The 106103-nt window shown below is 39.4% G+C and overlaps 1 protein-coding gene and 1 long non-coding RNA gene across 3 annotated transcripts; both read left to right on the top strand.

The window, feature by feature from the left end:
* Positions 1-318: 318 nt before the first annotated feature.
* ppardb (peroxisome proliferator-activated receptor delta b) lies at positions 319-75342 on the top strand. Of its 2 annotated transcripts, XR_007934440.1 has the most exons (9): positions 319-682; positions 42189-42811; positions 50754-50905; positions 51424-51562; positions 59924-60129; positions 60706-60912; positions 66133-66376; positions 67251-73687; positions 73753-75342. XR_007934440.1 is itself a non-coding variant. In XM_028797035.2 (8 exons), the coding sequence occupies exons 2-8, from the start codon at positions 42250-42252 to the stop codon at positions 67496-67498; spliced, it is 1758 nt and encodes a 585-aa protein (XP_028652868.1). In that variant the 5' UTR covers positions 319-682; positions 42189-42249; the 3' UTR covers positions 67499-75342. The 2 variants fall into 2 exon arrangements, 1 of the variants encoding a protein (XP_028652868.1); XM_028797035.2 differs by having other exon boundaries at positions 67251-75342.
* A 2984-nt stretch (positions 75343-78326) lies between these two features.
* Positions 78327-81095, top strand: LOC127527072 (uncharacterized). The gene is made up of 2 exons (XR_007934443.1): positions 78327-79408; positions 79575-81095. It is a non-coding gene; the product is annotated as an uncharacterized LOC127527072 (long non-coding RNA).
* The last annotated feature ends 25008 nt before the right edge of the window (positions 81096-106103 follow it).

Raw genomic sequence — 106103 nt, 5'->3', positions numbered from 1 at the left:
GTAAACCTTGTCTTTAGTTATTAAAAAGGAAACAGAACCATTTTAAAGTACTGTATTGTAAAAATCTGCTAATATACAACATTTTATAAGGTAACAAATGCTTGTAGAATAGATGTAATAATTTCGACTACAGTCGACTTCACTTACTATTATATTTTTTGGGAGGCTTCATACTTCTTATCACCTAATTTATATTAATTCTCAATTAATAATAAATTTTTTATTTATAGCGGGACTCTTATGACGACACCTTGCTACTGAACGAGCGCGACCCCGCTGGCGCGGTGCTGACAGCCGCCCGTGACGTCATCGCGTCTTTGTACGTGCGCATTCTCACTGACGTGACAGAGTCGCTGTCCTGACAGGCTCTAGAGTGAGTCAAGCTGGTTTGAGAAACAGACAACAAAACTTCTCTTGTGAAAACAGAAAACACTTCAGATTGTATTTTGAAAGTGCGTTACTGGAGAGTCTTAGAGCAACAAAGCGGAACATCTCTTTCAGTTGATTTTGTGAAATTTATCGCGAAGGTCTGGGTGAAGTTAGCGTGAATCGAGATGATTTAAAATCAAAAGCATCAGGAGATTATTTTTTTCTTATATAGTGGACAAAGATGTATCGACGTGATCCGGACGTGCGTCTTCTCTAAAACCCAAGCTGGCGGACGGAGAGTCGGAGCGGTCAGGTGAGACGACTTAGGGTAACTCTTTGTGGGATGAAACGTAAATAGTTAAAGTGAATGGTGTGTGACACTGGGTGCCTCTGGTAAACCCAGAGAAGGCCCGTGTGTTCCAGGGAGTGGATTGGCAAGTTTTGGGAGTCTCCCATTATAAACGGCGTTTGCTGTCCTGAGTACAGTCGAGTCTCTTAGACAGGGTAGGCATTATATGCACACTGATTCTGTACACTTGGCCGGTTAGGGGATGTTTCTGACTTGGGTCGAGTAGCCCTCGAGGCTTCAGTGACTTCTAAGGAACTCAAGTGCTGAGTCGCCAGGTGAAATTGAGGTTGACCTCGTCATTCTTCCAGAGCCTCCAGAGCGTTCTGTCTGATTTTGGTTAATTATAACGAGGTGTAGAACATTCTGAAATGTTCAGTCCTGTTTTTTTTTTCAGTTTCGCTGTCCCGCTTTCTGCTGTTAAGTGTTTCACGCATAGTAATCTGGGGAAATGATGTCCATAGTGACTTTGTATTTAAGCAGTGTGTTTGATTATATGTTCGGGGTAAGTCAAGTTTGACCACTCTGCCTCTGTTGCAGCTTGTAAGTAAATAAACCAGGCTTACAGCGGCACAACGTTCAAAAGGGGAAGGATAGGCCCTCTGTAATTATGGGATAAGTAAGCTAAGTTGGCTCTGTGAGTGTCCTGGGGAACAATAGGTGGTTAACTACCTGACGCAGACAGTCTTCAAGGAATTGGGTCTGTACAAATATATTTGACAAGACAGGAGAACTCTGAGTTTGACCAGTTTTCAGCCCTGAGGATGGCAACAAGTAATTGTGTCGTTCAGAATGTAGAATGTATAGTTACCACTGAAGGGCAGGATAAATCTCATTTTCCCTGATGGTAGCAGTAGCTGGTTTGAGTTTGTACTTTAATTAAAAAAAAAAAAAACATAAGACACCATCTGAGCCCTTTCAGTCTTTTGTGATATCACTACTTAGTCTTTTGGAGACAGAGTGTTTCCCCTCATTAGTCTCTGTATAAGGTGCCGTTACATTATTGTGCAGACATAGTAAACCAATTTAGAGTCATCAGCCAATCTCACATTCTTATTTTTGCACTTGGGGAGGAAGCCCCCATGACACAAAGAAAATATGCACTCTCCACACAGACGGTGATCATGCTAGGAACTAAGCACCGGTCCCTCGAGTCTTGTGGCAACAGCACCATAAGCTGTGCTGCCCATTTAATGGGACCATATTTTACACATAAATAAGTACTGAAAAGCCAAATCAGTTTATATACAAGGCAAGACAGTATTCCTGACACTTCATGTCAATATTGTCTTTTCATCCATTTCTTTCAAAACCACAGGAAGCAACAGGATATTTCACAAGTGATCTTTAAGACTTGACATAAGCCAATTACTAGAGTGTGAGTCAGCAGGTCATCGCGAACAGATCACCTGCTGACATCAATGACATTTTATTACTTCATATCTTTACTAATGAGAATAAAATATATCATTTTGAAAGTATGAATTGGTATACAGTGGAACCTTGGTTAAAGAACGCACTACTTAGCGAACAAATTGGTTAACAAACTTTTATTCTGAACTATTTTTGTCTTGGTTAACAACCGAAATTTGGATAATGAATGCAAACACAGGCCGTTTTTTTTATGCATTCATTCTCATTTGTGCTTTGACGCGCTTGCTGTAAACATTGCTTTTCTGAGTGTAACTAACGTTACTTTTTTGTTATTTTTTCAGTTTCAATGATATTTTTTATTTACATATTTACTCATTATGGCACCTAAGAGAAACGTGTTAGTGTAGCAGTAAAGAAAGAAATGATAGAATGGCATTCGTGTTTCCGTCATCTCAAAGAAATACAATATGCCGAAATTGACTGTCTGTACAATTCTAAAGAACAAAGAGGCATTTAAGGCGGCTGAAGTGGCTAAAGGAGTGACTGTGTTAACAAAACAAAGGTCTAAAGTGCTAGAAGAAGTGGAAAAACTTAATTTGGATAAATGAAAAGTAGCTGGTTGGAGATAGTGCTAGTGAAGCAATAATTTGTGAAAAGGCTAAGCAGTTACACAGTGATTTGTTGACCGGTGCCGATGAGCGAGACTTTAAAGTGAGTAGAGGGTGGTTTGATCATTTTCGCCGGCAAAGTGGAATTCATAGTGTTATAAGGCACGGGGAGGCTGCAAGTTCAAATGAAACAGCAGCAAAAGCCTTTGTGGATGAATTCCCAGAGTTTGTTGAAAGTGAAGTCTATGTCTCACATCAAGTGTTTAATTGTGACGAGACAGGGTTATTCTGGAAAAAAATACCCAGAAGAACCTACATCACCCAAGAGGAGAAGGCACTACCCAGACACAAGCCTATGAAAGACAGGCTTACACTTTTATTTTGCGCTAATGCAAGGAAGAGGAGGTTAAGGAGGAAATCACTAGTGCTCAGATAAAGGAAATTTGCAATACTGTATACTGTATATGTATGTGTCTGTGTATATATAATATATATATATACACACATACATACATATATATACACACATACAGCATTATAATGAACTCATTTGTTAAAGAGGATTAAAGATTTTAAGAAGAAAACTGGCATGAAGAAAGGCACTTTATTCCTGCTAGCTAGGCAGACATGCATGTGAGTAAAGTTCATGATAAATATTTATTCAGGAACACTTGCCATGTTTGTGGTATTGCATGCATAGAGTGCAGTAAAATTCTTACATGCATGTCTACACGTCCCTAGTCTGGATAATGTTATACTTCAATAACAGCAGCCAGACTTAAATGGTACAGTAAACTTAATGGAATTTATTTTCAGCAATTCCAGATAGGAATTTTAGGATGATACATTTCAAAATACACCAATGTTTTCTTATGAACTAATACGATCTCTATATCCCATCCAATTAGATTGCCCTGTTGGATCAAGTCTAAAAGAACATGAGCTAATCCTGTTGGCATGTGCACTGTAAGGTGTAATACAGCTTAACTAGCTCTGCTACCCATCTAAGACAGGTTGAAATCTTAAGAAATCGACACAGGATTAACATTTACAGTGCACCATCAATTTGGATATATTTTGTAAATGCGTTACTACAAAAGTTTGTGAAGCAGCAACTTTTGGAATGACAAATGTAATGCATTTCATTGCTACAAATGCTTGTGATGTGCCATTTGTTGGAATGACAGCGACATCTCAACTGGACAGATACATGTAACATATAGACACTTATACTTTTATTAAGGTTAATAGTATAAAAAGGACAAACTTGTTTTGCATTTTTAGACGTGCTTTGGGAAAATGCAAGTTTCATGGAAACTCTCTATCCCAGTTACATTGAGAAAAAAGATACATTATGTTGATGTCAGTAAAAAGCATTATCGTTTTCTGAAACAGAACCCCACTAATCTTGAATGCTTTACCTGGGTATGGCATTTTGATTCTTCCAGTATAAAGATGACTCCTGGTTTGACCTTTAGACCTTTTTTCTCCTATAGTGCCAAGGCAGGCAGTTACAATAACATGGTGTGTTTATAGATGTGTATGAGTATGTCCATTATGGCTTGCTGTTTATGCAATTTCTTGAGCTTATTACTTACAATATAGGCTGTGACAGTCCTTTACAATGCACCTGTACATTTGACTTCAGAAATTGTGAGTTCCTTCATTTTCTAAACTTTTTTTCACATTATAAGATTAAATGGGGTGATACAGTTCAACATCCAACCTGGATACTGGGAGTGTGGGACTTGCATGTTCTCCCTTTCATTTAGTGCTTAAGTTCCTTCCATATCCAGAATACATTCTGTTTAGACCAAGTGGTGAGTGTGTCACGTGAGTATATATACATATGTGAAGAGGTCAGCTCAAGTTGAACGGTTGGGAGACAGTCAGAGAGGCGAGATTGCGTTGGTTTGGACATGTGCAGAGGAGAGATGTTGGGTATATTGGGAGAAGGATGCTAAGGATAGAGCTGCCAGGGAAGAGGAAAAGAGGAAGGCCTAAGAGAAGGTTTATGGATGTGGTGAGAGAGGACATGCAGGTGATGGGTGTAACAGAACAAGATGCAGAGGACAGAAAGATATGGAAGATGATGATCTGCTGTGGCAACCCCTAACTGGAGCAGCCAAAAGAAGAAGAGGAGGACCAGTGTATAGATGTAGACGGTATATCCTGCAATGGCCTGCCTTTTGTTTGAAGTTTGGGTAGTACTTTGTGCCTGAAGCTGCCAGGATAGTCTTAGAAAAAGTGGTTTGGAAAATATCTTTAATTTAATATTGTGTCATGCATCTATTCTAAGTTTATAATAAAGAAAGAATTATAGCCTTTTCTCTGATAAATATATGTCATGGCCACAGCATAGCAGTCATAATGCTTGTGGAATTTGCAGAAACATCATATGTTGTGACATCAGCTTATTAGTCACTGTAAGAGTGTCACCCAGTTCTGAGTGATCATCATAAGTTAAATATATACAAGACGTTATTAATAAAGAAAGAAAATTAAACAAAAATAACGAATGGCAAAATGCAAAACTTGGCTTCTCTGGGAAGTGCTTAAGAGAACTGGCTCTTTTGGAAAGCCTGTCACGATTTAGTTAAAAAGTTGCTATTTCAGCCCATTTAGATACTTGCTTTCCAGGTCGTTCTTGCTGTGTCTTTTAATATTGTGCATATTGTCTAAACAGAACTGAGAATTAAGACACTTGCTGTTGGTGCAGGCACAGTATTGTAGAAGGCTTTAGTGGGATTAGCAAATCGGAACATGATTGACTTGGTCCAGCTGTAATGTAACAAGTGGCTTTATTACTTTCTGTATTTTTGCTTGTTGACAGTTATCTGGGTTTTGGTGGAATTTGTACCACTCTTACAAGGGAACTTGTTTCTATACAAGCTGTGTAAGTCTTAGAAAGGTACACAAATCTAACAGATTACAATGATAAAGGATAAAGTCAACATCACAGTGAAGTGTATACAGTAGCTTAGAAAGCAGCCTGCCGGATTTAGACCAGGTGTCAGCCCAGGCCATCTTGTTACTTTAAATACTCTTTGGGCATTGCGAAAAAGTAAATCTGATATGAAAGCATGATGTGGCTTACCATTATGGAAGGATCTGTATGTCATGAATTTTGTTTTTAATTAAAGTAAAGCTGCTTACCATTGTAACAGCCTTCAGTTTATCTAGCTATTTGCAAAGGTCCGTTTTAAAGTTATCAAGGACTATTATATATACATTTAAAACAGTTGTATTCTGTTAACTGTGAATCCAGTATGTTTAGCATCACTGTCTTCACTGCTGGCACGTGGATTGGTTAGTTGACATTTCTCATGTCATATATTGTGCTAGTGGAAGAGGAGTTTAAATCTTATCAATTGTGACAATTGCCTGGCTGGTATAAAGAGACCAGAATTAAGCTTACAAAGAAAAAAAAAAAGCTTTGACCTGTTACTTAGTTGTTTTTGTATTTTGTAGGTTACTGATTTCACAAGAATCTGTATTTCATTCTCCACTTCAGTCTTTGGGTCCAGACAGTCACAGGGATTGCATACTGGCTGCTGTTTATGAAAGAGCAGGGTGATGTGGTACAGCGGCTAGCTGAGCATAATTAACACAGTTGTACCACATATAGGCTTTGTTGGGGGCAGACTAAGTAATTTGCTTTACTGAATTTATAATATGCATTATATTAGCTTAGATTTTATTATGTAATATTACTAACATAAGTAAAACTGAGCTGGCATCTCGTTGTATGTATGTCTGCAAGTCAAAGGAGGTTATGCTCGAGCTTTTATAACGCACTGGTGAGGCCTCATCTGGAGTACTGTGTGCAGTTTTGGTCTCCAGGCTACAGACAAGACATAACAGCGCTAGAAAAAGTCCTAAGAAAAGCGCCGGGGCTGCAGGGTTACTGGGGATAAGTTATGAGAAAAAAATAAAAGATCTGAACCTTTTCAGTTTAAGGAAAAAGAGATTGAGAGGTTATATGACTGAAGTGTTTAAAATTGTGAAGGGAATTAGTTCAGTGGATCGAGACTGTTATTTTAAAATGAATTAATCAAGAACACTGGGACACTGTTAGAAACTTGTTAAGGGTAAATTTCTCACAAACATTAGGAAGTTTTTCTTCACACAGAGAATCATAGACACATGGAATAAGTTGCCACGTAGTGTGATAGACAGTAGGACTTTATGGACTTTCAAAGCTTGACTTCATGTTATTTTGGAGGAATTAAGTTGATTGGACTGGCAAGCTTTTTTGGGCTGAATGGCCTGTCCTAGTCTACATTTTTCTGCTGTTCTAGTGTTTGTGTGGTTGTTCAAGTAACACGTTAGAAACTGCTGTACACATTTTAAAAAAAATATTGGAGTGTACCTCAGGCAAAGTCCAAATTAAATATTGGCTAAATGGTGTCTTGATACTCCATCAAGGATCAGAGCAAGTGTCATGAAATGCAGCACATGGTGTGATCTGTTTGCAGAGGAACGGTGCCAGGCAGGTGGCAAATGTTGTGTAATGGTTAGCATACTTGTATTCGAAGCAGTTGTTCAGGGATTGATGCCCACCTAACCTTTTTATTTAATCAAAGTTTTTTCTCTTTAATTAACCATGACGTTAGGATGTTTGTCTGCAGAGTTATTTATTGCAATTTGGTGTCTTAAGCCTAATCTTTGAGCATTATGCCACCATAAAAACTTTCCCGGCACTGTTTTTCTGTCATATTTGAAGCTGTACTCTGCTAAACATTAGCCATACCCACACAGCTAAGTGAAATTTCAAAATAAAATGCAATGATGTACTTAGTATAACTAAAATAAAAAAAAATCCCACTTTACATTTTCTGCAGTTTCAAATCATACCTGGGTAACAGTAGAAAACATAGCTAATATTGTACTCTTCATGCCATTGCAGCACATCTGCACTATAAAAACTGCCATACCGGAGTTTTGCTTATACAGTAGATTAGAGCTGACACCAAACACTGTGGTACCAACAAAGCTGAACACCAATTCATAGACCTGGGACATAGCACCACCCTCTGAAAATGGATTTTTGGATTTCTTAACATGCATTGTCACTTCTTGTACACAGCTTTTTGGTACAGGCATCCCACAGGGTAGTGTTCTGAGCCCCACGCAGTACTTCTTATTTATCTATGACTGTGTAGTTAGTTGGTCACTGTTCCACCTCCTTCAGTAAATTTGATGGTGACACCACCACTGCAGCCAATGATGAAGAATCTGACAGAAAAGACATTTGCCTCCTGTGTAAAGACTGTAGTCTTTCCCTTAATGCCTGCAAAGACCACACTCCTATGAGCACTGTGAGGAGGGTCATTAGCTTTAAAGTTCTTGAGTTTAACATTCCTGATTAGTGGGACACAACAAATCTCAGCTATTAGCAAGAAGAATAACCCATTACCTTCGCCTTCTCAAATGTCTGAGGAAAGCCTGCGCGTCCCTATGTGTGCTGACCAGGGCCTCCTGGTGCGCAGTGGAATCAGTCCTCACTACATACTGTACATAACATTCTGGAATGACACCTGTTCAGTTTAGGACCATTGGTAAAGGCAGCTTGGAATATTGGTGGAATACAGCACTCTTCTGTTCGGCACACATACAGTGCTATGCAAACATTTGGACAGCCCTGGCCAAATTACACATTTTGCTGACATTTAAATTAAAAAAGAGAGCAAACAAACTAAAACAACGGAAATATTTATGAGCATATTTACAATAATGATTTTAATGAACTAAAAAATGTAAAGGTTTGGGCAATCTACTCAGTCAGTACTTAGTAACAGCCCCTTTATAAAAAAAAATCAGAGTTGCAAACATTTGTTTATAGCCAGCTTTGTATCTCTAAATTCTTCTGGTTTTGTAGATTTTTGCCCATTCTTCCTTGCAGATCATTTCCAGCTGTGAGATATTTGTGGGTTGTCTCATGTGCATTGTATAGTTAAGGTCTACCTACTGATTTGTAATGATGCTGAAGTCTATGGACTGTGAGGGCTATTCCAAACCTTCATCTGGCATTTCTTGAGGGTCACCATAGGAGATTTTGAAGTGTATATTAAACTGTTGTATTTTGTAGAAGTCATTCTTTTTTCAGCTTCAGTTTTTCTGACTGACATTCTCCTTGAGGATCTGTTGATACTTAGTGGGATCCATTCTTAGCTGTTTCACAGTGCTTTCTATGTCACTAGCTGCCACACAGTCCCAAAGTATATATAAGAGATCCAATCCCCATACATACCAGTTGGCAACGTGTTTTTTTTTCTTTAAATGCTACTCCTTTTTTCTCTAAAACAAACCTTTTGTTTCTGTGGCCAGAGTGTTTAATTTTAATTTCATCTGTCCATAGCACCTGGTTCTCTAATGCCTCTGTCTTACGTAGATATTGTTTTCATAATTAAGGTGTTGTTATTTGTGATGACATCACAGGTGAGATTTCTTTCTGATGGCTCATCCATGAAGGCCATATTTGTTTAAGTAAAGCTACACAGCAGAGCAGTGCACCACCACTCCTTTCTCAGCTAAACCTGCTTTCAGGTCACTTGCAGTCATATGGAGGTTTTTCTTTGCCTTTCTGCAGTATTAGAGCTGTTCAATCTGTTAGTTTTCTTGGTCTTCCAGATCTTATCTTGACCTCCGTGGGTACCCTTAACTGTCATTTTTTAATGTCATTTTGGTCTGTTGAAACTGCTAGCTGGAAGTGCTTTGATTGTCTTTTTATAACATTCCCCTGCTTTGTAGACATCAATTAGCTTAATTTTCAGATCCTACAAAGAGCCTGTGGTTTGTGACAGTTGAGTCAAAGAATTTGTTAGGCTCTGGAATTTTCATCAGCTGACAATTCCTAATGATAATTCTTGTCCAGGCTAACACGTGACCTAACAAGGCAAGCCAGGCAAGACTGATAACCTACCTAGTGGATTCTGAGACCTTACATCTGAAAAGATGCTCAGATTTTTGCAAATGCTATATTTATTCTTTTATTTTTTACATTTGATCAAATAAATCATAACTACACATTAATTTTATAGTAACGTTTGCTGTCAAAGTTGTATTTATATATTTAATTCAAATGTCATTCAAAATATATAATTTGACCACACATGGCAAAATTTTGAGATGTATATTACGTACTGCCTTAAAAAGGTTAATAGTATTAAAGAACCTAGCCATCCTACACAGTCACATTTCTAACTCTCTTTTGTTCTGACAAATGCTACAGGACTATGAGCACTTGCACAACTTGGTTCAGGGACACATTTTATTCACAGATCATATTTTACTTCACAGCCACTCGTACTGCCATCTGCACGATGGTATGCATTGTCTAATGTTGCTTTAAAGGTACTGTATGATGTTGTACTTGCTGTCTATATATTAACCATGTTTGTATTCATTGTCAGTTCTTGTTATTCAACTACTGTCATCAATCGATGGGCAACAGCCAGGCAAGTAAGAGTTTTACTGTAATATCAACACATAATGGTAAATTTGAACTTGAACTTCAGTATAGGCAAAACACCTCATATTTAAAGTCATTTTGGGGCATGAAGCTTCCAAGTGATGACTATTTCAAATTACATACAAAATTAAGTTTTCATCCTTTAGTCCCAATATGATCCATGTAATTATTCTTCCTAGCAAAATATAATGCTTATCTGTTCATCAGTCTTAAAATAATGTCTCCCATGCAGAGCACTGTCACAAAACATCTGATAACAATTATTGTCAATATTTTTATTACTAAGGGCAAGGACAAGATAAGATTTATGAAAAAATATGTTAAGATTTTTGTGAAGCCTAGATTTTAATTTGGGTGTAAAATGTGCCTCTTAAGGAGAAAAAAACTCCAGATGGAATCCACATTTACTCGTATTTTAAAGCGAGAAGGCTAATTCTAGGAAATTTTCATTTCTTTTACAACACACGGTGTGTTAATGAATTTTATGGATGACCATCTGGAATCAAAAAAGCGTTCGAGACTGCTGAGGTTTTACTCCTTTGAATGTTTGGATTTTGGCAGCAACACTTTCAATTATTTTGAGTTTTATCACCATTTGAGATGTTTATTGTCAGTGGACAGTCTTGTCACTTGATATAGGAGAATATATGAATTAGTTGGTACTCTAATTCAAGATTTTAAAATAATGCTACTCAAAATAAGCTTCTTGACTTGGGCTGTGTATCCCATTTAGAGTTTAATACAATTTATTTATTGATTCTTTCACAACAAATGAGCAGCAATCTCTTATTTAGTGAGACCAAGTTCTTAGTTTAGCACTTGTAAAAAAGGAGACACAACAATGTGAAAGGGTTGGGGCACCACCCTGGTGACCCCAAATAATTGAAGGCTTTTGCAGCAACAATCCAACACTTTCCAATACAAGATGGCCAAACTGCTGGTCACATGGCTTTCAAGCAGGAAGGGGCAGGTCCAGGAGGGCGGACAACAAAAGTGATGTCACGGGTGGAACAACTGTCAGTCTTTTGTTCTGCAGAGGGAGGAAGAGAGCAGTCATTAGCAAACAGCACCAACCCCTGGTTCAGCAGGTAACTACCATCACTGGAATCCTTAAGTTGTCTCCCTAGCGCATATACAATTAACAAACATTAGTTTCATTCCAGCATTAACCATAATTAATGATTATTTCATGCCATCGTATTTATTATTTTTTGTTTTAAAGCCTATAAAGATCTATAACTGCAGCTTATATATACAAATTTGCTGATAAGAATCAAAAGGTTCATCCTTCGCATTACATGTCATCTGCTAACTCAGATATTAATTGGTTATCCATATTACTAACCGAGAATGCTAAACCGGATGGACGCAGGGACATCCGGCCATGGGCTGTAGCCGCAAAAAGAAGTACTGCGCAGGCGCCCCAAGAAATGAGGCGCCACGAGAGGCGGACAAGACCACAGAAAAAAGGAGTGAGCACAGAAAAAAGGAGTCAAACACACACACAAGCAACGGACGGGACACACACAAAGAGGAGGATTTAATCCCATTGCACATGAAACGGGACGCACACAAAGAGTAGGATTCAACAAGCCACAAGCACACAAAAAAAAAGAAGCCGCGAGCACCACACAAAGCCCATTGGACACGAAACGGGACAGACTACGGACATAGCACATGAAACGTACACAAAAACGACGATTCAGACCCACGACCACAGTAACATAAATAACAAATGACACACAAAGCCCCATTTCTAAATGAACCGTCCGTATTAAACATTCGTCATCTCAACACGTTCACAATATGCAGCATAGGTAGATCTCATTACAATGAGGCACTATTAACCGTTCAACCGCAGAAAAGGCTCCATATTTCTCACGCTCAAGAACAAACAAGTCATGAATTCACGATCACAGGTACAAAACGATACCGCTCGGATAACGGGACCAAACACAATTCACACTATGCAGCATAGGTGGACCTCATTACAATAAGGCACTATTAACCGTTCAACCGCAGAAAAGGCTCCATATTAACAGTGAGTGCAATACTCCTTATTACTTATCCATATTTCTAGAAGAAAAAATGTCTTGGCTCCAAAAACGCAAAGCTCAACTAAAGCTTCTAACTAACGATGTACCTAAAAGTAAAAACTTTATGAACTGCATTAGATCCTACAATAGTTCATTTGCTTTTGCATCTACCGGAGTAAATATCAGGCCACCAAAAGGCAATGGCCCATACTGCTTTCGCATATGTGCACAAATACTGCATCGCATTGGAACAGTGCACCCTGAAACAAATCAACAACGCAAATATGCACAAATCTACATCCTAGATCCACATGACGCAATCTATCAATCAAAGTGCTGCATCGCAACAGGCACGGATTCAAAACGAAACACCTCCCGTCTCAGACATACGTTAATGGCAAGGAAGGCTACAACGGGCTTCTCACACAGCACAGGCAAATCAATTACAGCTCCAAAACAACACGTCCCAAATACTACACATGCAACAACGCGCCTCTCAAACGGCACAAGCAAAACATACACCAGGAAAATTCATTCGGATTAATGAATGTCATTTGCAATCATTGTCATTCAGTTCACTTCCCTGAAGAAACAACTGGCAATACAAGTAATACATTTACACGTTGTTGTCAAAAGGGTCAAATTAGACTGCCTCCTTTACATTCATATCCTGAATATCTACAGAAGCTTCTAACTAACGATGTACCTGAAAGTGAAATCTTTATGAACTGCATTAGATCCTACAAATCGGTATCCACTATGAACATTAACGGTGGCACTGCACGTGACATCCGTCTTGCAAAAATGTTAATTATTGATGAATGTACAATGGCATAAAGTCACTTACTCAACACCATTCATAAACTTCTACAAACGTTTATGAATAATAATATTCGCTTTGGAGGAAAGGTACTTTTATTAGGAGGAGATTTTAGACAGTGCTTAGCTATTCTTCCACATGCCATGCGCTCAGCTATTGTTCAGTGCACCTTAAAATACGCAGACAATTGGCATTGCTTTCAAAAGATACAGTTAGTAAAAAAGATACGATGTCCAGAACCAGATCATAACAATTGCTTATTACAACTGGGAGATGGTACACTCACCAATACAGATGGACTTCACCCACATGTTATTACAATTCCTCAAGCCTTTATCTGCGACGACTTAGTTACAGACAGATTTGGAACAGCAATCTCATTAGACCAAATGCCCCTTTTAACACAATGCACTATATTATGTACAAAAAATATTAATGTGAAAAACATAAATACCCAAGTCATTCCATTACTTCCTGGAGAGACACAACTCTTTCTAAGCTCTGACAAACTTGACTCTGATCACAACAATAACCATCTTCATGGACATTACAAGTTCTGACCTGGAATTACCTTTTACACTTAAACGGCGTGTACAAAGAAATTTTCCAATAAACCTTTACACTGTGCCACACACTTTATTGTTTGCTTTCTATTTGCATCATCTACACCTTCACACTATTCTATATCTCATTCATACATCATGCTCTTTGTCATTCCCAACACCAGGGGTTGGCGAGCGAAGCGAGCAGGGGGCGGAGCCCCCTAGTTATTTTATAGTAGCATCGCACAACATGATGAATGATCAAAAAGAATGTACATTATACCGTTTTTCAAATTGTGCTTCTGCAATTGTCATTGGGACACTTGACTCTGCAATCCCCTCTTGGCAGGACTTTGACTGCATGCTGCTGAGTTAATGTCTGGGCTTACAGTATGTTATTGCCACTCCCCGTAAAGTAAATGTGCTTTTAAGTGTTCCCTTTATTTCTTTGTAGAAACACCTCCATCACAGTACAGATTAACAGTTCTTTTAATTTATCTGCACTTGCTCAAGTTTTGGATTTGTCTATTTTTTATCAGCAGTGGGAGTGACTGTGTATTTGCATAAAATACCTTGTAATATTTATTTGAATATAGTCATTATAGTAATGAGATACAACTCTGCCCCCATTTAACCCTATACCTGGTCAGAGCAGCAGCACTACACCTCAGGAACAGAGGCATCCTTGAATGTATTTTTAGTGCAGAAACAATGATGATTGTCAAAAATGGTAGAGTTGTATGTATGGATGTATGCACTGATGAAGACACTGTGATTGGGACTGTAGCCTCAAGAATAAAACTTCTCAGTGCAGACCAGGATATGGCTATAATACTGCATGACATTTTACTGGGGTTCTGGCTATCTTAAACACAAATGATTTCCTGCTATTCCCTATGCTGTAACATTTCCAGGACACAAAGTACATGGAGTGAAACAGTCAAATGCACAAACATCCGTTTTGAGAAAGCATGCGTCCATCTTCTGGACCAGCAGCAGACCATATGCTTTTCCTTTTAAAATTGTAGAAGCACTGCAGCTTGAATGCAGGAAGTTCCCATTCTTTTTTACTTTCTCTTATATTAAATGTTTTAAATATGATTCATTTTTATGAAGTTACAACTTGAAGCCTTTTATATATTTTTTCTTATTAGCAGTGTACTTTTTGTAATGAAATGTTTGTTTAAATACTTCTTTTTTTAGTTTGTAAATTTGTTTGTTTTTTAAATCCTAGTTCTCAACTGATATACATTTTGGCCTCCCTGAACATGGTTTGACTATTTTCAGAGTGATGTCTGTGTGTATGTGTCTGTGTCAGTATGTAAATATGTGGACATGATAACTTAAAAACCAAAGTAAACTTACTACAACATTATAATATGCTAGAAGCCTATACATTTTGAACAAAATGCCTCAGGTACATTACTAAGCTGAGGTTATTGTAGTATATATACTATCATCTGAAAGCTAGCTGAAATAATGCAAACACAATGTAGTGCTGGAAGATGCATCAGTTTCATCCATATTCATTCAGGGATGGTGTCTTTTATTCTATAAAATAGACCATTTTTGCTTGCCTTTTCCCAAAATTCTGCTGTCGCAGGAAATTTTAGAAATTCAGTTTGCTATGTCAGAATAATTTAGATTAATAAAAGCACTTTGAGATCCTGTGTTTTAGAGAGACCCTGTGTTTTCTTTCTCTTCTTGGTGTGTATGGTTTCACTTGGTCTACTTTGGAGTAGATGCATCATCCTCTTTAATAAAATGCCTGTGTGCTTCCAGGTGTCCGTGTGTGGGTGTCTTCTGGTGAAGTGCACATGCGCGGGGCACGGTGCGATGCGCGATATTACTGTCAGAGAAAGTTACAGGCATTTTACGGAAATACAAACCAGTATTACTGCAAGAGGAAATTAAAGGTACACAATACAGTGACTCATATTACAGCCACATACAAGCCAGTATTACTGTCAGAGGAGATTAAAGGTATATTACCGACGCGCACGCCTATATTACCGCCAGAGAAAATTAAAGGTATATTACGGACGTTCAAGCCAGCGGACGTACGTACAAGACAGTTTTACTGTCACAGAAAATTAAAGACACACAATACACGGCGGCAGCCCACGAAGAACAGTCAGCTCAGCAAGTAAACATCAACAAAAGAAAGGCTGAAAGAAAGAAAAATACGACCAGAAAAAAGAATGAGGTCAAAGTCCCTTGCCATTTAATATAAACTGTTCCTGCTAATGCTTATGCACTACTGTTCTAGCGCCCATTATTGTAATGGGCTAAATGACTAGTTACATATATTTGCAATATTGTCTCATGTACGGAGGACCATGAAGGTCTTACACATCCAATGTGCAAAATGTTGCCACTTTCCTTTGTTGTCGTAAACAAGAACATATTAAATATGATATATATAATATATATAATAATTGGATTGTATTGGACTTTCCAAGCACACAAACGTGGAATTGATGTGGCCATTTGATGGAACAGAGCATTGGAATTGCTAGAAAGTTTTATGGAACAACAGCTAGCTATCTCTGTAGCTTTGTATGTATGCAGTGAAGTTGTTCCTGGTGTAGCTAGTATTTGCACACATCTGCAACAATTCCACCATAGGTGCCCAGTTGCTTTTAAGGCAGTAACGTGATTGTCACATAGGAATCTGCTGCTCTGGATGTCTAGCTGTCTCAAGTTAGGGCTACTCTGGCCTCTGACCTGAGAGACGTGGTGATTCTTTGCTTAAGAACTTCATAAAGCCTAGGTACAATAACTTCACTCATTTGCTTTCTGGTTGGTATAGCATACCACCATTCCAAAACCTGTATCATTTGTCGAACAATGGTGTAGGGTCTCATATTTTTACAGATTAAAACTTTTATAGATTCTGTTATATTTTTGGGCTTGAGGCAAATTAAATGGAAGCTTGGAGTTAAACACTGTTTCCGGTGTAGATTGTTTAAGCTCTACTCGTTTAACTTCTGATTTGCAAGTTTACGTATGGCATTGCTTTTATCCAGTTTTCTTTACCAATGTCTGAATCCATAGTTGGTTCACACATCTGATTTAAGTATGTATGTATGAATATAAGAGCATCCAATTCAATCTAGCTTGAATTTGTATGTATTTTGTACCACATCATGAGAAGTGAGAACATGCTGACAGAATAGGGAGACCACATTCTAACCACATCTTCTTTGAGTTTCGCTTAGCTTTTCTTCGACATTTCACTGTATATCTCATTTTCCATGCAGCTCACCACATCCTTATTTGTCCGGTGCAGGGTAGCTGTCCTTTTTCACTCGCCACCAGCCCCGTTTCTCTGCACGATTACAGTCCCAGCTTATAAAGTAGAGCTGTTCTGCGTGTGGCGTTTATTTGCATGACATGCATGCCCCCATTTCTCTGCACAGTCATCGCTGAAGTGAAAAAATTATGCACTACCTAAGAATATTCCTCTTGCTACAGCATTATTACTGACACATATCAAGAAATAAAAAAATATGTTGGGTAATTTTTTTTTCTTTGTATAACTTTGCCAAATTTTAATCAAATCAGTGTTTTTGAGATATTGAGGTATTTAATTTTTCTCTGTGTGTGTTTACCGCTAAAGATTGATATATCGAAAGTTCAGTTACCTCCTGTTCTAGATGTACCATCCTAACAAATTTCAGCTTTTTAAACATAAAATTGTGTTTTTGTTGTTAAGTGTGTGAGTACGTCAATCAACCTTGCATCATGTCTATATCAATCTATCTGTATTCAGATATACGATTGAGATATATACATACATACAGTGAAACCTCGGGTCACAAATGTCTCTGAACACGTACAAATCGGGCTATGACCAAAAAGTTCGTCAAACTTTTGCATCTGTTCATGACCACACACTCAGGTGACGAACAAGCCAGTTTCCCTTCCGGTTCATACACGATGATGATTTCCGCACGTGTTCAGTCTCTCCCTGTCCATTCGCTGTGAACTCTTTGTGCTCTATTTCGTTTCCCTTCCGGTTTGTATGCGCCAGTGATTTATGCACGTGTTCAGTCTCTCCCTGTACCTGTACAGTACATTGTTCTCGGTCAGACGTGCATTGCGCAGAGGGACTTTACCTCAAAACTGTAATCTCCTCTCCACCCAGTTCCTCCTCTCTTCCTTCATGCCAGAACTCGACTCATGCAAGGTTAGTTTTCTTGGTTGTTTATGGTTAGTTTTTTTTTATAAATTATGGATTTTTTTCCCCTGTGCTTAAAACATTTAAAAAAAAAAGTGTTTACAGCGATTGGTTCGTAAAGCTATTAGCATGAACTCTTGCAATGTTAGTTTTCTCTGTTCAAGGTTTTCTCAGTGTTATTCAATGTTTTTACATTTAGTTTACTATTACATTGTGCATTCTATGGTGTAATTAACTATTTTTGTGCTTAAAAATCTTTAAAAAAATATATTTACATTCAGCTTGCACGGTCCGGAACGGATTAATTGTATTTACATACAATCCTATGGGGGGAAATTGCTTCGGTTCCACTGTGTGTATGTGTGTATATATATATATATATATATATATATATATATATATATATATATATATATATAAAATATAAGGGGCTGCACCCTCTGCTCGCTTCGCTCGCGTATGTGGATTTCACTTTCACCAAACAACAAAACTTTTCATTCTCGCAGATAGGCCTCTTCATTGGGAAGAAACACTACTTTTCCCTGATGGCAGCATGAATTAGACGATCTACAAGTCTCCGACTTAAAGTTTAAAGTCAAATAATATCTACATACTTCTGTCATATCACCTATGTCCATATATTCGATCTCTTTTCGCTGTTCCGTTATGTCACTGAGTAATAATTTCTGTTTGTTAGCGCTAATGCAATCTTTACTATTAGTTTTTTGAGACATTTGAATTTTAGTACTTTCATTATCTCTAACCTGCTCTGCATTTATGTTTCATATTGTGTTAGAGGTATTCATTGCGTTATACATTTTCATTTTTATTGGCTTTGAAATTAACATGCAAATACTTTTTAAACTTGCACTTTTACTGTAACACTTAAGTAAAAACAATATTTGGAATTACCTTTTCGTCAATATTGCATTAAGTTTTGATTCCGTGTTTGGACTTGCATCATGACGTAAAAATTTATAGGCGCTGAGAGCACGTGAACTGTGTCTGATAATAGTATTCACACACATGAGAAATGATTGTACCGTGTGCGTGGTTGTAAATGTTTGAGAGGAGGGCATGACTTTTCCGAATCTCTTTGCATAAAGTCTTGTCTCGTGGGACTTTAAATTATCTCAGAGAATGTCTCGTCGCAGGATTTCATTTTATATTAGAAAGATACATATATATAGATATGCGTCCAAGGAACATTTGCAATTTGTATTCAATTTCTGGTGATTATTAGAAATAATTAAAATAGTTATTGGTAATTTACCGTACCTTGTGGTTTCCAGAAGCGGATTAGCTTTGGAAAATGGCAGAAGCCTGTATATTGTATGATGCTTCTCTCTTTACATAAAAAACATAGTTTTGATATATACTGTACGTTGCATTTCATTTTTATTATTATGTTTGTAATTATAGTCCATTCAAATGAATTACGCAGTAAAGGAGGTGGTTAGCAATGTACACTCAATGAATATAATATAAATATATAAATATTTATTCACCTTAATTTTTCTCTTTTCATTGTTGAAAATTATATGCGGCCATGGATTATGAATTTGCTTGTTAACATTAATGTAGTTAAATCTTTTAACCAATCTTTTTAATATGCATTAGAATTGGGGAAAAATAAAAATGTAATATTAGTCACACCTTATTACTTGCCAAACACTTCAGAGACCGTGTCATGTTTTTTAATTAATGTCTACACATTATACAAGCCTTTAAATTTATGTAGAGGTGTCTGACTCAATAAAACAATGTGGAGAAAAACATAGGATAAGTCAAGTTATCATTTTCCATCTGTTACTTATTTTATGTATAGTATACAGTAGGAAAACAATGGACTGCTTTCTGTTTTATTTTATGTATCGTATTTATTCAGATTATATTATCTTGAAAATAATCCAACGTTAAAAATGTAATTTTACAACTATAGTTCACTCTGTGTCCGAGTAAAGTACAGTATATACATCTCATTGCTTAGGCAACCCTTTTTTTAAATCTCAATGTGAGTGCCAACCATTTAGAAAGAAACTGTTACACACTAAGATTATCTGTTTACACTGTGATAAAGTACAGTAGGTCATAAAGCACAAAACTCTATACTGAGGAGAGGAGGAAGTAGTGTCAGTCAGAGTGCTCTGGAGATTAAGTGCTGTGAACCTACACGTTTCTGATTTCTGATTACAAGCTGGTAAGAACATTGTTGGTTTATGTATTTATGTAATTTTGTCAGACATTAGTTAATCGGTGTATGGTGCACCTCTTTGGGGATCATCTCTCAGTTTGCTGTTTACATGGAGATTAGTATATGTACAGTAATGCTGGTGTCACCCGCTGTGTTTAACTTACAGTGTATCATGACTGTCAGTGATAAGTAACTTACCACTTTCTGGAGATTTAGCAAAATGTCCACCCTGTACATTTATTACAGTTGTGACTGACACATATAAAGTGAACCTACTACTGAAGACTGCTTCCCACCTGTTTAAGAATTGGAGAGTAAAAAATAGATCACTGTATTAAAGGTAGCAAAAACAAAAAAAAAGCAAAATAAGCCGAGTCTGGAGACGCAATTTTAAGTACACAATGGTTAATGCATTTGGTTCTGTTTAAAGATATTGCAGCTGGGAATTTTAGGAAGTAACAGAACATAAAACTTTCCTTAGATTGTGGCTTAATTTTTGTCTCTAATCCAAAGCAGCACTGAATCTTTGTTCTTTAGATCAAATTAAACCATTCATGTGTACTGCAGCTCAGTTTAGTTTGGCCTTCCATGAGGTTAAATATTTTTTTAGTGTCAGAACATGTTCCTGCCTTACAGGACAGACAATATAACATTTCCCACCTCCTCCCATGGTTCATATACCGCTCATATGCAGAGTGAAGATAGATAGATAGATAGATAGATAGATAGATAGATAGATAGATAGATAGATAGATAGATAGATAGATTGATACTTTATTAATCCCGATGGGAAATTCACATTCTTCAGCAGCAGCATACTGATACAATAAATAATATTAAATTAAAGAATGATAATAATACAGGTGAAAAAAACAGACAATAACTATGTATAATGTTAAATATTAACAAGGGCATGTTGAACCTGTGGTCTAAGGTGGTGAAGCAGCAGCCTCTCCATGGTCTTCATCACAGATAATCACTGAAAAAGCCATTAACCTGGAAATTTCTTTAAACTAGTGATTTCTGAGTATGTCACCCAGAGAAATGTTTGCTACTAATAGGTAGGGAGTAGGGATACCTAAGACAATAATCACATATTAATAAAGTAATTTTATATCAGAGTTGATAGAAAGTCCATATTGTTAATTGGGAATTATGTTTTTGCACTCATGCATTTGGTACTTTAGACTTTTTTGGAAGTCAACAGAAAGTTTTTTTTGACATCTTCATCATTACCCTAGGATATCATGGAGTTATCCCATTAGATTATGCAAGAGATGATTGTCATAGGGTCTGGTTCTGGGAAATAGGTTGGGTGCTCCATTACTTTGAATCCACCATTTTGCAGAGCTTGCCGGCCCATGTAGTGTGGACAGTTGACAACTGTCATCACTGCCTTTGCCTCATTGACATCTGCAAAGCAAATCAGCCTACAATTGACCAGTTTTTTGGGTCTTTTAAGTTATGTAACCAATAAAAACAATAGCCTCAGCATCATAAACAATTGTGCATGTGCTTTTGATGATACCTTGATTTCTTTTGATTGTTGTTTGGAGTCTGCATCGTGGTGATGTGTGTACGTTTCATCTCCAGTTATGAAATACTCCATAAACTTCTGCCATATTCTTTATGCTCCGATTCTGTTTTGAACATTGAATGCAGTAATGGTTCAGTTCTGGAGTCAATATTCCACACATCTTGTGCTCATGAAGAATAGATTAAGTTGACTCATAAATAATTTATATAGTGTCACTTTTTGATGCTCTGTAATGACAGTGTTTCTGAAAGTGGGGTCTGTGATACCTGGCAAGGGGGGAGGTCTGCAAAATAACTGGTAAAATGTTGCAAGTAATTCAGAAGTATCATGCATACTTGGTGTACTAGCTGTCTGATTATTCTTTATATTCAGTTTTGCTTTTATTTTTAAACAATCTCTACGAGACATCAGATAAGAAGGCAAAAAATATTATTTTTTTTAAAAACCAAGGAAACATTAAACAATGTATAAACTATACTGACAGCACTGCAGCGTCAACATATCCCAGAAACACAGTTTTCTGACAGGCAGTCAAAACCCGACATAGTGTTGCCCTGCATCGCTCTGCCCAGCACATCAGCTTTTAAAGGGGAATACAGTAATCTAGAAGACTGACCTTTCTAACACATGGTGAGACCCCTTCCACCAAACATGAGCATCCATATTACTAACTGAGAATGTTAAACCAGATGGCACGGACGCAGGTACACGCCGATGGATGCAGGAGACATAGTGGGCAGGCACCTACAGCGCGCGTCTCATAAACCGCAAGCGAAGTGTGATCCACCGCGAACGAAGGAGTCACGGCTCAAAAACGAAAGAGCTCAACTAACACCACACAGAAAAGAGGATTCTGCACTGCACCCCAGAGTCAAATGGAAGACACTACGGAGTCCACAAAGGTCCACAAAGAGAGTACGAAAGCCGCAGGCACCTACAACACGCTTCTGAACTAAACGTCCACACTACACAGCATGGTCCGGGTAATAAGAATAAAAGAACTCTCCATATTAAACGTTCGGCATCCTCACACATCCAAACCATATAGCATATGTGAATCACATTACAGTGATGCATTATTAACAGTACAACCACAGAAAACGCTCCGTATTAACAGTAAGTGCAATTATCCATATTACTAACGGTAGACAACCGATAACTAATGGAGTCACGGTCACGGCTCCAAAACGATCCAGCTCAACTAACGGAGCTACACAAACGAGCCTGCATCGATAAAATCATTAAACGTGGGCGCCTACAACGCGCGTCTGAAACCGCGGAAGCAAAACTGTCTCGGCTCCAAAACCAAACAGCTCGACTAACGGAGCTACAAAAACGAGCCCGCATGGACAAATACAATGAACATTGACGCCTACAACACGCATCTGAAACTGCGGAAGCAAAGCAGGCACGGGTTTAAAACGAAAGACCACAACTGACGGAGATACACAAACGAGCCTGCCTGGATAAAATCAATGAACACAGGCGCCTACAACGCGCGTCTGAAATGCCGCAAGCAAAGCAGGCACGGCTCCAAAAAAGAGCTCGACTAACGGGGCTACAAAAACGAGCCCGCCTGGATAAAAACAATGAACGCAGGCGCCTACAACGCGCTTCTCAAACAACGCAACCAAAGGAGTCACGGCTCCAAAACGAAACATCTCAACTGACGGTCAAACAGAAACGAGCCCGCCTGAATACAATTAATGAACACAGGCGCCTACAACACGCCTCTCAAACAGCAGAGGCAATAGATAAACGGCAAAGAAAGGAACGACAAACAGCCGCTAAACAATTCTGCCAATTAGCTGACAACGCATTCTGTAATGAGTCCACTATTAATGAACATTCATTAGGATTGATGAATATCATTTGCTGTCATTGTCATTCACTTAACTTCCCTGAAGAAACAACTGATAATACAACTAATGAGTTTACACGTTGTTGTCAAAAGGGTCAGGTTAGACTGCCTCCTTTAGATGACTTTCCTGAATATCTACGGAAGCTTCTAACTAACAATGTACCCGAAAGTAAAAACTTTATGGACTGCATTGGATCCTACAATAGTTCATTTGCTTTTGCATCTACCGGGGTAAATATCAGGCCACCAGCTGGCAATGGCCCATACTGCTTTCGCGTATGTGGACAAATATTACATCGGATTGGAACAGTGCACCCTGAACCAAATCACGAACACAAATATGCACAAATCTACGTGTTAGATCCAGATGTCGCAATCTATCAACGAATGAACCTTCCTGAAAACAAGCAATACACAGAGCTGATAATGAGAAACATCGCTGAAGTCATAAACAGTCACCCATTAGCTAAGTCTACAAAAGTACTTACAGGATCACATTCTAACAGTACTGTTTTGATTCCTAGAGTTGACCTTACAAGTTCTGACCTGGAATTACCTTCTACACTTAAACGACGCCAATTTCCCATTAAACCTGCATTTGCCATGACAATCAACAAATCCCAAGGACAAACCATGGACAGAGTTGGCATATACCTCTCTGAGCCTGTATTTGGACATGGACAACTTTATGTGGCCTTCTCAAGAGTTCGGCGTTCATCTGACATTAAAGTTAAAGTTGTAGATACTCCATACCAAGGAATACTCATTCAAGGACAACACACCATCTTTACTACAAATGTTGTGTATAAAGAAATATTCCAATAAATCTTTCTAATGTGCCATGCTATGGGTTCTTTACTTCCTTTGTTCGTCATCTACACCTTTACACTCCAATATATCTCATACATACATCAATGTATTTCGGGGTTACCCAACACCAGGGGTTGGCGAGCGAAGCGAGCAGAGGGCGGAGCCCCCTAGTAAGTACAGAAGCTTACATTTCGCTCAGTCACTTCCATAGTGTTCTGAGCCAATAAAAATCTTGCATCACTCATTTTGTATATCTTCTTTCAATCATGAGTCTCATTCACTCATTACTGTGTTGTTGCGTTGCACTGAAGCTGGTTAAGTAGCTTGGAAACAAAGGAAAACTTTTCAGGTAACACATTCTTGGGACAAGTGTCTACATCGTCAATTGAAAATAAGCCAGCTTCATCTAAAAAAGGAATATACAGGTATGATGATGGTATGACTGTATATTTTGTGAGTCTTCATTTTCAGCAATGAATGCTATCGAAACATCGTTCAGGGTAGATTTGCATGTGGAGGATGGTATCAGTCTGCCTATCATCCATCACTCCTGGAATTGAGAAATTATGCTATCTCATTAATTTCCTAGGTACATGACCATTGAAAGTATATGCAAAAATGTGGTGTAGTGCAGTTCTAAATCTAAACCATCTAAAAAGGTGTTTTACTTTCAAGAATTCTATACATTTTATGATACTAGGGGGCTAACCCCCGCTCGCTTCGCTTGCCAACCCCCGTGGGCTGTGCTACACGCCAGCCACTTCACGTCTCTGCCACTTGTGTTGTGAAGAGGGGGACTGACTGCACCCCAAGGAGACACGGTCGCTCCTCCAAAACCCACTCTTAAACGGTGATACAATGGGAAGCAAATACAGTGATCCCTCGCTATATCGCGCTTCGCCTTTCGCGGCTTCACTCCATCGCGGATTTTATATGTAAGCATATTTAAATATATATCGCGGATTTTTTGCTGGTTCGCGGATTTCTGCGGACAATGGGTCTTTTAATTTCTGGTACATGCTTCCTCAGTTGGTTTGCCCAGTTGATTTCATACAAGGGACGCTATTGGCAGATGGCTGAGAAGCTAGATTGCTTACTTTTTCTCTTGCGCTGACTTTCTCTGATCCTGACGTATGGGGATTGAGCAGGGGGGCTGTTCGCACACCTAGACGATACGGACGCTCGTCTAAAAATGCTGAAAGATTATCTTCACATTGCTATCTTTTGTGCAGCTGCTTCCTGAAACAACATGCTGCACAGTGCTTCGCATACTTAAAAGCTCGAAGGGCACGTATTGATTTTTGACTGAAAAACAAACTCTGTCTCTCTCTCTCTCTCTCCCTGCTCCTGACGGAGGGGGTGTGAGCTGCCGCCTTCAACAGCTTTGTGCCGTGGTGCTTCGCATACTTAAAAGCCAAACAGCCCTATTGATTTGTTTGCTAGAGATTGTTTTCTCTCTCTATGTGACATTCTGTGCTCCTGACACGCACTCCTTTGAAGAGGAAGATATGTTTGCATTCTTTTAATTGTGAGACAGAACTGTCATCTCTGTCTTGTCATGGAGCACAGTTTAAACTTTTGAAAAAGAGACAAATGTTTGTTTGCAGTGTTTGAATAACGTTCCTGTCTCTCTACAACCTCCTGTGTTTCTGCGCAAATCTGTGACCCAAGCATGACAATATAAAAATAACCATATAAACATATGGTTTCTACTTCGTGGATTTTCTTATTTCGTGGGTGGCTCTGGAACGCAATCCCCACGATGGAGGAGGGATTACTGTAGTTTGTTTTTTTTTTTTTTGTTTGTTTTTTGTAACCACCTCCTCTTTGTACGATCAGCTGCTGCCTTGCTGCTGCTGCCATGCCGCGTGATCTGCGTCTCGCGCGGTGCTTCGAACATTTAAAAGACTGTACAGCAGCTGTCCTACTCTTTGTCTTTTATTTCCAGCCCCGGACATGGTTAAATCTCTTGGCACAAAGTCTTGTCTCGCAGGACATGAGTTCTTGATATTTTAGTTTATAATTTAAAAACGGAATACGAGTCTGAAAATCTAACAACATCACATTAAAGTTCGATAAATTCTGAAAAGAATGATACCAAACATATATATGTAGGTTGGTAAATAAGCCCGATTTAAAGTGTGACAAAAAAGTCACATAAAATCGTTGCACTTTTAGGCTTAGGATTTTATATATATATAGAGCAGATATTATTTGTCTAGTGTTTTTCTGTAGTGGGGGATCCGTAATGTTTTTCCCCCTTCTAAGGGGTCCCTGGTCTGAAAACGTTTCAGAATCCCTGTGTTATGATTCACTCCACAGCAAGAACATTATTTTCTGTCTTTGATACTGAAGGTCAGACAAGTCTTGCATTATGCTTCAGAGACACCTTGCCAGAACAGAATTTTTCAAGAGAGTTTGCATATTACAGTCTATAGAAATGGTGAATTACTTGCTTTTATCATTGATAATTTAATAATTATCACTACTGCTCTTTTTCAGTGGAATTCAATGTTAAGAATTAGCAGTTGCCACAAAGGGGTGGTGAAGGTTGGCTTCAGAGAACACTGCTAACAATGATCCAAAGTCAGATATGATATTCAATTTATCCTTAGTTTTATCAAAAGAGAAGTTCTAAACGTGTTTGCACATTTGCAAAGATTAGACAGTAGACAGTAATGTCCTCTATAATTGTAATTTTTAGTAGTCCAAGTTTGGGATGTCATGATAACAGAATTTTTGCATTTGATACCATCCATCCATTTTCCAACCCGCAGAATCCGAACACAGGGTCACGGGGGTCTGCTGGAGCCAATCCCAGCCAACACAGGGCACAAGGCAGGAACCAATCCTGGGCAGGGTGCCAACGCACCGCAGGACACACACACACACCCACACACCAAGCACACACTAGGGACAATTTAGGATCGCAAAGCGACCTAACCTGCATGTCTTTGAACTGTGGGAATAAACCGGAGTACCTGAAGGAAACCCACACAGACACAGGGAGAACATGCAAACTCCATGCAGGGAGGACCCCGGAAGCGAACCCGGGTCTCCTAACTGTGAGGCAGCAGCGCTACCACTGCGCCACCGTGCTGCATGCATTTGATACCAATACCAGTAAAATTTTTCCAAACTCAATACATTTTGATACCACAACAAAACAGAAATTTAATTCAATGGCTTTTTATTAAAGTACCTCAGTTATTCAAGTGAACCGTGTTGTTCCTTTTTCTGTAATACAATATAGAATACGTAAATACTAGCAATAACAACAGCTTTAAAATAGTGGTATATTCATCAAGTAGTCACCCAACTCTCATTTAAGTAAACTAGTACTGGCATTAATAAATATCAAAATACATTGCAGGGCTTGAAAATTAATTGTTTTTTAGAGATGGGGATCCCCCAGTGTAACAACAAATGGGGGTGTTTATATTTTTGGGGGATTTCAGCTTATATTTCAGTAAAGAATGACAGTATAAAATACCTGATTTATCTTATGTTGCACATTCTAAATTTATTCTCTGACATTTTCTGTCCAGTAACTGAAAAATATTTTTTAAAACCCATACTAAATATAAAAATTCAAACTTTATTATATCCTGAACAAGGTCACAGGGACACTCAAGCTTATTCCAGCTTGCATCGGGCGCAAGGCAGGAACAGTTTCCTGGACAGGGCACCAGTCCATTGCAGGGTGAACACACACACACACACCCATCTGTACTGTTGAAGTAGTGAATTCCAAGTTAATTCAGGATATAACAAACTCTTTAAAGCTGTTTTTGTAACAGCATGCTTTTAAAGTCTCGTTTGTTAGAGAACCAATCTGTTCAGTTTGTAATATTTATTGTTGTAAGATTTATATTTGTATCATTTGAGCTTTGGTGTTCTTAACAGTGTGTGGGCAGGCACTGTCTTGCAGCTAAAAGACTCCTTGAGACAGCAGTCCCCACCACTTGGATCAAATAGCAGGCTTCACATTGGTCTCCAGCAAGTCACAGTAACCTGCACTAGTGACTGTAGTACCCCTCGGCATATAGTGTTCAACAATAACTCGGGTGCACAAGCGGTTGCGAGGACAATACAAAACCAGGCACTTCCAGGCAGGGTTTGAAAGTGCATTGAGAAGGGTGGAGACTACATTGAGAAATGTCTTTATCAGTTTTGTTAAAGTTCAGTCCATTTTCTAACTTTAGCTTGACTCTCCCTTATTATAATAATAAATAATACATTTTATTCATATAGTACCTTTCCCACGTTAATGGCGCTTGCTTACATTCTTTGATGTTCCATTCAAATATATGATGTGTGCTTTCACTTACAGGTTATACTAATGAATGGTAGTTTGCCTTCAAAAAACCAAACAAATGACAAAAATTCTGTCTTTGCAGATTTATATTCAGCAATGAAGTATGCTGTTTTGCTGGTTCTGCTAATTGCATATTTCAGCAATTATGCATTTATGGTAACACAGTACATGTTATAATAATAGGGAGATACTGTATGCCTTGACCTATGAAACTTTGAAACATAAATAAATTTTATTTTGGTATTAACAAGTAGAGCAACTCATGTTACCAAATAGTCAATTCCTTTGAATCTTGTTTTGATATTTTCTTGCTGCAGCTGTTGGCTAGTGCTGCCAGTCCTCCCACATCCCACCTATATGCATAACTGCAGATGTTTTAGGGCCTGAAGAAGGGGCCTGAGTTGCCTTGAAAGCTTGCATATTGTAATCTTTTTAGTTAGCCAATAAAAGATGTAATTTTTGCTTGACTTCTCATTGCACCCATAATGGCTAACACGGTACAACACCCTACTACTAAAATTGTGCACTGAAATTCTACTGCCTCAAACTAAAAGCATTTCCAAATATGACTTTTGATGCTTGTCTTTTCGATATTTGTTGCCATCGTGCTATATCATCACCACTGTGCACTATTTCCATATGACATTTTACACATGATTTTTTCAAGTATTATTGTGTCGTCCAAAGTAATTTGTCTACATGCAGTTACACATAAGTATAGTACCAATTTTCTCTGTACTACCAATACTGTATAAAAAGCAAGTACCATTACATTTTTGGACCTTTGGTACAAAAAAAAAATCAGTCCTTGTGATATCCCTAGTCCAAACATATTTCCTAGTTTCTTAGTTACTGTTATGATCTTTATAGCTGCTAAGAAAATGAATGATTTGAAAATGTCTGTAAAAATGATCACAGTATTAAGTTCAACTTAAAAAAGAAAAAAAGAATAACGTAAATTGTCTTCTTAATGTATATAGTAAGAATCTGCCTTAATTTAGTATTTCTGAATTTTCCCATGAGATTAATAAAGTTTAGCTAACCTAATCTAAATTTCATATCTAGAATAGTAAGGTTTTGAATCCATATTACTAACTGAGAATGGTAAACCGGAAGGCACGGACCCAGGTACACGGCGATGGACGCAGGAGACATAGTGCACAGGGGCCTACAGCGCGCGTCTCATAAACCGCAAGCGAAGTTTGATCCACCACGAACGAAGGAGTCACGGCTCAAAAACGAAAGAGCTCAACTAACGTAAATAAGAAATGAAGCAACAACGCGCCCATAGCTAACGACTAACGACACAGCCACACAAAAAAGAGGATTCTGCGCTGCACCCCAGAGTCAAACGGAAGAGGCTACGGAGGCCCCACAGGTCCACAAAGATAGTACGGAAGGCGCAGGAAAGTATGAAAGGCGCAGGCGCCTACAACGCGCTTCTGAACTAAACGTCCACACTACACAGCATGGTCCACGCGCTTCTAACACACCGCAAGCATACACACGAGATAGTACAGAAACCCCACAGATCCGGACTCCACAACATATGTGAATCACATTACAGTAATACAATATTAAGCACATTAACATATGTTTACCATTCTCGGTTAGTAATATGGATACTATAAGTACTCACAGAAAACACAAACAGAAGAGGCTTCGGCGTCCCGCCCCACAGTCAAACCAGAGAAAGTACAGAGTCCCCAAACGTCCACAAAACACAGCATAGTCAAACCCGAGATAGTACGGAGGGTGCATGCGCCTATACACCACAAGCGAAGGAGCCACGGCTCAGAAACGAAAGAGCTCAACTAACGGAAATAAGTAATTTTAACAGTACGTGCAATTATCCATATTACTAACAGTAAACAACGTATAACTAATGGAGTCACGGTCACGGCTCCAAAACAAGAAACACCATTAACCCGGCCGGATTACCACAACAGTCTTAACCAACTTTGTGTAGCCTTCTCAAGAGAGTACAAAACCCTACACGTCCACACTACACAGCATAGTCAAACCCGACATAGTGCGGAAGGTGCAGGCACCTACAACACGCTTCTAAAGCACCGCAAGCAAAAACCCGAGATAGTACAGAAGCCCCGAAGATCCGGACTCCACAGCATATGTGAATCACATTACAGTAATACAATACTATAAGTACTCACAGAAAACACAAACAGAAGAGGCTTCCGCGTCCCGCCCCACAGTCAAACCAGAGAAAGTACAGACTCCCCAAACGTCCACAAAACACAGCATAGTCAAACACGAGATAGTACGGAAGGCGCATACGCCTATGCACCGCAAGCGAAGGAGCCACGGCTCAGAAACGAAAGAGTTCAACTAACGGAAATAGGTGATTTTAACAGTAAGTGCAATTATCCATATTACTAACAGTAAACAACGTATACCTAATCAACAAATCCCAAGGACAGACCATGGACAGAGTCGGCCTTTACCTCTCTGAGCCTGTATTTAGACATGGACAACTTTATGTAGCCTTCTCAAGAGTTCGGCATGCATGTGACGTTAACGTCAGGATTATAATAACTCCATACCAAGGAAAACTCATTCAAGGACACCACGCCATCTTTACTACAAATGTGGTGTATGAAGATATCCTTTGTACGTCATCTACACCTTTACACTCCAATATATCTCATACATAGATCTGCGCAAACTCAAAGACATTCTATACTTACATAACATAGCAATTAAACAGCTATTGTCATTTACATATATTACATAGACCTACAGATGTCATGACGGTGAACATGATACATATGTAACAATTACCAAGACAGACAATAATCTCTTTCAAATCTATTTCGGGTTACCCAAGACCAGGGGTTGGCGAGCGAAACAAGCAGGGGGCATGGCCCCCTAGTAGTATAATAATATGAGAAGTGAAGATTAAGTCAGTGTTGAACTCAATACAACATTATTAACAGATGCAGGAAAACTAAACCCAATCCCTACTTTCATTAATTTATCTGAAACAGTTCAAAATTAAAGCTCATAGTACATTTTCCTGCTCTGTCATCAGTGTCTTGTAATTTAAGAGTGTGTTTCTTTATACATGAACTTTTGCTTTGAGAAGAGCTATAACATTTCATACAACTTCTATAAGAGTAATTATAATTCATTATGTGGACTCATTATATGGAGTCCTTGCTCATGGTCTTTGCCTCTTCCATCCTCAGACAACAGACATACAGTTTTTGGGATTTACTTTCTAGTTTTCTCAATCTAAGTTCTTGCATTGTTTCTTTATTTATTGAATCAAGACTTCGGTTCTGTTTTTATTGGTCATTTTGAATGACGTAGTTAGACTTATTCTAAGCATTTCTTGAATGGTATTTTTTTTCTTTATTTTTTGTTCTTATTAGAAAGTAAAGATGTATTATTTAATGATTATTAAGCCACCATTTGTTGTAGTGATACTGTAGTTATAATTGGTCTTTTGTGGTCCATAGTTTCTCAGTTTTGATGCGAGGTTCCAAAAAGGCAATCACAACACCTCATACTGAGGATGCTTCAGTTGATTGGCCACTAATCTAAATCAGACGTTTTGACTAAAAGAGACTCGATAGGTGGTCAGTAAATTGGCCGATCGCAAAAAACAATCTTTTCAGCTCCTGCTTGTCTAAGCTTTATGGTAATTTAGTTGCAGTCCTCCTTTACGTAAGGTATTTTGGTAGTTGAGCAGACTTCCAGCAGTGTATCCAATGAGTAGCAAGTTGAGGCTTATTTTAGCACTTGGCAGAGAGCGAGCGGTGACTGGTATGTTAGCCAGTACGTTAAAGAAAGTGGAATAATAAACTGAGAAAAAGGAATTGGAAGAGTTGTCCTTGCAATTAGACAAATAGCAAGAAAAGCTTCTTTAATGAATTCAGAACTTTTTACTTTGTCCTTGAAATTAAAATGGATACCATTTGAGTTTGGACAGCAAGCTTGTTTTTAGTGCAGCAGCTTACATTTTTAATTGGAGAAAGAAATGATAAAGACAAATTTGAAAGTGCTAATTAGTAAACAATACGATTGTTAGCTTAACCGCAAAATCTGTCTTTTACTTATAAACTTGTTAAGCATGTTAGCCTTGTGTCTTCTTGATGAACAAATTATGAACATTTGGTACTTTTGTAGGTTTTTTTACAGATTTATACAGTGATCCCTCGCTATATCGCGCTTCGCCTTTCGCGGCTTCACTCTATCGCGGATTTTATATGTAAGCATATTTAAATATATATCGCGGATTTTTTGCTGGTTCGCGGATTTCTGAGGACAATGGGTCTTTTAATTTCTGGTACATGCTTCCTCAGTTGGTTTGCCCAGTTGATTTCATACAAGGGACGCTATTGGCAGATGGCTGAGAAGCTACCCAACTTACTTTTCTCTGTGTCTCTTGCGCTGACTTTCTCTGATCCTGACGTAGGGGGTGTGAGCAGGGGGGCTGTTCGCACACCTAGACGATACGGACGCTCGTCTAAAAATGCTGAAAGATTATCTTCACATTGCTACCTTCTGTGTGCAGCTGCTTAGTGAAACGACATGCTGCACGGTGCTTCACATACTTAAAAGCTCAAAGGGCACGTATTGATTTTTCACTCTTTGTTTTTATCTGTCTCTCTCTCTCTCTCTCTATCTCTCTCCCTGCTCCTGACGGAGGGGGTGTGAGCTGCCGCCTTCAACAGCTTTGTGCCGCGGTGCTTCGCATACTTAAGCCAAACAGCCCTATTGATTTGTTTGCTTTGCTCTCTGTTTCTGACAGCCTGTGCTCCTGACACGCACTCCTTTGAAGAGGAAGATATGTTTGCATTCTTTTAATTGTGAGACAGAACTGTCATGTCTGTCTTGTCATGGAGCACAGTTTAAATTTTTGAAAAAGGAGACAAATGTTTGTTTGCAGTGTTTGAATAACGTTCCTGTCTCTCTACAACTTCCTGTGTTTCTGCGCAAATCTGTGACCCAAGCATGACAATATAAAAATAACCATATAAACATATGGTTTCTACTTCGCGGATTTTCTTATTTCGCGGGTGGCTCTGGAACGCAACCCCCGCGATGGAGGAGGGATTACTGTACTGCATTTATTATTTGTAGCTGTGTGACAATACAGCATAAGTTTTGGTAAGAAACAAGTACTACATAATTAAAATGGTTATCCATATTTAGATTTACACCTTGAGACTTATGAATGTCTAGCTGATACACTGAAGAAAAAACACACCTATATAAATATAGTAAATGTATATTTTAACAGCAAAAAATCTGTAGTGCAATTAGTAATGTAAAATGATTAAAACCTATTAAATCATATTGAGTGTAAGTTTATTTACATTTAAGCCGTGTTTAATTTCCAATATCAATTGATTGTGTGTGTTTGCTGGAAGTGATGTTAACAGTGGGTTGACCGGTGATGATGTCATTGAGAGGCAGGGCCTTTTTCTGAACTGCAGAGGAAAAAGAGGAGAGTGGATCAGGTTAGAGCACCACCCCCAGTCGGACTGACGAATAACACTAAGTCAAGCCTTTAAACTGTCCCCCATGCACACGTGTATGAAACTGCCCCCCTCCCCAAGAGAGGTTGTGGACACAAGAAAAGAGCATCATTGTTTGCCTGGAGAGAAACCTGATGATAAAGTACAAAAAACTTATAAGGCTGAAGGACAAAAAACCAATGAGTGACACATGTGTTAGACTCCTTGTGCACTGCCATCCACTTCAGAACAGCATGATCAGTGACAAGGATAATTATTGGTCCAAGAGGTAGTACCTCCGTTGTGTTACTGCTCATTTGATCGCCAAGGCGTCCTGTTTCACCGCTGCATACCTGGTTTCTCATCCCAGCAGTTTCCAGCTCAGGATCAGATGGGGTGTTCGACACTGTCAGCGCTTTGGCTCAACATGGCACCAAGTCCTATGTCTGTTGGTCCGGATGATAAAAGGCAGAGAAAAGTTAGGTGCCATTAGAACAGGTGCTGATGTAAGGGCCTGCTTTAGGCCACAAAATGCAGCATCTGTTTTACCATACCACATTGTTGGGTCAGTTTTTTTGCTAAATCCATCAAGGGTGCCACTCTCTCTGAGAACCAGGGTAAATACCAGCGGAAGTTTCCGACCAAACCAAGAAAGGCTTAGACCTGCTGCTTGGTTTTCAGAGGGGCCACTTCAATATGGCATCTACTTTGGAACACTGTGGTTTGACTGTACCACCATCCACCAGGTAGCCTAAATACTTGGCCTTGCATAATCCAAAGAAACATTGATACAAAGTCCAGCTTTTCTAAGTGTCTAGAGCACAGCCTGAACCTGCTATAGGTGTTTCTTGCATGTGTCAGAATAGATGAACACGTCATCCAAGTAGGCAGCACTATGGGAATTGTGGGGTCGTAACACTTTATCCGCTAGATGTTGGAAGGTGGCAATTGGCGGATGTTGCCAGTGTCCACTAGGGGTGCTAAACGTTGTCTTGGCCTTCGTGGGGTCCGTTAAAGAAATCTGCCAGTACCCCTTTGTCATGTCAAGAGTAGTCAAGTACTTCGCCTTTCCGAGTCGCTTGAGGAGGTCGTCCACTCACAGCATTGGATAAGCGTTAAATTGGGAAAATTGACTAAGGTGATGGAAGCCGTTGTGGAATCTCCAACTTCCTTCGGGCGCAGGGACCAATACAATTGTGTTGGACCAGGGACTATGACTTTCCTCAATTATATCTAGTTCCAGCATGCATTTGATCTCAAGCTCCACTTCATCACATTTTACCTCCATTAGGTGGTATGGCCGCTCCCTAACAATAATCCCAGCGTCCGTTATGATATCATGTTCAATCCGTGAAGTCCAACCAGGTTTCACGTTTACTACCTCAGGGATGGACAGGATTACTGCTTCGAGCTCCTGTTTTGTTATCAAATTAGGGCCAAAGTTAAGGTCATTTTTATAGGCAAAAGGAGAACGGGGCTGGACGCAGTAGAGATCAGGCTCCCTGTCCCTCCATGGTTTCAGCCAGTTGACGTGATAAATACAGTATGTTGGCTTGGTCAACAAGCCCTTTTCGCTCCATAACTTCGTATGGGCCCTGCCAATGTGCCATTAATTTAGAGTGCGAGGTGCGCACGAGCACCATGACACAGTCTCCAGGACGGAACTCCCAAAGTACCGTCCCATGATCATAACATCGCCACATCCTCTCAGTTGCGTGAAGCAGATCACACCTATGTGATACAGTACTTGCCAAAACATATATCTGTTTCACCCTATTTGGGGCTCATCAATTGCATGCACCTTTGCTTTCCCTTATAAGGATAGAACCTTGGACATCAGCGCCTGAGGCAAAGCCTCTGACATTGCACCATGGCAGCTAGTTAACTTTCTTGACAGGGTGAAGAGTGGAGTATTACATTCATAGGCCTGAATCACAATATGATCATTTGAATGGTTACCTACCAGGTAAGTGAACCAGCCACAACGCAGGCTGTGACATCAGAAATCATGAAATGCATATAAAAGAGCACAAAATTTATTTTTAATACAGTGATCCCTCGCTATATCGCGCTTCGCCTTTCGCGGCTTCACTCCATCGCGGATTTTATATGTAAGCATATTTAAATATATATCGCGGATTTTTCGCTGCTTCGCGGGTTTCTGCGGACAATAGGTCTTTTAATTTCTGGTACATGCTTCCTCAGTTGGTTTGCCCAGTTGATTTCATACAAGGGACGCTATTGGCAGATGGCTGAGAAGCTACCCAGCTTACTTTCTCTCTCTCTCTCTCTCTCTTGCGCTGACGCAGGGGGGCTGTGTGCAGCTGCTTCCTGAAGGACATGCTGCACGGAGCTTCGCATACTTAAAAGCTCAAAGGGCACGTATTGATTTTTTTTATCTGTCTCTCTCTATCTCTCTCTCTCTCTCTTCCTGCTCCTGACAGAGGGGGTGTGAGCTGCCGCCTTCAACAGCTTTGTACCGGCGGTGCTTCGCATACTTAAAAGCCCTATTGATTTTTTTTTTTGACTGCTTCCTTTGCACTCCTTTGAAAAGGAAGATATGTTTGCATTCTTTTAATTGTGAGACAGAACTGTCATCTCTGTCTTGTCATGGAGCACAGTTTAAACTTTTGAAAAAGAGACAAATGTTTGTTTGCAGTGTTTGAATAACGTTCCTGTCTCTCTACAACCTCCTGTGTTTCTGCGCAAATCTGTGACCCAAGCATGACATTCTAAAAATAACCATATAAACATATGGTTTCTACTTCGCGGATTTTCCTATTTCGCGGGTGGCTCTGGAACGCAACCCCCGCGATGGAGGAGGGATTACTGTATATTTTTCTATTTTCCACTGTACTAATTCCCTTCCTAATTTTAAATACTTCAGTCATGTCACCTCTTAATTTCCATTTGCTTAAACCGAAAAGATTCAGCTCCTTCAATCTCTTATAGCTCATGCATTTCAGAACCAGAATATGCCTGGTCACAGCAAGATTATCGTGTCTTTTTTGTAATATGAAAACAAAAATTGTAGGTGAGGCCTCACAAGTGTGTTATGTAGCTTAAACTTAACCTCCCATGACTTTTACTCCACGCATTATTCTACAGTATATCACCCAACATCCTTTAGCCTTCTTGATCGCTTCTGTACAGTTGTTTCATGTAGTTAGCAATGAATCCACTATGACTCCTAGATTCTTCTCATAAGGGGAACTTTCAAATTTTTCATTTCCCATAGTGTATTCAAATATAACATCTCTACTTCCTATGTGTAATACTTACATTTACTTGCATTAAATTTCATCCTCCACAAATCTGCCCAAGCCAGTATGTTGTCCAAGTCCCTCTGTAACATTTTAGCTGACTCTGTGTTATCTCCTCTTCTGCCAAGTTTGGTTTCATCTGAAAACTAAATACCGTATATACTTGAGTTTACGTTCTCCCGTGGATAAGTTGGGGCTTGCTTTTACCGTATAATTTCAAGTATTTTATAATGTTGGTCCTATAAGTCAAATGCGGAAAACTCACGCTATTGGTCCAAGAGATTATGATATGCTAACACCCACCTGAGAGAGTAACCACGGAGCATACTGCCTTTTTTTTCTATGTATTGTGCCTATGTGACCATACTGTAATACCCAAACTATTCCAAAGCGACTTTTGCACTGTTTTGTGTTTTTTGTATCTCACACCCTCATACACCTTTATCGTAAGAGCATCCCTTATCTACGATGGAGTGTTCAATCAGAAGAAAATATGAAGCTGGTTTTTAATTAAAAGTCATTGAAGTGGTGAAAGAAATTGGTAACTGCGCTGCTGCAACAAAATTCGATGTGTCTGAGAAACTGACACGAGATTGGAGGAATGAATAAATAAATAAGTGTTGCATTTTTGAATGGGCATATAAATTGGGGTCTGATTTTATGATAGACTTTTCAGATTTCAAGACCCAGCAATGATCCCTGAGTGACACCAATTTTAACTTTTCCTAATTCTGAAAAAGTTCTCTCCACCATAGCCCTTTGCTTGCTGTGATTAAGTCAATTTTATACTCGCACACACTGCGCCTTGGATTCCCATTTCTTTTAATTTAACCCATAAACTTTAACATGATACCTTATCAAAAGCCTTCTGAAAATTCCTCTGCAGTTTCCAGGTCACTAAGGCCCTATCCACACTAGTATGTTTTCATTTAAAAATACATATGTTTGCCTCTGTTTTCGCCTTTCATACACACTTCCCCATGTGTTTTCACCCAAAGAAATCTGAGCTAAAGACTTTTGAAAACACCTGTGCGGTTTTTCAGTATGGCAAAAATGGAGATTTCTGAAAATGCAGACTCTGTCACTATCTGGTTGGTTCATGCTTATTACATGGCTCTTACATGATTGGATCCTGCTTGTTACAACGTCTCATTCCCTGATTGGTCACCCTTCATGGAAGAAAAACACGTTCCAATATAGCGGGCATAAAAGAGTTGCTTTCCATGACCCTTGCTGTGTTGCTTGCCTGTATGCATCTAGATTGCATTTTTTGTGATTTTTAGAAATCCTGGTCAAGCGAATGCTTACTTCATGACAGAATTGCCAATCGTATATTTGGTCAAACTGTACTAGCACTTTCTGTGCAAGACATGAGTGCTGCACTGCAGTTGCTGGATTTCAGCAAATTTGATGGCAACATTAGAAAATTGGCATGCGAGTCTGTGCACGCTACAATGACATGACAGAAATTCTTCTGATTGTGTTAAAGCCCAATTGTGAGAGTCAATTGGGCATCACAGCCACTCTCATACTGCACGTGAAATGATGGCTGATGAAGATAAAATTTAGGCAGACTCAGAAAATCAAGTAGTGACTGGAAATCAGGCTTAAAATTGTGTTAAAACGGCACAGAGTATGCCCAGTTTAAGATGCTTAGAATGTGTCCATGCCAAGTGTAAGCAGACGATTATGCCATATGTATTTTAGGTCATTTTATTATGGTTGAAAATACTTTTGTAAACGATATAAAAACAGTAGTGTGGACAGATATAATTTCCTTTTGAAAATACTGTTTTTAAATGAAAATGTTCTAGTGTGGATGTAGTCTATTTACCTTCTTTGTAGTCCCTTTTACTTTTACAAGATTATCGACTAGAGAAATGCGTATTCTAAGACTGCTGTTTTCACCTATGTCATTTTATTTTTAATTCCTTATTTGTCCACCATGGAGTTTTTTTTCTGTTTCTTTTAAACTAGGGGGCTCCGCCCCCTGCTCGCTTCGCTCGCCAACCCCTGGCATTGGGACATGACAAAGAGTGAGATGTATGAATTAGATATAGAATAGTGTGCAGCTTTGGATGATGCGCATAGAAATAACAAATAGAGTGTTTGGCATATATTATTGTTTTATTGGAATATTTCTTTGTATATAACATTAGTAGTAAAGATGGTGTCTTGTCCTTGAATGAGTCTTCCTTGGCATGGATCATTTATAATTTTAACTCTAACGTCAGATGAACGTCGAACACGTGAGAAGGCAACACAGCGTTGGAATGTAGGTGTGTTGTTTTTATCAGGACGTAAATGTCGAACAATATCTCTGTGAAATGGAGGCTCACCATCTTTACTTTGAAAGACAATTGCCACTTCATTAAAGATGGGCAGATTGTATCATCTTGGATCTTGTTCTTTGTCCTTCATCAAGACCAAAGCAATTGTAGTTGCCGCTATACCTTCTGCATTTGCTTTTGTATTTGCCTCCTTTTCAACTTCATGTAGCATTTTTATAGACTTAGCTAATGGGTGATTATGACATGAGTGACGTTTCTCATTATAAGCTCTGTGCATTGTTTGTTTTCGGGAAGGTTCATGCGTTGATAGATTGCCTCATCTGGATCTAGGATGTAGATTTGTGCATATTTGCGTTGTTGATTTGTTTCAGGGTGCACTGTTCCAATGCGATGCAATATTTGTCCACATATGCGAAAGCAGTATGGGCCATTGCCTTTTGGTGGCCTGATATGTACTCCGGTAGATGCAAATGCAAATGAACTATTGTAGGATCTAATGCAGTTCATAAAGTTTTTACTTTCAGGCACATCGTTAGTTAGAAGCTTCTTTAGATATTCAGGATATGAATGTAAAGGAGGCAGTCTACTCTGACCTTTTTGACAACAACGTGTAAATTCATTATTTGTATTGCCAGTTGTTTCTTCTGTGAAGTTAAGTGAATGACAATGATTGCAAATGACATTCATTAATCCCAAAGAATTTTCCTCAATAGTGGATTCCTTATTGAAGGCGTTTTCAGCCATTTGGCGTAAGCGTTTAACAGGTGTGTGGCGTTGATGTCCGTGACGGGCATGTTTTGCTTTTTGCGTTTGATAGCCTTTTTGTTGCATGTCCATTATTTGTGACGCGCAATTTTTTTCTCTTTTTTTATTCGCCTCCGCTTTGCGCAAAGTCCGTTTCAGTCTACGCCGTGCATTGTTTGTATCGAGCCTTGTCCGTTTTTGTATGTCGGTCATTTGAGCTTGTTGCTTTTCGCGTCTTGCTTTTTTTTTTTCTGTCAGTTCATTTGCGCGTTGTTCACGTCTCCGTTCATTTATTCTGTCTCTTCGCTCCCTTTTTTGTATGTCTGATACGCGAGCTCTTTCGGTTTGAAATCGTGCTTCTTTCGATGCAGCACTTTGACACGCGCGCTGAATGCGTCTACGTGCATTGTGTCGGTCCATTTGGGCACTTTCCCGTTATCCTTTCCAAATCGTTTTGTACCCGTGACCGTGTATTCATGACTTGTTTCTTTCTCAGCATGCGAAATATGGATAAGTAATAAGGAGGATCGCACTCACTGTTAATATGTATCCTTTTCTGCAGTTGAACGGTTAATAGTGCTTTATTGAAAGGACATCCACCTATGCTGACACTTATGCCGACACCTATGCTGCCTAGTGTGAAGGTGTCGACGTTCACTTTAGAATATGTGGCTTTGGGTGTCACTTCTTATGGATGTGTGGGGGGGATTGTTGTTGCGCGAGCGTCTTCTTTCTTTTTGTGTTCCTGTCTTGTTTGAATCCACCTCTTTGTGTGTATCCCGTCCCTTGCTTGTAGGGTCTGTGGGGTGGTTTTGTGTTCTTTTTTTTTGTCTTCCATGGGCTTGTTGAATCCCCCTCTTGGTGTGTGTCCCGTCCCGTGCCTGTAGGGTGTGGGGGGGGGGGGGGGGGTGTGGTCGTGCCTTGCTGTTGTGCGCTCGTATGTTCTTTTTTTTTGGTGTGTCTAGTTTCGTGTGCAATGTGTTTCGTGCTTTCCCCGCGTTTGACTACTTTATGTGCCTTTTCCTTTTTTCGGTGCGTGCTCACTCCTTGTTTCTGTGGTCTTGTCCGCCTCTCGCGGCCCCTCATCCGCCTTTGTCGCCCTCTTTTGTCCGCCTTTCTCCGACTCTCGCGGACTCTTTTTGCGCCTGCGCCTCTCGCGGACCCTCATCCGCCTCTCTCGCCCTCTTTTGTCCGCCTTTCTCGGCTCCTCAGCCGACTCTCGCGGACTCTTTTTGCGCCTGCACAGTACGTCTGTTTGCAGCTACGGCCCATGGCCGGATGTGCCTGCGTCCATCATCCGGTTTAGCATTCTCGGTTAGTAATATGGATTCCTTCTGCTATTACATGAATAATAGTAAACCTCTGATCACTTATGTAAGATTCCATGAAACTAAACAACAAAACCAGATTTACTGGTATTCTAAAATAGCGCATGAGAAGGCACAGACAATTTTTTAATAAATGTCATTAATCAGCTTACAGTATGTTTCCAGAATGCACAAATGAAAACATGGCCTTATTCATTCAAATGACAGATACCTGATTATGTGACTTATATTTGATTTGAAAGCTTTTGTTACAAAAGTGGTTTTGTTGCAACTTTAGTGCTTAATAGTTCAAGTGGGACAGATATTATGATTTTTAGACTTTTATTTTGTTACAATTGGTTAACCAACCATTTCTGTTTTAGTTGATAATTCACCGCAAAACAGAAAAGGCATTCAGGTTCTGGTAAATGCTTATTTATTGTGGTGAGGCACATTAAACCTTACCTTTTCCTGTGGGAATGTAATTCGGATGGAGATATGTAAAATTTAAATTATTATTATATTAAGCAGTTTGTGATGATATTTATTGGGCTGCCATTTAAATTAAAAACTGATTTCTTCTGAACAATGCTACATATGAATATCTCTTTTTGTGTCTGTTTTACAGGGCAATCATTGCAACACTATGATGGAGAGAAGTCGACGATAACAAGAAAGGGCATGCCAATATGGAGCCTGCCCAGACCAATGTATTTGGAGTTGGCGTGGAGAATCGGGATTTAGGATTGGACATCCATCAGCAAGGGGAAGGAATGGTGGTGCTGCAGGAGATTCAGCTCAATGAACAGGAGAAACCACAGCGTTTGCTGCAGGAAGATGAGCCAACAGTAATTCTCGGTATGGCCAAAGTACCATACAGGACAGGTGGGAAACTGCCTGAGGTGGAACCAGACATTTTCACCCATGAAGAAATTGCCCAAGAAAAGCCATGGCAGATCTACACCCTAGAGGGAACACGGCCCCCTGTGGTTTCCCTTAAGGTGGATGCAGAAGACTCTTCTGAGAAAGAACTTGAAATTTGTCCGGATGAGGCAGTGCAAGTGGAGTTGGCAGACACTGAGGAAGAAGTGATAACAGAAGTTTGCCCCAATAGCACTGTGTGGCATGTAAATTCCCTTAATGGAGAAGAACATAGTGAATGCCCAGTCGTGGAGGATGGCTCTGAAGCTAACACTAGTGCCTGTGGCACCACAGGGTCTGAGAGCCCAGCTCCATCAAGTAGCTATACAGGTACATATACAGGTAGCATGGGGAAAAAGGTCATAATCTAGAAGTGGGAGTATTATATGCAGAAGGGTAAAGATAAGAGTAAAATGCCATTTTTTTTAATTCTTTCAAAGCCCTTTTAATTTCATGATATATATTATTAAAGTTTATTCTAAAACTAGTCATTTAGCCCGTTACAATAACGGGCGCTAGAACAGTAGTGCATAAACATTAGTAGGAACAGTCTATATTAAATGGCAAAGGACTTTGACCTCATTCTTTTTGTTGGTCGTATTTTTCTTTCTTCCAGCCTTTCTTTTGTTGATGTTTACTTGCTGAGCTGACCGTTCTTCGTGGGCTGCCGCCGTGTATTGTGTGTCTAATTTTCTGTGACAGTAATACTGTCTTGTACGGCTCTATTCAATATGGGCGCGCACAAAAAGGCGAGCTTCAAAAGGGCGACCTCAATTGAGCGCGGCGAATAAAGGCGTTCATAGATAATTTAGTTCAAATGGCTCTGGAATATGTGAAGAGCAACAAAGGTGCAGATCTTTATTTATGCGCGCCTTTATTCGCTGCGCCCAATTGAGGTCGCCCTTTTGAGGCTCGCCTTTTTGTGCGTGCCCTTATTGAAGGATGCCTGTGCGCGCCCTTATTGAAGGATACCGTCTTGTACGTCCGCAGGCTTGTACGTCCGTAATATACCTTTAATTTTCTCTGGCGGTAATACAGGCGTGCGCGTCGGTAATATGCCTTTAATCTCCTCTGACAGTAATCCTGGCTTGTATGTGGCTGTAATATGCGTCACTGTATTGTGTACCTTTAATTTCCTCTCGCAGTAATACTGGGTTGTATTTCCGTAAAACGCCTCTAACTTTCTCTGACAGTAATATCGCGCGTCGCACCATGCCCCGCGCATGCGCATTTCACCAGAAGACACCCACACACGGACACCTGGACGCACATAGGGATTTTATATATATATATAGATATAGATATAGATATAGATATATATAATATAGATGCATTTAAATTAATAAACAAGAGAATGCATTCTAACTGTTAATGTTTATTGAACAAGAAATTGTATGTAGCCTATTATATTGACCACTGAAATAAATATAAACCTTTAATTAATACAACATAAAAAGAAACTGAAGTTAAAAATGACATTTTACTGGGGCAAAGTTTTAAAATACCTAAGAAGAGAAAAGTGAGAAAGCCATTTCTTACTGCTAATAACTAGTTTGTTTCATTTAGTTTAATCCATAACCCACTGGATTTTGGCCACAATGGAGAGTGGACGAAACATAGTAGAATTTAATTTTAAAGATTGAAAAAAGTATATATGATTTATATATGGGAGTTGAGAACGCTGAATTTTCAGAGGAATGCACACTTCTTCCCATTATATTATCCGCTGTTCTGAGGGCCGACTGTTAGTGATCACAAGGTGGCGCTCATGGTGCATTATTTTATTAGTGATAAGATTGCTTCATTTAATCTCTTTACTGTACATGTTTAAATCTGTGTAATAGGAAATCTTACAGCTACTAGGCCACTTGCTATGGTTATTTTTGAGAAGGTTTTGATGTGTATGTTCCAACTGTGTTTATATACTGTACTTCATAAAACGTTGCAATGTTTTATACTTTCTCTTAATACTTGGTTTGTTTCACAGTGGGGAAAAAACTTACTTTTGAGAAACCCCTTATTAGCAAATACAATATGGAATTGCAAGTCTAATGAAATTAATATTAATGAGATCTAAACATTGAATACATTGTGTACAGTGTTGTTACTAAACATATTACTGTAATCTACTATTTGCAAACATCACCATGAATTTGACTCACTCAGTTGCTACTTTTCAACAAAAAGTTTAGCATCACTGTGGTTAAATAGCATAATGGCTTATGTGATACTCTTGTGCTGTGAAAGTTAGGGCTGTACTGTAGCACAAGTTTAACAGTGTATTTAGTGCTTTTAATGTTTACACTTTGGTATATCTACATTTTTAAAATTTAAACAGAATAAAAAAAAACTATACTGATTTTAATCTTAAAGTAAAATTATCATTACTATACTGCAATCAAAATCAACAAAAGCAAAGTTGGTGAAATTTAAAGACTAATGAAACTGAATTATAACAACATTTCTGGTATTAAGTAGGAGAATGCATTTATTAATAACAGAACTGAAAAATTTAACTTAAAAAATTATTAACTGTTTTCTGTGGAGGATGATTGATCACTGTTTTCCAAACCTTTGCTCTGTTATTAAGACACTCATATTTTTTAAACAGTTTGTCCAAACTAATTAATTTGTGAAACTCCCTTGTTTTTACACAGAATAAAAAATAAACTGCATGGTGAAAGGTGAAAAGATCTAAGGTTAATGATTCTTTTAGCACAGGGTGTTTGTGACCTGCGATTGGTGATACATTGTCCAAGACTAGTTTCTATCCTAATCTGCACTCAATCTCACAGGAATGTGCTTCTGCTTTATGCAGCATAAAAGTGTTTTACGTAGGCTGAGGCATTGGATGGGTGAGTGAATGAAAGGTTAAAGCATTCAGGGCCATCCTCTTTACAGTAACTGTGCAGCTGCTTACTTTTTATTCAAGACTTCTTCACTCCAAACACATTCAGTAATAATGGTGACCATGACATAAACATAACGATCCAAGATATTCATCAGCTTTCTAAAGATATATTTTGTGAGTGTGCAGATTTGTGTGTGTGTGTGTGTGTGTCTTCGGAGGGAAAAGGGGTTTTAATGGTTCAGTATGTCTTTCTCTCTCTGCACCATTTAGTCAAGAACTGCATCCAACCTTAGACAACCTTAGAGTGCCAGGCCATAGCCTAGTGCACACCTTGATCAGTTATCTCTTTAATTCAAAAGACCTGACTTTATAAACTGGCTACTTGTATGCTTGTTTGTGCAAAGCTTCATATCGACCTTTACCAATTCTCTGTTTGGCAGTGGGACCTTTCCTTAACAAACCATTCTTCAAAAAATTCAGTTTAGGATCATTCATTGCATTTTTATTTTTACTCCCTAGAAGTGTTTTGCCATGTGTCTGTCCACTGATCCCTATTGTTCCTTCTGCCAGGCGAGCATTCCAGATACTTTTTTGCACATGTTTTATTAGTACCCCCTGGTCCTGGCTTTGTGATTGTCTATTGGTAAATTTCTCTCATTTGCATCTTCACAAGCCTCATTTTTCAGTCTTACTCTCCTAGAACTCTCAGTGGTGATCAATGGTTCATCTGCTTCAGCTATATATATAAAATTCTTTTCACGTTTGAAATGGAAATTACGTATGACACGCATTATGGAAATTACATATGAAATGGAAATTATATATGACCACGTGATATGCAAATTATGTATGACCACAGAATATATTGTAATACAGGAACTAATCACTTCGTGTGTGGACGCCATTTTTATATCGTCTTTACGAATTATTATTTGTGTGAGAGTTATTTTACTGATATTGAAAAGAAGTAAACACAAACACACCGATCTATCCCATAGAAGTGCGCCCTGCATCACCCTCTCCCAGCCCTCCTGTCTGGACTACAGCGCTGAGCCGTCCGCCGCCAGGCGTGTTCTGACAGAGAAGTTTTATTTATTCGTCCACGTGACTGTTGTGGAAACTGCCACATTGTAACTTTTTTTTAGTTGGCAGTACTTGATAGTAGAAGAGATGAGGAAAACACCTTTGCGTCTTTCTACTTTTTAACTGCACCAAGCTGTAAACAATGTGAAGACGAGACCGCTTTCAGCGGTGAGGGGTCGTGAGAACAAATTGGACGCTGGGAGGCATGGATCTACTACCGAGAGATGATCCAAATATATTTTAGCTGCTGTTAGTACTACTTACCTGTTGTGTTATACCACCTTTAAAATGTAGTTTATCTGAAACCACTCCAGTAGTGCTCAATGTATCTTTACTTCTTAAATGTTAATATTTTACTGTTTAATAAGTTATAACCTACATTTTATTTTTTTTCCCTTGCACTCAGTGAGCGAAGCCACTGGGTAATCAACTAGCATATTATAAAATTGCATGCTCTAGTGAAAATTCTGTAGAATCAGATGACCAGTCGTTGCTGTCATTCTCCTGTCTCAGTGGGGAATGTCATTTGGGCTGCATTTTGCTCTTAGGTTTTGCTGTGGTAGTATGTTTATTACTGTCTTTACAATTTTTTTAACTGTTTATTTTATGATAAACATTTTTATGTTATTTCTATAGCTCATTAATGTTTTTTAAACTTTAATAAATATTTGAGCACAATAAACTGGATACTTGTGAATGTGTCTCCCTGTTGAGGGTTGGATTTTGACCCGTGTTGTACAGAATTGGATTATAACAGATTATGAGGACTAATTAAATAAATGTGTATGTAATTGCAATGCAAATTATTATATGGTACCTACAAAATTAAAAGCCTTCTGTTTTTGAGATTTATGGTGTCTGCATAATAATAATGTGATGGAAAATCAAAACGTAAAGACGACTTCCCCTTTAATACCGGTAACTGTAAGCAGATGAACGTAACGGTCAGATCACTTCTTCATATAGTCTCCCTGCAGGTCATTGCATTTCTTCTATCATTCCACTAATTTCTTCATTTGAGTCAAGTCAAGTGGCTCTATTGTCATAACATTCGCACACAGTATTGCAGCATACACTGGGCATGAAATAAGTTCCCCAGTACCACGGAGCGAAATATACATAAATACAGGACAATTGCAAGACATGTAAAGAACTATCTTATGTAGCACTTTTCTAACTATTCAGATCACTTAACATAGAGAATGGGGAATTACTTCAACCTCCTCTAATGTGTAGCATACTGTACATCTCGATGGTGTGACGGCAGCCATTCTTGCACCAATACACACACCATACATTAGCTATCAGGTGGTGAAGGGGTGAAAGAGATAGTTAGCCAATAAGGGACAGGGAATGATTAGGATGCCAGAATGGACAAGGACATGATGAGCAATTTGGCCAGGACATCAGAATTCAGATCTTTTATGACCACAGAGAGATGTGGCTGGGTGTGTAATGAGAGCCCCGGAAATAGCAAAGAAATTTTGGGGTACCTCTCGGGTCCTCCTGCTTATTGCCCAGAGACAGCAATTCAGACAAAAGGCACCCATTAAGAAAAGCAGACAAAGGAGCTCTGTTGGGCAGGTTGCTCTGGCCAGTAATGATGCCTCCTTCAGGGACACCTGGGCTTTTATGGTGGCTGGACCAGAAAGAGTGGGGTTAATTGCCTTCTTTGGGTGACTTCTCTACATTGTGGGGAAAGAGGGACATGAAATCATTAGCAGCGATGTCACCTCTTGTTTTGGCTGGTTATTCATGTCAGCCTGTAAGGCGGTCCTCTGACACGCATGCATGACAAGATCTCAGTTTTATATCTCATCCAAATGGTGGCGCCATATTTACTGCACTGGGGCATTGGGGTCCACACACAGAGAGTAAGTGCCTCCAATGTCCTAACTAACACCTCTTCTAGTAGTAACCCAAGATTTTTCTCTTTGTTCTCACATCCAGGTACAAGCCAGTGAAATTATTAATTGGATGTCCAACCAGCATGCGACACTCACTGGTGCCAGAACAAACAAAGAGAGAGAGGTTAGGAGCAAGCACTGATACAGCCCATTGCTGCACCCACCACATGACAAATCAACTCTGTATCTCAGATTAGGACCTGAGTGCAGCCATGCAATGAGTGACAGACACCTCAACTACACACTAGTTCAGATGGAATGGAACAGTGTGAGGCTTTTTATGGTGGCTGGAGTGCCAATTCTGCCACCAGCCCCAGGTTTTTCCCTGCAGGTTGGAGGGCCTACATACAGGGCTGGATGCAGATTAATGTTATACCCAGGACGGAGCAATTGCAGGTCAAGGGCCCAACGGAGTAGAGTCACTTTTGGTGTTTTACTGATTTCGAAAAGGCAACCTTCCGATTGCCAGATCCCTAGCTTCAGAGCCACCACTCCTCCCTAATGTATTAAAAAATGTATTAAAACATATAACTCCATCATTTTTCAGAAAAAATGCAAATGCAGATTACCTTAACTGATATACACCTTATTCAAGAAGGTAAGAAGCAAATAATGTAAGAGTGACACAATGCTTTAAAACAAAGAAAAATGACTAGGAACAGGTGTCTGCATCTACACTGTAACTAGTGCAGAAGTACAGTATCTGATTTTCATTGGGCCATTCAAGATAGCAGCAGTCCTTTTGCAGTACCCTTGCAGTTATTAACATTAATTAATGTTGTTAATTAACATATTAAGCAACATTGAGATACATAATGCATTTGTGAGGCCTCATCTAGGAATGTTGTCTGTAAGGGCATAACAGTAGTAGAGAGGATCCAGAGGTGATATAAAAAAGTATTAAAATGATGCAGTTATTCCCTTAAAGTGAGTTCTGCATTCATGTTGTAATAATTTTAGAAAATAATTCAGGGGGCACATACGACACATGGCATAAATTACCAAGTAATCTAATGGATATCAGTACTTTTGAGACCTTTACATCTCAGCTTGACAATGGGCATTAATGAAGTGTGAGCAGCAAAGAGCTAAATGGCCTGTTCTTTGTGATTTTGTGTTAGTAAACCAACTTAGTTCTTTTTACAGTATTCCACAATTACACAACGTATAAAATTTTATTACTGTGATTTTTTACATTTTTCGACAGAACAGTTTATCCTACAAAATGCTTTTTTATTTGCCTTTCTTTCATTAATTGCATTCTTTTAAAGTTTTTATTTCAGTGTACAGCCCTTTTTTATCCTTCTTTGTGGATACTGGCTACCAGACTTGATCCTAGCTGTAGCTGATTCCTATCCATATTACTTCTTTACTTAGACACTACCGTGTTAACTTTAAAAACATAAATTAAACATTTCTTTTTTTATAATAAAGAGTGTGAATGGATGACAATGATTTTCTTATTAATGACTCCTATCCTAGTTAAACTGTTGTTTAAGTCCCTATTTAGGTAATAGTGTTCATTTGCTTTTAAAATATTTAGAAGCAGGCAATTGAATAGCAGATAAAATCTATAAAGAGTAACAACATAAATTCAACAGTGTAAAGGACTGCCCTGATTATGAAATGTTGAAAATTAGTTCTTCCTGGACCATATTTCAGCACCCTTGCTTTTGTGATTGCCAGAACAGTAGCACAAAACCTTCCTCACACATGGAGGAATCCGAACTTTTGCCAGGAATCTCTAGGTCTTTTCAGCCATAGCAAACATGTTATGAATTCAGATGGACTAGACAGGACACTTTCACTGCTTCCAGTTCTCTGAAATAAAATACCCTAATTTTCAAGTCTTTTTTAAACACTGGAAATTTATCAGATCTGTGCATGGATTTAAATAATAGAGATTTTCTGAGGGGAAACAAAAATACCAGACCTTTGTTTAATCCTTGTTTTTTCTTTTTAATAAACGGACTTATCCAATAGCCATTGAGCCAATTGAAATGGTTAATGGCCTCCTAATTGTGGCAATCCAATTAAAGGATACCAAAAGCCAGCTTTAGACAAACTTTTAACTCTGCAGCCTCAGAGTTCCAGTGACTAAAGTTAGAGTTCTGACAAAGCCAGTGTCAGTTGAATCTACAGTACATTAGATTATTTAGCATTTCCTTGAGTAATTATAGGAGGATGCTTGCATCGGGTTAGTGTCCTGCATTGGTTCTGATGCTGCCAGGATTGCATGCAGCTTGACAGTAAAATGGAAAAAGCAGGAAGAGAAATGGATTAATTGAACCATAATCATTATAATAAGTAGCAAATGTCATTATTAATAAATCTTTAGAACCTGTAATTGTTTAGCAATTATGCAAAACAATTTATGAAAACATTTGAAAGTAACTATCTGATATACATTTTCTTTTAATTGCTTATCCAGACCTATCACAGACATCCTCTCCTTCACTTTCTGATCAACTCCGGCTCGGTCGTGAAGAAACCTCAGGGGCAGGACTAAATGTTGAGTGCCGAATATGTGGAGACAAGGCCTCTGGGTTTCATTATGGAGTACATGCCTGTGAAGGCTGCAAGGTACATCTTAACAATATTTTTGTAACAGGAATTTACCCTGCAGATACTTAGAATTGTTATGCATGAGTAGGCTATTGACTATTCACTTGAGGTGAAGACCTCTCCCCCATTATTATTTCTATTTAGTAGTTTAAGAGTATTCATAAGATGTGTTTCTGTTTTCATGGTTATTCATTTTTTATTCATTTTCAAATTGAATATTCCTGTGCATATTATGGCTACATTGTGCCTCTCATTTCAGAGGAACAGTTGGCAGAGTAATGCATTCTATGGCAGTGTTTAGAAACATACAGTAACATTCAGCATACTGTGCAGTATTACTCTTCACTTTTTGCCAATAGCACTGCACTGCTTACTCATGTCGTCTGTAATGTAAATGATGGAGTCCTTTTGCTTTGAGATTTTTAGCCATTTCTGGCCTGATCTCTTTGCAAATGTGTGTTCAGATGTATGGTCAAGGAGGTTTATGTTGTAACTGGTTCCTTTATTCTTATGGTCTCAAATTTTCTGTTTGATAGGGATTTTTTCGGAGGACAATCCGAATGAAACTTGAGTATGAGAAATGCGAACGAAACTGCAAGATTCAGAAAAAGAGCCGAAACAAATGCCAGTATTGTCGCTTTCAAAAGTGCCTCGCTTTAGGCATGTCTCATGATGGTAAGTGCTTCTACTCTTTGTAAAGAATATTGTGTGATAGAGTAGAAGTGTTTTGTCAGGGATGGTAAAGTTCTACAAGGAAAATATACTTAAAAATAGTGTCTATATTAAACAAAATTAACTTGAGGAAAGGATGATCACAGAGAGAGAAAACATTAAAGTTCAAAATTCCAAATTGCAAGGAACCCTTGGTAGCTGATGCAGGCTAACTGGAGTTGTTCAAGGGGTAATTTGCTTTTTTTATTCTTATCTTCTGCTTTAAAACAATGGCTTCTGGTTTGAGAAGGCTTCAAAAGCAAGTCGCCAGCCCAACAAAGAAATCCCTTGAGTAGAGGAAGACATAGCTGTCTTAACATAAACCCATAATAATCTCCATCCAGCAGAGTCCTCCTGATAAATTTGGGTATAACCAAGCACAATCTGAAGGAGCTTAATCTCCTTGGCGTTAATCCTGAGCATGATTTGGGCATGGAATTCTATGCAATTACTGTTAAACTCAAGTCAAACGCAGGTTGATGTGTAATGATCCACTTTGTAGTCCTAAACCCACATAACTTTTGGGACAGTATTCTGCTGTCATTTAGTGCATGAAAAAAGAAAATGCTGCCAAAAAAATGAATATTTCTATTCTATTTTTTCTGCCCCTTTGTGGCATCAGTCATGCAGGTCAGGCACTGATTTTCTGCCCTCTTGTTTGCAAACAACAGAAAGAAATATAAGAAAAGTGTGCAAATAAACACACTTCTACTGTCCCAATTGCAACATCTAGTGACTGTCTTAAAGCACATCACACAAAGGACATGTACTTAATCTGCCTGAGTACAGAAGTGAGCACCAGATATTTACACTGCATTTAATAGAAAGCCAAGAGGTGGGGGGAGGCCAATGAGAAATGGGGTGCAAAACAACATCCCAGTGGTACAGTTTGAAATCTGGGAGGGACACACGTAAAGTCATCTGCCTTGGTCAATGTGAGATCCGTATCATTGTGTTCAAATAGTTTAAATGTGGTAATATAATAATCTTAGTTATAAATAAACAAGATTGGGTCAAAAGAGGGGGCGGCACGGTGGCGCAGTGGGTAGTGTTGCTGCCTCGCAGTTGGGAGACCTGAGAACCTGGGTTCGCTTCCCGGGTCCTCCCTGCGTGGAGTTTGCATGTTCTCCCTGTGTCTGCGTGGGTTTCCTCCAGGCGCTCTGGTTTCCTCCCACAGTCCAAAGACATGCCGGTTAGGTGGATTGGCGATTTCTAAATTGGCCCTAGTATGTGCTTGGTGTGTGGGTGTGTTTGTGTGTGTCCTGCGGTAGGTTGGCACCCTGCCCGGGATTGGTTCCTGCCTTGTGCCCTGTGTTGACTGGGATTGGCTCCAGCAGACCCCCGTGACCCTGTGTTCGGATTCAGCGGGTTGGAAAATGGATGGATGGATGGATGGGTCAAAAGAGGTTACATTGTTCCATGAAACAAGTCACTGAGTGTGTTCACCTGCAAACACAAAGCAAGGACAAGGTGATTAACCCATTAAGGCAGAAACCTGGTTTTGTTAAAACCACTGTGTACATGTGCAAGTCCTTTTATGGAGTTTGGGGAAAATATTCCAGTGTTCTAGAAATGTGCTAAAAGAAATTAAAACATCATCAACGCCTGTCGTGAATCTGAAAATGAGCATGGTTCCTGTGTCTCCCAAGCAGTCTAATGTTACCTTTTAAAGTAACTTAGTTACATTACTCACTACTTACAAAAAAGTAACTAAATATGTTACATAGTTCTGTAAAGAAACAAAAGCACAAAAGGGTCTAGGGCACCCAAAGGCAAACCCCATGTATTGAAAGTAGGCAAAAGATATAAAATAAAACACATGGTACATCGCTAAGTTAGAGGTCTGCCCAAGATGGCGTTGTTTCCTCTTAAGTTGGATTCTAGGATAAAGAGGCGGGTCCAGGTGGTCTGACCCTGGAAGTGACATCACGGTTGGTAAAGTGTCAATCTTACTTTCTTCAGGAGGGGAAGGAGAAGAGGGAATATTATTACACATGTTTTGGTGAAAATTACAGCCACACAAGCCTTTTGGTTGCTCCCCAAGCACACACGTGTGACATTGATTGTTACACAATGTTATAAAATGTATTCTCTTATATGAAAAATTGCAAATCTTAACATCTTTAACTCTGCCACCTCCAGCTCTTTCCCCTTTCTTTTTGCCAGTGCCACCGTCTCCAACCCACATAACATAGCTAGTCTCACTACTGTCTTGTAGATCTTCCCTTTCACTCTTGCTGGTACCCGTCTGTTACAAATCACTCCTGACACTCTTCTCCACCCACTACACTCTGCCTGCATTCTCTGCCTCACTGATTAAAAACTCCACTGCCATCTCTCCTAAACACCTCCATGCTTCCACAGTTATGTCATCTGGACCAACAGCCTTTCCATTCTTCATCTTCTTCATAGTTGTCCTTACTTCCTCCTTGGTAATCCATTGCATTTTCTGTGTCACTATCTCCATGCCATCAATCCTTCTCTCTCTCTCTCTCTCTCTCTCTCTCTCTCTCTCTCTCTCATTCTCTTCATTCATTAACCTCTCAAAGTACTCTTTTCATCTGCTCAACCAACTTTCCTCGCTGGTGAGTACATTTCCATCATTATACTTTATTACCCTAACCTGCTGCTCATCTTTCCCAGTTCTGTGCCTCTGTCTAGCCAGTCAGTAGAGGTCCTTTTCTCCCTCTCCCTCTTTCTCCCTCCCTCTTTAGTGTCCAACCTCGCATTCAGCTCAACATACATGTTATCTTTAGTCTTTGCCACCTCTCTCTTCACCTTACACCTTATCTTCTTGTACTCCTGTCTACTTTCTTCATCTCTCTGATTATCACACTTCTTCTTTGCCAACCATTCCACTACCAGGTTTCTTTGTCCTCCTTCCTCTGTCCAGATGACTTGCCTGTCACCCTTCTAGCTGTCTCCTTTACCACTTCTGTTGTAGTTGCCCCCGCTATCTGGAAACTCATCACTGCCACCCAGTGCCTGTCTTACCTCCTCTGTGAACTCCACTTTACAGTCTTCCTTTTTCAACTTCTACTATTTGATCCCTGGCTCAGCTCTCACTCTCCTCCTCTTCTTGATCTCCAACGTCATCCTACAGACCACCATCCTATGCTGCCTAACTGCACTTTCCCCGGCCACCACTTTGCAGTCTCCAGTCTCCTTTAGACTGACCCTCCTGCATTGGATGTAATCCACCTGTGTGCATCTTTATATACTTTTGTATGTCAAACTGTGTTCCTCCCTCTTCTTAAAATACGTATTAACCACAGCCATGTCCATCCTTTTCGCAAAATCCACTACCATCTGACCTTCTTCATTCATTCATTTTTGCAGTACCTAAACTAAAGTGTTACCAAAATGTATGACCGAAAATCACTAGAGACTGGCCCTGAATGTGTGTTTTTTGTGCAAATTCAGTAAACTGCTTATGGATGGATCCATTGATATAAGCAGAGGGTATAAAATAATTAAAGTAAATTGAGTATTCAAAATGTTTTATAGACATTTTGCACAAGTATGGTATTTCCTTAATCAGGAGATGTGTCTATGTAAAACTACCTGAAATTAAAGTCTACACCTGTAGAAAACAGGAACAGACAGACAGCTGAAGACAAAGCCACAAAACTAGCTGGTACAGAGGTCATTGTGAAGAGCCCCTATTCTAACTCCAACTCTACCAAGTTACTGTATAAGCTTCCCTAAGAAAGATGATTTTACAACTCAGATTATTATTATTACTAGGGGGCTTCGCCCCCTGCTCGCTTCGCTCGCCAACCCCCGTGTTTGGTTTTCCGGATACACACTTTTAAGATTTTTTTTTCTTTGAATTGTTGCTATTTAATTAGTTTCACTTTTATTTCAAAACTTATGTAAAAACAATATTTGGAATTTTTCGAGTCCCAAAATGTTGAATCTTTTAAATGAGGTCCATGAGACATGTACTTAGTGACTTTGTACCATAATTCAGGATAGGTTTCTCTGTTTGGAATTTCAGCACAGACAAAACGATCTACATCATCAGCAGTTAATCATTTTTTTGCAAAGTAACCAATAAATGCATGGGAGGTAAAACACGTTTTTGAAATTCTCTGACTTAAACGCCTTACAATATTTACATACTTCTGACATATCACCTGTGTCCATATATTCGATCTCTATTCGTCTTGTAGTTATTTCTCCGAGTAATCATTTCTGTTTTTTTGCGCTAATGCGATGTTTACTTTCTTTTTTGACACTGTCGTTTTTTTCTGCTTTCATATTCTGTATCTTGCTCTGCATGTGTTTCGCGCCTACGTTTTTTTTGAGTCTTTTGAATTCCAGTTTTCATTATCTCTAACCTGCTCTGCATGTGTTTGGCCCCTTTGTTTTGTAATCTCTTTATGACGTTTTATTTTGTTTTCTACTCTGTCTTTTATTTCTGACCTCGCTTTGTCCTGCTTTTCTTTCAATGACACCTGCTCCATGGTGATTATTTTCCCTTTTTTGAGTAATAATTTCCGTTTTTTTGCGCTACTGCGATCTTTACTTTCTTTTTTATATACTTTCTAATTTTCCTACTTTCATATTCTTTAACTTTCTCCACATTTGTATCGCAGATACATTTTTTTTTTTTTTTAGCCTTTTGAATTCCACTGCTTTCATAATCTGCTCTACATGTGTATAGCGCCAACGTTTGTAAACGTGTTTATGAAGTTCTACTTTGTCTTTTACTCTGTTTTTAATTCTGAGCCCGATTGGACGTGCTTTGTTTCAGTTCCACTTGTTACAGGCTGATAATTACTTTCCTTATTTTCTGTATTTGCGCCTAGATTATTTTTTCTTTTTTGCTCTTTTTTTCTGTCCAACGCTCTCGAGTCTCTTTTCTCTGCGCTGCTTTCTTCTTTGCTTAGTCGTCGACGTTTCATTTATAGCGTATTGTCCTTATACGCTTTATATGCGCTGAGACCCTGGATCTGTGTGTGCTCAAATCCTTCACACGACTGAATGTTTTTCTGCCCCGTTGTCTTATTTGATAGACTGTAAGTAGGACGTGTCTTGCAAGAAACTCATGTTCTATGTCATCGAGAGATGGTCCTGGGTCAATCTCTTGGCACAGTGTCTCATGTTTAAGGTCCTCATGAGTCTTTTAACTGTCTTCCGTGATCTTAACGTGAAGATCACGTCTCGATGCCCTACTGTTTCTCTCCAGGATTTTTTTTATAATAGAGAGATTATTACTACTAATAGGGGTACACATTAGCATCACCTGTTCTGTTCCTGTATTTGCTCCTGTGCAGCTCCACTGCCAGTATCAACAGTGGCCATTCATTACATCTCTTTATTTCAGCTCAGTTCACCCCAAACAGTTTTCACAATTATTTTAGATTTGTTCCTTCTTTGTCTTTTTAATTAGTGGAGTCTCTGTTCTTGCAAACAAATCCATGCCTAATGATAAACATCTTACAGTCCAAAATATTCTCTATTTGCTATCTTCAGTTAAGTCAGAATTTTCATCATCCAGTGTGCAATGTTTACCAGCTGGATAGACACAGACATGGGTTACTGCATGCTTTTTATTTTTGGTGTGAATGCTATAAAAAGGGCAAGCAAATTTCTGCCACTATTTAAATCTGTAAGTTGAAACAGGTTTACATGTGAAATATTTTAGGTAGCAAATGGATAACTGGAAAAAAAAAAACTTAACATTTTTAAGTAGCTCATATAATTCAGGAGCACAGGTTTTGGTGCAATAGAGAAATCAGCCATTGACATGGTGTCAGTCTCGTCACAGAGCATGCTCACACACAAACACTCAATTAAACTTAATGGTGTGCACATATGCATATTTTTACAATGTATAGTAAACACCAGAGTGTACAGAAAAAAACCCTGCAGATGTCATAAGGATGACCAAACTCCACACAGGCAGTGCATAGCCCAGCATTTAAACCTAGGAGCCTAGAGATATGTGTTAAAACCTGTACTGTACCTGTATAGTGTTAAAACTTGTACTGCCAATGTGTTGGAAAGACAAAGGCCGGGAGTGTTTTAATTGAATGATTTTTAAAATAATTTTAGTGCAAATCCATTTTTAGCTCATGCCAAGGTTCAGTGTGCTTAATGAAACAATTGTCATGTGGTGCACTAATCAGCGGGTTGGAATAAAATGAAGTGTGTTAGCATAGGGAAGATAAGAGAAATGCTTCTGTTACGAAGAGGTTTTGTTAGAGAGAGAGAGAGAGAATCAGATCACTTGATGGAGAAGTGTCAGAGAGAGTGAGAATGGGAAGGGCAGCATTAGCCTACTGATGAAGTAAAGAGAGAGCAAGACCAAAGGCTTCACGGAGGTTCCAGCTGATGGCTGTGATTCTGTCTGCTCCACTGAACACCAGATAGGATAGAGAGAGAGAGACAGGCAACGGGAAGAAGCAGAAGGACAGAGGTGAGATGCAGCGGCGTCCATAGAAGGACACAGTGCCCTTGGAGCTGCGCTGACCGGAAGAGGTGGCAACTCCGTGAATTGTGGGTACCGACAGAGGTGGCAATTCAGATCCACAAATACCGATTGAGGTTTACGGATTGGTAGAATGTAGTGGGCTGTGCACTCCCAGTGTCTGACAAGGCCAGAGAGAGAACAAAAGAAAGAAACGGGTTTTACTTCTCCACATTGTGGAATTTTTATATATTTGGATTCTCCTCTCTCAACACTCAAAGACACTGATTAGTTTTAAGGCACAATTTTATGGATTCATTTACTTATTGAGTCATTTATTGAGACATTTATATATGCACTGGAAATATCGGCCACAAAATAAACTGTTACTCTTCTGATCTGAACGTCTTTAATTTCACAGTATGAAATAAAAAATAACTCTTGGAAAGTGAAAATGGATCCGGCATTCATGTAGCCTGTTCACTAACATGCATTCATTCTGTCTTGTCCACTTTTTCCTACACTGCACGTTCCACATCTCCATAACACTTCTAGTCTGAAATCTGCACAGCTCACTTTAAATGATATTATTCTGTGATTAACCCATTAAATGGCCACAAAAACAAAATTATGCTTGTTTTAACAAATGAAAACAATATAAAGACTCAGACCTCCTCAATCTGCTGTTTACCCCTCTATTAATTTTGCTTCTTGTATACCAGCTTTATTAGCTGAACTTTATAAGCAAGTTACTTACAGATTTTTGAAAAACTAGGGAGCTTTGCCCCCTGCTCGCTTTGCTTGCTCCCCCCCTAAATCCCCCCCATCCTCCCACCCCCACCCCCCTGCCGAGGGCGGACTGCATGCCAGCCACTTCACATCTCTGCCATTGGCGTTGTGAAGAGGAGGGCTGAATGCACGCTAAGGAGATGCGGTCGCTCCTCCGATACCCCCTCTTACACGGTGATACAATGGGAAACAAATAGTTTTTTAACCCCTTCTATGCTCGATCAGCTGGCTTGCTGCTGCGCTGCATGATCTGCTTGTCGCGCAGCACATCAATCATTTAAAAGCCTGTACAGCAATGGTCCTTTTGTCTCACTGCCTTGTCTTGCGGGATGTTAAAGTGTCTCTGAGAAAATCACGTCTCGTCTCCTTCCAAGCCTTCCAAGATTTTGTTTTTAGAATAGAGAGATTTAACAATGTAATCGATTACAAATCTTAAGTGTACATTACCTCAACATTCTTCATACTGCCATATTTAGAGTTTGCACAGAATGCTGGTATATGTTTGGTTTTGTAGTACTATTTGTGCGTGTTTGTTTATGTTTCTTTTGTTGTGTCCAAAATCTAACTCTGTCAAAATATGGGAGCATGTGCTGGTGAAATGTGGAAGAAGGGCAAATGTTGGCTAAGCCCTGATATATCCTACATTATTTTAAATTTTATTCTGTCAAGGAGTGATCCGTTTTATTTGAACAGAGGCAGCCTAATGTTCCTCTGTATGTGAAACCAGAAAATGGCCATTGAACCAGCAGAGAGAGAGAGACAGAGTTTGCAGTCATCACTCTATAAACTTCTACCCTGTGAAACTGGTGCCGTGTTATTCCAAACTTGTAAATTATCAGCATGGTGGAGAGATTTGAATGTGTCATGTATTGCCCTAGCTACATGGCAGCACATCAAATGTATGTTTTGTGTGTACCTTTGCTTCATTGGTTGTTTCAGGAGTGTGAGCTTTTGAGCTTTATGGTAAAACTCCTAAAATGGCTGCTGCTTTGAGAGGTGCAGGCAGATATCAACGGAAATCACAATATAAGAAAGATCATTTGTATGTCCAGTACCTGTATCATAAAGTGATAATGGCACCTACTTTCATTTTCTTCTGCCCTTTCTTGTGGTTGCAGCAATCCGATATGGCAGGATGCCCGAAGCAGAGAAGCGAAAACTGGTAGCTGGGCTTCAAGCTGGAGAAGTGGATATCCAAAACCATGTTGGGAGCATGGATTTCAAGTTGTTGGCCAAACATGTCTACAATGCTTACTTGAAGAGCCTCAATATGACAAAGAAGAAAGCACGCAGTATTTTGACAGGCAAAAACAGCTCCAACCCGGTACCACACTGTAAAATTGTTCATTTTAGATGATAGTCCTTATAAAATACAGTATTTTGACTTGTTCAGGTTTTGGGAGAGCATGAATGCTTATTTTCATACCAACCTACTTGGTGTTCTTTTTGAATGTTTTTTTTTTTTTTTTAGCCATCCTGCAGTTTGTTTTCCAAGAAAAAAAAACTTATTCAAAAAAAAAAAAAAAAAACCACCCAGCCCCAGAAATGTAATGGCTAGCAAAGCAAAACATTCATGCATGCTGTTCATGGTCTGGAAGTTTGTTATTTGGGATTATTTTGGGCACAAAAGGAAAGGTGTTGTAATTTTTATTCACGCTACTGGGAGTCATTGACTACTTTCTGAGCATTAGGATATTTTTTCCCATTACATGGTTGGAAAGAAAGTTTCCAGGACTTCTAACTCGAACAGTGCATTTTAAAATATTAATTGTTAAGGATGTGGCAGTTGGTTCAGTGTTGCTTGTGGTAGTGGGATATATTGGTCATTCCTGAATGGCTAATTATTCAAACAAATTGAACCAGAATAATTTTAACTATTTTTACTACTGTCACTTTCCAGCCCTTCGTCATCCATGACATGGACACTTTGTGGCAGGCAGAGAATGGCATTGTGTGGAATCAGCTAACACAAGGTGCACCGCCAAACAAAGAAATTGGGGTTCATGTGTTCTATCGTTGCCAGTGCACCACTGTGGAGACTGTACGGGAACTCACAGAGTTTGCCAAAAATATCCCTGGCTTTGTAGAGCTCTACCTTAATGACCAAGTAAGTGATTACTTCATTCACTCTGAAGTTGTTACTCTGAAACGGTGGTGCTTATCAACCTCGATGAATGTGAGTACAGTGACCCACTAGCCCTTTCCTGTCCATTGCACTCTCAGAAATAAGAATGGCAGGCCAGTTGTATGTCAGATTGCCATTGTAGTCTTTGATCCACCGGATAAAGAAATTCTCTTCTGGATTGTGTTCCAACATGTGCTTGTAAACCTCTGGTAATCTTTTACTTTCTTAATTTCTGAGATATAGCCAAGTACACAAGAAGTATTTATCCACTACTTTGTGTTTTAGCAGCTTAAAAATTATGTTTAACCAGTGAGATAACCCCCCCCCCCAGTTATTTCATTAGGTCTGTGTCTTTCTGTTTACATAATGGCATGGTTAAAGATTATAATGAACACTTAACTTTTAGCATGTCACATAGTTTGGTCGTATCAGAGCATCACTTCTGTCGGTACATACAGCACTTGTGTCTGCAAGATCTTTGGAGCCAAAGAATTTTTAGCTTCATAATTGGCACTCCTCCATAAAAGACCTTCTTGGAAGATGTCTGTCTATGAACATCATCTTTAATTCCTGCCACTGACTTCTGTACCACATTATAGTCAGACTTTATCTTGCTTTAATTTCTCTAATAAGTACTTTTGTTGTCTGTCTGCTGTGTTTATAAGAATGGCTAAAACTAGGCACTGAACCAGTGATTTCATGTTTATCACTTTGATGAAGTGGACTGCGCTGAGATAAATGGGGCGTTCAGTAACTTTGAAAAGGTTTTGATCCCATCTACAGGCTTTTGCTTGTCTCTCACCAGATCTCTGACAGGCTTAGAATGCTCTTTTGTCTTCATTTTGAAGCCTCAACCACACAGATGAATAAGCAGTATGACTTGTTGAGGTATTGTACTGTATTGTGTTTGAGAAGATTTAGTCTTACCATTGATCAGCGTGGTGATTTCTATTTCAGTTTTTGCAAACTGCTCAAAGGTTTTGACATTTTTCATTTGATTTGAAATGATGTGTAGAGCTTTCAGATTACAAATGAAAACAATCACATCCTATTTATGCAAAAACTGAAACAAAAACTGTAATTCTTTAAGGCAATACACTTCAATAATATTACTTATATTAAACACAAAGATAAATAACAAAACATGAGAATATTTGTTTGCAGAGAAATAAGACGTACAGTATACAGGTAGTCCCCAGGTTACGGACATCCGACCTACGACTTACGAACGAGGACGCAGCTACAACGCATGCGTCTCAGTAACTGCCGCTCCATCATCGTCGGCCTGGAGATGCTGCAAGCGGTGACTGGAGGAGGGCGATTTCACTGCTCGCACAGTGTAGTGTCCCTCGGGTGGTTCCCGGCGGCAAACGGTGACCCGTGGTCCATAGTCACTGGGGCCACAGCTATCGCTCATGTGCAGGACGATGGTTCACTGTCCGCCCACTATGCCGCCGCAGCTACTGCTCCTGACAGGACGCAGGCTGAATAGAGCAGAGGGGGGCGTTTCACTGCCCGCCCAGCACACACGGCTGGTAATGCTGCAAGTGGTGACCCGGTTGTGGCTGAACGGGGCGGCGGGGGTAGCATTGTAGTGTGCCTCGGATGGCTGCCTGTTGAATTGGGGTTGGGCGATTCACTACTCCCCTTTGGCCGCACCGTGTTCATTCTACAGCATACTGTAGTGAAGGTGACTGTGAGGTGGGCTGGTGATGACCACCCCTCGCCGCCCCCATTCATTCTCAATAGCAAGCCTGCTTGTACTGTTACGCACATAGCAGGAAGTTGTCTCTTGTCAGTACATTACACGTGTTGACGACTGGTACCTAATCTGCTGTGATAGCGTGTACAGTGCTGTGCAGAAGAGCTCATCTTAACCTTTTGTCTTCACCCTTCAAGAATGTCTCTGAAACACAAATCTGATGCAAGTGCTGGTGATACAGTAAAGAAGAGAAAAAACATCACCATTGAAAATAAAGTAGAAATAATAAAAAGGTCAGAGAGAGGTGAAACTCCATCATTCATTGGCAGAGCACTTGATTACAGTCGGTCAAAAATAGCATTTATTAAAATAATGTACCTGTTTCGACTTACATACAAATTCAACGTAAGTACAAACCTACAGACCCTATCTTGTACGTAACCCGGGGACTGCCTGTATACAATTTCCACCCTTAGAGGAAGGTTACAAGCATGGTGGCTCTGAGGCTAGGGATGTGCTCTGGCAATCGGAAGGATGCTGGTTCGAATCCTGTAAGGGGACTCTGCTCTGTTGAGCCCTTTGAGCAAGGCCCTTAACCTACAATTGCTGAGCGCTTTGAGTAGTGAGAAAAGCGCTATATAAATGCAAAGAATTATTATTATTACAGTAATCCCTCCTCCATCGCAGGGGGTTGCGTTCCAGAAATCCCCGCGAAAGGTGAAAATCCGCGAAGTTATTTTTATATTGTCATGCTTGGGTCACAGATTTGCACAGAAACACAGGAAGTTGTAGAGAGACAGGAACGTTATTCAAACACTGCAAACAAACATTTGTCTCTTTTTCAAAAGTTTAAACTGTGCTCCATGACAAGACAGAGATGACAGTTCCGTCTCACAATTAAAAGAATGCAAACATATCTTCCTCTTCAAAGGAGTGCGCATCAGGAGCAGAGACTGTCAGAAAGAGAGAGAAAAGCAAACAAATCAATAGGGCTGTTTGGCTTTTAAGTATGCGAAGCACCGCGGCACAAAGCTGTTGAAGGCGGCAGCTCACACCCCCTCCGTCAGGAGCAGAGAAAGAGAGAGAGACAGAGAAAAAAAACAATCAAAAATCAATACGTGCCCTTCGAGCTTTTAAGTATACGAAGCACCGTGCAGCATGTCGCTTCATGAAGCAGCTGCACAGAAGGAAGCAACGTGAAGATAATCTTTCAGCATTTTTAGACAAGCGTCCGTATCTTCTAGGTGTGCGAACAGCCCCCCTGCACAATCCCCCTACGTCAGGATCCGAGAAAGTCAGCGCAAGACAGAGAGAGAGAAAAGTAAGTTGGGTAGCTCCTCAGCCATCTGCTAATAGTGTCCCTTATATGAAATCAACTGGGCAAACCAACTGAGGAAGCATGTACCAGAAATTAAAAGACCCATTGTCCGCAGAAATCCGCGAACCAGCAAAAAATCCACGATATATATTTAAATATGCTTACATATAAAATCCGCGATAGAGTGAAGCCGTGAAAGGTGAAGCGCGATATAGTGAGGGATTACTGTATTATTAAGCATCCCAGAGCCATATGTCCTCCTCAGTATTGCCAATGGAAAACAATGCATTGTGTGTCATGGGCCTAGTTTATCTAGAGTCGAATCTCCTAATTACATTTTTAAATAAATATTGTTCTCTTTGAGTCACTACTTTTGTTCTCAGTCATTCACACACGCAGAACTTATTAGGTCGCTGTTGTCTCATTGAATTGAGGTGGACTCATACTACGATGCACCTCAGTTCGTATATTTGCACTATACTGGTTAGCAGAGAACCCATGGCTTCTTGCTTAAAAGTGGTATCCATGCAGCTTGGGGTAATGAGAGAACTCCATTAGTTAGCCGCACAGAGGCTGTGTCTGAGCACTGCGAGCGGAGCGCTTCCTCAGCTAATCTCTCTTTCTCTGTCATGTCCTACCTTTCCTGTGCAGCATCACCACTACTTTCATGTAATCAATTGGCTTTACGGCTACTTAGTTCTCCTTTGTCTTTCTCACAACACTTCCATGTTTGATTACAGTTTACCTTTGATGTTGTAATTTTAAAATAGACCTAACTAACTTTGGTGAAAGTTAGCAGTGATAATATGATAACGTGTAAAGCTGAATAGGTTGTATTTTGTCAGTTTTCACTCTTCCATTGTATTGATATCCATATTCAATAAACTCTGTTTTTCCCCCAGCATAACGTCAATCAGTACTTTCTATTTTGCATTTAGATGCTGTACATCCTGATACATAAACTGGCAGGGTGGGTTATGTCCATATTGCAACTGTCAGCTAAGGTCAGCTGCATTCTGGGAAGGATCATCCTGTAGACAGATTATAATAATTTCATCTGAACAGAAGATGTTTGAAAACAGATCCATCATATGTGACGGGGCATCCATTCCAAGGCGCAGCCAGTGCCAGCATGGAGACCCACAATAGAAGAAAAATAGAAATGATGAAAGTATTACTAGAATTAAAAAGCGAAATAATCAGTACTTACTGAGGTGGGTTGGCACCCTGCCTGGGATTGGTACCTGCCTTGTGCCCTGTGTTGGCTGGGATTGGCTCCAGCAGACCCCCATGACCCTGTGTTTGGATTCAGCGGGTTGGAAAATGGATGGATAATCAGTACTTAACCTTAATTTCAACACTGAGACCAATGAGACTTCTTTAATATTAATAGACTGTGGTAGTCTGAGTGAGAAAAGGTTGAGAACTGTAGAATATTTTAGGGTGCCAGCATGGCTCTTCCCATTTACTTGCAATTTGTAATAAAAAAAAAAAAAACCTCGATGGAGTAAACAAAGCAATAAAAAAGGCTGTCGCCACATTAAAGGGTGGTTTCGTATTAATTCAGCTCTGCTGTCAGTTTGTCAGACTCGGTGCTCCTTTGGTCATGTTGTCTCCATGACACCTCCTTCTGGGCAGTTGTTCTTTTGAAGTCCCGGGGGTCAGTTACCCTCACTGGGCAGTTTTTCGAGACTGTGGAGACAAAAAATTGACAAGACAGTTAGCGGCCACAACCCCTCTTGACCTGGGGTGGTATCGCGTACTTGGGAATAGCTTCGTGGGTGATCCTCAGACATGCATGTGTGACAAGGCATATTATTGCAGAGTTTAGATGCTGTAGAGATAACATAATAAAACAATATCAAATAATTTATGTCTTAAACTTTTTTTTAATCTTGTTTAATTGACATTTTTGTGCTGTATGCACAAGTTTCAGTTAGTAATTAGTGGATAGGACCATGTTTAAAAAGAGACAGCTTATCCGAAGAATGCCTGGCCCTTCACCCCAATATCAATATGACATTAAACCACATGTGCGTGGCTGAGTTCAAGGAGAGGCGTAGATTTATTTTGAGTTCTGATGATCTCTTAATTCCATGTAACATGATAGGAAAGAATGTGAATCCTTGGGTCCTTGACAAATGACAGATTTTCTAATTAAAGTGATGTAATTTCTTGACAGGTTACACTTCTGAAATATGGAGTTCACGAAGCCATCTTTGCCATGCTGCCCTCATTTATGAACAAGGATGGTCTGCTTGTAGCCAATGGAAAAGGCTTTGTGACACGAGAGTTCTTACGCAGCTTACGTTGCCCTTTCAATGAAATTATGGAGCCTAAATTTGAATTTGCTGTGAAGTTTAATGCGTTGGAACTTGATGACAGTGACCTCTCTCTTTTTGTAGCTGCCATCATTCTCTGTGGAGGTGAGGTGTAGTTATGATTTGAATTCTAAATGAGCGCAGAAAATGAATCCTCATGTTCAAAGACTACGTACACATTACCAGGCTGAAGTGACTCGAATCCAGTTTTTTGCCTTAATGTGAAATAGGTCTGATCTTTTCAGGACTGTGTGGACACAGAAATCTGACGTTTTCAAATCAGATTTGGGTCTCTTTCGCATGTGGTCCTAGATCGGATACATATCTGATCCATGGCCATGCAACACGAATGAGAAGATTAGAATTCATAAGGTTTTTTGCCAGTACACAGGTTGAGCGCTGTCATCATCAGCCAGCACTGGCAAAACAACAATGGAAGAGAGCTAAGGCTGTGACAACAGTCCCAGACCCACAATTGCTGGACCTTTTCTCATACCCACACATCTTGATCTAATCATGTATAGCTGACGACTGTTTGCCGTCCTCCATAGGTGGCGCAGTGGTAGTGCTGCTGCTTTGCAGTAAGGAGACTGTGGAAGATTGTGAGTTCGCTTCCCGGTTCCTCCCTGTGTGGATAGCGCTTTGAGTACTGAGAAAAGCGCTATATAAATGTAATGAATGAATTATTATTATAGCAAAATACAATGCATACACTAGCTATTAGTCTGTCCATTTTGTCAGTTTTAATACCATGACTTCTGCACACAGTTTCAGACAACAGATGCGTTCACATTACATTTAGATGCAGGTCACTTGTACTTAAGAATGTGAACCATCAAAAAAGGCAAATTTGACCTGTGCAAAAAATCAGAATTGAGCAATGAGGCTTGTAATGTGAACGTAACGTAAAAGTATTTAATTTGTTATGGCTGGAAGTGTAGCGTACTGTTTTTAAACCTCTCTTGCAATCTTCTTACAGACCGGCCTGGACTCATGAATGTGAAGCAAGTAGAAGAAATCCAAGACAATATTCTACAAGTGTTGAACCTTCACCTACTGGCCAACCATCCCGACTCCCAGTATCTTTTTCCAAAGCTTCTACAGAAAATGGCAGATCTGCGGCAGCTAGTGACTGAGAATGCCCAGCTGGTACAGAAGATTAAAAAAACAGAGTCAGAGACCTCACTGCACCCGCTTCTACAGGAAATATATAAGGATATGTACTAAATATAAAATACAGATTTACACCGGCATATATAAGTAAATCTGCTGGGATTTATTTTCTAAAGTATGGTTCATCTCTTTTTTTCCACTCATTTCATTCACATGAATGTTGAACAAGTTCTGCCTCCAGCAAGAATCTCTCTTTGACACTTGGATTTTGTTTTGTTTTCTCCCTAAATAATTAACTCTTGATGTTGCTAGAAAATTTGACATGAACAGTGAAATTTGAAGAAGGCGTGCCCAAACACCTTTTTAACACATTATTGCTACTTTTATTATTGGGGAACATTTCAATGGGTAAGCCATAAAGCAAATTCTAAAAGGATATTAGCTCAAGTTTTACTAAGTGAACAAACATTTCCAAAAAATGTCATTCTGTGGGAGGACAACTACAGTTAATTTTTAAAAATAGGTAGCATTTTAAAATTTGAATGAGAGAAAATCATTTAGTTTTCAGATTTATTTAATTATTTTGATCCCTCAACATCTCATAAGCTATAGCATCTGAATCTGCTCACAAACTAAATGTTCTTGATTAAACTATTAAACTGAACAACCATACTCCTCTGGAACCCATCTTACATCACTTTTTAACTGAACACAAAATTAAAATGACCCAGAAAACTACCAGAATGGTTTGGCCCATTTTCAGTAAACATTGTAATTCAGCTTTTTAAATTATTTTTCTGATTCAAGTATTCTTTTACTGGGTTTCAGAAGGGTGCCATTCCAGAAATTGAGTTTTATATAAGTTATTTGACACATTGTACAGTACGCAACTACACAAAAAGTATACTTGGTGTCTCTTAACTAATCAAATACAGCCATTTCTGTATAAGTTAATAACAACAGGGATAGAAGCGGGTCAAGCAGAGAAATTTGAAATACTTTTAAGCCTTTAAAACAAACAGAATTAGGTAATTATAGAAAACAAGTGTTCTTTAGCTCTGTATTGCGTAACTCCAGATGTTGGCTTGCACAACTATAAATTATGCCTAGTTAACTTTGCTGTTCCATCAGATTCCTAAGAAAAATTCCCATCACTGACAAACAACTGCTCATCATTTTATTAGGAGTCCAGATTTTAAAGTTGGTGAATCTTTTACACATATTATTATATATGAGTGTAGTCATTCGCATTTGTGTTTTCACTTTGTATTGAGACCAAGTTCACATGGAATTAACAAAAGAGGTTTTATTTCATTTTCTGTTTAAGATCAATAACATTTTCAGAAGGAACAGTAGAGTTTTGGATTTTCCTATATGAGGATTAATTTTGAGCTTTTTGTTTACTAGAGATTCTGGTACAGGGATCACAAACTCAATTTTCTCATGAGCCATAATGCCGGTAGGTTTTATTCTATTCAATTTATTATTCAGAAGCCATTCTTAGTGGAGTATTATTAAACATTCAATCCGATGCATGCATCAGCACTGTCATATGTTTGGTTACAATTTGCAGTGAAGCTTACTTCAGTCATGTTCTAATGCACAAGAGTCAAGACAGGGTATAGATGTTTGCTTCACTGAAGGTTGTTAAGGTCATTTCCTTTTTAAGTAGCAGTGTTGTGCAAATAGTAAGATAGTAAGGACAGCTGCTGACTTACCATCATTTGCACTTTTTGTATTTTCATCATTATGTTCAGTATGGCATTGAGGTTTACAAAACATTTTCTCGACTTTCTCAGAAAAGTATAATTGACATTGCAAAAAAATGTTCAAGACAGCTGACATAAGATACCTGTGTAAATGACATGAACATTAAGACCAAGAACTGACACGTGTTTGGGGAAAACCTGCAATGATCCCAGCTTTCCAGTCTCGGAGTCTTGTGCCCTCTGTTTTAGCATCTACAGCAGGGATTTCCTCGGGTTGTCCTGGTTGGCAGTACGTTTTCATTGTAATCATTCGCTTTATCACAAGAGAATTTCAGTTTGTATTTTTTATTAACTCCTGATTTTCTGGTGTCTTGACTCAGTCTTTTGATTCAGCAAAATGTGAAATTACACAGGAATCATTTCAGATTGTTGCCATTTCAGTTTTCTTCTCATATTATTTTATCAGAACAGTCATGTATGCTTTTTATAGTTCTTGTGACCTGCAGTGCTTGTATTTTGTTGGAAACTGCCAGTTAGGTGTTCCATAAAAACCCTAGTTAAGACTAAAGCAAACCACATTATGTATAGTTCTTCAGTAAGAGCTTGTGACTGGGTTGTAATGTCAATACCAGCAATGAGAAGAAAAAAAAAATAATGCATGTATTTACATGCTGTTCAATAACCCGGTTATTCACAAACACCTGGTTTCTGAATTGCCATGCAAACCCTTATTCTGGTTAGAGAAACCCAAATATTGGTCTGTAACATGCAGGTTAGGTGCATTGGCGATCCTAAATTGTCCCTAATGTGTGCTTGGTGTGTGTGTGTGTGCCCTGCAATGGGCTGGCGCCCTGCCCAGGGTTTGTTCCTGCCTTGTGCCCTGTGCTGACTGGGATTGGCACCAGCAGACCCTCGTGACCCTGTGTTAGGATATAGCGGGTTGGATAATGACGGCCTGACTGACAAACCCTGTTAACACACTTAGATTTTGTCACAAGTAATCTGGTGATTTGGATGTGTAAACCCTAGCCACACACGCATCAAGCATCCACAGGTAGAAAACGATGGAAATGTCCACAAAGATGAATGTTCTCAGTGAAATGCTCTGGCAGTCACTGGTTGAAGTAATGTGTCTCTAAATTATGCTGCTGATCTGAATATACAGAGTTAAGCTAAGCACAGTCTTGGGAGCAGTGTCTACACGGTTAAAGTGATGTGCGTTACACAGTCTGATTACTTTTTAAAGTAATGAGTATTAAAGTCAACATTTCTGCACTGTTTATCCCAGGAGCCCTGGGTTTAAGACAAGAGTCAAACGTATCTATATGCCTCCCCTTTCAGGGATTGGTCACCCAACTAAGCGAAAAAGAGTGTGCTGCATGCAATCCGGTAAGGAAAACCCTCTAACTAAAATGTCGGTATTGTTTGAATCCTGCTATTTGCTATACAGTAGATATGTTTAAAACAGTGTGATCGGGACAGGCAGCAGCCCATGTCCATATGACAATTGTGGGGGGGGGGTTGGCTTTTGTGTAAAAAGGGGTGTTATTTAATTTACGGCCCGTGAAGCACTCGAGTATTTATAAACAAAATGATCAGTTTCTTTAAGGTTCATATACAGTGATACCTTGAGATACAAGTTTAATTCGTTCCGTGACCGAGCTCGTAAATCAAAATGCTCTTATCTCAAATCAATTTTCCCCATTGAATGAACTGAAATGCCATTAATCCATTCTGGACCCCCAAAAAACACTGCAATTGTTTTGTTACATGTTTTTAAATAAGAAAAATGTACTTATAAATAACGAATATTGTATAAAAACACAATACAATAGAATGTACTGCAATAAACTGGTTTTATTAAGTACAGTACAGTATAATGTACAGCATTTACCTTTGAGATCAGACGAGTTGAAGATGCTGACGGAGGTGGTGGAGAAAGGCTGAACTGAATACCTGAATGTCATTCACTGATTTTTGCCCTTTTTGTCACACCTTCCTCACTTTCATCTGCAGGGATTTTCGAAAAAAACCTGTCCAGTGAGGTCTGTTTCATCCTCCCTTTCAGAATGTTTCTAAAATGCGTCATGCAAGTGTCATTAAATAGTGCAGTCGCATGCCCAGTTGAAACTTTTTCTGCGTGTTTCTTTTGAATAAAGTCTGAAAGTTTCTCCCACATTCCCAACATTTCCTTTATCTCACTTGTAGAGATAACTTCCTCCGCCTCCTCCGCATCACTTATTTCCTGCAAAACCTCCGTGTGCTACTGCATCTGTAGCTCCTTTAGCTCCTCCGTTGTCAGTTCCTCAGAGTGCTCCTCGATGAGCTCATTGATGTCACCTTCATCCATGTCCAGGCTTGCTGGGGGATGTATCCTTCAGCCGCTATTATTCTTGCAAAAGTTTTGAGGTAATCCTCAGTTGCCTTCATGTCCTCGCTCACTGCCTCACCATGCCTGACAATGGAGTGAATGCCGGTCCTCTTTTTAAAATTCTCGAACCAGCCCCGACTGGCTTTAAACGGCTCGCCCGATGCCAAGTCTGTCGAAGTGCCTGGGGTCTGCTGCTGCAAATCAGCGTAAATCGCTCGTGCCTTCTCACAGATTATAGCCTCCGTCACGGTATCTCCTGCGAGCTGCTTCTCAGTCAACCACACAATCAGCAGCTTCTCCATCTTTTCATGGATAGATGTCCGCTGTTTAGAAATGATTTTAACGCCCTTGGCTGGCGTTATAGCCTTTATCGACTCCTGCTTCAGTATGGTGCAGATTGTAGAAGTGCTACACTTGTACTTCTTCGCCAGATCAATTACACGCACACCTTGCTCATGTTTTTCTATAATTTCTTCCTTTAATTCAATGCACATCATCCGCTGCTTCTTCTCTGCAGTGTCCTTCGCACTCACTTTCATCGGACCCATAGTTGGAAAAACGAAGTTTTGCAAAATAACTGTGAGCACAACGCTGAAGCTTCCACTGCGAGCTAACTGCTTAAAGTGAACGAGTGAGACACGGGATGTTGCGGCGTTCACTGTGGTGAGCTGCACAAACTAGCGGTGGCGTGGGATATCTGGAGCTGGCTCATAACCCAAATTTTAGCTCTCAACTCAAAGCAAAAAATCGGCCAAGAGACTGCTCGTATCTCAAAAAACTCGTTAGTTGGGACACTCGTAAGTCAAGGTATCACTGTATGGGCTTAGGATTTAATAGTAAATGTTGACCAGTCAAATGTGCAGTTTTTCATACAAAAGAATAAAAAAGTAACACACTTTTTGTAATACATTATATAAGTTACTATAAGACCTATTTTGTTACTTTTTTGTAAGTAATACGCAATGAACCTAAGTAACCTTTATAAGCAACACCCCCCACGCTCCATTTCTTGTTTTTGGATTTACGGTGGTTGTTGATGATGATTAATCTTTTTTAGTTCACTTCTGTGACATTGGAGCATTTTGCCAAAGGAGAACTCCATAAGTGGGCTCTCTTATGTAAAGGGAGGTTTTTGTTTTTTAGAAACCAGGTTTGTGCTTCAACCGGGTAACTCACCTTAGCCTTTTCTCTTTTTTTTGTGCATGTAAACGCACTCGCTAAAGTAACAAATCATTGGAATTCAGTTTAAAGAGCTGATTTTCATTTTGTCGTTCATTGAAGCCTGTATATTTATTTATTTTCATCATTCAATAATGGTCCAATGAAGTCTACATTTCAAAAGCTTTCTTGATCACAATTATTTAAAACAGTTACATTAAATAAAAGTAAAATCTGTACTTCTTTACATGATTATAAATAAAACCTTCATAACGTGCATTGCACAAATAAAGCTCGACTTGAAGGTACTATACAATCTAGTAATAAAAACAACTGCATTTGTACATATACAATTTATACAAAAGATATAATGTTGTAAAATACAAAAATGGCTACATAAACAGAAAAAAGTCACATTTTACAAAAGTAAAAAGTATTGAACACTCATTTGCATTTACCAGTAGGCTTTGCTGTCTCCACGTGGAAACCTCACAGTTCTAAAACTGTGCAGAACTTGGAAGCAAATGTGTTAGCTCAGTAACCGGCGATGTGTTCGGCAATAAGACGTTTGGAGTTCACATTTTGTTGACGCAGTCCAAGAGAGCATAAGAAAAGCTTAAGAATTGTTCAAGGGATCTGCTGCGGACTGTCACAGAGTACTGCATGTTTTACACTGGCCGTGGAAGAAGAGCATTTGCAGGAGCTTCTCCTGTTTAGTGAGCGATTTAGACAACTTTAAAGGTCAAAACAAAAAAGTAGTCTCATAAAATCAGTGTTGCACTTTGCTATTTTTTTCATTTGTTGATTAGATTTTTACAACACAAACACAAGGTCAGGGCAACTTAGTTATGATATCAAATGAATTAGTTTATATGGGAGTATTCTCCAGCATTAACTAAAGGAAAAAAGTATTAACTCTTTTGATCACCAGGACAGGACCATTGTGATTCCCACTGCTCTTCCTGAGCAGTTTTACATTCCAGCCCTGTCTTAACTAACCATGTTCAGATTTACATGTTCTAGAATTTATCCAAGAGACAGTTGGATAAACTGTCAAGTGAGCAAGTGGAAAAGTTGGATAGTTGGATAAACTGTCAACTGAGCAAGTGGAAAAGTTAGGTAGGTTGGAGAAAAACAAAACAAGTATTGTTTACTAGCCGTGCTACCCATCTAAGAATGGTTGAAATCTAAATAATCAACGCAGACCTCAGTGTTCACGTTTGCAGTCCACCATGCAATTTATATATCTCTGTTACATGCCATTTGGTATGGGATTCATAAAAGCAGAGTTTGTAATGCACCATCTACAGGAATGACAAATGCAATGCATTTTATTACTGCATCATCTTTTGAAATGACAGAGACATAGGATCTGGACAGACACACAGAAACCGCCCTTTATTAAGGTGTATATTTGTATTGTGCCATCTGTTGGAATGACAAATGTAATACATATGTCTGTTACATGCCATTTGGTATAGGATCCGTAAAATCAGTGTTAATGTTTGTGATGCGCCATCTGTTGGAATGACAAATGCAATGTAGTTTATGACTAAAAATGTTTGTGATGCACCATGTTTTGGAATGACAGAGACATAGCAACCAGATGGACACAAACATCCTTTTATTAAGGTGCATAAATGTATACATATGTGCATTGAATGTAGCCAAATTATCTCTAATGATTCCTTGTATTCCAATCCTACATTGGAAATAACAAGCCGAACAGTTACAGTATTCAAGAGTTTACTATTAGGAACCTGGGTGACATTTAGTTGAAGAGCCGGATATTAATGCATTTCCAGTAAGTAAAATATCAACAGCATTAATTTCATTTAGTACCATAATATATAACTAAAAACTTACAACTCGATAACCCTTTTATAATAAAGTATTAATTTTCAATAAGTATAACTTAAAACTGATAAACTAAAATAATACTGATAATATGAAATACATTTTTAAACTAGAAGTCGTTTCTTAATTTATAATCCAAAAGAAAGTGCAGAAACAAGATTTGTGGATTCTGTGATCGGTGGCTAGTAGCACAAATGGAGACGTAAGCCCTTAGCCATTGGGGTAAACTCCTCCGTCACCAGATGCCCCTTTTCATTCAGTAGCCACCGGATGGATGGATTTTTATTTTAACCAACGCAATTTTATCAAGCTAGTTTGTGCAAGTGGTGTTGAATAAAAAGAGACCCGTTAAAATCTCTAACCTGAATGTGTTTCTGTTTACAGGGTGGGCTATACATGAGTCTCTCCCTTCGCTCCCTCCCTTTAACTGCAGTGACGAGTAGTCATGAGAGATGGCCATTTTCATCTGGACGTCCATGTTTTCAGGTTTCTTCACGTTCTGATAAGTTGATATAGTAGGAAGAAAAGGATTGTGGCGTTCATTTCCTTCCTGTGTTTAGTCCTCCATGACCGAGTGATGATCTTTTAGGCACTGACAGAACAAACACCTCGAGAGGTTTACATGCTGACAGATTAAGTTGCTGTTTTTAGTGCACTCGTGATTCTACAATCCTACTGTGCTATTGCTGCTGACTTGTTTATTATGTTTTTCTTTCTTTTTTTCTCAAATAACCTATAAGCACCGTCTACCTCTTTGTGAATTTATATTGCATATTTTGAAATTTAAATTGCAGGGTGCACAGCATAAAATAAACCTGTATTTAACTTGTAATTAAATCTGCCTCATTTATAACATTCCTTTACATTGGAACTCCTAGTTTTCTCTTTTTTAATCCATACTTTAATGAATCTTCTCTGCTGCAGAGCTTCATTTCTGAATTGTTCAGGTGCAACTTTGTCTTGTGTACTGCGCCTGGACTGGTACGTATGGAGAGATGTTTCAAATGTTCTATTCATGTTAGCTTTGACTTACACTCCTTTATAATATTACACTACTGTGGCAAAATTCATGGTACAAGGAATCAAAGAGTTTTGCTTTTTAAATATGTGTTAAAGTTTGTTCAGTATGTATGTGGTGGTTAGGGACAATCTTGACTGGATCTTTTCTTTACTGTTGTAGTATACAGCTGAAATATAGAATAATTTTTCCTCTTTTTTACTCATTTAAGTTTAGTAGTATGCTGTTTACCTTCTGTAACGAAACGGGTTTGATTTCATTTTGCCAACTCCACCCTGCTACTAACAAGTGGCCTGGCAGGGAAGGGGGCGCTCCTTTACTTCTGTACCTTTACTCACATCATATTCACACCAGTCAGAATCTAACCATTAGAATGTCTCTGCCATTATTTAGAGAAGATATCAAAAAATCTTGTTCAAGTTTACTAATTTTTGAAAATCAGCAAAATGGCTACCAGGAGGAGAATGTGTTTTTTTGCAAGCATTTCTTTACTTTGATTGAGTCTCCTTTAGGGGCAGCACAGCGGTTGGCACACATATGAAACCCGTGTTACAATCCCATTCTTTCAGTGTAAAGCTCACCTGTTCTCTGTGTTTCTTTGTAGGCCGTCTCTGAGTAATGAAGCTTCCACCAAGATCCAAGAGCCATGCAGGTTAGGTTCATTGGTAACTGTGTGCATTACTGGTGTGCTCTCAAAAAATGACACAATGGACCTTTGATATAAACATTAAACTGAAGCTTCATATGTACACTTGTAAACAGATGATTACCTAGGAATTCAATACAGCAGTAGCACTCCACTGAGTGGGCATATTGGCCTGCGGTACTTGAGTAACATGTGGTTTCTTTATGCTTACATTGTGGAGACGTGTGTGGCTGAAAATGAGACCTGCAACTCATTTGTTTTCATTTTGACTTTTTCATTTCATTCAGCTCCTTCCTATCATTTACTGTAATTGAAGATGAGTTCCAAAATCTGCTAATTACACTTTTTGGTAATATTTAGTGAACACGTGATTGTGACTTTTCATGCAGTTGGTCATGCGCCGAAAATATGTTTGAGCTTCAAAACCTGCTAATTGCAACAGTGTAGCGCTCTAGTTTTAGAGATTTAGTTTCAAAATCTGCGTACGGACCCAGATTTTCCTATTTATCTCCAAAATGTATCTTTTGTACTTGGCTGATTTTGGAACTGAGCTCTTCAATCCTTTCCTTTAAATTAGGCAACACTTTTCACTCTTGAGCCACATCTGTGGTTGAGTTGAGTGTCTCTAAACTGCATCCTGAAACTTATTTAGATCAGATTTTTTAGTACTGTAGGATTATATAAGTCTACACAGAGGACCATACAGTGTGTGTATGTATGTATGTATGTGTATACAGTATATATATATGTGTATGTATATATATTATGTATGTATATGTACAGGGTGTTCGTAAAGTCCATGTGCAATTTAAAATAGTTGTAACTTTGTAAGTATATGTGATAGAAAGAATCTGTAAAAAGGATTAGAAAGCTTGATGTATGTTTTTTTTTTTTTTTTTGTCTTTCGAAGTTTTATTTTTGCTGTATTTGAGAAACTGAAAATCCACACGAGTCTGTTGAACATGAAAGAGATTCTCCCAAAGTTAATGCGTGGTGTGCTTTGGGAACAAATCAAGTCATAGGGCCATTCTTTTTTGAAGGGCGTGTTGTTAATGGTGATAGCTATTTAGAAATGCTGCAAAATTACTTTATTCCTCAACTTGAACAATTAGGACTGATAGAGAATACAGTGTTTCAACAAGATGGTGCTTTTTGTCACTTTGCTTTGTATGTTAGACAGTTTCTATGTGAGAAATTCCCTAAGAGATGGATTAGAAGAGGTGGACCATTTTCTTGGCCTCCACGTTTGCCAGATTTGACTCCATTGGATTTCTTTTTATGTGGACATGTGATAACTAATGTTTATTTAGAAGACTTCCAAGCTAGAATAACTGATGTGATTGCTGGTATTACTGAAAATCAGCTTGAAAACGTTTTCCAAGAACTACAGCATTGTATTACCCTTTGTATTAGTAATGATGGTGGACATGTTGAAAATTAACAAGAACAATGAAAAATGTCTTTCTTCTTTCTAATCCTTTTAACAGATTCTTTCTATCACATATACTTTTAAACTATTTTAAACATATATATATACATGGGGGCCTTGCCCCCTACTCGCTTCGTTCGCCAACCCCCTTGGCCTGTGCAAAGCACCAGCCACTTCACATCTCTGCCGCTCACATATGTGAATTTCACTTTCACCAAACAAAAAATCTTTTAATTCTCGCAGATACGCCACTTCATTGGGAAGAAACACTACTTTTCACTGATGGAAACACAAATTAGACGATCTACAAGTCTCTGACTTAGAATATGTTGTTTGTGTTTAAACTTTATCTCTTTTCGCTGTTCAATTATTTCACCGAGTAGTAATCTCCATTTGTTTGCGCTAATGTGATCTTTACTATCATTTTTTTGAGACTGTCAAATTTGCATACCTCACCAACGTTTTTGAATTCTTTACGATGTTCTACTTTGTCATCTACTCTTTCTTTTATTTCCGGCCCCAGGCGTGGTTAAATCTCTTGGCACAAAGTCTCGTCTCGCGGGACATGAAAGTATCACTCTGAAAAAGTCACGTCTCATCCCAGGATTTTTTTATTATTACAGTATAGATATATATATATGGAAGAGAAGGTCTGTGATACAGTTTGCATATTTGCAGCTGGAGATCCACAAAGGGAGAAAAAATTAATCACGTATCATAAAAAAAACTACTTTATGATATGTGATTCATTTTTTTCTCCCCTTGTGGATCTCCAGCTGCAAATATATATATATGTGTGTGTGTGTATATACTGTATATGTCATTATGGGTGTATAGTTCATGTGTACTTAAACCCAGTTGATTCAGGATTGTTAGCAGTCGGCGGTTATCTTTTATGAAGTACCTCACAGTATTGTTCGCAGTTCAGCTGTGGATGACAAAGTCTCAGTCAGCACTTTAGGTTTGAGACGTTACTATTAATATCTTCATCATAATCAGTCTTGCTCATTAACTTATGTAATTTGCTTTCTTGTGCCTGTGTGTCAGTCATGATTCTTACTTCAGGTGAAAGATGTTGCTGATGAGCGAAAATGAAAGGATTTTTATTAAGACTGTAACATGAAAGCTTCAAAGCAGTAATACTGATAACAAAAGAATGCCTTATTATACCTGTGAATTAGTCAATCAAAATGAGTGCAGACAGGCATCCTGGCCCATCATCTCAAGAGTCAAAGTTCAGATGATAAGACCAATGTGTCCGCTAAAGCCACCAGCACATTACACCGCTTAGATCACACTGAACAACTGCAGTCACCGCATCTCTTTGCCTTGATGCTGTCAGATTACATGATTCAGAATACCGGGAGATTTTCCAAAGTAACGAGAGTGGGCCGCATTTTCCATTCAGTTGTGGTATGACAGACCAGCCTCTGTTCTGTTTTAGCAGTAAGTTTGAAACGCTCGTAATTCCTACTTTCCCTGAAGCTGCATTGTATGGTTTGTAGTTCCAATACTAATTGGTTGTCAGGTAGTGCCCACACAGAACCCACCACCTATGTCTTAAGGTCAATTGAAACCCATTTGATTTTCTTGTGACAAGACGCAGACCTTTGTGGCCGAGTCACTGGAGATGTCACAGTACATGACTGACTATCCCAGACGTCCCAAGACTGCGTAAATTAAGTGCCAGTGAAAATCACTGGAAGAGTCATGTCGTGTGACAGGGGCTTACGATGAGTGTTTTGAAAACACTAAAAGTACAAAGGCACTTCACTGGATAGACACTTGGAAACAGTAGCTGCAGCCCTGGGAACAACTAGCTGTTTGACAATCATAGTAATAATAATAATTCTTTGCATTTATATAGCGCTTTTCTCACTACTCAAAGCGCTCAGCAATGGCAGGTTAAGGGCCTTGCTCAAGAGTCCAACAGAGCAGAGTCCCTTTTGGCATTTACGGGATTCGAACCGGCAACCTTCCGATTGCCAGTGCAGATCTCTAGCCTCTCATGAGAAGCAATCATGGCATGTGAAACCATCAGCGTCCACATGACCTACACAGAGGAACTCAGTCATTTATCCAGCAGCATTACCCAACAATTTGAAAAATGAATTAAAGTATTCAGATGAAAATCTCAAGATTCTCCCCTTTTGCGCTGTCATTTCTTGATGTGTTTTCTGAGCTTACACATAACTGCTGAACTCCAACAAGACGGTTAGGGTGAGCAGCAAAGATTTATCAGTCATGGAGAGCTTCTGTAAAGATATTTGAGCAAACCTGCACTTTGAGAAACATTCTGAATTCATCTTAAAAAATTCTGACTGGACAAATGGAGTGGACAGTGGACCTTCTGACTTTCATCTCCGTGGGCATCAATGCAATAACAAAATCATAATTTGAGAACATTAGACTCACATTGAGCAATTTAGAAAACACTGGTATTCTTCGTGGAGTTCATACTAAATTTGCGTTTTCAACGTTTTTCTTTCTTTTCTTTTTTACTTTACCATTAGGAGCTTCTAGTTCAGAAATAAACCTTTCAAGTAAATTTGATTGGCTTTTCAGATCAACAGTAAGCCATGACTAAGAATAAGAGGTAAACATGAGGTGTTGTCTGAATTTTTTTTCTTACTTCATAAATAAATGTAAAGGTGGGACAGACCCCCAACGCCAGAGCCCTGGGTTCAAATTGCAGCCTAAGCGCTGTCTGTAGAAGCTTGTGTGCTGTGCGTTCTTCCCACGTCTCTGTCTTTATTTTACCCCCAAACCAGAGCCTCCAGTTACCGTCCACATCACAAAAAAGCTTGCAGCTAGCACATCCCAGTGGGATCACACATGCGCCATGCTGCACTGGTCTGCGGTTAGAAAAGGGCTATAAACTTGAAAATGAACGGCTGGACTGGGTTACAGCTTCTCATACTCGTAGTCCTGCTGGTTTCTCAGCCAGGGTACCCTGTTTGCGGATGTCACTGTATGTGTGCTCTGGGATGAGGGGATGTCCCATTACTGAATTGTAAAAAAGCGAGATTCTTGACCATAAAAGTTGACTACTGTGAAGACTGAAAGGTTTGGTCAGGTGCCCTTTTAGTCCATCAGTGGTGGTCTGCAGCCTTAATAGAACATAAAGTTTTGGATGTGCTTCTCCATTGTATCTCCAGCCCATCCTTCCCTCCATCCAGTCACGACTTTAGTTTTATAAAAGATCAACCCAACAACTCCGCTCTGTATGTAAACCTGGGTATGCAATTTAACATAAGCTATACATTTTTCAAGTAATATATTATATGGCCACTCCACTTCTGTTGTTGTTTTCATTTCAAACGTCCAGTGAGCAGTGGAGCAGGCAATGGGATAAAACAACTAAGAGCAAATAAACTATTTGTAGATGTTTCAGATGGATTTTATATATGAAATGTATATATGCAGTGTTGTTAAACAAGTGTATACATACAATTGCAAAGATTCTCTTAGATATTTTGATTAAAAAATAAACTATTAAAATGCATTGCATATTATGCATTGATGTTTGTATCCTCATTTTTATGTCTGTTGTTTCTAATGTGGAAAATTTCCCATCAGACTCCGGTAGAGGATTAACAGCCACCCCAGAATCTGTGATGATGGAAATGGACAGATGGATTGAAGCTCTGCTATCCTCGACGTTGTAGCAGTCTGGTCCAAGATGCATTTTAATTGAGCCGGTGGTGCATCACATGACTTCTTGTCTGAGGAGATGTCAGACTTGATAAGTTCAGTCGTTGAATTTGTTGCCCGAGGACGTCAGATTACACAACTAGGAATCGCAAGGCATGACGAACTACAGGACTCTGTGACGACTTTCTAGCGCATTTTCACATTTTAAAAATACTGCAAGTTTGCTTTGTTTTCCGACAGCCAATAACGAGTTGCCTGACAAAGCCGATGCTACACAAGTGCTTTTCAGATAATACGAGATCAGCTGCAACTATTTTCTTTTCTCCATTCTGTCATTGTGCATAAAGCATGAGACATCAGACAGACGAGCCTCTGCTCTGTTTGCAAAGTCCACGACCCCTGTGTTCCTTATTCCTTTTAGTTGCGTTATGCACATTACATGTCTGGCTGAGCACTCACACACACACATAACCCACCCCATGACTTAAGATAAAATCAACTTGGTTTCGTTTTTGTGGGGGTGAGTCGTCGACTAGTTGGGCTGAGTTGCTGGGTAGGACAGACTACACAACTGCCGATCAGCAGAGCACACCATGAAGTCTGCAAACTGGTGAAGTCTTGAAATGTGACAGTGCCTTTGGGTGTTTGTGGTGGGGTGTGTCACGGAGGGGTGTTTTTGATGATTTCATGTTTTAGGTTTTTATTATTGAGGAAGCTGGTTAATCAGTACCAACATGCATGTGCACTCGCCTTAACAAGGTGACTGCCATTTAGCAGCGTGACAAGGGAACGGCATCATCTAGGGTTGGTGGCCTGCAGTTAAAAAGAAGGGGTGCAAGTAAGGTAAGAGAGGAAAAAATGAAATGAAGAAGGAAAGAGTGTGAAGGAGAAGCAAGAGCGGAACAGGATGGAGTGAGCCTCGTGTGAGTTACCATAGAGGTGAGAGACGGATTAAAAAGTGAGATACAGAAGGAAGGAGACGTCTGGAACTGCTGAGCAATTTTAAGTAGCTGGCGAGGAGGAAGGAACAGTCCGGAGAGAAGTGCAAAGGTGGGGTTGTGTGTGCCGTGTGCAGGGGTTCTGCCAATGGGGGCACAAAGGCCAGGGACAAGTTGCCTGGAATCTGATCAGAATTCCCAAGAACTTTGGGTGAACTCTGTGGTTCAGTGGGGAGGATTAGAAGATTCCTTGTTTATTTTGTTAATTGTTCTGTCTGTTAAGTGACTGACTGTTTTATTTGGCTGTTGTGCTCATGCTTTTCATGGAGTAATTTTAATTATTTATTTATTCATCCATCCATGACGCTGATTTTGTGGAACAAAGCACCTTGAACACTTTAATTCTTTGTGGAATGAACACTGTGTACTTTTTCTCTGTTTAAATCTTGTTTGTCTCCTCACTTGTTACTGGTTCATCCTTGGTCAACAAACTACTAGATGACTCACCAAGGGACAATGCCATTAGCTGCTGGCATGGGCATCACAGTGTTATATGCCTGTTTCAACAAGACTTTGAACTTTATCAGTAGCGTTAATCGATGGAACTTGCTGGGTTCACCAGTGACCTTGCTTGCTGAATATTTCCCAGAAAATTTGTTGTGCGACTGGCTTAGACATTTCTGTCAGTAGAAAAAGTAAGTCCCCCTTTGACTGTAATAGCTGTCTCTGGCATTGACTGGGAAAAGTTTTTTTTTCTCACTCATCCATGCAGATTCCTTTGAGCTCTGTGAAGTTTGGGGGGTGTCTTACATAAAGAGCCCACTTCAAATCCAAACAACATCTCAAGTGGGATTCAGATCCAAACTTTGGTCACTCTCCGATGTTCTTCCTGGAACACCACCCTTGCAGATCTCATTTTTCCCATCTCTTTCTAATGGTAGACTCCTGCACTTTGACATCAACAGTGGCAGGAGCCACCTGAGGGTTCCATGTTGATGAAATTCTGGGATTCTTAGTGACTTCTGTCAGCTTCTGCTTTCTGAATTTGCTGTTGTTTGAAATCTCTGCTTTTAGATGACCTTTCAGACAGTGGAATGGTTGATTTACAGTTGTTTGGTGATCTTATTAAATCCCTTCCCAGACTTGTAGGCATCTGTACTGTTCTTTCTGAAGATCTTGGAGAGATCTTTCGACATGGACATGATGAGAACAGACATTTAAAACAAAACTAAATGTCTGAGGTTTAAATAAGATGGGTTCAGACAAGATCCTCTCTAATGATGTTCTAATCATTTGCACCCAGTTCTAATCTAAGGTATTTGAGGTATCGATAGATGTAGGGGTGTCCCTCCCTAACTTGCTGCCATATTGCTGAGCTCGCTACCATTTACATAGTGACATAGTTCATTATTGAAACCTCGTTGTGGTTTAGAATCAGAAGCTCCTGTAGCTACAATTTTTGTTTGTCTGTCTGATGAGTCCAAAAGTTCAATATGTTCTGCAAACGGCAGAGACGCACCCCTTAGATTCCAGGCCTATAAAGTAATCAATCTTTAGTCTTGACTTCTTACCTTGTTTATAAAAATCATGGAATACAATGTGAGTCAAAAGTTTTTAGACAACTATTATAAAACACATAACTTCTTATATGGACATAATGTGTTTTTATTCTTTAAAATACATTCCTCCTTGATCAATACACTTGTTTGCACGTTCCTTCAACTTCTTCATGCCCTCCAGGAAAGCAGGTTTTGAAATGTTGTTAAGCTCCATTGTCATTGCACACTCAATTTCTGCCACTGTTTGAAAATGTCTGTAGTTTGGTGGCCGGATATTTCATCACCGTTAATGATATTTTCACAAAAACGTTCATCTTGTCCCATTAATAGAGGATCCTGGCAGTAAACAACGTGCTCTTTTTTCTGCTCTGTGGTCAAGGCGTAAGGAACAAATCTAGCTCAGATCTTTCTTTTCCCTAAGTCTTTGGTTACAATCCAGCGAACTGTCTCCTTACCAGTATTCAAATGATCAGCAATCCTTTGGAGAATGGTACAACGGTACATGAAGCATAGTGCTACGCAATTATGGTGTCAGCCACTTGATGTAACACACAGTACTTTTTTAAAACAACTCGTCTAAAAACTTTTGGGTCGCACCTTGTATACCCAATCGAGCAGCACACACCACAAGTATCAAGTAGTGCAAGGAATAAAACAAATGTCATGACTCACATGAACCCTCAACTATTACCTCATTATTAATTAGTAATCCCAAAAAATGTTTAAAAATGGCCAACACCACCCTCAATTCAAAATATAAATGAGGTACCTGTACTGAGTCTACACCGACTACTTAACATCAGCTCACCCAGACTCAATAAGCAGCATTTGGCTCACTAAGGGGGCCTTTGATGCCACCTCTGGGCTGTACATAAAGACCTGATAAAACAGAATAAAATGTTTCAGGTTTTAAGCTATTGAATTCAAAGGCATAGTACAGTGGAGCCATGGTTAGTGATGCTGCCTCCAGGATCTGGTGTCCTTGGCCCAAAAGCCTCCTCCGATCGGGACACTGCAATTTTTAATTTCTTCACTGCCTTAAACATTATTCAACCTCTTCAGTTGCTAATAAGCCCAAAGAAATGCTTGTTAATGTCCCACAATGTCTCCGATCATGGACTAACATAAAACTGTTGATGAGTTTTCAGGACTGTGTGTCAGATGGTGGTCGACAACACAGGGATACCACAGGGAGTGTCCATTCTCCTGTTCTCTTTGCACTGAGCTTAAGTACAGCTCCAATATTACAAAAATTCTCAGGTGACATCTCCATTATTAAGCTACATCAGAAACAGATTAGGAGTGGCATTAAAAGATGATGGAAGACTTTGTCATGTGGTGCAGGGTCATCTACAACTGAATGTTCCTAAGACAATGGAACTCGTGGTGGACTTGCAGCAAGACAATGTGGACAATACAGACATGCTGTGCAAAAACAACTGGCAAGCTCTTCTTTGTGAAGAGGCCCGTGTCCTTTAATGTGTGAAATAAACAACTGGAGGTGATCTACCATTCCATGGTGTCCATTGTATACTGACCTACTGTATATAGAGTTCTGCTGGTGAAGAAATGCCAGCTGAGGGAATGCCAGATCATAAAGGGCAGCCACATTCTAGATTGACCATGGACCAAATGGAGACATTGCCAGTAGAGGAGTTAATGGCAAAATTAGAGGCCATCATGACTGAAGCTGTCTATCTTGGCCATGAGGCGTTGTCCTGGAACACCTTCAGTCATTGGCTGATACTACCAAGGAGTGCTAACAGGTGATGATGCTGGGGCTTTTTTTACTTTCCTGCACCCATCAGAATGCATAATCCCCCTCTGAATCTATCTATCTATCTATCTATCTATCTATCTATCTATCTATCTATCTATCTATCTATCTATCTATCTATCTATCTATCAATCATACAGGGCATTTGCTATTTATTTACCTGCAAAGAGGAGCAAAATGAAATCTTTCATTGGCTGAGTAGTTTACAATATGCAGGTTTTTGAGGCAGACAACTACCCAGCCTGCAGTAACTAATTGTCCAAAGGTCCCTGAGTGAATCAACAGAAAATGGTACATCTCCCTGCCTACTGACTGAAAAGATGGGAAACCTGTGCTCACATTTACACCACAGATCAAGTAGTTACAGTATACCACACTGCCAACAAGAGCATCGGATAAAGGGATAATTTTCCTGCAGATTGTCTAATGTGGTCTACCTTATTCTGTGCATAAAATGTCCCAACGCTGGACTCTCTGTGGGAGAAACTGGACAAATATTGCACCAAAGAATACATTTTCACAGGTTTTACATTAAGCCTGGCAACAGAGATGTTCCTGTAGGAGCTCACTTCAGCACCAATGAACACTACAAGAATAATTTTACAATCACAGTGCTTATGGGTAACTTCAAGACACAGCAGTAGAGGAAGGAATGGGAAGTTAAACTAATGCTAACATTGTAACATGGTTTGAATAGAGAGAATAGTTTTATGACCAGATATGAGGATTATTTAAATCCACGGTTTTCAAACTGTGGTACGCGTACCACTGGTGGTACTTCAAGTCATGCCAAGTGGTACTCGTGTGGTCCTTTATTTTCCACGAATCGATGTTGCTAGAATGCCAATATGTTGCATATAATCATATATAGTATAAGTATACTACTGTAAATGTGTGGAAGACTCCAAGCCAGCTTTTATTAGCGCGGGCACCCATTTCCTTAATTAGTTTAATATCACTTTAACGTCATAATTATAGTCATTATAGTGATTATAGTGACTTTTTCTTCAAAACAACACAGGCGTATATTAACGATTCATTGACAGTGGTGCTTCAGTTTACTGGTCCTCGCGGAGTGGTACTTGTTCAAAAAAGTCTGAAAACCGTGGATTTAAATCACACTGACTGACCCAGGAGCTTTGATTGGAGATCCACATTTTAAGGAAAATCTTTAAAAGACTGTGTTGGACAGTTACAGTATCTTATCAGAAGATCTTAATCATACAGTACATTGTTGTCCTCTCTTTCTAAACAAATCTTAGATTCAATAGGTTATACACGTGTTTTATTAATTAATTTTGTTTCTTCCATCTTCGATATTTAAAGTCAAATTTAATATCTAGAGTTTTGGAGATAAAGAATTCAACCCAACATTAGGCTCCATCAGTCAGTCAATCTGTCATTCTCAAACCACTTAATCCAATAAATAAATAACCGAGAAGAGGACACCTGTCTATTGTAGGATGTGATATGTTTTTTGGATTTTAACATAGAAGACATGCTTTACAACATCGCTGATGTACAGTGTAGTGTCGGTTTAAAGACAAGCCTCTTCTGTAAATGTGTGGCCGTAGGAGAGGAACGTCTGGCAGCCATCCACACGGATTAACCCTGAGGGAGCCACTCAGTATCGACAAACATGTGGAGTATATAAGGCAGTAAGTGAAAACGAGTACAACAAAAAGCAACTCAACTGCCATCATTCTTGGCCTAGCTACATCTTTATGTCATGTCTGCCCCTGCCTCCTGACTCTTGGTGTTATAGAATTGTCTCTATGGCAGCAGCCAAACAATTCTGGTGTCACTTCCATGGTCAAGGCCACTCTGCTTTTTCTCCAGGAACTCCAGGTTAGGACACCTTCTGATCTCCACTGATGTCCCCGAGTCCTGAGACTTCTCTTTTAGAGGTAGCTGCCATGTTGCATGCCCTGTTAAAAGGATCATTGAATCTGCAGACCTCCCATTCCATCTCATCCCAAAGGCGCACTCTTGGACAGACTGAGCAGGAGTTTGGGACCCAACTTGAGATGCTAAGTGCTTTGTAACGTTAAATTCCCATGCTGGAAGTATCCATTTAGGTCAGGCTAGGTAGATTTTATTGTCCCATAGAGCAGGGGTCCCCAACTCCAGTCCTGGACGGCCCCTGTGGCTGCAGGTTTTCATTCTAACCCTTTTCTTAATTAGTGAATTGTTTTTGCTGCTAATTAACTTCTTTTGAATAAATTATATTGAATAAATTATATTTGACTTGCTCTTGAAGACTCAGACCCCTTGACTGTTACTTTTACCTTAATTAGCTGTCAAACAATAATGAGATTCAAAATGAGCCAATACAACTGGTGTCCATCATACAATATCTGAAAATAAAGAAAGGTGAAGGTCTCAGGAATGTTGATATGCTTGGGTCCCCAAAACATTTTAATAAAAATAAACAATATCGGAAATGTCTGCTATCGCACAATGAGAGTAGCAACAAACCACAGAATTAAAGAACGGGTTTAATTAACGACAAGACTCGATGCCTAATTAAGCAACTGATTGGAGTGAAATTGGTTGGAGTTTGAGGCCCTGACTTAGTTGGTCTTCTGTTGTCTCACTCACTTCACGTTTCATTTCTGTTTGGGTGCCATTTAAGAAAAGAAATGAAGTAGTTCAGAGGAACGATGAAGAAATTCAAGGGAACAAATCTTAAAAAACAAGTTAATTAAAATTAATTCAAAATGAGTTAATTAGCAGCAAAAACAATTCACTAATTAAGAAAAGGGTTAGAATGAAAACCTGCAGCCACAGGAGCTCTCCAGGACCGGAGTTAGGGACCCCTGCCATAGAGATATTATTTACCGCAGGAAAGTACAAACATGAGATATTGCTACACAAATAGAGGAAAATGAGCCAAGATACAGCAGACTGCAATCATTGTTTACAGTCAGTACAGACAATCCTAGAACTTCTACAAATACAAATATGAATAAGTAACTAACAGTACAGAATAATAATTTCGATTTAAATGGAATCCCTACAACTACTAACTAGAGTGGATGCTGGAAGAGGTGCTGGTGAGGCCAGCAGAGGCCGCTTACCTTGTTGTCTATGTGGGGATCCCAATGCCCCAGTGCATGATGGGGACAGAATGCTATAAATGTGGCGCCATCCTTCAGATGAGATGTGCTGACTCTCTGTGGTCATAAAAGTTCCTGGGGCATCTTTCAAAAACAATCGGGTTTACCCCAATGTCCTGGCTAAATTGCCCATTAAGGCCTCATCCATTCTGCCCCCCTAATCCTCCCCTGTCTCTAAGTGGCTTTCTCTCTCCCCACTTCACCACCTAATAGCTAATGTGTGGTGAGCGTACTGATGCAAAAATGGCTGCCGTCGCTTCATCCAGATGGGTGCGACACACTGGTGGTGGCTGAAGAGGTTCCGTACCGTCCATGTAAAGTGCTTTGAGCAGCGAGAAAAACACTATATATTGTTTAACTAATTAATTATTATTATTCTAACTCCAAATGCTTACAGTTATATTGGTAAATAAGGTGCTTAAATCTTTTGCTTTTAAGTTTTGGGGATCTCCATCTGTAACCGGATGGCAAATAACTCAAACTGAGGAAAGAGAGAATGGCTACACTCTAAAAGAATCAAGTCGGCTGACTTTCCTGCTTATTTGTAGTACTAGGGTGTTGTACCGTGTTAGCCATTATGAATGTAGAGAAAAGCCAAGCAAAATGACACCTTTTATTGGCTAACTAGAAAGATTACAATATGCAAGCTTTCGAGGCAACTCAGGCCCCTTCTTCAGGCAAGATAGATGACTGCCACAAGTCATTCATTTTACTGCTAATGTTTCCAATGTCAATAAGACAGTAAATGCTAGAAATTCCATATCAAGTATAACAGTTAAGAGTGCTGTAACAGTTTTGTCTACTTTAAAACAAAGGACTTCTCTTGAAAAGCAGAGCTGTTCCTGTCCCTTCTTACAGATTTGTTCTGAATGGAGATCAAAGCTCAGCCGGTTATCAGTGTCTCTTCCTAGATATTTGTGCTGCTCCTCCTTTCTATTATTGTTGAGAGACGAAAAGGAGGGAACATATAAAATCTACAGCCACATTCTTCATTTTAGTGATACTTAGCTGTAACAAAGAACAATCACACCACTAAACAAACTCCGCAGCAATTCGTCCATGACTGTCCCTCTCTTATCTTGTGACAGAGTCACCCACACATTTTAAGATATGCCTGTCCTTGTGTGAACTCCTGCACTCATTTGTATACAAAATAAAGCGAAGAGGAGGCAGACGGCAGCCTTGAGGAGATTCAGTGGATGAAGGCGCTCATCAGGAGAAACAGCCGTCAATGCTGTCTCTTTTGTGCACTATTAGTTAAAACCCCCTCAATCAAGTTAGAGTCCAAGCAGGATGCCTATCAGACAGCCTTGGTGTCACAATGACTCCTAGTCCATTAACAGCTCTGTTAACTAACTTAACTATAATGGTAGGCCGGATTGTATTAAAGGCAAATGACAAATCGATAGCGATCTCCCATTGGGTGCAGCTGTGGTATCTGCCACGCCCCCTTTGCTCTGTATGTAAATTAGTAACGGTCCAGACCGGCTGTGGGGTTTGTTTAGCTGCTTTCTGCTAATCCACATCTGAAAGGATTTCATTTAGGCCACCAGTCTGAAGTCATCCAAGGCTTTTGGACATGCAGTTTTAGCCGCTGGAATAACATTGGCCTGTTTCTGAAATTTGTAAATCCAGAGACATTTGAAACATAAAGTGGAATATTTGGCAGAGCTGTTCTGCACAGGACTGGAGGAGCATCCACTTTTTCTGTCTGGTCCAGAGCTTTTTTTCTTTTGTTATGTGTAGTTGTTGAAGGACCATTTGACACCATTTTGATCAATGAAAGCCTAACTCCCAGCTCCAGTCCTGGGTCTTATCTTTTGCTGAATATTTTCCATAGTAAAATCCTCTGTGTATCAAACCTTAAATTGAATTATTTGCAGCCATTTTTAACAATAATTGCTTTTACTAGGAATGCCAACCATCCATCATCTTCATACCACCAAGCTGTCAATCCGCAATTCATTCTCATTCATCTCGGCCTTCCACAGCTTTGCCTGCTTGCTTTCACGTTTCACTTCTTACTGCAGTTCCTTCAGTTTATAGGACAAAGATTAGACTGTGACCAGAAAAAGATCAGCAACAGCGCTTACATATCCAGTGTCACTGACGTGATACTTAGGCCATACTAAAATGCCCGTCAGGAAGACTTTCCCCACTGCCACCACCACCAACCTGTACCCCTGACACAAGGCAGGATGTTTCCATGCATTCATGCAGTTTCCTCAGTACTAGGGTGTTGTACCGTGTTAGCCATTATGAATGTAGAGAAAAGCCAAGCAAAATGACACCTTTTATTGGCTAACTAAAAAGATTACAATATGCAAGCTTTCAAGGCAACTCAGGCCCCTTCTTCAGGCAAGATGTAATACATAAACATAGGGAACTCCAGTCTCTGTATTACATCTTGTCTGAAGAAGAGGCCTGAGTTGCCTCGAAAGCTTGCATATTGTAATCTTTTTAGTTAGCCAATAAAAGGTGTCATTTTGCTTGGCTTTTCTCTACATGCAGTTTCCTCCAAATTTTTACCCCACCTTAAAAATGTTGCAGCAGAAATTGAAATTCATCAGACATTTTCTTAATTTCACTCATCCAGTTTTGGTGATCACTTGGCGACTGTAGCGTCACCTTCTGCTCTTAGCTGACAGCGCGGTCTCCTGCTACTTTAGGCCATCCCCTTCTTTGTTAAGCTGATGCTATGCAACTTCGAGTCATTGGGTATGTCAGATATGCCAACCAGAGTTGCTGATCTTGTTACTGGACCATGTCAGTTATGAAATTGTTCAGCATTTCATATTTAGTGACTTCTTATAGCACATTTGTGCTTGCCCCTTTTTGTGATAGCCAGTAATGTGCCTGGTTTAACAGGTATGGCAAATTTGGCTGTAATTCTTGGCCTTATTTTCTTTTTTCCATTCTGTCATAGTACTAAAACACGAAACATCAGACAGACGAGCCTCTCTTCTGTTTGCAATATCCAAAGCCTCATTTTTTTTTATTATTCCTTGTTGCTGAATTATATGCACTGTACTTCCAGATGAGCATTCATTAGTTAGCACTGATGATTAAATACAGAATGAAACCTGGTTGACTTTGTCGGAACAAGCTGCAGACTAGTTGGCGTGAGTCGTTGGGCGTGTTGCATTAAAAAATTGACGTCATGGAAGTGCACCACTAACTGTCTGCAGATTATGTAAATGAAGGCCACAACTGGAAAAGTCATCGAATGTGACCTGGCCTTTAACAGCATGATGTGATCATTCTTAACCACAGTGCCATCCATTTTTCCAAGAGCAGGGTCGCGGGTAACCTGGAACCTCACACCTTGAGCACGGGAAAGGTACTACTGTATATATATCCATCCATTTTCCAACCCGCTAAATCCGAACACAGGGTCACGGGGGTCTGCTGGAGCCAATCCCAGCCAACACAGGGCACAAGGCAGGAACCAATCCTGGGCAGGGTGCCAACCCACCACAGGACACACACAAACACACCCACACACCAAGCACACACTAGGGCCAATTTAGAATTGCAAATCCACCTAACCTGCATGTCTTTGGACTGTGGGAGGAAACCCACGCAGACACGGGGAGAACATGCAAACTCCACGCAGGGAGGACCCGGGAAGCGAACCCAGGTCTCCTAACTGCGAGGCAGCAGCGCTACCCACTGCGCCACCGTGCCGCCCTGTATATATATAAAATATATTATTATTACCATTATTATATATCCTTACAAGCATCAGGCACAAGGCAGGAACAATCCCTGGACAGGGCTCCAGTGCATTGCATAGCTCAGTGTGGCAAACGTCAATGAAAGAAATTGCATTTCTCCACTCCATTGATGTCAAAGGCCAGATTGCAAATGTTGTGGAGCAACATAAATGTCTGAGTGTGCTTCTTGACCTGTGGGGGAAATGTTAAAGAAGGAGCAGCAAAGAGTTTTTTAGAGAAACTCTGCTTTTTTGTATTTGATAAATCTTTAATTTTGGCATATAAATACTTTTTTTTTTTACTACCTGTTCATTTATAAATTACTAGAGCCTCACAAAAAATACTGGGGGTCAGGCCTGTATTTCAGGGCCTGAAAGTAATCTGGAAAACCGAGTGCTATTGAAAGACGCTGTTTCAAAATAACTCCTGCCTCGCAAGGCTATACCTTTTGGGACTGTCCTAAAGCTTTTTTGGGTTGTTTGCTTCTCTAGCAATGAAGTTATAATCATTCCGGCTTCTGTCACAGTAGTGTGTAAAGTTATTGGAGACAGGATTAGCCTCTCTAGCCTTAAACTCTCGGTGATTTCCTATGCTGCATTGTTAGAGTGTTGTCTGAAGGAACTCTAATACTCTCTCCATAACTCAATAGGAAAATGATATAGTAAATTCCCCAAAATTAGAAAAACAAATTTGTTTGTATAGAGCTTCTTTAGAATCTGGCAAGAATGAATTCATGTTATTTTGAAAAAGGCTGGTGGGCTCCTGCCAACATTTCTGTTTAACTTTAACTCCTGGTGTTTCAATCAGCATGAGAAAGAGTGATAATGTAATGGGCGCTTCGTTACTAATTAGCTCTTGGCTTCGGGTAGGCCTAAGGGTGCAGTCTTTAGTGTTTTAAGACTGAGGAATCTTAACTCTTTCTGTGATTTTATATACAAAGACTGATATTTTTACCTTTTGTTTATAGGAACATGTGTTTGATTGTTTTAGAGCTCTTCTACTTTAATACATATATCTAGAAATAAATTCATTTTCATTAAATAAGCTGTATTTTCAGACCTCAGATACCTTACCTATCAGGGGTTTGTGTCACTTTCTTCTAGTAGATACGACAGAACAATGGGACATCAAAGCAACTCTCTAGTTGACTGGAAGTGTTTACTGACTCCAGATGTAGACGGGCAGGCTGGCCCGGTGGTCTATTACTCCTTTTAATTACGTTTTGTGAGGACGGTTACTTTTCTTATCCTTTGAATTGACTTTTGAATACTACTCTGAAGTCATCTCAATTTGATCTTGTCATGTACTGAGATTTATTGTAATGATAGATTTTTGTATTGTTGTAATACAACAACAGAAATTCTCCATAGCAGTGGTCCCCCGTCTCGGTCCTGGAGATCCACTGTGGCTGCAGGTTTTTGCTCCAACGTCTGATTTTTAATTGGACTGCTAGCCTAATTTACATGAGCTGTTATTTTATTAACAGTTTCTGTGTTTTGGGGTCAATGTAGAAATTACAAAACTAAATTTAGCAAATTACGTAATGTAGTTTTGAATATTATTTTTATTCCGCTTTCCAAGGAGTTGTGGGTATTTAACTCATTGTTTACCAATTAGTGGGTCTGATGCTGAAGTCGTTGCAGCCTTTCATCATTCAGTGCTGTCTGCGCGAGTGTCTGCTCTGCTGGTTTTTAATTGTCATTATCAGGATACGATGACAGAAGTAACCCACACAGAAAAGGGACAGAATAATAGGAAAACAACAACAGAGAGTTAAGCATTTAAAACTATAGCAAAAATAGGAATAAAACTAAATGTCTTATAAATGTAAAAATTGTACTGCTGTATTTTTCTCCAGAATAAGAGGAGAGAAAAAAAGTCCAGCTCATTAAATTCATTTCAGTTCTTATCAGTGATTGTTAATCTGGTTGGAACAAAAACCTGTAGCCATATGAGGTCCTCAGGACCAAATCTGGGAAACACTGTTCGGCAGAATAATACTTAATAGATTGATATAATGAATGCTAAGGGAGCCCACGGTTTAATAAAATGAAAAGGTTTATTTCTGCATGTTAGGAAAAAAAATGCCTTGTTCAGGAGAAACCTTCATAAGATGTTCATTTTGGAAACAGTAATGGGGCATTGCCACAGGATATGGTTTGAAAAATGGCCTGTGAATATTCTGCTTGGTTTATACTTCTTAAGGAAGCTCAAACATGAAGCACTGAATAATTATAGTTTACTAGACATGGACAGGTAATAGAACAATTTTAAAATATTTGCTATCTCTTGCCCTACGTGTACTTTCAGCACCTTTCCCTTGTATTTGCGTGTGTCTGATCATCTCTTTCTTGAGCACGTTATCGTAAAGCCGGCTTCTCAGACTTCGTCATTATTTTCCAGGTGCCTCTCTGCTTTTATATCTCTCATCAATAAAAGCAACTCTCAGGGTGCATCCTACGCTTTTACTCTTCCTCATGTGTCTAACACTCACACTTCCTCTTTCATCGCATCACCAAAACCAAACTGACCAGTCAGAGTGCACTGAGGGGCTGGACTTACAGACCTTAGTGTTTTATTAGATAGACAGATTGGTCATAATTTTTAAATATAATACTTTCTTTTGGAATAACACATAGATATACTGTAACAGAATTATCTACTCTCTATATATAAAATCCTAAGCCTAAAAGTGCAACGATTTTATGTGAAGTTTTTATGTTATGTTTTTTGTCAAAACCAACATATATATGTTTGGTATCATTCTTTTCAGAATTTATCAGACTTTAATGTGATATCGTTAGATTTTCAGATTCTTATTCCATTTTTAAATTATAAACTAAAAAATATGAAGAACTCACGTCCCGCAAGATGAGACTTAATCAAGAGTGCCACTTAACCACGCCCGGGGCCGGAAATAAAAGACAAAGAGTAGGACAGGGTTTTTAAATGTTCAAAGCGCTGCGCAAGAAGCAGATCACATGGCACGGCAGCAGCAGCAAGCCAGCAGCTGATCGAGCAAAGAGGAGGTAAAAAAGAAACTGTATTTGTTTCCCATTGTATCACCATTTAAGAGGGGGTTTCGGAGGAGTGACCACATCTCCTTGGGGCGCGTTCAGCCCCGCTCTTCACAACGTGAGCGGCAGACTGGTGGCAACTGGGGGTTGGGTGCCGAAGGCGCCAGTGGGGCTTGTCCCCCTATTTGTTAAATAATGTTTTATTTAGGTACAGTAGAGTCTCGCTTATCCGACATAAACGGGCCGGCAGAACATCGGATAAGTGAAAATGTCGAATAATGGGAGGTGTTAAGAAAAAGCCTATTAAACATCAAATTATGTTATAATTTTACACATTACGAGCCTAATACAGTGGAACCTCAGTTCACGAACATCTCTGAACACATACAAATCGGGTTATGACCAAAAAGTTCGCCAAACTTTTGCCTCTGTGCACGACAACACACTCGGTATAGGAACAAGCCAGTTTCCCTTTCGGTTTGTGCGCGCCGATGATTTCCGCACGTGTTCAGTCTCTCCCTGTGTATTCCCTATGCAGCGTTAGAGAGAGAGCACGAGAGACAGACACAGACAAACACATGCACGCGCAAGAGAGAGACACATGCACACGCGCGACAGAAAGAGAGACACACGCACACACACACATGCGCGAGAGAAAGAGAGATACACACACACACACACACACAAGAGAGAGATACACACACACAAACACGAGAGAGACACATGTACACGCACGAGAGAGAGACACACGCACACACACACATGCGCAAGAGAAAGAGAGATACACACACACACACACACGCAAGAGAGAGATACAGACACACACACACATGCGCGAGAGACACACGAACACACATACATGCGCGAGAGAAAGAGAGATGCACGCACACACACATGCGCGAGAGACACACGCACGCACGCACGCACGCGCGAGCAAGAGACACATGCGTGCACACGCACATGCACACACACACACACACACATGTGAGAGACACGCACGCCAGAGAGGGCCAGCCACATAATCCACTGTAATCATGTTTTACAACAAAACAACAAATGAACTTAGCAACAAAAAATAGACTACACTCAAGCTCGCAACTTGCAGTTCTTGTTGCCGATTGATGCGTTTTTTTTTTTTTGGTTTTTTTTTTTTTGCGGTGGGACATCGGATAAAACAGAATGTTGGATAAGCGAAGGTTGGATAAGCAGGACTCTACTGTATATCCATCATTCATTTTTCCAGAATTGTTTTCCCTAATGAGTTGCATTGCAACACAGTGATATGCACTGCCCCACCAGTCCAGCCTCTACTTTCAAATTGTGTGCCCAGGTGTACACTTCAGCCATTTTATATGTTCCACCCGTGTCTACATGGGTTTTTCTCTGGATGTTCCAGTTTTCTTCCCACGCCCACAAGGATATGCCCAGTGCAGCCATGTGCGTGACCATGCCCTACAATAATCCATCTCCCCATCTAGGGCCGGTTCCCGTCTTGTACCCTGTAATGAAGATAAAAAAATGTACAGTTTGCTAAATATGACTCGTAATATTTAATTTTTGTGTTTTTTAGGATTATTTAGATATAGCTTATACTGTATGTGAAATCACTATGTGCCCAGAGCTCATGAGAGTAAGCTGACATTGTCTGTATTGCATGATCAAAGTGTCCCGTAACTAGAACAGCCAGTAAGGTACACATGAGCTCAGTAGATCATAAGGACCAATGATTTAATATGTTTTTCACGAGAGATAAAATTCAGGACAGACAATGTGTTTTCAAAGAACGTTGAATTCAGGAGTGCACACAAACAAGACTTCTGAAAATACAAATAAAAAATTTGGATGTGAGCGTCAGTAGGCTTTGGGCCCTAGGAGCCAAGTTATCCAAACTATTCTATAACATTTCAGTAATTATTTACCACTCTGATGCAGATCTTTCCAATCATACGAGGGACCTTCAAAAAGTTTCTGCACTTTTTTAACTCTATTTATTAAGAATTTCAAAAACAAATTACATCGCTTTTCTACATAGTCACCTTCCTTTGCAATGCAATTTTCCCAGCATCATACCAACTTTTTAGTGCCCAATTACTACTCCTCCTGCCTTTACTGTTTCCAACGAAATATAAAAGTGCGGAAACTTTTTGAATGTCCCTCGTAAAGTAGGTCATTACAATACCAATTGATGAGAAGACACTGCAAAATTATGGCATTTGAGGGATCCTACAGGCTGCCTCTTTCTCTTGCACAATTTGGCTCAAAAACTAATCAGCACATCATCATCATCTCATAACAGGCTTAAATTTCGAGTCTGGTATTTTTCTGTCCAGCTGCTTTAGCTCTAGACCGTCCTCAAGAAACTGTGACACACAGACACACACCATTCAATGTTTTCAGTATCAGGGGGCGCCAAAACATTGTGATCCGTCAAAAACCGGAGATTGAAATTTTTGATGCATCTAAAGCTTTTGCTGCTCCCCCCATAGATGATAGGTTATGGTGAGGGAAGGCGCAAAGCAACAAGTGTTATTTTATTTATGTATATGCTTAAGCTTAGATAAGCTAACCAGTGTGTACTGTACTGTATTTGTAAGAACATGTGAAATAGGGTCTTGGGACTGTGTTGTTAATTTGTCTCTCATATGTAATTTAAAGATACCTCACTAAAAAGCAACTGGATAATGGGATCTTAGCAGTTGTCCAATTGTTTAAGTCATGCTTTTCAGTTCTAACATTTGTGCCTGTTTGCATGGCTTTCCTTCCTCTGTCCAAAGATATGCAGGATAGATGGATTGGCAGTACCAAATTGGCCTTAGTGTGTGGTTGGATGTGTGTGTGTGTTTGCTTATGTGTGTGTGTGTGTGTGTTGGACCTTGTGATGGACTGGCACACTGTCCAGGGTCTGTTCCTGCCTTGTGCCCTACCTATGCTAGTTGACTTAGACTCCAGCACCCCCCTCGACCCAACTAAGCAGGTTAGAAAATGACTGACTTTCAAAGGTAGCTAGCTGGATGCAAAGTGTCACACCTGTGAATCCCAGCAGGATCAGCTCTTGAAACAGCTCTTGGCCTTTGCCACGGTATTCTGAAGTGTAACTCTTTCAGGGGAAGTGACCCATGTGCAGACTGCCATACCTGTAGCTTGTCAGGGGCAGAGATAGGTCCTTGGCATCTGTTAAGGTATTCTTGCTTTGTATTTGACCTGTAATCCAGCAGTAGCTGTGACAGACCCTTGACAAACTGTTGTGTTTGAGACATGAGTGATGAGTGAAAGTTAAAAGAGGTAAATATTATGGGGTAAACATGAAACAAGGCTAATAATTTAGGCATTTCCATTATTTATCTTTATTTTTTATCTTTTATGGAGTTTATTTAAAGTACAGTATATAACATTCCATACAATCAAGTCAAACTTGACAAATCTAAATTCAATTCAACCCCCACCCATGAGAAAGAGAGAAAGGCCAACAGCCAGAGTAAAACTTTTGAGAGTAGTAAAGAGTCTTACTCCCCAATATAAGTGCTTAATATAAAATATTATTGATTAGATCCTGCCTGGTTTTAAAAAAGTTTTGAACAGATCCTCTAAATCATAGGTGTCAGACTCCAGTTCTCGAGGGCCGCAGTGGCTGCAGGTTTTCATTCTAACCATCTTCTTCATTAGTGAGCCGTTTTTACTGCTAATTAACTTCTTTTGCTTTAGTTTTAATTAACTTAAGGCCCCTTAATTGTCTCCTTTTCCTTAATTAGTAGCCAAACAATAATGAGACATCAAACAAGCCACCATATGATCAGCTCACCTGTGCCCATCACACAATATCTGAAAATAAAGAAAGGTGAAGGTCTCAGTGAGGTTGGTCTCTCAGGTCACCAAAACATTTTGACGGTGTTCTTAGAAAAAACAGAAAAATTAACAAATTTGGAAATATCTGCCGTGGCAGAATGAGAGCAGCAACAAGCCATTGAATTAAATAACAGGCTTAATTAACAGCAAGAATCAGCTTCTCATTAAGAGACTGTTTGGAGTGAAATTGGTTGGAGTTTGAAATCCCAGTTTAGCTGGTCATCTGTTGGCTCGTTTCACGTCTCATTTCTTTTTGGCTGCCATTTAATGAAGAAACAAGTCAATTCAGAGGACTGAATCCTTAAAAACAGGGCTATTGAAATCAAGGGAAAAGGAATTAATTAGCAGTGAAAACTGGTCACTGATTAGGAAAAGGGTTAGAATGAAAACCTGTAGCCACTGCGGCCCTCCAGGCCCGGAGTTCGACACCCCTGCGATAATTTGATTTTTTTCTATTTCAGATAGTATTTAACATCAGTTACCCACTGACTTAAAAGAGGAGAGTTAGGATTCTTTCCGTTGAACAAGATAAGTCTGCGTGCCAATAGATAAGTGAAGGCAATCACAGTTTGTTTGTCCTTCTCCACTTTAAGTCCATCTGGAAGTACACCAAACACAGCTGTTAATGGGTTAGGAGGGATTGTGACACCAAGGCTGTCTGAAAGGCATTTAAAGATTTTGGTCCAGAATGATGTTAATTTGGTGCACACCCAAAACATATGGCCTAGTGAGGCTTGAGCTCGATTGCAACGTTCGCAGGTTGGATCTTGCCCTGGAAACATTTTGTACAATTTTAAATGAGATAGATGTGCTTGATAAAAAAAATTTCAGTTGAATAATTGAATGCTTTGCACATATGGAGCTAGAGTGAATTCTGTACATGGCTGCCTTCCACTCCTTTTCTGAAATGTTGGGTAAGAGATGCTTTTCCCACTGCCCTCTGGGATCTTTAAAAGGAGGCATTTCAATTATTAACTTAGACGTTGAAGTGCCTTTTGTGAACATTTATCAATGATAAAGTAAAAACAATATAGAAAATAAACCTAAAGAAAATACTGAAAGATTTATAGTGTTGTCCTGTTCAAGGCTGGTTCCTTCTTTGCCCTAATGCTGCTAGATTCGGCTCTAGCCTCCAAGGACCCTGAACTAAATTATAAATGGATTTGATCATAAAATTATGGATGAAAGTAATACATTTCCTAACTGACTATAAAGCAGGCTCCTTAAGATAAATTAAAAAAGATTTGGACACTGAATTGAATGTAGTATACAGTATAGGTACAGGACATTTTATATTATTATACAGTATAAAAAATATTGATATATTTAGAGAATTTCTCACACAAAAATAACAGCAACTGGCTCTGATTAAATTCAGATCACATTTGAAACAGCAGGGAACTGAAAATAGTTCTTGAAAGCAAGGAAATACACAGAAAATATATTTCACAAAAAACAAAAAAGACCGTATTTCTAAAATCAAAGGTTAATTTTATTTTCTTGGATAAAGTTCATGACAAAAAAATACTATTTTAATGTATTGTACAAATCTGTCCTAGCTATTCCGTGGCAAATCTCTGAAACATAAAATGTCTTTCTGATTGAGTAGATAAAAGTGATCACAGTCATTTTTTGAATTTTATGTGATAAGGTTTAAGGATGATTAATAAACTGTCATTAAGAAAATATCTTTGCTTTGGAATGAAGCTATCAATGCCATTTTCACCTGAACATATAATGAGAAGTCCACCAAAATGACACCGTTTATTGGCCAACTGAACCGATTACAATGTGCAAGGTTTCGAGGCAACTGAGTCCCCTTCTTCTTTTTACAACCTGCCTGAAGAAGGAGCCTCAATATGTACAAGAGTACAGGTGTTTCTCAAAAAGATGTCTTCTTGCAGAAGTAGTGGAAAGGCTTTGGGACGAGTAAGTAGAGAAATCATGTCATATGCGTAGCCATAAATCACAACTTAAAAAATTGTGCTGTGTTAACTGAGTGTTTGAATATCGAGAACTTAAGTTCCATCAGATTTATTTCCTTTGTTTGTTTGTGATGAGGCAGATTTACCACAGACATTTTCCCCATCTGCCTGCAGGAATGCCACCTATCAATCACACTTCATCAGGAGGTATAGAGGCTTTCATGCTTCACTCCCAGCAATCTGCCTTTCAAATGTTCGCTTGCTTGTCAATTAAATGTATGAGTTGGTATTACTTATTAGAACTAACAAAGATTTTACACGTATTTGTGCCTTCTTGGCTTAACTCTGATCTTCTGGTTAACGTTGTTCAAGTGACAGTATATCAGTTATTCAGAGCGGACTGTAACAGTGGACTTTGTGGCAAATCATGAGGTGGCGGCGGGTGCATGTTTAAAAACAACTGCTGGTTTAGAAGTTCTTGTCATTCATTCCAAGCCATTCTATCTACCCAGGGAATTTCATTCTGTTATACTGGTTGGTATTTACATTCCTCCTGATGTGAATGCTCAATTGGCACAACAGTTGCTAGCTGATAACATTCATCATTTGGAAAATAAATTCCCCAGTAATATAATTTTCATTATGGCGGATTTTAACCACAGTAACAAGAAAGACAATCTGCCCAGATACCACCAACTGATCAACTGCCCCACACGTAAGGGCAGAACATTGGATTACTTTTACACCAACATTAAAGGGGCATTTGGCCATTTCTCCCATGCACCTCTTGGCAATTCTGACTATGCTATGATTATGCTTGTTTTCAGCTATAAATGGAAACTGGAACAGTCAAAGCCCACCAGGACTATTAGCCACACATGGACTCCTGAGGCTGCTGGAAGACTGAGGGACTGTTTAGGCTCTACAGATTGGAAAGCCATGAAAGGCTTGTGTAGCAGCATAGATGAATATGCTGATATTGTCAGGGCTGTCTTAACATATGAGCACTATGGGCAATGGCCAGCAGCCCCAGAAGCATAGTGGCCCACAATGTTTCTGTTTTGCTATCACAACAGAGGGCCCAGCACACTACTTTGCCCGGAAGCCTTTGATGATGGTAAGATGATCCTGGATATTGTAACTTCTTACATTTCCATCTGTGAAGATATGTGTCTTCCTAAGAAGACCATTGTGAAATACAACAATGACAAGCCGTGGTTCATCAAGGTGCTGAGGGTTCTCAGAGCTGCCAAGGGCCATGAATACAGGTCTGGGAACAGGGATGAATATCGATCTGCAAGGCGGCAGTTTAATAAAGCTCTGAAAGCTGTAAAAACCACTTACAGAGATCAGCTAGAAAAATGCTTTAGCAGTAGGAGCCAGGCAGTGTGTGGTTCTCTGAAAAAAACTTGTAAATTATATTTTGGCTAATCAGCTAAATGACTTTTATTGCTGGTATGACAAGGACATGAGCCCCTGCTTGGATTCTGACCCTCTACCTTCTATATCAACAGTCGCCCTCTCTCCCTCTCACAACCATTTCAGTGTCACCAACCCCCCTTTATGGAAGTCCAACTCACCTTCTTCAACCTCCCCCTCCCCCCAATCATTCCTCTCCGCTCCACCCTATACTTTCTGTGAAATAAAAAGAAGTACAAAAACTTTTCAGGAAACAGAATATTAGGAAAGCAGCTGGCCCTGATGGAGTCTCACATGGTAGACATTGTGGAGACCAGTTAGCACCTGTCCTCACTGACATATTCAACACCTCCCTGCAGCTGGGCAAAGTTCCAAACTGCTTTAAGGTAGCCAATATTATTCCAGTTCCCAAGAAGGATAAAATCTCTGAACTTAATGACTGAATGCCAATTGCATTGACCTTGGTGGTTATGAAAGTATTCGAACGTCTCATGCTTTCCTACCTAAAGTCCATCATTGATCCTCTGCTTGATCCACTTCAGTTCACATATAGGGCAAATTGTTTAGTGGAGAATGCAGTTAATGTATAACTCTACTATATTCTTCAGCACCTGGACTTGTCTAACACCTATGTGAGTGTCTTGATTGTGGATTTCTGCTCAGCCTTCAATACCATTGCTCTGGAGTTGTTTCAGAGTAAACAAATCCAGTTTGGTGTACCCTATGGTGTCTGCCAGTGGATTATGAGTTTCTTTACATGTAGGAAGCAGTATGTGAGACTAGGCCCATATACTGTACGTTGGATCAATTAGCATAAGCACCCCCCCCAAGGCTGTGTTCTTTCACCCCTCCTGTTTTCACTTTATACAAATGACTGTATATCTATGGAATATCCGTAGCAGTAGAGTGTTGTAGTACCGTGTTAGCCATAGATTCATGCAGGAGAAAGTAGGGTGAAATGACACCTTTTATTGGCTAACTGAGTAGATTACAAATGCAAGCTTTTGAGGCAGCTAAGGCCCCTTCATCAGGCAAGGTGTAACAAAAACTCTTCAGTTCTTTCATGTAAACATCAGTGGGGTCTTCCTGTAGTTTGCAGTAATAAGTGGTATTAGAAAGCTGCCTCTGTGCCTCTTTTATATAATCAGATGTGTTCATGATTACTAAGGCACCCCCTTTATCGGCTGGTTTGACAATAATCTCTGTGTTTTCCCTTAGTGAATGTATGGCTTGCTTTTCTTGTAAACTGATATTATATACCTGGTTCTACTGTACTCTCGGTCCAGGATCCCAGTTTTGACCCTCTGTCGGAAGTTGTCTATGTATCTGTCCAGAGTGGGGATTCTTCTGGGTTTTGGTGTCCATGTGGGTTTTTTGGTGGGATTATTGTATCGGCTCATGCTTGCTTCCTGTGTATTACTGTCCTCTTTATTATGGAAGAATTCTATAAGTCTGAGCTTTCTGAAAAATTCTTCCATATCACTGCAGAGTCTGATTTTGTCGATAGGTTTAGCCAGACAGAATGAGAGGCCCTTTGAGAGTACTGACATCTCATTTTCGTTTGGTGTGTAGGAAGAAAGATTAACAATACAGGTCTGGTGCTCCATGTTTATTGATGATGTGGGTAAGCGTCCAGCTTTCTCTCTGAGTCTTTGTAGCTTTTTCTTTTTGTTTTTGATCAAAGGTTTCTGGAGTCTCTTGTAATATAATTGCAACTCTTTAACCATATCTTGCAAGTTGTTCTCCAGAAGAATGAAGTTGTAGATCTCTTCTTGGATATTCTTTTTGAGGGTGTAGAAATTTTTCATTAGATGGTTTCGTAGCCTCTCTGAGCTTCTGATGCATAGCTGTTCTGCAAAGCGGATGTTCTAAGTGTGTATGGTTGAATTTTGTATCAAGAGGCCTTTAGGAATGAGGTTTTCCTTTTTGCATTTGGTCAAGAAGAACATATTGCTCTCCAGGTGGGCTAGTTTCTTCCATCGGGTTTTCAGACTTCATTCCTAGCTGATAATGAAACTTGGTGTTTAACTCTATGCCTTGTTAGTGCCTTTATTCATCAAAGACAAATTTTAGTTACTTTATAGATCAGAGGTCCGCAATTACAGTCCTGGAGCTCTGCTATGGCTGCAGGTTTTCACTTTAATCGATTTCTTAATTAGAACCCTTTTATTTACTACTAAAGCAATAAATACATTTTTTGGGCTTAATTTTAGTTCTCTTGCCTGTTACCATTCAGAACCCTTAACTGTCTATTTTAGATTTTAGCAGCTGGATTAATGTTTTAATTGCTGCCTATTTTCTTAATCAGACATTTGTTAATAATGAGATGCAGATAACCAAACAACCATCAACTCTCCAGCTAATGTGCTTACCATGAAGTATCTGTAATAAAAAATCTTTAGCAATGAATGAGAGGGGTATTGGAAGGACCATTAAATTTAAATTTAAACTCATCTTTTTAGAAAGTCATTTTGTTAAAGTATTTTATAGACTCTTCTGTTCTTTTTTTTTTTTATTTTTTTTTATTTTATTATTCTATTTTTACTCTGTAGCACTTTGGGATTGCTAAAATATAAAGTGCAATATAAATAAAATTTATTATTATTATTATTATTAAATCCGTTCTGGTCCACAAAACACATGGATGATGTTCTCAGAGAAAGAAACTCTACAGTACAATTAAAATTGCTCTTGGATGATTGCAAGCATTAACAAGCTAAATAGTTCAATACTAAGTTTCATTATCAGCATGGACTGCTTTCTAATTAGGAAACTAGTGGGAATAAAAACCTACAGCCACTGTGGCCCTCCAGGACCGTGACTGAGGACCCCTGCCATAGTGGGTCTCATTTCCAATAATGATGTGTCTTCCTATCAAAGAAAGGTGGGCCATTTTGTAGAAAGGTGTTTTTGTAAGAGCTTTGCTATTAAGACAATGGAAATGAGGACTGATTTCTGCCAACAACTCACTAACTGTCCACCTTTGCAAATTAATGGTGTGGACCACCAGGGGGTGTACCAGCCACCCTACCTGACACAGACAGGAAGCGCTCCAGGTGCTCCCAGATCTTCTTCCAGCAGCACTTCCGGGTTGTGGTGGAAGTGCTGCAACCCAGGGCTCAGAAACTGTCCAGATGCCTCCTGGTGGTGGCCATAGACACATATAGATAGACGCCGCATTCACTGTGTTGCCCAGTCGACACAATACGCCAGTGGCAAAAGTGCCATTTAAACTAATACTGGTAGACGTGGAAACCGGGTTTTCTGATGAAAAAATAATAACGTTTAAAACAGTATCGTTTACATACAACAGATTTTTGCAAATCGTTTAAATGCAATTATTTATATCCATTTATACACTAATAATGGCAATTATTAAATAATAATAATAATTATTATTATTATTAAATAATTCCTCCCATATAAGTAACATTTCTCGGACTGCCTTCTTCCATCTCCGAAACATTTCTAGACTTCGTCCTGTTCTTATGCAGCACAGTACTGAAGTATTGGTTAATGCCCTAGCCACCTCACGTATAGATTACTGTAATGCTATTCTATCTG

Source organism: Erpetoichthys calabaricus, chromosome 3 (genome assembly GCF_900747795.2).
Source record: "Erpetoichthys calabaricus chromosome 3, fErpCal1.3, whole genome shotgun sequence".
Classification (NCBI taxonomy): domain Eukaryota; kingdom Metazoa; phylum Chordata; class Cladistia; order Polypteriformes; family Polypteridae; genus Erpetoichthys; species Erpetoichthys calabaricus.
Note: the sequence above shows the minus strand (reverse complement) of the source record. Positions and strands in the feature narration are given on the sequence as shown.

Excerpts from the sequence above, each read along its gene's own strand:
- ppardb (XM_028797035.2), top strand. The coding sequence starts at position 42,250 with ATGGAGCCTGCCCAGACCAATGTATTTGGAGTTGGCGTGGAGAATCGG. Across the intron at positions 50,906-51,423 it reads ATGCCTGTGAAGGCTGCAAG|GGATTTTTTCGGAGGACAAT; the intron begins GTACATCTTAAC and ends TCTGTTTGATAG. Across the intron at positions 51,563-59,923 it reads TTTAGGCATGTCTCATGATG|CAATCCGATATGGCAGGATG; the intron begins GTAAGTGCTTCT and ends TTGTGGTTGCAG.